This window comes from Ranitomeya imitator, chromosome 3 (assembly GCF_032444005.1).
Source record: "Ranitomeya imitator isolate aRanImi1 chromosome 3, aRanImi1.pri, whole genome shotgun sequence".
Taxonomy (NCBI): domain Eukaryota; kingdom Metazoa; phylum Chordata; class Amphibia; order Anura; family Dendrobatidae; genus Ranitomeya; species Ranitomeya imitator.
This window is the reverse complement of record NC_091284.1, coordinates 672,066,860-672,211,038: the sequence shown is the minus strand read 5'-3', so window position 1 is coordinate 672,211,038 and position 144,179 is coordinate 672,066,860. Positions and strand designations below refer to the sequence as shown.

Below are 144,179 nucleotides of genomic sequence, written 5' to 3'. Positions count from 1 at the left end.
GCGGATTACTGCAACATTTTTTCAAACTGAGTGTTTTTGGTTTTACTATTCTCTTTTGTGTCTTCAGGTTTCTTGGTGGTGTGTGAACATGATCATACAGACTTGTTCACTGTGCAAGTAGCCCATGTGTTCCTGTTTCCATAATTGTTCTCTTGTGTCTACAAGACTGGGGAGTTCCACCACTCCTCTTGGGCTATCTGCACAAAAGCTGTTCTACCCTGTATGCACACATGGATTTTTCCTCTCTGAACCCTGTTCACACAGGTTATATACAGATGATCAGGTTTTTAATACATCAGATAGGGATTGCATACATTAGTTAGGACTGCTCTGATAAGGGTATACCGTGAAGATTGGTAGAGCAGCTTAGTATACATTTTGTGCAAAAAACGTATCAACCAAATACCCTGTTTTTTACATCTTTTACTAGCACTTGCGGATTACTGCAACATTTTTTCAAACTGAGTGTTTTTGGTTTTACTATTCTCTTTTGTGTCTTCAGGTTTCTTGGTGGTGTGTGAACATGATCATACAGACTTGTTCACTGTGCAAGTAGCCCATGTGTTCCTGTTTCCATAATTGTTCTCTTGTGTCTACAAGACTGGGGAGTTCCACCACTCCTCTTGGGCTATCTGCACAAAAGCTGTTCTACCCTGTATGCACACATGGATTTTTCCTCTCTGAACCCTGTTCACACAGGTTATATACAGATGATCAGGTTTTTAATACATCAGATAGGGATTGCATACATTAGTTAGGACTGCTCTGATAAGGGTATACCGTGAAGATTGGTAGAGCAGCTTAGTATACATTTTTTGCAAAAAACGTATCAACCAAATACCCTGTTTTTTACATCTTTTACTAGCACTTGCGGATTACTGCAACATTTTTTCAAACTGAGTGTTTTTGGTTTTACTATTCTCTTTTGTGTCTTCAGATTCTCCGGTGGGCCCAGGCACTGACACATGTTGGCATACTGGCCAGCAGCTGCCTAAGTCCCTCACTGCTCTAGGGGCCCCCAGCCAGTGGCTATGGGGCCCCTGAGTCAAGGGTGCCTGCCCTGTGCCAGTGGAGCAGCAGCGGGTGACAGGAAACCATGCCTGTGGCTGCTCTCCAGGGGCTCCGGTGATACAATGACAGGAGATAATTCTCTGCACTGTATCCCTCTGCCATGAGTTCAACAGAGTTCATACTGTCACGGTACCGCTGCATGGGAAAATTCTCACGCAGCAGTGCCGTAAAGTGAGAGCATAAACTCATTGAACCCTCAGTGATAACACTGTAGGAGTCATTGTCTTCTGTCAGTGTGTCACTGGAGGCCCTGTAGAGCGGTCACATCTCCTGATGTGACAGCTCTATAGGGGAGATATTCGTGGGACACTCGTTATTAAATGGACTACATTGGACAAGGGAGTATTTGTATTGGTTTATTATTTTTTTGCAGGAGGTTGAAGGCGTCGCACAGATTGGCAGAACAATAAAGATGGCAAAACTGTGTAGTGTTTTATTTCATTAAAATACTTTATTCTGGCAGTCTTTATTTAAGCTGTGCTCTGCTTTACGGCCGCGCTCACACAGTCAGTGTGGGAAGCTGAGGGCGAGGGACGTGACACACACCGGAATGTAAGTATGTAGTGTTTTTTTTTTTTAACTTTTACAATGGTAACCAGGGTAAACATCGGGTTACTAAGCGCGGGCCTGCGCTTAGTAACTCGATGTTTACCCTGGTTACCCGGGGACTTCGGCATCGTTGGTCGCTGAAGAGCTGTCTGTGTGACAGCTCCCCAGCGACCACACAAGGACTTTCCAACGATCACGGCCAGGTTGTATCGCTGGTCGTGATCGTTGGAAAGTTGATCAGTGTGAAGGTACCTTAAGAGTTCTGGCTCCAACAGACCAGTTAGACGCTCCTAATCAACTCGTTACCTGCATTAAAGACAGCTGTCTTACATAGTCACCTTTTTAAAAGACTCCTGTCCACAGACTCAGTCAGTCAGACTCTAACCTCTACAACATGGGCAAGACCAAAGAGCTTTATAAGCTTAATCTGGTAGACTGGGACAATATCCTCAGAAATAAGAATACAGATAATAAATGGGAAATGTTTAAGAACATCCTAAATAGGCAGTGTAAGCGGTTTATACCTTGTGGGAATAAAAGGACTAGAAATAGGAAAAACCCAATGTGGCTAAACAAAGAAGTAAGACAGGCAATTAACAGTAAAAAGAAAGCATTTGCACTACTAAAGCAGGATGGCACCATTGAAGCTGTAAAAAACTATAGGGAGAAAAATACTTTATCTAAAAAACTAATTAAAGCTGCCAAAAAGGAAACAGAGAAGCACATTGCTAAGGAGAGTAAAACTAATCCCAAACTGTTCTTCAACTATATCAATAGTAAAAGAATAAAAACTGAAAATGTAGGCCCCTTAAAAAATAGTGAGGAAAGAATGGTTGTAGATGACGAGGAAAAAGCTAACATATTAAACACCTTCTTCTCCACGGTATTCACGGTGGAAAATGAAATGCTAGGTGAAATCCCAAGAAACAATGAAAACCCTATATTAAGGGTCACCAATCTAACCCAAGAAGAGGTGCGAAACCGGCTAAATAAGATTAAAATAGATAAATCTCCGGGTCCGGATGGCATACACCCACGAGTACTAAGAGAACTAAGTAATGTAATAGATAAACCATTATTTCTTATTTTTAGTGACTCTATAGCGACAGGGTCTGTTCCGCAGGACTGGCGCATAGCAAATGTGGTGCCAATATTCAAAAAGGGCTCTAAAAGTGAACCTGGAAATTATAGGCCAGTAAGTCTAACCTCTATTGTTGGTAAAATATTTGAAGGGTTTCTGAGGGATGTTATTCTGGATTATCTCAATGAGAATAACTGTTTAACTCCATATCAGCATGGGTTTATGAGAAATCGCTCCTGTCAAACCAATCTAATCAGTTTTTATGAAGAGGTAAGCTATAGGCTGGACCACGGTGAGTCATTGGACGTGGTATATCTCGATTTTTCCAAAGCGTTTGATACCGTGCCGCACAAGAGGTTGGTACACAAAATGAGAATGCTTGGTCTGGGGGAACATGTGTGTAAATGGGTTAGTAACTGGCTTAGTGATAGAAAGCAGAGGGTGGTTATAAATGGTATAGTCTCTAACTGGGTCGCTGTGACCAGTGGGGTACCGCAGGGGTCAGTATTGGGACCGGTTCTCTTCAACATATTCATTAATGATCTGGTAAAAGGTTTACACAGTAAAATATCGATATTTGCAGATGATACAAAACTATGTAAAGCAGTTAATACAAGAGAAGATAGTATTCTGCTACAGATGGATCTGGATAAGTTGGAAACTTGGGCTGAAAGGTGGCAGATGAGGTTTAACAATGATAAATGTAAGGTTATACACATGGGAAGAGGGAATCAATATCACCATTACACACTGAACGGGAAACCACTGGGTAAATCTGACAGGGAGAAGGACTTGGGGATCCTAGTTAATGATAAACTTACCTGGAGCAGCCAGTGCCAGGCAGCAGCTGCCAAGGCAAACAGGATCATGGGGTGCATTAAAAGAGGTCTGGATACACATGATGAGAGCATTATACTGCCTCTGTACAAATCCCTAGTTAGACCGCACATGGAGTACTGTGTCCAGTTTTGGGCACCGGTGCTCAGGAAGGATATAATGGAACTAGAGAGAGTACAAAGGAGGGCAACAAAATTAATAAAGGGGATGGGAGAACTACAATACCCAGATAGATTAGCGAAATTAGGATTATTTAGTCTAGAAAAAAGACGACTGAGGGGCGATCTAATAACCATGTATAAGTATATAAGGGGACAATACAAATATCTCGCTGAGGATCTGTTTATACCAAGGAAGGTGACGGGCACAAGGGGGCATTCTTTGCGTCTGGAGGAGAGAAGGTTTTTCCACCAACATAGAAGAGGATTCTTTACTGTTAGGGCAGTGAGAATCTGGAATTGCTTGCCTGAGGAGGTGGTGATGGCGAACTCAGTCGAGGGGTTCAAGAGAGGCCTGGATGTCTTCCTGGAGCAGAACAATATTGTATCATACAATTATTAGGTTCTGTAGAAGGACGTAGATCTGGGTATTTATTATGATGGAATATAGGCTGAACTGGATGGACAAATGTCTTTTTTCGGCCTTACTAACTATGTTACTATGTTACTATGATGTAAACGATAAGATCATAGACCTGCACAAAGCTGGAATGGGCTACAAAACCAGAAGTAAGACGCTGGGTGAGAAGGAGACAACTGTTGGGGCAATTGTAAGAAAATTGAAGAAATACAAAATGGCTGTCAATCGGAATGGGGCACCATGCACAATCTCACCTCGTGGGGTATCCTTGATCATGAGGAAGGTGAGAGATCAGCTTAAAATTACACGAGGGGGAACTTGTGAGGCTATGTGCACGTTGCGGATTCCATTGCGAATTTTTCCATGCGGATTCTGCAGAATTCACCACGGATTATCTGCAGATTTTATGCAGATTTTGTGCGGATTTCATCAGCGTTTTTACACCTGCAGATTCCTATTGTGGAATAGGTGTAAAATGCTATGGAATCTGCACAAAGAATTGACATGCTGCGGAAAATAAACCGCAGTGTTTCCGTGCGGAATTTTCCGCAGCATGTGCACTGCGCAACGTGTGCACATACCCTTAATGATCTCAAGGCAGCTGGGACCACAGTCACCAAGAAAACCATTTGTAACACATTACGCCGTAAGGGTATGTGCACACGTCCGGATTTTTAGCGTTTTTGTTTGCGGAATTTCGCAATAAAAACGCTATAAATCCGGTAAAAAAACGCTAACATTATGCATCCTATCTTTTAGAATGCATTCCGCATTTTATGTGCATATGTTAGCGTTTTTTTCCGCAAAAAAAACGCATTCCGCAAAAAGAACGGACATGCTCATTCTTTTTGCGGATTTTTTGCGGATTCCATATCAAAAAGGACATTCATGAAAAAAAAAAAAATCCGCAAAAAATCCGCGCAAAAAACGCGCAAATTCCGCGAGAAATCCGCGCGAAAAAAGACGCGGATTTCTGGCAGAATTCTCAGGATTTTGTCAGGAAAAAAACCTGACGTGTGCACATACCCTAAAGGTTTAAAATCCTGCAGTGCCTGCAAGGTCCCCCTGCTCAAGAAGGCACATGTGCATGCCTGTCTGAAGCTTGCCAATGAACACCTGCATGATTCTGTGAGTGATTGGGAGAAGGTGCTGTGGTCAGATGAGACAAAAATTGAGGTCTTTGGCATTAAGGCCTGCACATCAGGTTTTTGCCGTGAGGCACAATCCGGCGAATTTTCGAAAAAACGGATACATTGCAAATTGTGAAAAACTGATGCAACGGATCCGTTTTTTTGCCGGATGCGAGTATGTGGATCTGCTATTTTGGATTGGGGGGGGAGAGAAAGATTCCAGAATGGAAAATGCTTGATTTGTTTAAAAAAACAGAATCCGTCGCCGAATTCCATCATTTGAACTCACGTTTCATCCGTTTATTGCCGGATCCATCGCTGTCCGTTTTTTCGACAGACAGAAAAAACTTTCCTATGTTCGTTTTCTCCGGCCTCCAGAAAGCGAATTTTCAATGGATACGGCAAAAAACGGATGAAACGTAAGGCCATCCAGCGCTTATACAAGTCTATGAAAAAAAACTATTGCCGCATCCGTTTTTTTCAAAATTCGCCGGATTGTGCCTGATGGCAAAAAACTGATGTGTGAAAGCAGCCTTACTCAACTCGCCGTGTTTGGATGAAGAAAAATGCTGCCTATGACCTAAAGAACACCGTCCCCACTGTCAAGCATGGAGGTGGAAACATTATGTTTTGGGGGTGTTTACCTGCTAAGGGCATAGGACTACTTCACCGCATCAATTGGAGAATGAATGGATCCATGTACTATAAAATACTGAGTGACAACCTCCTTCTCTCCGCCAGGACATTAAAAATGGGTAGTGGCTGGGTCTTCCAGCAAGACAATGACCCACAACATACAGCCAAGGCAACAAAGGAGCGGCTCAAAAAGAAGCACATTGAGGTCCTAGAGTGGCCCAGCCAGTCTCCAGATCTTAATCCCATAGAAAACTTATGGAGGGAATTGAAGCTCCGAGTTGTCAAGTGACAGCCTCAAAATCTTAATGATTTAGAGATGATCTGCAAAGAGGAGTGGACCAAAATTCCTCCTGACATGTGCACAAACCTCATCATCAGCTACAAAAAGCATCTGACTGATGTGCATGCCAACAGGGTTTTTTGCCACCAAGTATTAAGTCTTGTTTTCCAGAGGGATCAAATACTTATTTCTCACTGCAAAATGCAAACAGGAAAGATAAATATCTTGGTACCGTGTTAGCCAGTAGATAGAAAAATATTTAGAACTAGATGGTGGCCCGATTCTAGCGCATCGGGTATTCTAGAATATGCATGTCCATGTAGTATATTGCACAGCCCACGTAGTATATTGCCCAGCCACGTAGTATATTGCCCAACTACATAGTATATTGCCCAGCCACGTAGTATATTGCCCAGTCACGTACTATATTGCCCAGCCACGTAGTATATTGCCCAGCCACGTAGTATATTGCCCAGCCACGTAGTATATTTCCCAGTCACGTAGTATATTGCCCAGTCACGTAGTATATTGCCCAGTCACGTAGTATATTGCCCAGTCATGTAGTATATTGAGCAGTCACATAGTATATTGCACAGCGACGTAGTGTACAGCACAGAGCCATGTAGTATACAGGGCAGACACGCAGTATACAGCCCAGTAGTATATTGGCCAGTCACGTAGTATATTGCCCAGGCACTTAGTATATTGCCCAGCCACGTAGTATATTGGCTAGTCATGTAGTATATTGCCCAGGCACTTAGTATATTGCCCAGCCACGTAGTATATTGCCCAGCCACGTAGTATACTGCCCAGCCACGTATGTAACAGGTTAAAAAAGACTTATAATAAAAAATGAACATATACTCACCATCCGAGCGCTCCTTGTAGTCCTGGCGCTTGTGTGAGGTGCACGCAGCAGCTTCCGGTCCCAGGTTTGGTATGAGCGCAGGACCTGTGATGACGTCGCGGTCACATGACCGTGACGTCATGGAAGGTCCTTCTTGCATAGCACCCTTGCCACCGGAACCTGCCGCTTGCACTGCCGAGGAGAGGACGCGACAGCGGAGGGGGACAATAACCTTTTTTTCTATTATTATTATTTGTAACATTAGATCTTTTTACTATTGAAGCTGCATACGCATCATCAATAGTACAAAGTTGGTCACACAGGGTTAATAGCTGCGTTAATGAAGTGCGTTACACCGCGGTCCATTAACACTGGCATTAACCCTGTGTGAGGGCACTGACTGCGGGGAGTAAGGACCGGCCATTTTTCCGCCGGACTGTGCCGGTCGCTGATTGGTCGTGGCTGTTTTGCCGTGACCAATCAGCGACTTGGATTTCCATGATAGACAGAGGCCGCAACCAATGAATATCTGTGACAGACAGACAGAAAGACAGACAGACAGAAGTGACCCTTAGACAATTACATAGTAGATTGAGAGATCTCAGTGGTTGATACCTTTTAATGGCTAACTGAAAAGATAGTACAAATTGCAAGCTTTCGAGACTACTCAGGTCTCTTGATCAGGCAAAGACTAAAACAAATTTTGAAGAATCACATATTTATGCACAACACAGCACAGAAAAAAAAAAGTTTTTTTTTCTGTGCATAAATATGTGATTCTTCAGAATTTCTTTTCGTCTTTGCCTGATGAAGAGACCTGTGTAGTCTCGAAAGCTTGCAATTTGTTACCATCTTTTCAGTTAGCCATTAAAAGGTATCAACCACTGAGGACTCTCAATTCTAAATATTTTGCAAAATGCAAATAAATTTATATAATTTATACAATGTGATTTTCTGGATTTTAATTTTGATATTCTATCTCTCAATGTTAAAATTAACCTACCTTTAAAATTATAGACTGTTCATGCCTTTGTCAGTGGGCAAACTTACAAAATCAGCAAGGGATCAAATGCTTCTTTCCCCCATTGTACAAAATGCAGAGAAAATACTATAAAAATGCATGAAAAAAAAGCTCAAGTAACCTACTTACCTAATTGGTGCAAAAATGCTGCAGAAAATCTGTGACATCAAAAACTCCCCAAATAATCATCATGGGAACGTCACCTAAGAGATAAATCTTTATTACTGTGGCACCTAAACATGCAGTCTACATCTACCCTATCCTGGATTGTAGGGCTACAATACCCTGGTGAAAAAGCATCACATAATATGTGCCTAAAGTTTAGTAGCCATGTAGGCATCAGAGGGCTGCCACTGACACTATAAAACATGATACTAAAAAATATATCTATTTTAAAATTAGGAAGATAGATGGATTGTGATACAGGGTGCCCATTATCTCTCCTTCCTGCGGAGTGCGCGCACCCTTTGCATAAGCTATGCTAGCACTATTATTCACAGGCTGGAGGACTTCTCACCACTCTTACCAACAAAGACCTGGGCTTAATAAGATAAATTAATAAGGGTGGTTCTGGAGCCTAGGCACATCTCTTTCCCAAAATAAGTAAAACAGACACTGACTCCTATTAAGAGGATGATCCCTGTCCTCCTCCTTTATTCCTCCAACTTATAGCAGATTACTGTAACGGGATTGTGCAGTCATCCAAACATGCACTGAAATAAAGAATGGGTGGGTGTCTTAAAAACATCTTTCCGGCTCAGGTTTAACTTTACCCCCCTCCAATGCTTGTCACTGAAAAGAGCTACTCTGTTAATCTGTTTCTAATTAAAGCCGAGGGGGAAGGAGTTTTTGTGTATATTAGCTGATGTTCCAGTCCAGTCAGGGTGATCGCTGGGAAAATGTATCTCCTATTCTTCATCTGTGGGAAAGAACAATTCAGAAATAACTGGGAGAAACACCATTTCATGAATAAAGTCATGTGTGTGTATAAAGCCATATCTATAAAGTCATTTGTGTGCGTATTGCAATCATTAAGGGGAAATCCTCTTCACAGTATTAAAAGAAAGGACAAAAGAAAATAAGCATTGTGATTACTGCAGGGAAAAAACATAATAAATGCGCCTTACAAGTCTAAAAAGAATGGCGTGTTGTAGCAGATCAAGGAAGCACATAAGCTTATAGGAAAGCTGCCCAAACCGTGTATCAGCCACTGGCTGTACGATCACAGCCATGTATGTTTGTCTTTGAAATACTGGGGCATTTCCGAAAAACACGTGCTTATAATAGCCGCCGCCGGGGACCAAGCTGTACTGTGTACTAGTAGAACAGGCGGCTTCTCCATGTCCGCTGACAGAGACTGACAACTATCTGCCTATACGCGTATGCAGGCAGAGGCTTGTCAAATGCTGCGGCGTTTCAGAGACAAACATACCTGACTGGGATACTACAGCCAGTCACTGATATATGCTGCTCATGGATTGGGCAGCATGTATCAGCTGACAGGTTACCTATAAATGAAAGATAAGGCTACTTTCACACTAGCATCATGTAACGGACGTCGCAATGCGTCGTTTTGGAGAAAAAATGCATCCTACAAAGTTGCCCGCAGGATGCGTTGTTTCTCCATAGACTTGCATTAGCGACGCATTGTGACGTATTGCCACACGTCGCATTCGTCGTGTTTTTGGCGGCCGCGACGCACAAAAAACGTTCCATATAACTTTTTTTGTGCGTCGAGTCCGCCATTTTCGACCGCGCATGCGCGGCCGAAACTCCGCCCCCTCCTCCCCGGAACTCACAATGGGCAGAGGATGCGTTGTAAAACTGCATCCGCTGCCCACGTTGTGCTAATCAATCACACTGTCCGTCGGTACGTCGGGCCGACGGTTTGCGATGGCCCGTACCGACGGACTAGTGTGAAAGTAGCCTAAGTGGTATTTACCAACATTTTGGTCCTCCACTGTTTTCATTGATTTCCTATTTTGGTGTGACCAAAGACTAACCACTGATTGGCTGCAGTGGTCACCAAGAGCAGCTGGGTATATGTGTATTTTTTTTGCTGCCAAATCTCTGACTTGATCCAAAACTGTGTCACATATATATATATATATATATATATATATATATATATATATATATATATATACAGTATATCTGAGTCATTAAATATATGTTGGGCAGAGTTGCGGTACATAAAATTCATTCATGTTTGCTTAAAGTAACAGAAAAAGTCAAAGTGTCGATACAAGGGCAAGTTAAAACTAACTTGTCAAATTGTTTATTAACATGACCTTTTATCAAGAAGTGTGGTCTTTTTCTGTGATTTCTAGCTTCTACGATGCATGTGGGCTGCCATGTAGGGTAGGTAAAATCATCCTCTTTACAGTCTAAGCCAAGTAAACACGGAAGGGACAGGTCTACGACTAGTAAAATTAAATAAATGAGCTCAACAGACATGGAGAGTGGGGAGGAGAAAGCAGGGATGTGTCTGTGTATAATTGCATGTAGGTGGATGACTTAATAAGTACCTGTAGTTTCAAGTTATTCCTCAGAATAAGCCGTCAAGTGTGTGCATGAAGTATACATAATTTCTGGCCATTATGTGACTTGCATCCTTCATATTTTTACCAATTTTTCCCTATCTTTACTTTCAGTTCCCTCTGAGCTAGTGGGTATAGACTAGATGCTATAATGTCTCCTAGACATATAGATGTGAGAGATTCCTGCGCTCAGACCCCTCTGTTCATAAGCTGCAGTACTGAGCAATGCAGATGTGAATCAAGTTCTGGAATGAAATAAAATCCTCACTGGAAAGCTGCAGCATGTTTTCTCTTAGACCTGCATTCAGTCCTCAGTTTTTCCTCGCACAAGCAGGGCCGCTATCAGGGCATTACTGCCCTAACTGGCGTATGGGGCCCGATGACCATTCCATTTTTCAAGTGTAGGATCAAAATCTGCAATATATGGGTCAGTGAAAAAACAAACAAACAAACAGCACTCAGATGCCATTTATGTGATGTCCATTTTTTTTTAAAAAAAAGAAAAAGGCTTTGGTAGCATGTAGTGATGAGCGAGTATGATCGTTACTTGGGTTTTCCGAGCATGCTCGGGTGTTCTCCGAGTATCTTGGGCGTGCTCGTAGATTATGTTTGTGTCCCCGCAGCTGCATGCTTTGCGACTGCTAGACAGCCTGAATACATATGGGGATTCCCTAACAAACAGGCTCTCCATGCATGTGCTGTGACTGTGACACATGTAGCTGTGGAGCCGCGCTCCATGTATCCGGGTTCCCTCTGCAGCTTATTCGGTAAGTGCTATAGCTTGCTGAATAAGCAGGGACCCTGAACAAATTTGCTCATCTCTAATCATAACTACAAGATTGTTCTCAGTGGGAAAAACAAAATAATAATCAGTCCATTTTTCAGAGACTGAAAAAAGATGGAGAAACATTTTTTCATTTCCCCATCAGAGAAAAACTGATGAAAATCTGACCAAACGCTAATGACACGCTGATGAAACTGCCTGTTTTTATGAGCAAGAAAAATCAATTTTCAAGTCGTCACAGATTCTCAATGGGATTTAGGTCTGTACTGTGACTGGGCAATTTACAGTACACACATGAATATGCTTTGATCTATAATAATAATAATTTTTATTTATATAGCGCCAACATATTCCGCAGCGCTTTACAAATTATAGAGGGGACTTGTACAGACAATAGACATTACAGCATAACAGAAATACAGTTCAAAACAGATACCAGGAGGAATGAGGGCCCTGCTCGCAAGCTTACAAACTATGAGGAAAAGGGGAGACACGAGAGGTGGATGGTAACAATTGCTTTAGTTATTCGGACCGGCCATAGTGTAAGGCTCGGGTGTTCATGTAAAGCTGCATGAACCAGTTAACTGCCTAAGTATGTAGCAGTACAGACACAGAGGGCTATTAACTGCATAAAGTTCTAAACCTTCGCTGGAGATATGAGGGTCAGTGGGTGCTCTCGTCCAGGCTGACCACATGGACCAGGCACGTACCGCTGAACGTCCTCTGTATTTTCCTGTGGGCAGAACACTTACTCAGACAAAGTGTGAAGGTAAAAAAGTGTGACAATACTTTATTGAACCATCAACAGACAATAACATATATTAAAGTCCCAGCAAATACATAAGATGTTGCAAACTACAGAGCCGCACCCTTGCGCTGGCTCACCGGGATTGGGTCAGCTGTGACTTTGGGGATTTCAGGGCCAACTACCCCAACCAATGGCACTCCACTTTTGGCTTGTACCCACAGAGAGGATGCAGTGGAAAGCTTAGGAAGCTTGACGTTTGGTGGATGGGCTCACATTTTTTGGCCAAATCTTGTGCTAAGCATCTCATGTGTTTTTTTCATAGATTTCACAAGCCATTATGCTATTCACATTTCATGTATCGCACATTTCCTTGCTTTAGCATGGTTGAGGGCAACCATTGATCTATTTGCTATGTAAGTCTTTTTTGGTTATGCACCAGTTCAGACTAGATTGCTGTTCAGTCAGGTTACCTATATTTACTATGTACTATTTTTTCTGACTTGAACGCCCCGCCCTTCACCATGCTGTGATTTTAATTACATCCAAACACAGATGGTTCCAACCTTCCTATAAATGCAGGCTTTACCATGTTATTAGCCAGAGGTAAGTGTTTTCACCAGGCAGTCAGGTCAGGGACCCATCCGATCTGAGATTACCTTGACGTTTGGTGGATGGGCTCACATTTTTTGGCCAAATCTTGTGCTAAGTAGAGATGAGCGATGTTCGAGTCGAACTGTTAGCCAATCTCAAATTCAAGCTGTTTTGGGTGGTGTTCGAGTCGTTCGACGAACGCGAACAATTTGCTTAAAATTCGGCTGTTCGAGTTTCTGTTCGATAACTGTTCATTCAGCAAAAGCCTCGCTTGATTTGCACATTAAAATTGTTTATCATTGTTAATAGACTGTTTCAGTGTATAATGGGCGGGGGAGAGATCTGTGCTGAAATAACGCCGATCTCCATTTTTTTTTCTTTCCCGCATTTACAGTGGGGCGGTGCAGTCTCTCAGCCTATCAGCAGTGCGCACACACACAGCAATGTGCATGTGATGCACACAAGCAAGGGCATGTGTCATTGGCTGTGTATGTCACATGTCCTTGCCCTATAAGAACCAGCCATTTGCCCCGTCGCCACCATTTCCTCACTGCTGCAGCTTAGTGTTAGACGGCACCGCTGCTGCTGTGGGCCGCTATACAGACTAATAGTGTTTTTTTGGAGCGAATTGTCAGAGAGATAGGTTTAGGCAGTCGGGACTAGTTGTAATATCAGCCCTTTTCAGGGTAGGTTACAGCAGTTCATAGCACTGATTGCCAGGCAGGTCTGTGCCAGTGCTGAGCAAGTGTTTGTCACAGCATTTGGTGTAATCTAGCTCAGCCAATCCTTTTGGGCTAGCAGCATTGTCTGATAGTCATCGGAGTAGCCCGCCTGTGAAGCTAGCTACACCGCCTGTGTATCTCAATTTTCACTGCATCTAATCCAGTTGATAGTTTAGGGCCTAGGAGCAGTATCTGCATGTCAGCAGAGTAGCCTGCCTGTGAAACTAACTACACCGCCTGTGTATCTCAATTTTCACTGCATCTAATCCAGTTAATAGTTTAGGGCTTAGGAGCAGTGTCTGCACGTCAGCAGTGCAGCCCGCCTGTGAAACAAACTATACCGCCTGTGTATCTCTATTTTCACTGCATCTAATCCAGTTGATAGTTTAGGGCCTAGGAGCAGTGTCTGCACGTCAGCAGAGTAGCCTGCCTGTGAAACAAACTATACCGCCTGTGTATCTCAATTTTCACTGCATCTAATCCAGTTGATAGTTTAGGGCCTAGGAGCAGTGTCTGCAGAGTAGCCTGCCTGTGAAATAAACTACACTGCCTGTGTATCTCAATTTTCACTGCATCTAATCCAGTTGATAGTTTAGGGCCTAGGAGCAGTGTCTGCACGTCAGCAGAGTAGCCTGCCTGTGAAACAAACTATACCGCCTGTGTATCTCAATTTTCACTGCATCTAATCCAGTTGATAGTTTAGGGCCTAAGAGCAGTGTCTGCACGTCAGCAGAGTAGCCTGCATGTGAAACAAACTATACCGCCTGTGTATCTCAATCTTCACTGCATCTAATCCAGTTGATAGTTTAGGGCCTAGGAGCAGTGTCTGCACGTCTGCAGAGTAGCCTGCCTGTGAAACAAACTACACCGCCTGTGTATCTCAATTTTTCCTTGCATCTAATGCAGTTATTAGTTTTGGGCCTAGTACCACGGTTTGGCCACTCAGTTCTGCTCGGTTTTCATCCATCGGTTGTTGTGCCAACAACTACAGATACAGAGTTGCTAATTAGTTAAGCACTAAAATGAGTGGCAAATGGCCTGCTGCTGGTGAAAAGGGGAATAGGCGTGTTGGAAAGGGAAAAAAAGGTTATGTCTGTGGGGTAGGTGGTCAAGCAACAGTAACATCTGCAGAAGAAAGACCATCTTCCAGCCAAAGTAAGATGTCTACTTCTTTTCGTGGACAATCTGATATGATCCCTTTCTTACGACCATCGCTACAAGCATCGCCAAAAATTCCAGATGAGGCACAAAAACAGCAGGTGCTTGAACGGATATCAAGTGCTCGTTCAAGTGGGCTCTCCTCCATGTCAACTTCAACATCACAACTACTCCAGTCCTCAGAGTTGTCACCCCAATCGCACTTGCTTCCTCACAGCTCCCAAGTCTCCAGCTGCCCATCTGAGCATGGGGTAACACACATGGTTGAGTCTGTAGAGCTGTTTACGCATACTATAGCCTGGGAATCAGAGGTCTGCTACAGAGCTTCTGTGAATCCAGATGAGGAAATGATCTGCACTGATGCCCAGAATCTTTGTGAGTTGGATCCAGGCCCAGATGAAGAAGGTTCTGAGCATAATGTAGACCCTCGTTCCCAAACTGTAACTCCTGTTGGTGGAGACAATGAGGAAGATGATGATGAGACTGAGATACCGGATTGGAACGAAAACTTGACTTTTCAGTCGGGGCAGGAAGAGGTTGGCTCTGAGGACGACGGGCGTAAGAACACACAGGAAGAGTTTGTAGACCCCACTTACTGTCAACCCCCAGTCCGCCAGTCCATGAAGTCAGCAGAGGAGGATGCTAGTGACAAGTCTGATGACGAGGTAATGGTAAGCTTTCCTGGACAGAGAGAGTACTGGAAGCACGTCAACAACTGCATCCTCAATCCCAACTGTGCCTCAGACCAGAAGTCGTGGTGGTTCTTCAGGTCGTACGGGCTCTAAGCCTTGCATAGCCTGGGCATTTTTTGGCATCGCAAAGCATGACCCAACTCATGTTGTCTGTAAGATTTGTCAACAAATTCTCAGTAGAGGCCAAAAAATCACTAGCTTGAGTACTTCATGCATGAACCGTCACATGGATATTAGGCATAAGTTGCAGAAGCTCACTGTGCTACAATGCGGCCTAGTGGGGCCGGGTCAACCACCGTCTGCCTCATCAAGTGCATCCACGTCCTCTTCATCCTCTGTGACTGTGGGGACAGCAGTCGCACATGGTTTTGGATGCAGACCTTCCACCTCTTTACCAGCAACAGCCAGTGTGATTCGCAGCTCGTCAGGACATTTGCACGTGGAAACACCTGCTGGTGTTGAGCGCTCTCCGACATCGACACCACATTTTGATCAAGGCAACATAACGTCTCTGCCTGCACCTTCCTCGCAGACCAACAGTTTGCTGGGGACACCCTACTCAACTCCGTCTAAGCACGGCAGCCAGCCCTCAGTCCCTCAGATGTGGACAAGTAAAAGACCATTTCCTCCTAGCCATGACAAAGCTAAGAGGTTGAATTTCTCCATCTGCAAGCTGTTGGCTACAGAAATGCTGCCTTTCCGCCTGGTGGACACAGAGGATTTTCGAGACCTTATGTCCGTCGCAGTGCCCCAGTACCAGATGCCCAGTCGCCACTACTTCTCAAAGAGAGCTGTGCCTGCGCTATACCAGCATGTCGCACACAACATCACCGCTTCCTTGAGAAACTGTGTGTGACGGTGCATTTCACCACAGACACTTGGACGAGTAGACATGGACAGGGGCATTACATGTCGGTGACTGGGCACTGGGTAACTACGGCGACATCAGGAGAAGGGGCTGCTGTCCGTGTCTTGCCGTCCCCACGAGTTGTTCGTCGATCCTCTGTATCTAGAAGTTCCTCCACTGCTTCTGCCTCCTCAACCTCCTCTCGGTCCTCCACCTGCACCCAAAGCCTGTCTGGTAATGCCACCCGCGTTGTAACTGGGCAGAAGGAATCCTGCACACCTCACTATGCTGTCACCAGGGCTCAATGGCATCAGGCAGTATTTACATTGAAATGTCTGGGAAATGTGAGTCGCACAGCTGAGGAGTTGTGGTCAGCTCTGGAGACCGAGTTCCACCAATGGTTGTCTCCACTCAACCTGCAGTCAGGGAAGGCTGTGTGCGACAATGCTGCAAACCTGGGTGCGGCCCTTCACCAGGGTAATGTCACACACGTGCCTACTATGGCTCACGTTTTGAACCTGGTTGTCCAGCAATTTTTATCCCACTATCCTGGACTAGATGGGTTTCTGCAGAGGGCACGGTCGCTGTGAGCTCACTTCTGCCATTCACATCGCGCAGCTCGACGACTTGCATCTCTACAGAAGTCATTGGGCCTGCCAGTTCACCGGCTGAAATGCGATATGCCCACACGGTGGAATTCAACTCTGCACATGTTGCAGCGACTGTGACAGCACCAACGAGCCCTGGTGCAATACATTATGACGTATAGCCTGGGCCAACGAGATCAAGAGGTGGGGCAAATCACGCTGCAGGAGTGGTCTCAGATCAGGGACCTGGGCACCCTTCTGCACAGTTTTGAAATAGCAACGAAGATGTTTAGTGCTGACGATGCCATTATCAGCATGACCATTCCAGTGATTTACATGCTGGAGCACACCTTACACAGTGTTCGGAGTCAGGTGGTGGAACAAGAGGAGGAGGAGGAGGAACAGGAGGAGTCGTATGCGGAAGGGATCATATCTCCAAGGTCAAGAAGGTTGGCAGCACCAAGGCGGCTGGCATTGGAGGCTGGGGGAGAGGGATTACCGAGGGCGCATGGTAGCAGCCAAACTGAGGAAGGTGCAGGAGGTGACGAAGAAGTGGAGGACGAACTGGCGCTGGGCATGGAAGACTCATCAGATGAGGGAGACCTTGATCAAATTTCTGTTGTGCGAGGTTGGGGGGAGAGGGCAGACGAAGGAAGCATGATTCTCACCTCGCCACCACCAAGACAACAAGGACTTGGTCCTCCTGGATGCGCAAGACACATGAGTGCCTTCTTGCTGCACTACCTGCAACATGACCCTCGGATGGTCAGAATCCGAAGTAATGCAGACTACTGGGTTGCCACACTCTTAGATCCCCGGTACAAAAGCAAATTTGGCGAAATAATTCCTGCCATAGAAAGGGATTCATGCATGCAGGAGTATCAGCAGAGACTGTTACAGAATCTAACATCTGCTTTCCCACAAAACACCAGTGGTGCACGAAGTGAATCTCTGAGTTCTAACTTGCCAACCATGGGACTATCGACTGATCACTCAAACCGTAACAGTAACATTGTATCTGGTGGTAACAGCAATTTTTTCCAATCGTTTCAAGATTTTTTTAGACCATCCTTTGCAAGGCCACAGGAGACAAGAAGTCTGACGCACAGCCAACGCCTAGAGAGGATGGTACAAGAGTATCTCCAAGTTAACATCGATGCCATGACTGTGGAACTGGACCCTTGCTCATTTTGAGCTTCCAATCTTGAAAAATGGCCTGAGCTCGCCACTCACTACTTGGAGATCTTGTCGTGCCCCGGAGCCAGCGTTCTCTCTGACGTGTGTTCATCGCTGCTGGTGGTGTGCTGACAGATAAGCGCACGCGGCTGTCCAGTGAAAATGTAGACAGACTAACGTTCATCAAGATGAACAAATCCTGGATCCACAAGGACTGTGTCATCTTGGGGAGACTAAAAGCTTGAGGATTTTTTAAAATCTCCTCACCAACTGTTTTAAAAAACTCTGGCGAAATTGATGCCACTTAAGTGTTGTCTGTGGCTGATTTTTTGGAAAAAATGGAGACTCTTTATTTAGTCCCCTTGCTGAGTTTTACATGACGTTGCCATCGTCAATTCCAGGTGGGTGGGGTCATCTGCAGAGTTGTTTATTCATCCTACGGCCTGGGATTCAGAGGTCTGCTCCAAAGCTTAAGTGTCTGCTAGTCAGCAGAGTAGCCCAGCCACCCACCGCCTGTTTACCTAAGTACTATATTTAACGGCATCTGGACCAGGAAATCCTTTTGGGCCTAGTAGCAATTTCTGCTACTCAGCAGCGTACTCCACCCATGAAGCAAGCTACACCGCCTGTTTACCTAACTACTATTTTGAAACGGCATCTAGCACAGGAAATCCTTTTGGGCCTTGTAGAATTTGGTGCTACTCAGCAGCGTACCCCACCCATGAATCAAGCTACACCGCCTGTTTACCTAAGTACTATTTTTTAACGGCATCTAGCCTGGGAAATCCTTTTGGGCCTAGTAGAATTTGGTGCAACTCAGCTGCATAACCCACCCATGAAGCAAGCTACACCGCCTGCTTACCTAAGTACTATTTTTTAACGGCATCTAGCCCAGGAAATCCTTTTGGGCCTAGTAGAATTTGGTGCAACTCAGCAGCGTACCCCACCCAAGAAGCAAGCTACACCGACTGTTTACCTAAGTACTATTTTTTAACGGCATCTGGCCCAGGAAATCCTTTTGGGCCTAGTAGCAATTTCTGCTACTCAGCAGAGTACACCATCCATGAAGCAAGCTACACCGCCTGTTTACGTAACTACTATTTTGTAACGGCATCTAGCACAGGAAATCCTTTTGGGCCTAGTAGCAATATCTGCTACTCAGCAGAGTACCCCACCCATGAAGCAAGCTACACCGCCTTCTTCCTTTCTCAATCTAACCCCTCGGCTCTGGGGTGTCCACTCTCCCTCCAGCTCTCTCCTTCTCACAGGTGGACTACCGCGTGTTTTCACACTGTGGCGAATCTTTTGGGCCCAGGCATAAGAAGTTGTCGCGGTAATGGATAATATGTGCCGCCTTACAAACGTCCATGACGACACATTCGAGGAAGCAACTAAACGCCTCAAATAGTGAGCAGGATATGGAGCACCCCATGGGCAAACAGCGATCTATGTAGTATGTGCTCCTTCACAGAAGCAGCCCAATGGGAGGACACTATTCAGAGGCACAGGTAGTAACGCCCCCTCAATGTCTGTTTTGGCCATTAGGGTGCCCCTTACCAACTTCCTGACCCGCCTGATTGCCTCGTCAAAGGAGGTACAGTACATAGTACTGTACTTGGTTCCGCGTCGATGTTGTCATTTACTGACCTGCCCCTTGGATATGACAAATGGTGGATTAGTCTGAATGTATTGGGTTCATTTTTTGGCACAACTCCCAACGGGGGTACCACTACGTCTTCTAAGGAAAGTGTTCTGAATGGACCCGCCGCCATTCTACCTAAAGATATTTCTTTTTTATTTTTTTTGTCAAGACGTCTGGGTGTTAGTAGAGTGATTTTAGATTTTTACTCCAGCCTTTCTTGATTTCAGAAGGGCAAGACATGCCTATATCTGTGTCTCCTCCTCCTTTTACTCCTCCTCCTCTTTTCTTTTCGCATGACTACAGTCATGGACAAAAATTTTGAGAATGAGACAAATATTAATTTTTCCAAAGTCTACTGCTTCATTTTTTCTAATGGCAATTTGCATATACTCCTGAATGTCAGAGTGATCAGCTTAAAGGTACCGTCACACTAAGCGACGCTGCAGCGAAACCGACAACGATGTCGATCGCTGCAGCGTCGCTGTTTGGTCGCTGGAGAGCTGTCACACAGACAGCTCTCCAGCGACCAACGATCCCGAGGTCCCCGGTAACCAGGGTAAACATCGGGTTACTAAGCGCAGGGCCGCGCTTAGTAACCCGATGTTTACCCTGGTTACCAGCGTAAACGTTAAAAAAACAAACACTACATACTTACCTTCAGCTGTCTGTCCTCCGGCGCTGTGCTTTCCTCTGCACTGTCAGCGCCGGTCAGCCGGAAAGCAGAGCGGTGACGTCACCGCTCTGCTTTCCGGCTGGCTGGCGCTGACACAGGATGCAGGAGGAGTGCAGAGAAGCACAGCGCCGGGGACAGACAGCTGAAGGTAAGTATGTAGTGTTTGTTTTTTTAACGTTTACGCTGGTAACCAGGGTAAACATCGGGTTACTAAGCGCGGCCCTGCGCTTAGTAACCCGATGTTTACCCTGGTTACCAGTGAAGACATAGCTGGATCGGTGTCACACACGCCGATCCAGCGATGTCAGCGGGAAGTCCAGCGACGAAATAAAGTTCTGGACTTTCCTCAGCGACCAACGATCTCCCAGCAGGGGCCTGATCGTTGGTCGCTGTCACACATAACGATTTCCTTAACGATATCGTTGCTACATCGCAAAAAGCAACGATACCGTTAACGATATCGTTATGTGTGACGGTACCTTAACAGCAATTACTGAACTTGCAAAGTCAATATTTGCCCAGAAAATGAACTTTAACCCCCAAAACACATTTCAACATCATTGCAGTCCTGCCTTAAAAGGAGCAGCTAACATCGTTTTAGTGATTATCCATTAACACAGGTGTGGGTGTTGATGAGGACAGGGCTGGCGATCAATCAGTCATGATTAAGTAAGAATGACATCACTGGACACTTTAAAAGGAGGCTGGTGCTTGGTATCATTGTTTCTCTTCAGTTAACCATGGTTATCTCTAAAGAAACACGTGCAGCCATCATTGCACTGCACAAAAATGGCCTAACAGGGAAGAGTATCGCAGCTACAAAGATTGCACCTCAGTCAACAATCTATCGCATCATCAAGAACTTCAAACAGAGAGCTTCCATTGTTGTCAAAATGGCTCCAGGGCGCCCAAGAAAGACCAGCAAGCGCCAGGACCGTATCTTAAAACAGTTTCAGCTGCGGGATCGGACTACCAGCAGTGCCGAGCTTGCTCAGGAATGGCAGCAGGCTGGTGTGAGTGCTTCTGCACGCGCTGTGAGGCGGAGACTCTTTGACCAAGGCCTGGTTTCAAGGAGGGCAGCAAAGAAGCCACTTCTCTCCAGAAAAAACGACAGGGACCGACTGATATTCTGCAAAAGGTACAGGGAGTGGACTGCTGAGGACTGGGGCAAAGTCATTTTCTCTGATGAATCCCCTTTTCAATTGTTTTGGACATCTGGAAAACAGCTTATTCGGAGAAGAAGAGGTGAGCGCTACCACCAGTCTTGTCTCATGCCAACTGTAAAGCATCCTGAAACCATTCATGTGTGGGGTTGCTTCTCAGCCAAGGGAATCGGCTCACTCACAGTCTTGCCTAAAAACACAGCCATGAATAAAGAATGGTACCAGAATGTCCTCCAAGAGCAACTTCTCCCAACCGTCCAAGAGCAGTTTGGCGCCCAACAATGCCTTTTCCAGCATGATGGAGCACCTTACCATAAAGCAAAGGTGATAACTAAATGGCTCATGGAACAAAACATAGAGATTTTGGGTCCATGGCCTGGAAACTCCCCAGATCTTAATCCCATTGAGAACTTGTGGTCAATCATCAAGAGATGGGTGGACAAACAAAAACCAACAAATTCTGGCAAAATGCAAGCATTGATTATGCAAGAATGGACTGCTATCAGTCAGGATTTGTTCCAGAAGTTGATTGAGAGCATGCCAGGGAGAATTGCAGAGGTCTTGAAGAAGAAGGGTCAACACTGCAAATATTGACTTGCTGCATTAACTCATTCTGTCAATATAACCTATTGGTACTCATAATATGATTGCAATTATATTTCTGTATGTGATATAAACATCAGACAAACACTAATAAAAACCAGAGGGCAGCAGATCATGTGAAAATATAATTTTGGTGTCATTCTCAAAAATTTTGGTCATGAATGTATATGTAGTTGTGACTTTTCTATGTGTTTGTTGTGTCTTCTGAGCAGTTTGTCAGCTTTTGGACACCTTTTAAGGTGTTTTCTATGTGTTTCCATGTGTTTGTATGTGTTTGTGTTTGCCTGCCATTGGTTTCAATGGTGTTCGTCGAACGTTCGACGAACAGTTCGGCGAACACCTCCCTGTTCGACGAACCGAATCGAACCCGAACATTAGGGAGGTGGCTCAACACTAGTGCTAAGCATCTCATGTGTTTTTTCATAGATTTCACAAGCCATTATGCTATTCACATTTCATGTATCGCACATTTCCTTGCTTTAGTACGGTTGAGTGCAGCCATTGATCTATTTGCTAAGCTTAGGAAGCCGACAGTTGATTGAGATATGTGGCCAGGTGATCTGATAGTCCCAACCTGGGTGCTCCAAACATCTCCATGGGCTCAGTGATGGGCAGTGAATTAAATCTGTATTCCTCTGGCTAGAGCAATGGTGCATGGCTGTTCTGTCAAGTCTCAGTGGAAACAGGCAGATCCCTCTTTTATAGTTCACAGGTCTTATTTAGGCATTTTTCCACAGGATTGGGGGAAGGTGGTAGGAACTCATCTCTCATTGTTCGAGGGTTCATAGTTTGTCTTTTAATGTTTGCAGGACAACAAGCTGCATAGACTGATACAATGGATAATCAACATATTACCAAACATTGATTGTTCAATTTGTCGCCCAAGGATAGTAGAAAAATAAACTGTTGGAGCTGATAAAATTGGGAAACAACAGCCATTCAACAAACATTAATTCAAGAGTCAATATTCAGGCTCATATGAACAATGGCTTATGTCTCTTGACCTACTAGAAAATACCTCTATGGTGAAGAGTTGACAACATCCTAAGAGACGGGGCTACACCGAGAGCTTGAACAGCCTGTGTTATTTCCATCCTATCGGACTGGATTTACATCCTATCTGCTCGGATGGGATCTGTCTGGAATAGATATATCTTGGGTGAAGATTTGGCAACATTCTTGAGGTGAACACTCATTTGGAACCTGAGCACTCGTTATTTATATTCCACTGGAGATCCGATGTGATGTACACCTGATCCTTCAACAACATCTAGAATTTGAAGTACTTGTGTTATCTATACCCTACTGGACATCCAATGTGATATACATATTATTTCCCTGATAGACAAATTTACAGTACTAGATGGACCAGTATCATTCACAGGAAGCCATTATAGGAATTCTCTATTTGGACTGATGTGGTATTTTTTAAATCAAATTATTTAACATCTTAATATGTTCTTGTAGAAAAAAATCTTTGGGTATATTCACTTAATTCCATCACATAAATATATATATATACACTCTGATTATCCCATCTTCTTTGTGATATGGGACACATCATACTGTATACGGTTATTCTCTCTTGGTACACATTTTTTTCAAAAAATATTTCACACAAGTTTTTCATACTTCATATTTCATTGTAGTATAGACACAATCGATCACTTTTTTCTCACATACTAACCGATTTAATTGGTGAAACAATATATTTCACCATTACACTTCTTGATTTGCACATGGTTTATTTTATTCTCTTCATTTATAATTTTTTTATTTTCTCTTTTATAAGTACTCATTCACGTTAACAGACAATTCACTTTCCACATATATGCATCCAAAGTTACCGTATATACTCAAGTATAAGCTGAGATTTTCAGCCCATTTTTTTAGGCTGAAAGTGTGCCTCTTGGCTTATACTCGAGTCATTGTCCCAGGGGGTTGGCGGGGAGGGGGATCTGTTATGAACTGGTGATTCAGAACCACAATGGACCTGGTGGTTAAGAGCACACAAAGTGACCTGATAGTTACTAATAACATAGGACGAGCTCTGAGACGTGGGAACTCTGCTGACCGCAATCCCTAATCCTATCACACCACACTAGAGGTAGCCGTGGAGCGCTCCTGACCAGACCTAGGCGCCTCGGGCACAGCCTGAGAAACTAGCTAGCCCTGAAGATAGAAAAATAAGCCTACCTTGCCTCAGAGAAATTCCCCAAAGGAAAAGGCAGCCCCCCACATATAATGACTGTGAGTAAAGATGAAAATACAAACACAGAGATTAAATAGATTTTAGCAAAGTGAGGCCCGACTTACTGAATAGACCGAGGATAGGAAAGATAACTTTGCGGCCAGCACAAAAACCTACTAACAACCACGCAGAGGGCGCAAAAAGACCCTCCGCACCTACTAACGGTACGGAGGTGCTCCCTCTGCGTCCCAGAGCTTCCAGCAAGCAAGACAAACCAATATAGCAAGCTGGACAGAAAAAATAGCAAACAAAAGTAACACAAGCAGAACTTAGCTTATGCAGGGCAGACAGGCCACAAGAACGATCCAGGAGAGAGCAAGACCAATACTGGAACATTGACTGGAGGCCAGGAACAAAGAACTAGGTGGAGTTAAATAGAGCAGCACCTAACGACTTAACCTCGTCACCTGAGGAAGGAAACTCAGAAGCCGCAGCCCCACTCACATCCACCAGAGGAAGCTCATGGACAGAACCAGCCGAAGTACCACTCATGACCACAGGAGGGAGCTTGACCACAGAATTCACAACAGGGATCGGCAGCTGTCAAATCATACTCACCTGCTCCCGGCGCATCTCTGCATGTCCCTGCTTCTCCGGCGCCCACAGCTCTTCCTGTGTTCAACGATCACGTGGTACCGCTCATTAAAATAATGAATATGGACGCAACTCCACTCCCATAGGCGGAGCGCATATTCATTGCTTTAATGAGCGGTACAGGTGACCGCTGAATGTAGGAACAAGCTGCCGGCGTCAGAGAGCATCGCATCGGAAAATCTGCCAGGGACGGCACCGGGAGAGTGAGTATAACGGAGGAGGTGAGTATTGAGTTATTCACCTGTTGCCGTTCCACTGCTGCGCGCCGCTGTGTCTTCCGCGTTCTCTGGCTGTGACGTTCAGGTCAGAGGGCGTGATGACGTGTTTAATGTGCGCCCTCTGCCTCAACAGTCAGAGAGCCGGAAGATGGAGCAGCGCACAGCGGTGGAACGGGGACAGGTGAATATCGCAAGTGTCGGTGTCCCCTCCTGCTCCGGACAAGAGGTGTGTCATTTATCTTTAATTGCAGCAGCAGCAGCATATGGGGCAAATGTTTCTATGGAGCATCTTATGGGGCCATAATCAACCTTTATGCAACATTATATGGGGTACATTTTCTATGGAGCATCTTATGGGGCCATAATCATCCTTTATGCAGCATTACATGGGGTACATTTTCTATGGAGCATTTTATGGGGCCGTAATCAACCTTTATGCGGCATTATATGGGGCATATTTTGTATGAAGTATCTTATGGGGCCCACCATGAACTTTATGGAGCATTATATGTTGCATATTTTGTATGGAGCATCTTATGGGGCCCATCATGAACTGTATGGAGCATTATATGGGGCTCCTGATTCAATGTGGATATTCAAAAACACTTAATCTACTGATGTCTCAATTAATTTTACTTTTATTGGTACCTATTTTTATTTTTGAAATTTACCGGTAGCTGCTGCATTTCCCACTCTAGGCTTATACTCGAGTCATTAAGTTTTCCAAGTTTTTTGTGGCAAAATTAGGGGTCTCAGCTTATACTCGGGTCCACTTATACTCGAGTATATGCGGTATATATATTTTAAAATCCATAGATGAACTAATCTAATAAAATACTAATTACTAGGATTGATAATATACTAATTGATTTATTAATTACATATAATAGCTAGTATTGATAACTAACATCAAATGATAATTAATATGGTATTTGCTAGTACTGTATATATAATGAGTTATCTTTGAGTCAAACTCGACCTACACCTTCCAAATAGATACAATGTTGTACAAACTATTCAAGTTTGTAAACTCCGTCTTTCCTATAAGGGTAAGTTCATTATGGGCGTTCTTGTTGCTTTTTATTATGCTAATTTTCAGCTGCTTTTTACAATACCAGCAAAGCCTATGAGATTTCAGAAATCTCATGCACACACATTGGTTTTTTGTTTGATCAGTATTTTGTGCTTTGTTGCGTTTTTTGGACATAGAGCATGTCACGTCTTTCAGCGTTTTTGCGGCGTTTTTTCACCCGTTGACTTGAATGGGTGTTGAAAAAAACGCAGCAAAAACGCAGGTATCATTATTTGCTGCGTTTTTGCTGCTGAAAATCCAAGGACATTATCATGGACAAAGAGAAAAAAAAAACGCACCAAATATGCAACAAAAAACCCACCAAAACCTGGTTTTTGGAGCAGCTTCTTTCCTGCCAAGATCAGGTTTTGCTGCAGAAAAAAAGCTGCAAAAACATCCTGTGTGAACTTACCCTTACTCAGCTGACAGACTACATATAGACACACCACCAGTCCTCCGTTACCAACGTGCTGGGTTGTGCACATACCTGATTTGGATCTCCCAGGATCTTCTGCGGATGGACATAGTGAGCACGTTGCACATTCACCATTGCTTAGCAGTGTTGGTGCGCTTGCCGTTCGTGGGCCGGCCGTGGACATATCCAAATATGTAGGGATGGATCCCAGCCATGCATGTGCAATTTCTAACCAGCGCGTTACTCTTCACACAGATGGTCTACAATAAATCACATACTTTGTGAATGGGCAGCTGAAGATATTTAAATGGGCCCTCCCTTCACCACAAACAAGCGACCTAACGAAGAAAGGGCGAAACGTGCGTTGGGCTGGTGGGAACACTATTTAATCTCCTTTCAAACTGATGCAAGTATTTTCATCTACCAGACACTTCAGCTGTTAAGAATGTCTTTATATAGCAGCCTTATCTTATTTAAGCCACAAAAAATTCACACTATAGACATACTTCATTGCTGCCATTATGTTATACCCAACTAAGGCTTTTATACAGCAGCCTTATCTCATTCACATGTCTATTTGTAGTCCCATTTATTCTTATAGGTATACATAGTTGCACTTGCCACTTTATAAAACTTTTCATATATACAGGTGCATCTCACAAAATTAGAATACCATCAAAAAGTTAATTTCAGTTCTTCAATACAAAAAGTGAAACTCATTATATAGAGTCATTACAAACAGTGTGATCTATTTCAAGTGTTTATTTCTGTTAATGTTGATGATTATGGCTTATAGCCAATGAAAACCCAAAAGTCATTATCTCAGTAAATTAGAATACGGTATGTTATAAGGTCAGGGTCACACTAGCGAGTTTTACGAACGTATGAGAGGCGCGAAAACTACGCATTGCACACGGACCAATGTTTCTCTGTGGGGCAGCTCCTATCTGCCGTACATTTCTTTGCCATATTTTATGGGCATAGAGAATCGCAGCATGCTGCGCTTGTCAGCGTATTGCGCCAAAAATCCGCCAATGAAAGTCAATGGGGTGAGAAAAATATGGATTACACACGGACCATGTGTGTCACTTGCGAGAAATACGGAGTGGTGTTCTATAGAAAAGCCGGCAATTCAGTGCGGTGTACAGTAAAATCACACTGACAGGTTTTATTAGAATAGATAGAATAAATGTCTACACATAGTGTAGGGGTATATATATATATATGTCAGTGAGACATATATATATATATATATACTAGCTATTGAACCCGTTCTACGCCCGGGTGGCGAGCATTTATATTGGTATACGATCTCCATCCTGTCATGTGCTGCTCCATCCTGTGCCCCCATCCTGTCATGTGCTGCTCCATCCTGCGCCCCCATCCTGTCATGTGCTGCTCCATCCTGCGTCCCCATTCTGACATGTGCTGCTCCCATCCTGCGCCCCCCATTCTGACATGTGCTGCATCCATCCTGCGCCTCCATTCTGACATGTGCTGCACCCATCCTGCGCCCCCGTTCTGTAATTTGCTGCTCCCATCCATATGCCCCATACGCTGCTCCATAAAGGTTTATGGCCCCCATAAGATTCTCCATAGTATATGCCCCGTACACTGCTCCATAAAGGTTTATGGCCCCCATAAGATGCTCCATAGTATATGCCCCCGTACACTGCTCCATAAAGGTTTATGGCCCCCATAACATGATCCATAGTATTATATGCCCCGTACACTGCTCCATAAAGGTTTATGGCCCCCATAACATTCTCCATGGTATTATATGCCCCGTTCACTGCTCCATTATGGTTGATGGCCGCATAAGATGCTCCATGGTATTATATGCCCCCGTACACTGCTCCATTATGGTTGATGGCTCCATAAGATGCTCCATGGTATTATATTCCCCCGTACACTGCTCCATTATGGTTGATGGCCCCATAAGATGCTCCATGGTATTATATGCCCCCATACACTGCTCCATTATGGTTGATGGCCCCATAAGATGCTCCATGGTATTATATGCCCCCGTACACTGCTCCATTATGGTTGATGGCCGCATAAGATGCTCCATAGTATTATATGCCCCGTACACTGCTCCATTATGGTTGATGGCCCCATAAGATGCTCCATGGTATTATATGCCCCCGTACACTGCTCCATTATGGTTGATGGCCCCATAAGATGCTCCATGGTATTATATGCCCCCGTACACTGCTCCATTATGGTTGATGGCCCCATAAGATGCTCCATGGTATTATATGCCCCGTACACTGCTCCATTATGGTTGATGGCCGCATAAGATGCTCCATGGTATTATATGCCCCTGTACACTGCTCCATTATGGTTGATGGCTCCATAAGATGCTCCATGGTATTATATGCCCCCGTACACTGCTCTATTATGGTTGATGGCCCCATAAGATGCTCCATGGTATTATATGCCCCCGTACACTGCTCCATTATAGTTGATGGCCCCATAAGATGCTCCATGGTATTATATGCCCCCGTACACTGCTCCATTATGGTTGATGGCCCCATAAGATGCTCCATGGTATTATATGCCCCCGTACACTGCTCCATTATGGTTGATGGTCCCATAAGATGCTCCATGGTATTATATGCCCCCGTATACTGCTCCATTATGGTTGATGGCCCCATAAGATGCTCCATGGTATTATATGCCCCCGTACACTGCTCCATTATGGTTGATGGCCCCATAAGATGCTCCATGGTATTATATGCCCCCGTACACTGCTCCATTATGGTTGATGGCCCCATAAGATGCTCCATGGTATTATATGCCCCCGTACACTGCTCCATTATGGTTGATGGCCCCATAAGATGCTCCATGGTATTATATGCCCCGTACACTGCTCCATTATGGTTGATGGCCCCATAAGATGCTCCATAGGATTATATGCCCCGTATGCTGCTGCGATATATATAAAAAAAATACCATACTCACCTATGGTCGCTGGGCGCCGAGTGCTGGGGGGGCCTGAGCAGGCGGGGACACCGTCGCTCTGTTGGGGTCAGGTTCCGGAGTCGCCGCTCACTCAGGCCCCCGACACTTGCTATATTCACCTGGCCCTGATCCAGCGCTGCGTCCGCTCCGTGTTCCGGCTCCTCTGGCTGTGACTGTTCAGTCAGAGGGCGGCACGCATTAAGCGCGTCATCGCGCCCTCTGAACTGTGAACGTCACAGGCAGAGGACCCGGGAGACAGAGCCGCACGTAGCGCTGGAACGGGGGACAGGTGAATATACTTACCCTCCTGGCGCGTCCCTGCCTCTCCGGTGGAGATCGCGGTGTGCGTTCAGTGTTTACGCATACCGCGATCTCCTGGGAGCGTCACTCTGTGGGGTCCAGACTGCGCCGGCGCTTGCGCAGTCTATAAAGGCTTCGGACAGAGTGACGCTCCCAGCGTTATATTATAGATGTATTTATATTTCATACAGAGCTAGATAGCAGAAAAGCAGGTAATTCAATTGGCGGCTTTTGCTATCTCCTTCCCAAACCCGACAGGATATGAGACATGGTTTACATACAGTAAACCATTACATATCCCTTATTTTTTAACATATTCCTCACTAATAATGTTCCAAGTGTCTGTGTGCAAAATTTGGGGGCTCTAGCTATTAAAATAAAGGGTTAAATCACGGAAAAAATTGACGTAATTTTACAAGCAGGAGCCTGCTAACGCAGCCGCCCCTGCCTGTAAAAACTGGGCAATGAATGGAAATCAGGGGACTTACGGTGCTGCGCCCCCTGCTGGTATAACCTCAGATGAACTCGAGCGTGAGAAAATATTCAGAAAAATTTCCACGCTTGAGTTCATCTGAGGTTTTGCCAGCAAGGGGGCGCAGCACCGCAAGTCTAGGTAGCTACGTTCCCCTGCTTTCCATTCATTCCCCAGTTTTTACAGGCAGGGGTGGCTGCATTAGCAGGCTCCTGCTTGTAAAATTATTTAACCCCTTCAGATGGATTTACAGCGTGGGACAAGACTGAACAACGGAAGGTATGGGATATTGATTTTTTATTTTAACTTTGCTTCAGGTGACAAGGGTCTTCAATTGGATTGAGAGTATAATAAAGATATTACAACACCCTATGTCTTTATTTCAATAAAATACTTTTTTCCTAATGTGTGTTTTATTAACCATTTACTACTATTGGATTAATAATGGATTGGTGTCTTATTGACACCTCTCCATTATTAACCTGGCTTAATGTCACCTTACAATAGCAAGGTGACATTAACCCTTTATTACCCCATATCCCACCGCTACACGGGAGTGGGAAGAGAGAGGATAAGTGCCAGAATAGGCGCATCTTACAGATGTGCCTTTTCTGGGGTGGCTGGGGCAGATGATTTTAGCCAGGGGGGTCCTATAACCATGGTCCCTCTCTAGGCTATTAATATCTGCCCTCAGTCACTGGCTCTCCCACTCTGGCAGAGAAAATTGCGCGGGAGCCCACACCAATTTTTTCCGTGATTTAACCCTTTATTTTAACAGCTGGAGCCCCCAAACTTTGCACACAGACACTTGGAACATTATTAGTGAAGAATATGTTAAGAAATAAGGGATATGAAATGGTTTACTGTATGTAAACCATGTCTCATATCCTGTCGGGTTTGGGAAGGAGATAGCAAAAGCCGACAATTGAATTACCGGCTTTTAAGCTATCTGGCGCTGTATTAAATATATATATATGTTTCTCACTGACATATATATATATATACTGTAAATACTGTATGTTTTCATGAATATTTGAGCCCATGGATCCATTGTATGTCCGTTTTGCAAACCGGCGAGAAAATCTCACTGTACGGATGCCATACGGATTAGATACGGAGGTTTACATGCGCAAAATACGCTGCCACACCCTGCCTACGGATCACTATTTTGGGAATATTTCTGCGTATTACGCATGTAAAATACAGACCGTATTTCCCTACGCTGAGTGTGACCCCGGCCTAACGCCAGCTTGAAAAAATGGTTTTAAAAATCCAATACTTGGTCGGGGCTCCTTTTGCATCAATTACTGCATCCATGCAGCGTGGCATGGAGGCGATCAGCCTGTGGCACCGCGGAGGTGTTATGGAAGCCCAGGTTGCTTTGATAGCAACATTCAGCTCATCTGCATTGTTGGGTCTGGTGTCTCTCATCTTCCTCTTGGCAATACCCCAAAGATTCTCTATGGGGTTAAGGTCAGGGGAGATTTCTGGCCAATCCAGCACAGTGATATACAGTGGGGCAAAAAAGTATTTAGTCAGTCAGCAATAGTGCAAGTTCCACCACTTAAAAAGATGAGAGGCGTCTGTAATTCACATCATAGGTAGACCTCAACTATGGGAGACAAACTGAGAAAAAAAATCCAGAAAATCACATTGTCTGTTTTTTTATCATTTTTTTTGCATTTTATGGTGGAAAATAAGTATTTGGTCAGAAACAAACAATCAAGATTTCTGGCTCTCACAGACCTGTAACTTCTTCTTTAAGAGTCTCCTCTTTCCTCCACTCATTACCTGTAGTAATGGCACCTGTTTAAACTTGTTATCAGTATAAAAAGACACCTGTGCACACCCTCAAACAGTCTGACTCCAAACTCCACTATGGTGAAGACCAAAGAGCTGTCAAAGGACACCAGAAACAAAATTGTAGCCCTGCTCCAGGCTGGGAAGACTGAATCTGCAATAGCCAACCAGCTTGGAGTGAAGAAATCAACAGTGGGGGCAATAATTAGAAAATGGAAGACATACAAGACCACTGATAATCTCCCTCGATCTGGGGCTCCACGCAAAATCCCACCCCGTGGGGTCAGAATGATCACAAGAACGGTGAACAAAAATCCCAGAACCACGCGGGGGGACCTAGTGAATGAACTGCAGAGAGCTGGGACCAATGTAACAAGGCCTACCATAAGTAACACACTACGCCACCATGGACTCAGATCCTGCAGTGCCAGACGTGTCCCACTGCTTAAGCCAGTACATGTCCGGGCCCGTCTGAAGTTTGCTAGAGAGCATTTGGATGATCCAGAGGAGTTTTGGGAGAATGTCCTATGGTCTGATGAAACCAAACTGGAATTGTTTGGTAGAAACACAACTTGTCGTGTTTGGAGGAAAAAGAATACTGAGTTGCATCCATCAAACACCATACCTACTGTAAAGCATGGTGGTGGAAACATCATGCTTTGGGGCTGTTTCTCTGCAAAGGGGCCAGGACGACTGATCCGGGTACATGAAAGAATGAATGGGGCCATGTATCGTGAGATTTTGAGTGCAAACCTCCTTCCATCAGCAAGGGCATTGAAGATGAAACGTGGCTGGGTCTTTCAACTTGACAATGATCCAAAGCACACCGCCAGGGCAACGAAGGAGTGGCTTCGTAAGAAGCATTTCAAGGTCCTGGAGTGGCCTAGCCAGTCTCCAGATCTCAACCCTATAGAAAACCTTTGCAGGGAGTTGAAAGTCCGTGTTGCCAAGCGAAAAGCCAAAAACATCACTGCTCTAGAGGAGATCTGCATGGAGGAATGGGCCAACATACCAACAACAGTGTGTGGCAACCTTGTGAAGACTTACAGAAAACGTTTGACCTCTGTCATTGCCAACAAAGGATATATTACAAAGTATTGAGATGAAATTTTGTTCCTGACCAAATACTTATTTTCCACCATAATATGCAAATAAAATGTTAAAAAAACAGACAATGTGATTTTCTGGATTTTTTTTTCTCAGTTTGTCTCCCATAGTTGAGGTCTACCTATGATGTAAATTGCAGACGCCTCTCATCTTTTTAAGTGGTGGAACTTGCACTATTGCTGACTGACTAAATACTTTTTTGCCCCACTGTAGTTGTTTTTAAACCAGGTATTGGTACTTATGGCAGCGTGGACAGGTGCCAAGTCCTGCTGGAGAATGGAATTTCCGTCTCCAATAAGGTTGTTGGAAGAGGGAAGCATGAAGTGCTCTAACATTTCCTGGTAGACTGCTGCTTTGACTTTGGTGTTGATAAAACACAGTGGCCCTACAGCAGCAGATGACATGGCTCCCCAAACCATCTCCGATTGTGGAATCTTCACACTAGACCTCAAGCTGCTTGGATTGTGTGCCTCTCCACTCTTCCTCCAGACTCTGGGACCCTTGATTTCCAAGGTCTAGTGTGAAGTATCCACAATCAGTGATGGTTTGGGTCTCCTGAGATCTCGTTGCCAAGATCTCAATCTGCGCATGCGCCGCCTCCAGCGGCCATTTTCCCGGAGGCCACAGCATCGAGGCAATGTGGGGCCTTCGGGCTTTCACAAAATGTCACCTGAGCCCCTACACCACTGCGCACCGCCGAACCTGCAGCACTGCGATGGGATTTCCTGGAGACCACCGCATCACAGCAATGGATGTGCGGGTGATCTGGGATTTCACAAAATGTCGCTGTATCCCCCACACAACCGAGAAGTGCCAAACATGCACACCAGTCTAGGTCATATCGCTGGACCACTAAACACCCCCTGTGACTCCGCTCCACCGATCTCCCCCGGGTAAGCTGAATTCTGGACTGTAAGACGGACCCCCATTTGATGTATTAATTTTTTTCCCCATTTTCCGTCTGAAAATTTGAGGTGCGTCTTATGGTCCAAAAAATGCAGTATATACAGTTGTCATTATGATTTAAAAAGAGAAAACACAGTAGTTTGACAATAAATGGCTTCACCCAACCATTAAAGGGAACCTGTCACCTGAATTTGGCGGGACTGGTTTTGGGTCATATGGGCGGAGTTTTTGGGTGTTTGATTCACCCTTTCCTTATCCGCTGGCTGCATGATGGCCGCAATATTGGATTGAAGTTCATTCTCTGTCCTCCGTAGTACACGCCTGCGCAAGGCAATCTTGCCTTGTGCAGGCGTGTACTACGGAGGACAGAGAATGAACTTCAATCCAATATTTCAGCCAGCATGCAGCCAGCAGGTAAGGAAAGGGTGAATCAAACACCCGAAAACTCCGCCCATATGACCCAAAACCAGTCCCGCTAAATTCAGGTGACAGGTTCCCTTTAACCAGGAGTGGTTAGAAAAGTTTTGATGTTATCATATTCTCTGAAAAAAAAAAAGGCCAAGAAAGCAAACATTCCCCCGGGGTATGTAAACTTTTGAGCACAAATGTAACTTATATAATAGGTGTAGAAATTCTGCAACATCAAAAGCTCCTCATGGGAACGTCACCTTGCAGTTGGCACAATGTAGACAAGAAGGTAATGTATTCCTTGCACTTTCCAAACCCCAAGACTGTGTGCACACGTTCCGGATTTTTCGCTATAAAAACGCAATAAAACTGCGAACAAAACGCTCACATTAAGTATCCTGTTATTATAATGCAATCCACATTTTGTATGCACATGCTGCGTTTTTTTCCTGAGCGGAAACGCATTCCAGAAAAAAACGCAGCATGTTCATTAATTTGCGGAATCACGGGGATTCCGCACACATAGGAATGCATTGATTGGCTTACTTCCCGCATGGGGCTGTGCCCACCATGCAGGAAGTAAGCGGATCATGTGCGGGTTATACCCAGGGTGGAGGAGAGGAGACTCTCCTCCAGGCCCTGGGAACCATATAATTGTTAAAAAAAAATAAAAATAAAAAAGTGATATTCTCATTTTCCAGGGGGCCCCCGCAGTCCTCCGGCCTCTCAGAGGTGCATGCCGCGCCTTCCGGGCACAGGGATGCTGTGTGCGAAGGACCTGGGATGACGTCGTGGTCATGTGACCGTGACATCATCCCAGGTCTTTCGCACACAGCATCCATGGGAACAACAGCCGCCGCGTGCACCGCTGAGATCGGGACGCCGGAGGGTGAGAATAAGAACCATTTTTTTTACATTCTATCTTTTTACTATTGATGCTGCATAGGCCGCATCAATAGTAAAAAGTTGGTCACACTTGTCAAACATTATGCTGGACAAGTGTGACCAACCTGTCAATCAGTTTTCCAAGCGATGCTACAGATCGCTTGGAAAACGCTAGCATTCTGCAAGGTAAAAACGCTTGCAAAACGCTAGTGTTTAGCGGGAATATGCATGCCAATTCTGCATGCGATATACCCGCGGCAGGAGTTGCGGAATTTCTGCGGCAATTCTGCAACGTGTGCACTTAGCCTAAAAGATCTATTGGATGTCAAAAAGAAAACCTGGGATTCATCACTTCACAGAACACATTTCCACTACAGCAGAGTCTTTGGTGGGTGGCAGCTTTATGAGACTCTGTCCGACGTTTGGTGTGCTTGGTGAGGGAAGACTTGCAGGCAGCTGTTTGGCCATGGAAACCAATGTCATGGAGCTTGGTGATGTAAGGCTTGCAGTCTTTGTGCTGATGTTACTACCAGAAGTTTGGACTCTGCAGTTATTAGTCAGCAGATCACTGATTTATCAAAACTTTTCTGCCAGTTTTCATGCCATTCTGACCCCAGCTCCGACAAAGTGGGCGCCGCTTGGGTCATGGCGACTCCGGCTTGTCAAGTTCATGACGAGCGGCAGCATGTGCTACTCCATACATCTTACTTTGGCACAAGCTGGAGTAAGGTTTGTGGTGAGGAGCACAGAGCGGCACACACCACTGATTAAGAAATGTGAGCGGGAGAAATGCAGGTCTGGATGAATCGCCCCCTTACACCCCCCCCCCCATTTACGTGCCCCCCATATTGTGGATGAGACTGATGGTGGGATATCAGGATTCCGTTTAGCTGCTATAGCGCCATCATATTCCGCAGCACTTTACACACTGTCACCTGAACGGACTAGTTTCCCCGATACAGGACCACCCTGGCATCAGAAAGCTCTCTAGCCCCCTATTCCTAGACGTCTGTAGCATCAGCGTGCACGGCGGGGCCGGAGGTTATACACCCGACTGCCGGGAGCAGTATGTCCCTGCTGCTCGCTGACGGCTGGGCACTAGCAGCGCTAATGGATGTGTGGGTGATTGCAGGCATCAGGCCGCATGTGAGGACCAGGCCGGCTGCCCACTCATTCCTGCAGCAGACTGGAGGAGAGCGCTGCTGCATCTGTTACTGTGGAAACCAGATCAAATCTCGCGAGCGCTTCCCGCACGGCTGACAGAGGAGAGGGGCAACCGTCGCGGTATTTGGGCCGGGTGCTTCCGGTTGGAGAGGACAGAAGAGTCGCTGCGGTAGGCGAGGGAGAAGGCGAAGAGGCGCAGGTAGGTGCCAGAAGTGGCGGCGGTGCAGCCATACTGCGGGTTCAGGGTCTGTGGCGGCTCTCGCGTGTTGGCAGCGCTGGATGTGTGTCGCCCACGCAAGGAGCACAAGCAGCAGCCTCCATCTTTAATGAGTACCTACCTACTGCATTCTCCCTGGCCTGCTGTGAGGAGCGAGCACCTCCATGACAGGAGTCCTTGTGTCCACATGTAAATCAGCCCTGTTACATGAGAGCAGCGGTGTCACCTGCCAGGTCCCCCCCCCCCCCCTGCGCCACGGTGTCACCTGCCAGGTCCCCCCCGTGCTGTGCTGTCACCTGCCGGGTCCCCCCCGCACCGCGGTGTCACCTGCCAGGTCCCCCCCCCCCCTGCGCCACGGTGTCACCTGCCAGGTCCCCCCCGTGCTGTGCTGTCACCTGCCAGGTCCCCCCCGTGCTGTGCTGTCACCTGCCAGGTCCCCCCCGTGCTGTGCTGCCACCTGCCGGGTCCCCCCTGCGCCACGGTGTCACCTGCCAGGTCCCCCCCGTGCTGTGCTGTCACCTGCCGGGTCCCCCCCGCACCGCGGTGTCACCTGCCAGGTCCCCCCCCCTGCGCCACGGTGTCACCTGCCAGGTCTCACCTGCCAGGTCTCTCCCCCAGTGCTGCTCTGTCACCTTCCGGGTCCCCCCCGCACAGCGGTGTCACCTGCCTGGTCCCCCCGCGCCGCAGTGTCGCCTGCCAGGTCCCCCCCCGTGCTGCGCTGTCACCTGCCAGGTCCCCTCCCTGTGCTGCGCTGTCGCTTGCCGGGTCCCCCCCCGCGCTGCGGTGTCACCTGCCGGGTCCCCCCCGTGCTGCGGCGGTGTCACCTGCCGGGTCCCCCCCGCGCTGCAGCGGTGTCACCTGCCGGGTCCCCCCCGCGCTGCGGCGGTGTCACCTGCCGGGTCCCCCCCGCGCTGCGGCGGTGTCACCTGCCGGTTCCCCCCTGTGCCACGCTGTCACCTGCCAGGTCCTCCCCCCCCGTGCTGCGCTGTCGCCTGCCGGGTCCCCCCCCCCGCGCCACAGTGTCACCTGCCGGGTCCCCCCCGCGCCCCGGTGTCACCTGCCAGGTCCCCCCCGCGCCCCAGTGTCGCCTGACGGGTCCCCCCCCCCCACTGGGCCACGGTGTCGCCTGCCGGGTCTCTCCCACAACCCCCCCATGCCACGGTGTCGCCTGAAATTTGAATTGCATTATTGTAGAAAATTGGAAAAATTTAGGAATTGGTTGGCTGTGTAAATTTAGAAACTAATCCGCAGCATTGCACGCTTGGCGGTTCCAAGCGCTGTGGATTAGACTGGGGTGGAAAGAGATGATTTGCATAGCTCCGCCTACTGCAAAGGATTCTGGGTAAACCTGCTATTCTTTGTATTATGCTGCTTGCAAGTACTTTCCGTTTCAGGAAAGCATCCACTATGTATTTCCTTTTAAGTAGAGGGCTTTTCGGTCTCTTTCGTCCCGCTACATTTAGCCCAACTTGGGTCTCTCCCTAAGGTGGCTAGCACATATGTATGGAAAAATTTAGACACTTTGCACATTAATGGCCCCAGCAGCCATGATAAGGCGACTCTCGTTGCTGGGAACCTGCCTAATGTGAACCCTCTCTTTAGGCTAAAGCCTCCGTTTATATGGGAAGGTGGGATCCTATATTTGTTATATAGGGAGATGGCTGCTCTTAGTAAGCACCTGTACACACCTGCTTACTGTTTAGGAAGTGTTGGTCAGTCTTTTGATATAGATTGTACATTTGATCACTCCTATTACTCACCTGATAAGCATGGCAGAGTGAGCTGGCTGATCAAGGACCTGGTTGAAAAAGAGCCACGTGGGCTTGTACAAAGTGATGGATATTTATTTGATTATACTTAGTTTGAACTGTTTATAGACACAAAAAATACTCACTTGATAACTCGCCTTCTGAATAGTCAGCAGTCTGCTGTCGGCCGTTGTATTTAATTTGCTAATGTTTATCCAAAATTGGCCGTTTTAGCTGATTGTTTATGTATGGTTAGGAAAAAGGGGGCCTAAAATGATGAGATTGCTAACTTTGTGATACTCGTATTTTATAAATTGAATATCCTTGGTGTTTGTACGTGAGTCAAGTGGGCGGATCTGTTCAGTGATTGACAGTCCTTCCTGTATGACTGTGCGTGCAGATATAGCTGTCAGTCACTAGTAGGACCGCCCACTGGACTTGTATACGTACAAACACCAGGGATTTCAATGAATAAAATACAAGTTATTCTGAATCTTTTTCTATGTGTCCTTCTGCTCCGCTCCTCCTTTCCCATACCGTGCTGTCCTCAGATTGGACTGCATGGGCAACGTGACAGGTTCCCTTTAAGGGCCTGTGCAAATGGTAGGAATGACAAACAGATCTTGTGAGCCTGTACATAGATGTGCGTAGGCCCTATGTTATCTGGTAAGTGGGGTGTAGTACCTCCATAATCTAGTATTCTGTAGAGTTGGCTTTAGTATGAGCACATAGAGGGCTACAGGCAATATATTAGAGGTCTGTGCCACACAGATCTGTATCATTTCTATGTGATCGTGACCTTAAGGGCTCATACTCACTTGCGTGAAATACATCTGAGTCTCGCAGGTTAACACCCGGCTCTGCCGCCGGCTGTTGGGAGCAGAGCGTGTAGCTCCATGTACTGGAGTGCCGGCGGCAGAGCCGGGTTTTAACCTGCAAGACTCAGCCGTATTTCACGCAAGTGAGTATGAGCCCTAACACCTAGACTGGAGGTGTCTGGAGACTCTATTTGTGCCTCACAAAACATGTGTGACGGTCTTGTCTGCAGCTTTCTCCACTCCATCATTTGCTGATTCCATTGTCTTACCACAGTCGTGAAAATCTCAGGAGAGCTGCACGCAGTTGTGCTAACCTCATGGAATATGGGTGCCTGCAGCCATTGTGCACAGCAGTGATCATTTTAGATTCTGTACGTTAGAAGTGGTTGATGCATCCTTGCCAAACAGGTAATCTCTGCAATTTCTGAAAGATCTAATGTCTTTGGTTGTAGCACCAGACATCTGCATCACTGTCCCCATTAGGGCTCACAATCTACATTCCCTATCAGTATGTCTTTGGAATGTGGGAGGAAACCAGAGAACCCGGAGGAAACCCATACAAACTCCTTACAGATGTTGTCCTTGGTGGGATTTGAACCCAGGACCCCAAACCTAAAAAGCAACACTGAGCCACCGTGCTGCACTGGAGAACACCTCCTTTGTGCTGCATGTGTTTTTACCTGAAATAGTTTTGTCTGATAGTAGAAAAGCATTAAAAAAATAGTGACATGTTAGAAAAATCTATAGACAATTATTTGTTCAATTCAGAGACACTTGATTTTACTGAATTATCCACTTTCGCCTAATCCTTCAAATCAACTCATTTTGGAAATCCATATGCATAATGAAAACTAAGCAAGCAAAGAACTGGAATGGTTTTATGCACCCCCTGAATATTGCAGTTTCAGAACCATTAGATGGTTGTGCACTATGAACACCACGGCCTCTTTAAGGCTACGTTCACATTAGCGTTGCGCGCCGGTGCGTCGGCGACGCAACGCGCGACGCACCAAAAACACGCGCAAAAATGCTGCGTTTTGCGACGCGTGCGTCGTTTTTTGACGAAAAAAGGACGCACGAAAAATGCAACTTGTTGCATTTTCGTGCGTCCGATGCTAGCGTCGAAAACGACGCACATGTCGAAAAACGCAAACAAAAAAACGCACGCGTCCCCGCTGCGTCGCCGCTGCGTCGCCGACGCAACAGCGACGCACATTAGCGTAACGCTAATGTGAACGTAGCCTAAAGGAAACCGGAGTCAGAAATCGCCCCTGTAATCTACCTTCTGCCTGGTATCCGCCTCCTGTAAATGCTTCCCATCTTGTCATTATTATAGCAAAGTGTCCTGGCAAGTTTGCAAAAAAAAATTTTTCCAGAGAGGCATGATATGATGATATACCAGCACTTGAAATCACATTTGTCAGTTACCTTCTCCTTGGCATTGACAGAGAAGTCAGGAATATATCCGTCAGCTTCAACCTCCCACTGCGTGCCAGAGAAGTCGCCTCATGCACATGACGTTTTGGAAAAATTGGTTGGACGTTTTGCTCTAACAAGGGGGTGATAGGAAGCCTTTCTAGGAAACTGATGCGCAGTGCAGGAGTAAATCCTGCTGACAGGTTCTCTTTAAAAGTAACTTTTATTTCATAAATCGGTCCTGCAGATAAAAATGATCAACTTTGCAATATATCTTATCAGAGATACTTGTTTATTTTTATTTATCTCCGTTTATTGATCTTTTACTCTTCAATTTATAGGTAAAATCTGCATTCAGTGAAGACACATTCACATTATTGAGGCAGAAGATGAGTTGATGCTTATAAAATTCTATGTAAAGGTAGGAGCTAGAGCGAAAGACATTCTACTGAAAGCTCCATGGAACATTGAGCACCAACTGTCATTCTCCTCCCATATACAGTTGTGCTCAAAAGTTTACATTCCCAACAGAATTTTTGCTTTCTTGGCCTTTTCTTCAGAGAATATGAATGATAACACCAAAACTTTTTTTCTCCACTCATGGTTAGTGTTTGGGTGAAGTATCTTATTGTCAAACTACTGTGTTTTCTCTTTTTAAATCATAATGACAACCCAAAACATCCAAATCACCCTGATCAAAAGTTCACATACCCTGGTGATTTTGGCCTGATAATGTGCACAGAAGTTGACACAAATGGGTTTGAATGGCTACAGGTAACATCCTCACCTGTAACCTGTTTGCTTGTAATCAGTGTGGGTGCATAAAAGCTGAGTGAGTTTCTGGGATCCAGACAGACTCTTGCATCTTTCATCCAGCCACGGATGTTTCTGAATTGTGAGTCATGGGGAAAGCAAAAGAATTGTCAACGGATCTACGGGAACAGGTTAATGAGCTGTATAAAACATGAAAGTGATACAAAAAGATATCCAAGGAATTGATAATGCCAGTCAGCAGCGTTCAAACTGTGATTAACAAATGGAAAATCAGGGGCTCTGTAAAAACAAAACCACTGTCAGGTAGACCAACAAAAAATGTCGTCCACAACTGCCAGGAAAATTGTTTGGGATGCAAAGAAAAACCCACAAATGACATCAGCTGAAATACAGGACTCTCTGAAAAGTAGCGGTGTGGCTGTTTCAAGATGCACAATAAGGAGGCACTTGAAAAAAAATGGGCTGTATGGTCGAGTCGCCAGAAGAAAGCCATCACTGTGCAAATGGCACAAAGTATCTCGCCTACAATACGCAAAACAGCACAGAGATGAGCGTCAAAACTTCTGGAACAAGGTAATTTGGAGGGATGAGACCAAAATTAAACTTTTTGTTCACAACCATAAATTACATTTGGAGAGAGGTCAACAAGGCTCGGGCAGCACGGTGACTCAGTGGTTAGCATTGCAGCCTTGCAGCGCTAGAGTCCTGGGTTTAAGTTCCACCAAGGACCATATCTGCAAGGAGTTTGTATTTTGGCCTCGTGTTTGCATGGGTTTCCTCCAGGTTCTTCGGTTTAGTCCCACATTCCAAAGACATACTGATAGGGAATTTATATTGTGAGTTGTATCGGGGACAAAGATGATATGTGCAAAACTGTAAAGAGCTGCAGAATGTTAGTGCTATTTAAAAATAAAGATTAATATTTATAATGAAAGGAACACCATTCCTACTGTAAAGCACGGTGGTGGATCGCTGATGTTTTGGGGATGTGTGAGCTACAAAGACACAGGAAACTTAGTCAAAGTTGAAGGAAAGATGAATGCAGCACGTTATCAGAAAATACTGGAGACAAATTTGCACTCATCAGCCCGGAAGCTGCACATGGGACTTACTTGGACGTTGCAACATGACAACGATCCAAAACACCAGGCCAAGTCGACCTGCCATTGGCTACAGCAGAAAAAAGTGAAGGTTCTGGAGTGGCCATCTCAGTCTCCTGACCTCAATATCATTGAGCCACTCTGGGGAAATCTCAAGCACGCAGTTCATGCTAGACAACCCAGGAACTGGAGGCTTTTTGCCAAGAAGAGTGGGCAGCTTTGCCATCTGAGAAAATTAAAGAACCGCATTCACAACTACCACAAATGACTTCAAGCTGTCATTGATGTTAGAGGGGGCAATACACGGTATTAAGAAATGGGGTATGAAAACTTCTGATCAGGGTCATTTGGATGTTTTGGGTTGTCATTATGATGTGATAAGAGAAAACACAGTAGTTTGACAATAAATGGCTTCACCCAGCCACTAACCATGAGTGGAGAGAGATGTTTGGTGTTATCATTCATATTCTCTGAAACAAGGCCAAGAAAGCAAAGATTCTGCCGGGGTATGTAAACATTTGAGCACAACTGTATAGTTTGCCCTACAAAAGGAGCCATTGTCATTATGCTACAGTAGAGACTGCTGCTTCCCTCATAAGTAGACAGAAAGTTCTTTATTGCCTGCCTCACAATCTACTATATAATTGTCTAAGGGTCACTTCCGTCTGTCTGTCTTTCTTTCTTTCTTTCTGTCTGTCCTTCTGTCTGTCACAGATATTCATTGGTCGCGGCCTCTGTCATGGAAATCCAAGTCGCTGATTGGTCACGGCAAAACGCCCACGACCATTGCCACGACCAATCAGCGACGGGCACAGTCCGGAGGAAAAATGGCCGCTTCTTCCTCCCCGCAGTCAGTGCCCGCTCCATACTCCCCTCCAGTCAGCCCTCACACAGGGTTAATGCCAGCGTTACCGGAGTGCGGTGTAACACACTCCATTAACACAGCTATTAACCCTGTGTGACCAACTTTTTAGTATTGATGCTGTGTATGCAGCATAAATAGTAAAAAGATCTAATGTTACAAATAATAATAATAAAAAAAAGCTTATTCTGACCCTCCGACGTGCGCCCTCTCCTCGGCAGTGCAAGTGGCAGATTCCGGTGGCAAGGATGCTATGCGAGAAGGACCTTCCATGATGTCACGGTCATACGACCGCGATGTTATCACAGGTCCTGCGCTCATATCAACCCTGGGATCGGAAGCTGCCGCGTGCACCGCACACAAGCGCCAGGACTACAATGGGCCCTCGGAACGTGAGTATATGTTTATTTTTTATTTTAAGTCTTTTTTTAACCTGTTACATACGTGGCTGGGCAATATACTACGTGGCTGGGCAATATACTACGTGGCTGGGCAATATACTACGTGGGCTGTGCAATATACTACGTGGGCTGTGCAATATACTACGTGGTTGGGCAATATACTACATCACTGGGCAATATACTACGTGGGCTGTACAATATACTACGTGGGCTGTGCAATATACTACGTGGGCTGTGCAATATACTACGTGGTTGGGCAATATACTACGTCACTGGGCAATATACTACGTGGGCTGTGCAATATACTACGTGGTTGGGCAATATACTACGTCACTGGGCAATATACTACGTGGGCTGTGCAATATACTACGTGGGCTGTGCAATATACTACGTGACTGGGCAATATACTACGTGACTGGGCAATATACTACGTGACTGGGCAATATACTACGTGGGCTGTGCAATATACTACGTGACTGGGCTATATACTACGTCGCTGGGCAATATACTACGTGACTGGGCAATATACTACGTGGCTGGGCAATATACTACGTGGCTGGGCAATATACTACGTGACTGGGCAATATACTACGTGGCTGGGCAATATACAGGTTCTCAAAAAATTAGCATATAGTGTTAAATTTCATTATTTACCATAATGTAATGATTACAATTAAACTTTCATATATTATAGATTCATTATCCACCAACTGAAATTTGTCAGGTCTTTTATTGTTTTAATACTGATGATTTTGGCATACAACTCCTGATAACCCAAAAAACCTGTCTCAATAAATTAGCATATTTCACCCATCCAATCAAATAAAAGTGTTTTTTAATAACAAACAAAAAAACCATCAAATAATAATGTTCAGTTATGCACTCAATACTTGGTCGGGAATCCTTTGGCAGTAATGACTGCTTCAATGCGGCGTGGCATGGAGGCAATCAGCCTGTGACACTGCTGAGATGTTATGGAGGCCCAGGATGCTTCAATAGCGGCCTTAAGCTCATCCAGAGTGTTGGGTCTTGCGTCTCTCAACTTTCTCTTCACAATATCCCACAGATTCTCTATGGGGTTCAGGTCAGGAGAGTTGGCAGGCCAATTGAGCACAGTAATACCATGGTCAGTAAACCATTTACCAGTGGTTTTGGCACTGTGAGCAGGTGCCAGGTCGTGCTGAAAAATGAAATCTTCATCTCCATAAAGCATTTCAGCCGATGGAAGCATGAAGTGCTCCAAAATCTCCTGATAGCTAGCTGCATTGACCCTGCCCTTGATGAAACACAGTGGACCAACACCAGCAGCTGACATGGCACCCCACACCATCACTGACTGTGGGTACTTGACACTGGACTTCAGGCATTTTGGCATTTCCTTCTCCCCAGTCTTCCTCCAGACTCTGGCACCTTGATTTCCGAATGACATGCAAAATTTGCTTTCATCAGAAAAAAGTACTTGGGACCACTTAGCAACAGTCCAGTGCTGCTTCTCTGTAGCCCAGGTCAGGCGCCTCTGCTGCTGTTAATGGTTCAAAAGTGGTTTTACCTGGGGAATGCGGCACCTGTAGCCCATTTCCTGCACACGCCTGTGCACGGTGGCTCTGGATGTTTCCACACCAGACTCAGTCCACTGCTTCCTCAGGTTCCCCAAGGTCTGGAATCGGTCCTTCTCCACAATCTTCCTCAGGGTCCGGTCTCCTCTTCTCGTTGTACAGTGTTTTCTGCCACATTGTTTCCTTCCAACAGACTTACCATTGAGGTGCCTTGATACAGCACTCTGGGAACAGCCTATTTGTTGAGAAATTTCTTTCTGGGTCTTACCCTCTTGCTTGAGGGTGTCAATGATGGCCTTCTTGACATCTGTCAGGTCGCTAGTCTTAAGGCCCCTTCACATTTAGCGACGCTACAGCGATACCGACAACGATCCGAATCGCTGCAGCGTCGCTCTTTGGTCGCTGGAGAGCTGTCACACAGACCGCTCTCCAGTGACCAACGATGCCGGTAACCAGGGTAAACATCGGGTAACTAAGCGCAGGGCCGCGCTTAGTAACCCGATGTTTACCCTGGTTACCATGCTAAAAGTAAAAAAAAAAAAACAGTACATACTTACCTACCGCTGTCTGTCCTCCAGCGCTGCGCTCTGCTTCTCTGCTCTCCTCCTGTACTGTCTGGGAGCCGGAAAGCAGAGCGGTGACGTCACCGCTCTGCTTTCCGGCTCACAGCCAGTACAGGAGGAGTGCAGAGCGCAGCGCTGGAGGACAGACAGCGGTAGGTAAGTATGTACTGTTTGTTTTTTTTTTTACTTTTAGCATGGTAACCAGGGTAAACATCGGGTTACTAAGCGCGGCCCTGCGCTTAGTTACCCGATGTTTACCCTGGTTACCAGTGAAGACATCGCTGGATCGGTGTCACACACGCCGATCCAGCGATGTCTCCAGGGAGTCCAGCGACGAAATAAAGTTCTGGACTTTATTCAGCGACCAACGATCTCCCAGCAGGGGCCTGATCGTTGGTCGCTGTCACACATAACGATTTCATTAACGATATCGTTGCTACGTCACAAATAGCAACGATATCGTTAACAATATCGTTATGTGTGAAGGTACCTTTACCCATGATGGGGGTTTTGAGTAATGAACCAGGCAGGGAGTTTATAAAAGCCTCAGGTATCTTTTGCATGTGTTTAGAGTTAATTAGTTGATTCAGAAGATTAGGGTAATAGGTCGTTTAGAGAACCTTTTCTTGATATGCTAATTTATTGAGACAGGTTTTTTGGGTTATCAGGAGTTGTATGCCAAAATCATCAGTATTAACACAATAAAAGACCTGACAAATTTCAGTTGGTGGATAATGAATCTATAATATATGAAAGTTTAATTGTAATCATTACATTATGGTAAATAACGAAATTTAACACTATATGCTAATTTTTTGAGAAGGACCTGTACTACGTGGACATGCATATTCTAGAATACCCGATGCGTTAGAATCGGGCCACCATCTAGTGACAGAATAAAGCCTGCTCTTAGTATTCGCATGACAAAATTACACGTTTCCAGGAAGAAAAGATTGAGACTTGAAGGAAGTTGTCTGAATAAACAGACATACAACTCTCCTTGTATTCATTATTATAACAAAGCGAGTCGCTATTAGTCATGTTCTTTAGAACCTTGCTCTTTGGTTTATTACAGCATTTTTGGAATCTAAATGAGGTGCTAATGCTTTATTCAGATCCTAGCTATATACTACCTAAAATCATTTAGAGAGGTTGACCGTATAATCCCCAGTGATCATGTTGTCTGAGCCTTCGTCAGAGCTATTCGTCAATAACCTCACCCTGTGTATGCCTCTGACGTATGTCACTGTGGGGATATTCAGGGGCTTCTGTTGCCCGTAGGGTCCTATTATTAAATGGAGCATATGCCACATAATGTATCTCATCTTTCCGTGACCCTTTGTAGTAAAGTTGTCTCCCACACTATTCTAATACTGATATTGAATCAACATATACCCACTGCGATGCTTGAGTACAAGGCTAGGTTCAGATGAGCGTATGAAAAAATTGTCTGCTTTTCATCCAGAAAACTCAGATAATTTTCATTCATGTGTCTTATTTTATTCCCTTGTGGTAATCAGATTTGTACCTCATGTTAATATCTACATGATCCTAATTTCCTAGGTTAAACATGTGATGAAGCACCTATGTCTTGTTTTTCTGCATCCATTGACTTGAATGATCCAGTCTTTTCTGATCTGCAGAAGAGAATAATGCATGCTGTGATTGATTGGGGGAAAATAAAACCTGTCATCTGTGCCGCTCTATCGAGTTATTTGTGCTGCCGAATGCTACTAAAAAAGGACACCTCTGTACTTACACGTGTGTAAACGAGACCCAGCAATGTTTTGATGGTATAGAAAGAATAAACTTGCCAATATGACCTGGTTAAAAAGTCTACTAGGGGCACTAGGGTGGATTAAAAAAAAAAATGGCCATGTCTAAAGAGTATGGGCATGGTGACAATGTAGTCTGGTGTCACCTGGACAATGGGCATCCTTTAGCTGTGATAAGACACCGTAGATCCTGCTGAGAATCGTACGTCGTAGCAGATCGTTTAGAACTTTCTTTCATCGCTGGATCTCCCGCTGTCATCGCTAGATCGGTGTGTGTGACACCGATCTAGCGATCTAGCGATGCGATCCAGCGATGCGTTCGCTTGTAACCAGGGTAAACATCGGGTAACTAAGCGCAGGACCGCGCTTAGTTACCCGATGTTTACCCTGGTTACAAGCGTTAAACTAAAAAAAAACAAACAGCACATACTTACATTCTGGTGTCCGTCAGGTCCCTTGCCGTCTGCTTCCAGCACTGTGACTGCCGGCCGTAAAGTGAAAGCAGAGCACAGCGGCTGTGCTTTCACTTTCACTTTACGGCAGGCAGTCACAGTGCGGGAAGCAGAGACTGCAAGGGACGTGACGGACACCAGAATGTAAGTATGTGCTGTTTGTTTTTTTTTTAGTTTTACACTTGTAACCAGGGTAAACATCGGGTAACTAAGCGCGGTCCTGCGCTTAGTTACCCGATGTTTACCCTGGTTACCCAGGGACCTCGGCATCGTTGGTCGCTGGAGAGCTGTCTGTGTGACAGCTCCCCAGCGACCACACTACGATTTACCTACGATCACGGCTAGGTCATATCGCTGGTCGTGATCGTAGGTAAATCGTATAGTGTGACGGTACCCTAAAAGGAGGTTTTCACCAGTTGGAGACCATCAATACTATTCTTTTATAATTGGCTTTTGTTTTCTTGACAGCACATTTTTTTTATTGTAGTATAATAAATATCTGGATTTATACTATTACACAGTCATCACATATATGTAAGAATGGTTCCTCCACCTGTACCTGAGCAGTCCAGGCATGAAGGAAACTGGCGCCACTGGTGGAGCAGGTAGCAATATAACATAATGGAAGGGACAGGTGTGAAGGGAAAGCTGCGCTCCTGGCTGGAAGGTGTGGATGCCATGTAAGAAGTCCACAGCACTCGAGTAGACCAAACAGTTAAGAGTAGTACTGTTTGAGCAAATGAGTGTTTTCTATGAAGAAAAGCTATGCATTTTCCTTTATCTACTTTCTGTATCAGTTCCTTTGGTTGTTCCAGATCTCTCACAAGCCTTTCATTGTTTACTTCCAGCGCTGATAACTGTGTTGCTACTGTTAGGAGCCATGCAGCTGTGTCTATCCTATGACTGTGACTTCATGTACAAGGCCGAAAAAGGGCTCTTGTTGGAGAGCATGGGGCTGTACCTCCATATTCCCCTGATTTCATGTCTTAACTATAAAAAAAATATTATTTTTCAAAGACCGTCTCTTTGACATCAGATTAATATTTATTTTTGTGTGAGGATGAAGGGCACGTATGAATGCCCCTTCCTCGTCCCCCTCTCATAGATGGCTATTTTTAGCAATTCTACGTAATTCTGCCAGATGCAGGTAGCATTTATAACCCCACGTAGGACATTGTTAAATGAATCGAGCTTTTGGAAATAATACTTTCTCTCCATCCAGGCCTATAAATAATTCACTACCTGCCTGGATCACTGGATCAGGGCACAATTCACACCATCTGTGCCACATCTTGAGATGCATAATTTAGATCCCAACCTGGATATACATTTAACAGCTTTTCACAAAAAGTAGAAAATCAAGGCGTTTAGCAGCAGAATATCACACAAGATGAGTAAATAATTTTACCAGTACGTACATACGGTATGTACATATTTAGCCTTCATATCCCTTTTGAATGGTCATTAAAACTGGATTCCAGTTGTGTTGTGCATAATTTAGACTCTAAAATGTGGCCATAATAACCTGGCCTTGTGCTTCATTCAAACATCAGTGATTTCTCTTACCCCATGACGGCACTAACGAGAGAGAGGGATCCGCCCTCAGGGACAGGAAACCCACAGGTTAAAAAGGCGGGACCTCTCCTCCACCTCAGTTCGGTTTCCTGTCCCCGACGGGGATCCCACAACTCACCATCCAGGAGTCCAGGGACCATCAGGCCGAGTTCAGGCAGCGGGGGGCCCTGCCACGGTCTCAGGTGGATTCCTCCCTGAGGGCGCGATCCGGGGTCGGCGGGCCTCGTAGATGCGCGCAGAGGGGAGGCAGTGAAGAGGATGCCGAGAAAGCCTGCCTCTTCCTTTTCAAAGGGATGATCGGCGATAGGTAGCGGCGGCTACCTGGAGGTTTTCTCCACCGATCCATAAAGCACACAGGAGGTGGTGACGCCGGTCACCGACAGGAGAACGCTGGGAGCAGCGGCGGCTGCGGAAGCTCCGTCCCTCCTGTGAGCCGGCAAACAGTGAGCGCGCGCGGGGAGTTCGGCGACTTACTGCGCAAGCGTGGGGGTCACTTCCGGGACGGCGCAGGGCACCTCTGGGTAAACCGGAAGTTGCCTGGCGCCGCTCCATTAGTATATATCCAGAAGGAAAGGGGTATACCGCTGCTCAGAGATTACCACCATGAGTGGAATAGAGCAGTCGGTGGAAGAAATTTCACAGGCCCCTGTGACAAAGAACCCGAAGGAGCGCCATTCCTCAAGAAAACCCACGCAGCGCAGCAGCTCAGGATCCCAGCGTAGCAGAGGCTCTGGTGGATCCAGGAGGGAGACGGTGGTTCAAGTGGAGGAGGCATCCTCAAAGCCACAGCCGGTATCTTCCTCACATTAGGAGGGTAAGTGACCTCCGTGAAAGTGTAAATTCTAATAGGGGTTTATTGTTTCCTAGGGAAAGAAATGCCAGGGGAAAAGTAAACATAGAGTATGCCCGCTTTGTTCAGCAGATTTGCCGGATTCATGGGTTAAAAAACTCTGTGCGCCATGTATTAAGAACACCATTGATGAGGAGACGCCAAGTTTCACATCTGAATTAAAAGATTTAATTAAAACCCAAGTAGCAGACGCATTAAAAAACGTAAAAAAACGTAAAAGAAAACATAAAGAAAAATCTCCAGATTACAGCTCCAGCGAGGGAGATAGTACGAGTGGGGATTCTGATAGCTCTACAGCTTCATCATCCTCCTCCGCATCTTCAGAAAGCGGTCGCAACTGTTTCCCAATAGATGAAACGGATGCGTTGGTGAAAATGGTTAGGGCGACAATGGGTCTGGCAGACACTCGTTCCAAAAAATCTGTACAAGATCTTATGTTTAGTGGCCTGGAACAAAAGAAGTACAGAGTGTTCCCATTAAATGAAAAAATTCAAGCCCTTATAAAAAAGGAGTGGAAAAGACCAGACAAAAAAGTACTGTTAACACCCAAAAGGAAATACCCATTTGATGACCCAGCCTGCGCCTCATGGGGAAAAGCGCCAAAATTAGACGTCGCCATCGCGAAAGCCTCTAAAAAGTTCGCTCTGCCTTTTGAAGATATGGGGACCCTCAAGGATCCTATGGATAAAAAGGCCGATGTCTTCCTAAAAGGGTCCTGGGAGGCCGCCAGCGGGGGGCTAAAACCCGGTATAGCTGCTACGTGTACAGCTAGAGCACTAATGGTCTGGCTGGATCATTTAGAGACTCAATTAAAAAATAAAACCCCGAGAGAGTCTATACTAGACTCCGTGTCAGCGATGAGAGGGGCCGCTGCATATTTAGCAGATGCCTCAATAGACTCAGTTAGACTGACGGCAAGATCGGCTTCCTTCTCAAATGCGGCTAGGAGAGCATTATGGCTAAAGTGCTGGCCGGGGGACCTGCAAACTAAAGCTAAGTTGTGTTCCATTCCGTGTGAAGGTGAATATTTGTTCGGTCCCACCCTAGACGATGTCCTCGAAAAAGCGGTTGATAAAAAGAAAGCCTTTCCGGGATTCCTAAATCAATCTTATAGGCGGCCCTTTCGAGGAAGGAGGTTCACACAAAGACGCCCCCCAAAAAATCAAAAGGAGGGGTGGGAAGACAGAAAATTCAAAAGAGGAGGTTTCATGTTCAACAAGCCGGATAATAAAAAACAGCCACAATGAGGGTGTGCCCCAGGTAGGAGGGAGACTGACCCACTTTCTTCCAACCTGGGAAAAAATTTCTGGAAGTGCCTGGACTCTAAACATCATAAAGACGGGCCTAAAACTAAGCTTTCACACAATGCCACACAATCAGTTTGTGGTCACACCACGAAGAAAGTCAGAGATCGAGCAGCTAAGCATCCAGAGAGAAGTTCTCACTCTTCTGGAGAAGAAAGTCTTACAGGAAGTTCCACAACAGGAAGAGACGAGGGGGTTTTATTCTCCGCTCTTTCTTCGAACAAAACCGGACGGAACTTTCAGAGTAATTATAAATTTGAAACAACTAAACAGATACCTGGTAATAGAAAAATTCAAAATGGAGACAATAAAATCATGTGTCAGATCCCTTATCCCGTCTTGTTTCATGACTGTTATAGACTTAAAGGACGCATACTATCATGTGCCAATCCATCCGGATTTCCGGAAATATCTCAGGGTTGCAGTAATGATACAAGGGGAACTGAAACATTACCAATACAAGGCTCTTCCGTTTGGTCTAGCCATTGCCCCGAGAGTATTCACAAAATTAATGGCGGAAGTAATGGCCCATATAAGGGAACAAAACATATTGATTGTGCCTTATCTGGACGACCTCCTAGTGATGGGCAGTTCCTCTCTACATTGCAGCCAGCAACTAAACAGAGTGATGGTAGCCCTATCGAATCTAGGATGGTTTCTGAACCTGGAAAAATCCAGGCTTATCCCATCTCAAGTACAGTTGTACTTGGGGATATTAATAGACTCAACAAAGCAAGAGTGTCGTCTGCCAGAAGAAAAAGTATCCAACATGATACATCTAGTGAATCAGTTGAGTATCTCTCCTCTGATCTCTCTAAGGAGAGCCATGTCCATACTGGGATCAATGACATCCTGTATCCCAGCGGTACAGTGGGCTCAGAGCCACTCGAGAGATCTCCAGTGGGAAATACTAGAGGCGGTATCCCACGCAGGAGGAAATTTAGAAAAGCAATTAAAAATATCCTCTCGGACAAAAACTTCCTTAGCTTGGTGGACAGACCCGTCCAATCTCAGGAGGGGGGTTCCATGGGTATGGCCGGTCTCGATAATCCTGACCACAGACGCAAGCCCTTGGGGGTGGGGGGCCCACCTAAACAGGCAAATTGCCCAAGGTCCTTGGTCAGTAGAAGAAAAAGACCTTACTTCAAACATGAAGGAGCTTTTAGCAGTTCAGTACGCCATCAATCATTTTTTAACTTCCCTCCGTTCCCACCACGTGAGACTACTGACGGACAACAGGGTGGTAGTAGCATATTTAAACCATCAGGGAGGGACGAGGTCTCAATCCCTAATGAAAGTGACAAATTTCATCATGTCACAAGCAGAAGCCAACTTGTCCTCCCTGACAGCCCTTCACATAAAAGGGTCAGAAAATCAAACTGCAGATTTTCTAAGCAGAACCCAATTAAAACAGGGGGAATGGGAGTTAAATACAAGTATATTCAAACGCATAGTGGATCTTTGGGGGGTCCCGGATATAGATCTATTTGCAAACAATCAAAATCGGAAAACGGAGGCCTTCTGCTCGATAGATCCTCGGGGGAGTCCAGTGGCCATAGACGCGTTGTTAATTCCATGGAAATTCCATCTAGCTTATGTGTTTCCTCCGATAGCTCTAATTCCCTTAGTCTTGAAGAAAATCAGGGAAGACAGAGCCAAAGTGATACTGATAGCTCCGTTCTGGCCGAAAAGAGTATGGTTCCCATGGCTACGCCTAATGTCCATAGCGGATCCATGGGTACTCCCAGATATCCCAGACCTTCTGCATCAAGGGCCAGTGAATCACCCTCAAATAAAAAGTTTGCACATGACGGCCTGGCTTTTGAAAGGGAACTGTTAACAAAAAGGGGGTTTTCTTCAAATTTAATTTCTACCCTGCTGGCCAGTAGAAAACCTATAACTACCAGAGCCTACGGCAAAGTCTGGAAAAAGTTCCTCTCCACGTCAGGAGTTATCCTATCAAATCAGATGCCAATTCAGGAAATCTTAGAATTTCTTCAAAAAGGTTTAGAGAAAGGCCTAGCAACAAATACTCTGAAGGTTCAGATTGCAGCATTGGGTGCCCTTTACAACCAGGATTTGGCGGGGAATCACTGGGTAAAAAGATTTGTTAGAGCATCTACTAGGTCCAGACCAGTTATACATCTCACCGCTCCTCCCTGGGACCTGAACTTAGTCCTTTCAGCACTAACTAAAGCGCCGTTCGAACCTTTATCTCAGGCTTCACTAAAAATAATATCTTGGAAAACCTGTTTATTGGTGGCCCTAACCTCAGCTCGCAGGATTAGTGATCTGCAGGCCTTATCAGCCTACCCACCTCTAACACAAATATTAGATGACAGAGTAATCCTCAAAACTGACCCTTCTTACCTTCCCAAAGTGGCATCAAAATTCCACAGATCTCAAGAGATAGCGTTACCATCTTTTTGCCCCAATCCAAAAAACAAAAAAGAGGAGGCTCTACACACTCTAGATGTAAAGAGATGTCTAACACACTATCTATCAGCCACAAGGGAGTATAGAAAAGGGAGGGCTCTGTTTGTCTGCTTTCAGGGACCAAATAAGGGTCACAAGGCATCGAAAGCCACGTTGGCGAGGTGGGTAAGAGATGCCATCAAGATGTCATATACCTCTTCCGGAGAACAAGCTCCGGACACAATTAAGGCCCATTCAACCAGGTCGGTGGCAACCTCTTGGGCTGAACGTGGTGGAGCATCAATAGATCAAATATGTAGAGCAGCCACTTGGTCTTCCCCCTCTACATTCTTCAAGCACTATCAGCTTAATCTATCTTCTCCCTCAGACTTAACTTTTGGTAGGAGAGTTCTTGAGGCAGTAGTCCCACCCTAAAATTTTCATTCTTTGAAATTCTCTCGTTAGTGCCGTCATGGGGTAAGAGAATATCGTAGTTACTTACCGATAACGGTATTTCTCTGAACCCATGACGGCACCTGTATATTCCCTCCCTTCACGTATGGGTGTCCACACTACTTATAAATTAAGTCACGAGGTGTGCATAAAAAAAAAAAAAAAAAAAAGTGTATATATATATATATATATATATATAGAGGAGCTTATATAAGTTATACAGTTATATTTTGTTGTGTAAAAATAACCAATTAAGTTACAGCAGAAATTCCCTGCAAGGCTCTGTAAACCAACTGAGGTGGAGGAGAGGTCCCGCCTTTTTAACCTGTGGGTTTCCTGTCCCTGAGGGCGGATCCCTCTCTCTCGTTAGTGCCGTCATGGGTTCAGAGAAATACCGTTATCGGTAAGTAACTACGATATTTCCTCGTACGCCAAAAAAAACTGAGTTTCATCTGTGATTAAGGCTACTTTCACACTAGCATCGTACTCGGCCCGTCGCAGTGCGTCGGGCTGACGTACCGACGCTAGCAGAGGCAGCGGATGCATTTTTTCCAGCGCATCCGCTGCCCCATTGTGAGGTGAGGGGGGGGGCGGAGTTCCGGCCGCGCATGCGCGGTCGGAAATGGCAGACCGTCGGCAGCAAAAAACGTTACATGTAATGTTTTTTGCAGCCAACGGTCCGCCACAACACGGCGCAACCATCGCACGACGGTTGCGACGTGTGGCAAAGCGTCGCAATGCGACGCTAATGCAAGTCAATGGAGAAAAAACGCATCCTGCATGCACTCTTGCAGGATGCATTTTTTTCTACAAAACGACGCATAGCGACGTGCAGTGCACAACGCTAGTGTGAAAGTAGCCTAATTTCTTACATGAAAGAAGAAAATGCAAACCTTCTACTAATCATGGCAATGTTAAAAATAAAAAAACAAAAAACGAAAAAGGACAGCACATGAACGATAGTGTTTGTGAACAACCCCCCATAGACCACAAGAGGTATGTGTTCCAACCATGGCGAGAAGAATGTGCATGAAAACCAGGGTCACTTCCGTCTTTGTCTGTCCTTCTGTCTGTCTTTCTGTCACGGATATTCATTGGTCACGGCCTCTGTCTGTCATGGAAATCCAAGTCGCTGATTGGTCGCGGCAAAACAGCCACGACCAATCAGCGACGGGCACAGTCCGGAAGAAAATGGCCGCTCCTTACTCCCCGCGGTCAGTGCCCGGCGCCCGCATACTCCCCTCCAGTCACCACTCACACAGGGTTAATGCCAGCGGTAACGGACCGCGTTATGCCGCGGGTACCGCACTCCGTAACCGCTGCTATTAACCCCGTGTGTCCCCAACTTTTTACTATTGATGCTGCCTATGCGGCATCAATAGTAAAAAAATGTAATGTTAAAAATAATAAAGAAACAAAAAACCTGCTATTCTCACCCTCCGTAGTCCGCCGAGCCGCACGCGCCTGCCGCGTTATATACTCACCCCCTGGGATCCAGTGAAGCTCCGGCGATACGCGCGCGGCTACCGCCATCTTCCTTTCCCGGCGATGCATTGCGAAATTACCCAGAAGACTTAGCGGTCTCGCGCCAGCATCTGGTGCTGAAGCCGCGATTCATTTCTTCCCTGCAGCAGCGTTTGCTGCAGAGAAGATATGAATAAGTGTGTTTAAAATAAAGATCTATCTTCCCAAGCCCTCCCACCCCCTGTGCGCCCCCCCCCACCCCCCGCAAGCTCCCTCGTTGGCTGTCACTTCTTCCTGTTCTGGCCGCAGCTTCTCCTGTATGCGGTCACGTGGGGCCGCCGATTACAGTCATGAATATGCGGCTCCACCCCTATGGGAGGTGGAGCCGCATATTCATTACTGTAAATGAGCGGCCCCACGTGACCGCATACAGGAGAAGATGCGGCCAGGAGAGGAAGCAGCGAGGGAGCAAGCCGGGTGAGTATTTTCAGAACAGTGGGGGGGGGGGGGCGCACAGGGGGTGGGAGGGCGGGGGTCACTTAGATCTTTATTTTAAACACACTTATTCATATCTTCTCTGCAGCAAACGCTGCTGCAGGGAAGATATGAATCGCGGCTTCAGCACCAGTGGGGGGGACAGCGCTTAATGTAGTGCTGTCTCCTGCACGGCACACGGACTGCACACGGACAACGTCCGTGTTTTACACGGACCCATTGACTTTAATGGGTCCGTGTAATACGTGCGCTCCCACGAACACTGACATGTCTCCGTGTTTGGCACACGGAGACACGGTCCGCAAAAAATCAATGACATCTGAACAGATGCATTGATTTTTATGTGTCTACGTGTGTCAGTGTCTCCCGTACGTGAGGAAACTGTCACCTCACGTACCGGAGACACTGACGTGTGAAACAGGCCTAAGCCGTCTATATGGGCATGTAGGACATAGGAAGTTTACTTAATTGATGCCTTGACATCGATCTGATGTCGGATTCCAGAGAAATCTAAGGTATTTTTTTAAATATGCAAATGAGCTATGGGCTGGACACAGAGTCCCCCTGAGAATCTGTCTTCAGAACTTATTTTACACTATATGGTGGCCCGATTCTAACGCATCGGGTATTCTAGAATATGCATGTATGTAGGTCGCGACTAGCACAGCCACGTAGTATGTAGCACAGCCACGTAGTATGTAGCACAGCCACGTAGTATGTAGCGCAGCCACGTAGTATGTAGCGCAGCCACGTAGTATGTAGCGCAGCCACGTAGTATGTAGCGCAGCCACGTAGTATGTAGCGCAGCCACGTATTCTATAGCGCAGCCACGTATTCTATAGCGCAGCCACATATTCTATAGCGCAGCCACGTATTCTATAGCGCAGCCACGTATTCTATAGCGCAGCCACGTATTCTATAGCGCAGCCACGTATTCTATAGCGCAGCCACGTAGTATATAGCAGCCTCATAGTATAGAGCACAGCCCACGTAATATATAGCACAGCCCACGCAGTATATAACACTGCCCACGTAGTATATAGCAGCCAGGCAGTATATAACACAGCCCACGTAATATATAGCACAGCCCACGTAGTATATAGCAGTGTGGGCACCATATCCCTGTTAAAAAAACAAAAAAACAAAAACTTAAAATGAAAAATAGTTATATGCTCACCCTCCGGCGTTCCACCGAAGCTGTCCCAATGCGCGAGATGCTGCCGCCAGCTTTCGTTCCCAGTGATGCATTGCGAAATTACCCAGAGACCAGCTACGTCATCTGGGTAATTTTGGAATGCATCACTGGGAACGGAAGCTGGCGGCAGCATCGCGCGCATCGGTGGACAATGGAATGTGTCTCCTGTACGTGCGGTGACCATTTTCACACGTATCGGAGACACGCACGTGAATGGGTCTGTGCACATATGTGTTTTCTCACGGACCGTGTGTCCATGTGCCTCACACGTCGACATGTCCGTTTTTGTGCAGCTGCACGGATCACACGGACCCATACAAGTCAATGGGTCCTTGAAAACACATACTGCATACGGATGCCGTCCAAGTGCTGTCCGTGTGCTTTTTTAAAGTTATAGGGTTAACATTGAAACAAATTGTTTCTTTACAAGCCAGGTGTCTAGACCTTGACATATTTGTTACGCCAAAGGACTACTAAGGCTATGTTCACACCTAGAAAGAGGGCTGCAGGTTCTCCCGCAGGTTTTCCCGCCGCGGATTTGATAAATCTGCAGGGCAAACCCGCTGCGGTTATCCCTACAGATTTATCACGGTTTGGCTGCCGTCACACTATCAGTATTTGGTCAGTATTTTACATCAGTATTTGTAAGCCAAAACCAGGAGTGGAACAAATAGAGGAAAAGTATAATAGAAACATATGCACCATTTCTGGATTTATCACCCACTCCTGGTTTTGGCTTACAAATACTGATGTAAAATACTGACCAAATACTGATAGTGTGACGGCAGCCTTTGTGTTGCGGGTTCCGCTGCGGGATTTACTCCTACTATTGATGCCGCATATGCAGCAATATGCAGCATCAATAGTAATGTTAAAAATAAAAAAAAAAAGGTTATACTCACCCACTGACGTCCCGATCTCCTCGGCGCTGCAGGCGGCGGTCCGGTTCCAAAGATGCTGTGCGAGAAGGACCTTCGTGACGTCACGGTCATGTGACCACGACGTCACCGCAGGTCCTGGTCGCATAGCAAACCTGAGAACGGACGGCCGCGTGCAGCGCTGAGGAGATCGGGATGTCAGAGGGTGAGTATATCATGATTTTTTATTTTAATTCTTTTTTTTTTTATTTTTACACAAATATGGTTCCCGGGGCCTGGAGGAGAGTCTCCTCTCCTCCACCCCGGGTACCACCCGCACATTATCCGTAAGCGGATCAATGCATTCCTATGGGTGCAGAATCGCTGCGATTCTGCACAAAGAAGTGACATGCTGCGGGTTGTAAACCGCTGCGTTCCCACGCGGTTTTTCCCGCAGCATGTGCACAGCGGTTTGCGGTTTCCATAGGGTTTACATGTTACTGTAAACACAATGGAAACTGCACCGGACCCGCAGCGGCAAAATCGCCGTGGTAAAAACCACACAAGCCAAAGCTGAGATGTCATTGAGACAAATGTTTTTGACACACTTTAAATACATAATCACTAATGGATCACACCTTTTGACATCTCTAACCATTTAATTACCACATTAACCCTTCATTTTCAGATGCTAATCTTTGGCTCTGGTACGTATCCAGACAGACAGCACACGGATCACACACAGATCGGACACACGGATAGCACACGGATGTGACACACGGACACCGTTTTTTCCGTGTGAAACCGGCCTTAGGCCAGTCTCACACGTCCAGATAATTCCGGTACCGGAAAAATCGGTACCGGAATTATCCGTGTGCTCACGTGGCACATCAGTGTGGCACACATGCGGCATCCGTGTGCCGACTGGGTACCACACGCACCGTGCAGGAGACAGCGCTACAGTTAAGCGCTGTCCCCTGCATCTGGTGCTGAAGCCCCATTCATTTCTTCCCTCCAGCAGCGTTCGCTGGAAAGAAGGAATGAATAATTTTTTTTTTTTTTTTATTTATTTTTGTTTTTAAAATAAAGTTGCCGGTAATCTGCCCCCTCCCACCCCCTGTGCGCCCGCCCGCTGGCATTAAAATACTTACCCAGCTCCCTCGGCGCTTGCATCCTTTCAGGGTCGCAGCTCTTCCTGTATGAGCGGTCACGTGGTGCCGCTTATTACAGTAATGAATATGCAGCTCCACCCCTATGGGAGGTGGAGCCGCATATTCATCACTGTAATGTGCGGCACCACGTGACCGCTCATACAGGACAAGCAGCGATGCTGAGAGGATGCAAGCGCAGAGGGAGCTGGGTAAGTATTTTAATGCCATCGGGCGGGCGCACAGGGGGTGGGAGGGGGCAGATTACCGGCAGCTTTATTTTAAAAACAAAAATAAATAAAAAAAAAGATTATTCATTCCTTCTTTCCAGTGAACGCTGCTGGAGAGAAGAACCTCCCTCTCCAACATCACTGAAGGAGAGCTTAATCGCCTCTTCTCCAAATCGCACCTCACCACCTATGCGCTTGACTCCATCCCCTCCCACCTGCTCCCCAACGTCACTAACATGCTCATTCCAGCCCTAACCCATCTCTTCAATCTATCGCTCTCTTCTGGTACCTTCCCCTCGGCCTTCAAACATGCCACCATCACACCCATCCTTAAAAAAACTAACCTTGACCCAACTGCTATGCCCAGCTACCGCCCCATATCACTGCTCCCGTTTGCTTCAAAACTCCTTGAGCAGCATGTCTATGCTCAAATTTCCTCCCACCTCTCATCTAACTCTCTTCTTGACAACCTCCAATCTGGCTTCCGCCCCCACCACTCCACCGAAACTGCTCTGACCAAAATTACGAATGACTTAAGGTACCGTCACACTAGACGATATCGCTAGCGATCCGTGACGTTGCAGCGTCCTCGCTAGCGATATCATCCAGTGTGACAGGCAGCAGCGATCAGGCCCCTGCTGTGCTGTCGCTGGTCGGGGAAGAAAGTCCAGAACTTTATTTGGTTGCTGGACTCCCCGCAGACATCGCTGAATCGGCGTGTGTGACACCGATTCAGCGATGTCTTCACTGGTAACCAGGGTAAACATCGGGTAACTAAGCGCAGGGCCGCGCTTAGTAACCCGATGTTTACCCTGGTTACCATCCTAAAAGTAAAAAAAAAACAAACACTACATACTTACCTACAGCCGTCTGTCCTCCAGCGCTGTGCTCTACTCTCCTCCTGTACTGGCTGTGAGCGTCGGTCAGCCGGAAAGCAGAGCGGTGACGTCACCGCTCTGCTTTCCGGCCGCTGTGCTCACACAGACAGTACAGGAGGAGTGCAGAGCACAGCGCTGGAGGACAGACGGCTGTAGGTAAGTATGTAGTGTTTGTTTTTTTTTTTACTTTTAGGATGGTAACCAGGGTAAACATCGGGTTACTAAGCGCGGCCCTGCGCTTAGTTACCCGATGTTTACCCTGGTTACCGGCATTGTTGGTCGCTGGAGAGCGGTCTGTGTGACAGCTCTCCAGCGACCAAACAGCGACGCTGCAGCGATCCGGATCGTTGTCGGTATCGCTGCAGCGTCGCTAAGTGTGACGGTACCTTTACTCACAGCCAAAGCTAACAGACAGTTCTCTATCCTCCTCCTTCTTGACCTGTCCTCTGCTTTCGACACAGTCGATCACTGCCTACTGCTACAGATTCTTTCTTCCGTTGGCATCAAAGACCTTTCCCTGTCCTGGATTGCTTCATACCTTTCCGACCGCACATTTAGCGTTTCCCACTCTCACACCACCTCCTCATCCCGTCCTCTCTGTTGGAGTCCCTCAAGGCTCTGTCCTAGGGCCCCTACTTTTTTCCATCTATACTCTTGGCCTAGGACAACTCCTAAAGTCCCATGGCTTCCAGTACCACCTGTATGCAGATGACACTCAGATCTACCTCTCTGGCCCAGATTTCACCTCTCTGCTGTCCAGAATCCTGATGTGTCTGTCAGCCATATCCTCCTTCTTCACCTCTCGCTTCCTAAAACTCAATGTAGACAAAACCGAACTCATCATCTTTCCCCCATCTCACGTATCCCCCCCTACCTGACCTATCTATTACGGTAAACGGCATCACGCTCTCTCCCGCACCTGAAATCCGCTGCCTCGGGGTAACTCTCGACTCTGCCCTGTCCTTCAAACCGCACGTCCAAACTCTTGCCACCTCCTGTCGCCTCCAACTCAAAAATATTGCCAGAATCCGTTCCTTCCTCAGCCCACAATCTACCAAAACTCTTGTGCATGCCCTCATCATCTCCCCCTCGACTACTGCAACACCCTCCTCTGTGGCCTCCCCGCTAACTCTCTTGCACCACTCCAGTCTGTCCTCAACTCTGCTGCCTGGCTAATCCACCTCTCTCCTCGCTACTCCCCTGCTTCACCCCTCTGCAAATCCCTCCACTGGCTCCCCATTCCCCAACGAATCCAGTTCAAACTACTAACACTGATCTACAAAGCCATCCACAACCTGTCCCCTCCCTATATCTCTGAACTAATCTCCCAATATCTTCCCTCACGTAATCTCCGATCCTCCCAAGACCTCCTACTCTCCTCCACACTTATTCGTTCCTCACACAACCGCCTCCAAGATTTCTCCAGAATATCCCCCATCCTCTGGAATTCCATGTCTCAACAAGTCCGACTATCCACCACCCTCGGCTCCTTCAGACGGAACCTGAAAACCCATCTCTTCAAGAAAGCCTACAGCCTGCAATAACCATTCTGCCGCCTCACCATCGCCAGAGCCACCGCCTCGCCATTGCCAGAGCTGCCGCCTCACCACCACCAGAACTGCCGCACCCCTGACCTTCTGTCTCTTCCCCACTATCCCATAGAATGTAAGTCCGCAAGGACAGGGTCCTCTCCCCTCTGTACCAGTCTGTCAATGTAAACCTGCTTACTGTAATCAATATCTATAACCCTGTATGTAACTCCTTTCTCATGTACAGCACCATGGAATTAATGGTGCTATATAAAGAAATAATAATAATGGGGCTCCAGCACCACACGCGAGGGGGACAGCGCTTACAGTAGCGCCGTCTCCTGCACGGCACATGGACAACATCCGTGTGCGGTACGTGTTTTACACGGACCCATTGACTTTAATGGGTCCGTGTGATCCGTGCGCTCCCACGAACACTGACATGTCTCCGTGTTTTCCAAACGGACACACGGTCCGTGAAAACACGCTTACATGTGCAGAGACACATTGGTTTTAATGTGTCTACGTGAGTCAGTGTCTCCGGTACGTGAGGAAACTGTCACCTCACGTAACGGAGCCACTGACGTGTGAAACCGGCCTTAGTGTGTGAGGCTGCCGTCACACTAGCAGTATTTGGTCAGTATTTTACATCAGTGTTTGTAAGCCAAAACCAGGAGTGGGTGATAAATGCAGAAGTGGTGTATATGTTTCTATTATACTTTTCCTCTAATTGTTCCACTCCTGGTTTTGGCTTACAAATACTGATGTAAAATACTGACCAAATACTGCTAGTGTGACGGCAGCCTGACAGAAGCCAAACAGAAAAACCCAATATACGGTAAATCTGGTATTGGGCAGCATGGTGGCGCAGTGGTTAGCACTTCAGCCTTGCAGCACTGGGGTCCTGGGTTCTAATCCCACCCAGGACAACATCTGCAAAGAGTTTGTATGTTCTCTCCGTGTTTGCGTGGGTTTCCTCCGGGTACTCCGGTTTCCTCCCACATTCCAAAGACATACTGATAGGGATTCTAGATTGTGAGCCCCATTGAGGACAGTGATGATAATGTCTGCAAAAACTGTAAAGCGCTGCGGAATATGTTAGCGCTATATAAAAATAAAGATTATTATTATTTATTGCTGTAATTGCACTAAGTCGCCTAATCACTTAGGCCGGTTTCACACGTCCTGATATTTCCGGTACCTAAGATACCCGTGTCCATTTGTCACATCCGTGTGCTGTCTGTGTATTGAAACAATTTGTTTCAATTTTAACCTTATGACTTTAAAAACCCACACGGACGGCCCTGTGCAGTACGTGTTTAAACGGACCCATTGACTTGTATGGGTCCATGTGATCCGTGCTGTCGCTCAAAAACGGACATGTCAGCGTGTTTTACACACGGTCCGTGAAAACACGCTGACATATGCATAGCCCCCTTCATTTGAACGTGTGTCAGTGTCTCCGGTACGTGAGAAAACTGTCACCACACTTACCGGAGACACGTATGTGTGAAACCGGCCATATACCACACGAGGAACTGTATAAAAAATAAATAAAACCAATTCTTCACGTGCTGTTCATTTTTTTTCATTCTGCCTCCCAAAGATCACAGTAAGGCTCGGCGGTCGGCGCACATTTATTTTGCGCTCTGAGCTGAGCGCTAACACCGGGGTTTCTGTGTAAATCTCTGAAATACATGATTCAGACAGAACCCCAGGTGGAAAATTCCCTATAATGAGGCAGATGAGGGCACAGTGGGCGCCATAGGACCTGTGATCCGGCTGTGTCCGTCTTTTTAAGATTGCATAAGCCTATGTGCCCACATTGCGGGTTCATGTGCGGATTTTTCCGCACTGTTTTTGAAAAATCCGCAGGTAAAACGCACTGCGATTTACCGTGTATTTACCGCATTTTTTTTTGTGTGCGGATTTCATCTGCGGTTTTACACCTGCGAATTCCTATTGAGGAGCAGGTGTAAAACGTTGCGGAATCCGCAGAAAGAATTGACATGCTGCGGAAAATACACCGCAGTGTTTCCGCGCTGTATTTTCCGTAGCATGTGCACTGCGGATTTGGTTTTCCATGGGTTTACATGGTACTGTAAGCTGCATGGAAAACTGCTGCGAATCCGCAGTGTCAAATCCGCTGTGGATGCGCAACGTGTGCACAGACCCTAAAAGTGTCATTGGCCACAGCTTTGTGCACTTCTGAAAAGGACACCGCTGAACGGAGGCAAGACGGAGTCCAGAGTAACTCTGCTGCCTCATTATAGTGAATGGATCCATCGCGGGTTTCATCTGTCATGTCACTCAGAGATTTAGATGGAAGCCACAAAGTGCTCAGCGTAGAGCGCCGGATAAATGCTGTCCCAAACATTCTGTAAAATGTTCGCAATAAAAGCTTCAACTCAATTCTCAAAAAAAGCAAGTCCCCACTCAGGTCTGTCATCTGTTAACAGAAATATAGGGGCTTCCACAATACTGGTAGCACAAATATCAGAAAAGCCGGTAATTCAATTGCCGGCTTTTGCTAAATCACTACCGAACCCAACAGGATATGAGATATGGTTTACATACAGTAAACCATTTCATATCCGTTAGATTTTTGATTTTTTACATATCCCTCACCAATAATGTTAGAAGTGTTTGTGTGTAAAAATGTGGGAGCTGTAGGTGTTAAATTAAAGGGTTAATTCACAGAAAAAACTGGCGTGGGCTCCCGCGCAATTTTCTCCGCCAGAGAGGGAAAGCCAGTGACTGAGGGCAGATATTAATAGCCTAGAGAGGGACCATGGTTATTGCCCCCCCTTCCCCTGGCTAAAAACATCTGCCCCCAGCCACCCCAGAAAAGGCACATCTGTAAGATGCGCCTATTCTAGCACTTGGCTTCTCTCTTCCCACTGCCCTGTGGCATTGGCATATGGGGTAATAAGGGGTTAATGTCACCTTGCTATTGTTAGGTGACATTAAGCCTGGTTAATAATGGAGAGGTGTCAACAAGACACCTATCCATTATTAATCCAACAGTAGGAAAGGGTTAAAAATACACACATTAAGAATAAAGTCTTTTATTGAAAGAAAGAAACACAGGTTTTTAATATCTTTGTTGTATGCTCAATCCAAACCGAAGCCCTTGTTCTTCTGTAAAAAATAAGCAAAAAAAGACAATATCCCATACCTGTCCGCAGTACAGTCAAGTCCCACCCTGCAAATCCATCTCAAGGGGGTTAAATACTTTACAATCGGGAGCGCTGCTAATGAAGAATGGTGAAGAATCAACAAGTGGAACACAATTGTGAAGTTGAACGAAATTTATTGGTTACCGTATATACTCGAGTATAAGCCAAAATTTTGAGCCCATTTTTTGGGGGCTGAAAGTCCCCCTCTCGGCTTCTACTCGAGTCATACCCGGGGGTCGGCAGGTGAGGGGGGGTGGGGGGGGGTTGTGTAATTATACTTACCTACACCCGGCGCGGTCCCTGCAGTCCCTGCTTCTTCCAGCGCTGCAGCTTCTTCCTGTACTGAGCGGTCACATGGTACCGCTCATTACAGAAATGAATATGCGGCTCCACCTCCCATAGAGGTGGCCGCTCAATACAGGAAGAAGATGCAGCGGTGGAAGAAGCAGGGACCGCGCCAGGAGCAGGTAAGTATACGGGGAGGGGGAGCGGAGCGCTGCACGATATTTACTGCTCCTCGTTCTGGTGCGGCTCCGTCTTCAGCGTCCTCTGGCAGTGTCACTCAGGTCAGAGGGCGTGGTGTTGTAGTCAGTGCGCGCCCTCTGCTGAGCGTCAGTGCTGGAGACGGAGCCGCACGAAGAGCAGGTAAAAGTGCCGGGGTCCTGAGCGACGGAGAGGTGTGTATGTGATTTTTTTTTTTTTTTTTTTTTTTTAAAGGCAGCAAAAGCAAATGGGGCAAGTGGCTGTGCGGAGCATCTGTATGGGGTCATAACACTTGTGCATCACTATAAGGGGCAAGTGGCTGTGCGGAGCATCTGTATGGGGCCATAACACTTGTGCAGCACTATATGGGGCAAGTGGCTGTGCGGAGCATCTTATGGGGCCATAACGCTTGTGCAGCACTATATAGGCCAAATATCTCTATGGAGCATCTTATGGGGCCCTTATTACTCTTTATGCAGGATTATATGGGGCATATTTTAATATGGAGCATCTAATGGGGCCCATCAAACTTTATGGAGCATTATATGAGGCTCCTGATTCAATATGGATATTCAAAAACACTTAACCTACCGATGTCTCAATTAATTTTACTTTTGTTGGTATCTATTTTTATTTTTGACAGTTACCGGTAGCTGCTGCATTTTCCACCCTAGGCTTATACTTGAGTCAGTAAGTTTTTCCAGTTTTTTGTGGCAAAATTAGGGGGGGTCGGCTTATACTCGGGTCAGCTTATACTCGAGTATATACGGTATTTTAAATTTTTGTGGAAATTCAAAAACTGAAAAGTGGGGCGTGCAATATTATTCGGCCCCTTTACTTTCAGTGCAGCAAACTCACTCCAGAAGTTCATTGTGGATCTCTGAATGATCCAATGTTGTCCTAAATGCCTAATGATTATAAATATAATCCACCTGTGTGTAATCAAGTCTCTGTATAAATGCACCTGCTCTGTGATAGTCTCAGGGTTCTGTTTGAAGCACAGATAGCACCATGAAGACCAAGGAACACAACAGGCAGGTCCGTGATACTGTTGTGGAGAAGTTTAAAGCAGATTTGGATGCAAAATGATTTCCAAAACTTTAAACATCTCAAGGAGCACTGTGCAAGGGATCATATTGAAATGGAAGGAGTATCATACCACTGCAAATCTACCAAGACCCAGCCGTCCCTCTAAACTTTCATCTCAAACAAGGAGAAGACTGATCAGAGATGTAGCCAAGAGGCCCATGATCACTCTGGATGAACTGCAGAGATCTACAGCTGAGGTGGGACAGTGTGTCCATAGGACAACACAGTCTCACACTGCACAAATCTGGCCTTTATGGAAGAGTGGCAAGAAGAAAGCCATTTCTCAAAGATATCCATAAAAAAGGTTGTTTAAAGTTTGCAACAAGCCATCTGGGAGACGCACTAAACATGAGGAAGAAGGTGCTCTGGTCAGATGAAACCAAAATCAAACTCTTTGGCAACAATGCCAAACGATATGTTTGGCGTAAAGGCTACACAGCTCATCACCCTGAGCACACCATCCCCACTGTCAAACATGGTGGCAGCATCATGGTTTGGGCCTGCTTTTCTTCAGCAGGGACAGGGAAGATGGTTAAAATTGATGGGAAGATCGATGGAGCCATATACAGGACCATTCTTGAAGAAACCCTATTGGGAGTCTGCAAAGGACCTGACACTGGGACGGAGATTTGTCTTCCAACAAGACAATGATCCCAAACATAAAGCAAAATCTACAATGGAATGCTTCACAAATAAACGTATCCAGGTGTTAGAATGGCCAAGTCAAAGTTCAGACCTCAATCCAATCGAAAATCTGTGGAAAGAGCTGAAAGCTGCTGTTCACAAACGATCTCCATCAAACCTCACTGAGCTCGAGATGTTTGCCAAGGAAGAATGGGCAAGAATTTCAGTCTCTCGATGTACAAAACTGATAGGCTGCCGTCACACTAGCAGTATTTGGTCAGTATTTTACATCAGTATTTATAAGCCAAAACCAGGAGTGGAACAAATAGAGGAAAAGTTGTAGATTGTGAGCCTTCGTGGGCAGGGTCCTCTCTCCTCCTGTACCAGTTATGACTTGTATTGTTTAAGATTATTGTACTTGTTTTTATTATGTATACCCCTCCTCACATGTAAAGCGCCGTGGAATAAATGGCGGTATAACAATAAATAATATTATTATTATTAATAGAAACATATGCACCACTTCTGCATTTACCACCCACTCCTGGTTTTGGCTTACAAATACTGATGTAAAATACTGACCAAATACTGCTAGTGTGATGGCAGCCGTAGAGACGTACCCCAAGCAACTTGCAGCTGTAATCGCAGCAAAAGGTGGCGCAACAAAGTATTAAGGGGCCGAATAATATTGCACGCCCCACTTTTCAGTTTTTGAATTTCCACAAAAATTTAAAATAACCAATAAATTTCGGTCACCTTCACAGTTGTGTTCCACTTGTTGTTGATTCTTCACCAAAAATTTACATTTGGTATCTTGGTTTGAAGCATGATATGTGGGAAAAGGTTGAAAAGTTCCAGGGAGCCGAATACAGTTGGACACCTTTTCATTTAAAGATTTTTCTGTATTTTCATGACTATGAAAATTGTACATTCACACTGAAGGCATCAAAACTATGAATTAACACATGTGGAATTATATACTTAACAAAAAAGTGTGAAACAACTGAAAATATGTTTTATATTCTAGGTTCTTCAAAGTAGCCACCTTTTGCTTTGATGACTGCTTTGCACACTCTTGGCATTCTCTTGAATGAGCTTCAAGAGGTAATCACCGGGAATGTTCTTCCAACAATCTTGAAGGAGTTCCCAGAGATGCTTAGCACTTGTTAGCCCGTTTGCCTTCACTCTGCGGTCCAGCGCACCCCAAGCCATCTCTATTGGGTTCAGGTCTGGTGACTGTGGAGACCAGGTCATCTGGCATAGCACCCCATCACTCTCCTTCTTGGTCAAATAGCCCTTACACAGCCTGAAGGTGTGTTTGGGGTCATTGTCCTGTTGAAAAATAAATGATGGTCCAACTAAACGCAAACCGGATGGAATAGCATGCCACTGCAAGATGGTGTGGTAGCCATGTTGGTTCAGTATGCCTTCAATCTACTATATAATGGTCTAAGGGTCACTTCCGTCTGTCCTTCTGTCTATCACGGATATTCATTGGTCGCGGCCACTGTCTGTCATGGAAATCCAAGTCGCTGATTGGTCGTGGCAAAACACCCACGACCATTGCCACGACCAATCAGCGACGGGCACAGTCGGGCGGCAAAATGGCCGCTCCTTCCTCCCCGCAGCCAGCCCTCACACAGGGTTAATGGCAGCGTTAATGGACCGGACCGCGTTATGCCGCGGTGTAAAGCACTCCATTAGCGCAGCTATTAACCCTGTGTGATCAACTTTTTACTATTGATGCTGTGTATGCAGCATCAATAGTAAAAAGATCTGTTACAAATAATGATAGTAAAAAAAAAAAAAAAAGGTTATTCTCACCCTCCGACGTGCGCGCTGTCATCGGCAGTGCAAGCGGCAAGTTCCGGTGCCAAGGATGCTATGCGAGAAGGACCTGCCATGACGTCATGGTCATGTGACCGCGACGTCATCACAGGTCCTGCGCTCATACCAACCCTGGGACCGGAAGCTGCCGCGTGCACTGCACACAGGCGACAGGACTACAAGGGGCCTACGGAAGGTGAGTATATGTTTTAAGTCTTTTTTAACCACACATATAGTGCCCACATTGCTAAATACTACGCAGGCTGTGTTACATACTGCGTGGGCTGCGTTATATACTACATGGCTGCTATGTATTACGTGGGCAGTGTTATATACTATGTGGGCAATGTTATATACTGCGTGGGCTGTGTTATATACTGTTTGGGCTGTATTATATACTGCGTGGCCACTGTTATATGCTGTGTGGCCTGTATTAACGTATCGGGTATTCAAGAATATCTCGTGGCATGTGCTATATACTATGTAGCTGCTGTATACATACATATTCTAGAATACCCGATGCATTAGAATTGGGCCACCATCTAGTTTTGAATAAATCCCCAACAGTGTCACCAGCAAAGCACCCCCACACCATCACACCTCCTTCTCCATGCTTCACGGTAGGAACCAGGCATGTAGAATCCATCCAAATTTGGACTCATCAGACCAAAGCACAGATTTCCACTGGTCTAATGTCCATTCCTTGTGTTCTTTAGCCCAAACAAGTCTCTTATGCTTGTTGCCTGTCCTTAGCAGTGGTTTCCTAGCAGCTATTTTACCATGAAGGCCTGCTGCACAAAGTCTCCTCTTAACAGTTGTTGTAGAGATGTGTCTTCTGCTAGAACTCTGTGTGGCATTGACCTGGTCTCTAATCTGAGCTGCTGTTCACCTGCGATTTCTGAGACTGGTGACTTGGATAAACTTCTCCTCAGAAGCAGAGGTGACTCTTGGTCTTCCTTTCCTGGGCCGGTTTTTGCAACTGCACTTGGGGACACTTTCAAAGTTTTCCTAATTTTTCAGACTGACTGACCTTCATTTGTTAAAGTAGTGATGGCCACTCGTTTTTCTTTACTTAGAATTTGTATTATGGCAAGAAAAAAGCAGCTAACAGTCTATTCAGTAGGACAATCAGCTGTGTATCCACCAGACTTCTGCACAACACAACTGATGGTCCCCAACCCCATTTATAAGGCAAGAAATCCCACATATTAAACCTCACAGGGCACACCTATGAAGTCAAAACCGTTCCCGGTGGCTACCTCTTGAAGCTTATCGAGAGAATGCCAAGAGTGTACAAAGCAGTCTGTTGTGAATTCTGTGGCAGAGCTCCCTCCTGTGGTCACAAGTGGTACTTCGGCTGATTCTCTCTGGGAGCTTCCGTTTGTGGAGGAAACTGGTACTGCTGCTTCTGAGTTTCCTCCCTCAGGTGATCTGGTGAGGTCGTTAGGTGCTTCTCTACTTAACCCCACCTAATGCTTTGATTCATGCTTCCTGTCAATGTTCCAGTGTTGGACTTCTGTTTCTCTGGATCATTCCTGTGGCCTGCTGCTCTGCATAGCTAAGTGCTTCTTTGCTATTTGTTGCTATTTTTTCTGTCCAGCTTGTCTATTTGTTTTGCTGGAAGCTCTGGGACGCAAAGGGTGTACCTCCGTGCCGTTAGTTCAGTACGGAGGGTCTTTTTGCCCCTTTGCGTGGTTTTCTTTAGGATTTTGTGTAGACCGCAAAGTTATCTTTCCTATCCTCGTTCTGTCTAGAATATCGGGCCTCACTTTGCTGAATCTATTTCATCCCTACGTTTGTCTTTTCATCTTACTCAGTCATTATATGTGGGGGGCTGCCTTTTCCTTTGGGGTATTTCTCTGAGGCAAGGTAGGCTTATTTTCTATCTTCAGGCTAGTTAGTTTCTCAGGCTGTGCCGAGTTGCATAGGTAGCGTTAGGCGCAATCCACGGCTGCCTCTAGTTGTGTTTGGAGAGGATCAGGGATTGTGGTCTGCAGAGTTCCCACGTCTCAGAGCTCGTTCTATTATTTTGGGTTATTGTCAGATCACTATATGTGCTCTGACCTCTATGTCCATAGTGATACTGAATTAATTATCATAATAGTACAGGAAGCCAAAAGTACTAATGATTCTCAATAGAGGGAAAAAAGAAGTTCTGAGACCATTTTTTTTTCTTGGCATTGTGTTTTGTCTTTTTTTTCCCCTAGACATTTGGGTGGTTCAGTACACAGGTGTAGCGATGGACATTAGAAGTCTGTCTTCATTTGTGGATCAGCTCTCGACAAGAGTACAAAAGATTCAAGACACTATTGATCAGAAATCTATGTTAGAACCAAGAATTCCTATTCCTGATTTGTTTTTTGGAGATAGAACTAAGTTTCTGAGTTTCAAAAATAATTGTAAGTTATTTCTGGCCTTGAAACCTCGTTCCTCTGGTGATCCAGTTCAACAGGTTTTGATTATTATTTCTTTTTTGCGCGGCGACCCTCAGGACTGGGCATTTTCCCTTGCGCCAGGAGATCCTGCATTAAGTAATATCAATGCGTTTTTCCTGGCGCTCGGATTGCTGTACGATGAGCCTAATTCAGTGGATCAGGCAGAAAAGAATTTGCTGGCTCTTTGTCAGGGTCAGGATGAGATAGAGGTATATTGCCAGAAATTTAGAAAGTGGTCAGTGCTCACTCAATGGAATGAATCTGCGCTGGCAGCTATGTTCAGAAAGGGTCTCTCTGAAGCCCTTAAGGATGTCATGGTGGGATTTCCTATGCCTGCTGGTTTGAATGAGTCTATGTCTTTGGCTATTCAGATCGGTCGACGCTTGCGTGAGCGTAAATCTGTGCACCATTTGGCGGTATTACCTGAGCTTAAACCTGAGCCTATGCAGTGCGATAGGACTTTGACCAGAGTTGAACGGCAAGAACACAGACGTCTGAATGGGCTGTGTTTCTACTGTGGTGATTCCACTCATGCTATCTCTGATTGTCCTAAGCGCACTAAGCGGTTCGCTAGGTCTGCCACCGTTGGTACGGTACAGTCAAAATTTCTTCTGTCCGTTACCTTGATCTGCTCTTTGTCATCATATTCTGTCATGGCGTTTGTGGATTCAGGCGCTGCTCTGAATTTGATGGACTTGGAATATGCTAAGCGTTGTGGGTTTTTCTTGGAGCCCTTGTAGTGTCCTATTCCATTGAGAGGAATTGATGCTACGCCTTTGGCCAAGAATAAACCTCAATACTGGACCCAGCTGACCATGTGCATGGCTCCTGCACATCAGGAGGATATTCGCTTTCTGGTGTTGCATAATCTGCATGATGTGGTCGTGTTGGGGTTGCCATGGCTACAAGCCCATAATCCAGTATTGGATTGGAAATCCATGTCGGTGTCCAGCTGGGGTTGTCAGGGGGTACATGGTGATGTTCCATTTTTGTCAATTTCGTCATCCACCCCTTCTGAGGTTCCAGAGTTCTTGTCTGATTACCGGGATGTATTTGATGAGCCCAAGTCCGATGCCCTACCTCCGCATAGGGATTGTGATTGTGCTATCAATTTGATTCCTGGTGGTAAATTCCCAAAAGGTCGACTGTTTAATTTATCCGTGCCTGAGCACACCGCTATGCGCAGTTATGTGAAGGAATCCCTGGAGAAGGGGCATATTCGCCCGTCATCGTCGCTATTAGGAGCAGGGTTCTTTTTTGTAGCCAAAAAGGATGGTTCGCTGAGACCTTGTATAGATTATCGCCTTCTTAATAAGATCACTGTTAAATTTCAGTACCCCTTGCCTTTGTTATCTGATTTGTTTGCTCGGATTAAGGGGGCTAGTTGGTTCACCAAGATTGATCTTCGTGGTGCGTATAATCTGGTGAGAATCAGGCGAGGCGATGAATGGAAAACTGCATTTAATACGCCCGAGGGTCATTTTGAGTATCTAGTGATGCCATTCGGACTTGCCAATGCTCCATCAGTGTTTCAGTCCTTTATGCATGACATCTTCCGAGAGTACCTGGATAAATTCCTGATTGTGTACTTGGATGACATTTTGATCTTCTCGGATGATTGGGAGTCTCATGTGAAACAGGTCAGAACGGTTTTTCAGGTCCTGCGTGCTAATTCTTTGTTTGTGAAGGGATCAAAGTGTCTCTTTGGTGTGCAGAAGGTTTCATTTTTGGGATTCATCTTTTCCCCTTCTACTATCGAGATGGATCCTGTTAAGGTCCAAGCCATCCATGATTGGACTCAGCCGACATCTCTGAAAAGTCTGCAAAAGTTCCTGGGCTTTGCTAATTTTTATCGTCGCTTCATCTGCAATTTTTCTAGTATTGCCAAACCATTGACCGATTTGACCAAGAAGGGTGCTGATTTGGTCAATTGGTCTTCTGCTGCTGTGGAAGCTTTTCAAGAGTTGAAGCGTCGTTTTTCTTCTGCCCCTGTGTTGTGTCAACCTGATGTTTCTCTTCGTTCCAGGTCGAGGTTGATGCTTCTGAGATTGGAGTAGGGGCTGTTTTGTCGCAGAGAGGTTCTGATTGTTCAGTGATGAAACCATGCGCTTTTTTTTCCAGGAAGTTTTCGCCTGCTGAGCGGAATTATGATGTGGGCAACCGAGAGTTGCTGGCCATGAAGTGGGCATTCGAGGAGTGGCGTAATTGGCTTGAAGGAGCTAAGCATCGCGTGGTGGTATTGACTGATCATAAGAACCTGACTTATCTCGAGTCTGCTAAGCGTTTGAATTCTAGACAGGCTCGTTGGTCGCTGTTTTTCGCCCATTTTGACTTTGTGATTTCGTACCTTCCGGGCTCTAAAAATGTGAAGGCGGATGCTCTGTCTAGGAGTTTTGTGCCCGACTCTCCGGGTTTATCTGAGCCGGCGGGTATCGTCAAGGAAGGAGTAATTGTGTCTGCCATCTCCCCTGATTTGCGGCGGGTGCTGCAAAAATTTCAGGCTAATAAACCTGATCGTTGTCCAGCGGAGAAACTGTTTGTCCCGGATAGGTGGACAAATAAAGTGATCTCTGAGGTTCATTGTTCGGTGTTGGCTGGTCATCCTGGAATCTTTGGTACCAGAGAGTTAGTGGCTAGATCCTTTTGGTGGCCATCTCTGTCGCGGGATGTGCGTTCTTTTGTGCAGTCCTGTGGGATTTGTGCTCGGGCTAAGCCCTGCTGTTCTCGTGCCAGTGGGTTGCTTTTGCCCTTGCCGGTCCCGAAGAGACCTTGGACACATATCTCTATGGATTTTATTTCAGATCTTCCCGTCTCTCAAAAGATGTCAGTCATTTGGGTGGTCTGTGATCGCTTTTCTAAGATGGTCCATCTGGTACCCTTGTCCAAGTTGCCTTCCTCCTCTGATTTGGTGCCATTGTTCTTCCAGCATGTGGTTCGTTTGCATGGCATTCCAGAGAATATCGTTTCTGACAGAGGTTCCCAGTTTGTTTCGAGGTTTTGGCGAGCCTTTTGTGGTAGGATGGGCATTGACTTGTCTTTTTCCTCGGCTTTTCATCCTCAGACTAATGGCCAGACCGAACGAACCAATCAGACCTTGGAAACCTATCTGAGATGCTTTGTTTCTGCCGATCAGGATGACTGGGTGTCCTTTTTGCCTTTTGGCTGAGTTCGCCCTTAATAATCGGGCCAGCTCGGCTACCTTGGTTTCGCCATTTTTCTGCAATTCTGGGTTCCATCCTCGTTTCTCTTCAGGACAGGTTGAGTCTTCGGACTGTCCTGGTGTGGATACTGTGGTGGACAAGTTGCAGCAGAATTGGACTCATGTAGTGGAAAATTTGACCTTGTCCCAGGAGAAGGCTCAACGTTTCGCTAATCGCAGATGCCGTGTGGGTCCCCGACTTCGTGTTGGGGATCTGGTTTGGTTATCTTCTCGTCATATTCCTATGAAGGTTTCCTCTCCGAAGTTTAAACCTCGTTTCATTGGTCCTTATAGGATTTCTGAGGTTATTAATCCTGTGTCTTTTCGTCTGACCCTCCCAGATTCTTTTTTCATACATAACGTCTTCCATAGGTCATTGTTGCGGAGATACGTGGCACCTATGGTTCCATCTGTTGACCCTCATGCCCCGGTTTTGGTGGAGGGGGAATTGGAGTATATTGTGGAGAAGATTTTGGATTCTCGTGTTTCAAGACGGAAACTCCAGTTTCTGGTTAAATGGAAGGGTTATGCTCAGGAGGATAATTCCTGGGTTTTTGCCTCTGATGTCCATGCTCCCGATCTTGTTCGTGCCTTTCATGTGGCTCATCCTGGTCGGCCTGGGGGCTCTGGTGAGGGTTCGGTGACCCCTCCTCAAGGGGGGGGTACTGTTGTGAATTCTGTGGCAGAGCTCCCTCTTGTGGTCACAAGTGGTACTTCGGCTGATTTCTCTCTGGGAGCTTCCGTTTGTGGAGGAAACTGGTACTGCTGCTTCTGAGTTTCCTCCCTCAGGTGATCTGGTGAGGTCGTTAGGTGCTTCTCTACTTAACCCCACCTAATGCTTTGATTCATGCTTCCTGTCAATGTTCCAGTGTTGGACTTGTGTTTCTCTGGATCATTCCTGTGGCCTGCTGCTCTGCATAGCTAAGTGCTTCTTTGCTATTTGTTGCTATTTTTTCTGTCCAGCTTGTCTATTTGTTTTGCTGGAAGCTCTGGGACGCAAAGGGTGTACCTCCGTGTCGTTAGTTCAGTACGGAGGGTCTTTTTGCCCCTTTGCGTAGTTTTCTTTAGGGTTTTGTGTAGACCGCAAAGTTATCTTTCCTATCCTCGTTCTGTCTAGAATATCGGGCCTCACTTTGCTGAATCTATTTCATCCCTACGTTTGTCTTTTCATCTTACTCACAGTCATTATATGTGGGGGGCTGCCTTTTCCTTTGGGGTATTTCTCTGAGGCAAGGTAGGCTTATTTTTTCTATCTTCAGGCTAGTTAGTTTCTCAGGCTGTGCCGAGTTGCATAGGTAGCGTTAGGCGCAATCCACGGCTGCCTCTAGTTGTGTTTGGAGAGGATCAGGGATTGCGGTCTGCAGAGTTCCCACGTCTCAGAGCTCGTTCTATTATTTTGGGTTATTGTCAGATCACTATATGTGCTCTGACCTCTATGTCCATAGTGATACTGAATTAATTATCATAACAGCAGTCATCAAATCAAAAGGTGGCTACTTTGAAGAACCTAGAGTATAAGATATAATTTCAGTTGTTTCACACTTTTTTGTTAAGTATATAATTCCACATGTGTTAATTCATAAATTTGATGCCTTCAGTGTGAATGTACAATTTTCATAGTCATGAAAATACAGAAAAATCTTTAAATGAGAAGGTGTGTCTCCAAACTTCTGGTCTGTACTGTGTGTGTGTGTGTGTGTGTGTGTGTGTGTGTGTGTGTGTGTGTGTGTATATATATATATATATATATATATATATATATATATATATATATATATATATACATACACTAGCTGAAGAGCCCGGTGTTGCCTGGGCATAGTAAATATCTGTGGTTATAGCACCTCACTTCTCTTATTTTCCCATCACACCTCTCATTTTCCCAATCACATCTTTCATTTTCCCCCTCACATCTCTCATTTTCTCCCTCACACCTCTCATTTTCTCCCTCACTCCTCTCATTCCCCCCTAACACTTGTCATTTCAACCTCACATCTGTCATTTTCTGATCACTCCACTATTTTTCCTCACACCTCTCATTTTCACCTCATCACCTCAGTATATACATGTTTGTCATCTCCCTTATATATAGTATACATCTGTATGTCATCTCCTGTCTATAGTATATACCTGTATGTCATCTCCCCTGTATATAGTATATACCTGCTGTGTGTCATCTCCCCTATATATAGTATATACCTGAATGTCATCTCCTTCTATATATAGTATATACCTGTATGTCATCTCCTCCTGTATATAGTATATACCTGTGTGTCCTCTCCTCCTGCATATAGTATATACCTGCATGTCATCTTCTATATATAGCATATACCTGTATGTCATCTCCTCCTGTATATAGTATATACCTGTATGTCATCTCCTCCTCTATATAGTATATACCTGTGTGTCATCTCCCCTGTATATAATATACTAGATTGTGGCCCGATTCTAACGCATCGGGTATTCTAGAATATGCATGTCCCCGTAGTATATGGACAATGATGATTCCAGAATTCACGGCACACTGTGCCCATCGCTGATTGGTCGAGGCAACCTTTATGACATCATCGTCGCCATGGCAACCATTATGACATCTACGTCGATACTGTGCCCGTCGCTGAATCAGAAACGTGAGATGTCTACGTCCTTTATGACATCATCATCGCTGTGCCCGTTGCTGATTGGTCGAGGCCTGGCGGCCTCGACCAATCAGACGCTGGATTTCTACGTCCTTTATGACATCATCGTCGCTGTGCCCGTTGCTGATTGGTCGAGGCCTGGCGGCCTCGACCAATCAGAGACGCGGGATTTCTACGTCGATGCTGTGCCAGTCTCTGATTGGTCGAGGCCTGGTGGCCTCGACCAATCAGAGAGCCGGGATTTCCAGGACAGACAGACAGACAGACAGACAGACGGAAAAACCCTTAGACAATTATATATATAGATACCTGTGTGTCATCTCCTCCTGTATTAGACCTCGTTCACACGTTATTTGCTCAGTATTTTTACCTCAGTATTTGTAGGCTAAATTGGCAGCCTGATAAATCCCCAGCCAACAGGAAGCCCTCCCCCTGGCAGTATATATTAGCTCACACATACACATAATAGACAGGTCATGTGACTGACAGCTGCCGTATTTCCTTTATGGTACATTTGTTGTAGTTTGTCTGCTTATTAATCAGATTTTTATTTTTGAAGGATAATACCAGACTTGTGTGTGTTTTAGGGCGAGTTTCGTTTGTCAAGTTGTGTGTGTTGAGTTGCGTGTGGCGACATGCATGTAGCGACTTTTGTGAGATGAGTTTTGTGTGGCAACATGCGTGTAGCAAGTTTTTGTGTGTCGAGTTGCATGTGACAGGTTAGTGTAGCAAGTTGTGTGCAGCAAGTTTTGCGCATGGCGAGTTTTGAGCGTTGCGAGTATTATGTGTGGTGCCTTTTGAGTATGTGCAAGTTTTGTGTGAGGCAACTTTTGCATGTGTTGCAACTTTTGTGCATGTGGCAATTTTTCCGCGTGTGCAAGTTTTGCGTGTGGCGAGTTTTTCATGAGGAGAATTTTGCACTTGTGGCGAGTTTTGCAAGAGCCTAGTTTTTGCATGTGGCGAGTTCTGCGCGTGGCGAGTTTTGAGTGGCGACTTTTGTGTTTTGACTTTTATGTGGCGAGGTTGGTGTATTTGTGGTGAAATGTGTGCTGAGGGTAATATGTGTTCAAGCACGTGGTAGTGTGTGGCGCATTTTGTGTGTGTTCATATCCCCGTGTGTGGTGAGTATCCCATGTCGAGGCCCCACCTTAGCAACTGTACGGTATATACTCTTTGGCGCCATCGCTCTCACTCTTTACGTCCCCCTTGTTCACATCTGGCAGCTGTCAATTTGCCTCCTACACTTTTCCTTTCATTTTTTCCCATTATGTAGATAGGGGCAAAATTGTTTGGTGAATTGGAAAGCGCGGGGTTAAAATTTCACCTCACAACATAGCCTATGACGCTCTCGGGGTCCAGACGTGTGACTGTGCCAAATTTTGTGGCTGTAGCTGCGACGGTGCAGATGCCAATCCCGGACATACACACACACATACACACACACACACACATTCAGCTTTATATAGTAGATATATATATATATATATATATATATATATATATATATATATATATATATATGTATATATATAATTATTTTTATGGGTTTGGTCACCTGATTTTGCAGAAGAACAAATGCTTTACCTTCAATATCACAAGGCAAATACGTGTTTTGGTGATATAAATGACACAGCTGTCCTGCTAAATCTAGTGCTGATCTGAGCCGGCAACATAGCACGCACTGTCATTCTACACATCGCACAGGGACTAGCCCAGACCCTGAAACGAGTGTAACTGAAGAAACTTTCAGGGAGGAGTTTGCGGCAGTGACTGCAGCCTCTGCACCCCGGTTGATGATGCTTCATCTGAGTATCCCAGCATGCACTGGGATTCTCAAAGCATTATCAAAAAGGAAGTGTGTGTGGGGGGGATAGCCGTTATTGTAGTTAGGGAAGGACATGGAATTCAAGTATATCAGAATATGGTTTACTCTGGCACTAAATAGATGGTGATTTAGGAGAAATTACTTTGAACTTCAGACCACTCCTTTTTTAAAGGGAATCTGTCAGCAGGTTTTTGCTATGTAAACGGAGGACAGCATGAGATAGGGGTTAAAACACAGATGTGCAGCTGGGTGATGTGTATTTAACCTGAAGCTTTGCTCACCTTGTGATAATATTGCTATGACTAGCTGGCTGCCTGCTTGCAAATCCAACTCCTCCCCCTTCTGCAATCAGCAGTTTACTGTCTATATAGAGCCTGATGGGGGTGGGGCAGCTTTCTCAGATCGGCTGCTTTACTAAATCTAATATCTCTGTGAGAACGGCTGCACCCATTTAACTCAGTGATACATCGTTGGATTGGATTAAGCTTCTCCAAGCTGCTGTCAGATGAGGTAGCAAAAGCCTGCTGACAGATTCCCTTTAAGGCCACAGTGCACATTAGACTAATGTTGTCAGAACCCGCCATTATCAACTGGTTAGATTGACCGTCCAATATGTATAGAGGTACCAAATGCCTGATGGTCCAGAGAGATTGCGTAAGTATCACCTGCAGCCAGAGGCATCACTAGGAAAAGCAAAGTTTTAAAGAGATTCTGTCATCCCCCCTCCCCCCCCTCCCCCCCCCCCCCCCCACACACACCCTCCCCGGAACGTATATGACCTATCAATATGGGCATACAGGTGATAGAAATATAACACTAATCCTACCTGTATGCCTCATATTCTCATATTAGTGGTCTTGTTGCTGAGAAATCTTCTATTCTTTCTTTATGTTAATGATTCCTTCCAGTATCCGGGGCGTGCTGTGCATGGAGGAAATCCCTGCCTCCTGTCTTCATTGTAGTGTTACCCCCACCCAAACCCCCCCCCACCCATGCACGTCAGTTGTGGAGCTGGAATCCCGCACCTGCACCCTGCACTTCTTCAAAAATCCATACCTTTTCCTCCCTTCTATGGACACTGCATTCAGGGTTTTTTGTAGCATTTTTTAATGTATAGAAAGCCTTATGTAAGTGCAAAAACGCATGCATCAGGTTTTGGTGCAAAGACCTTAAGGAAGTTTCAGGGGAACTAAACTTTTATCAACATGCAACAGACAACAAATATGCAGCAGAACCTGCTTTTTGTAAGCAGCTTCTTTACTGCATTTTAGAGGATTACTTTTATTATTGATCAACAACTATGTTCTCAATCAACCCAAAAGACTCAGAGGTGTATTGGCACCGGATTGTGCCTGATGGCCAGACATTTCATTCATTTTTTTTCCCGGATCCGTCCAAATAGTCGTTTCCGGCGGACGGAGAAAATGTCCCTCTACCTCTCCCTCGTCCTCTCTCTCGTCGGAATGGAGCTCTCTGCCCTTTACTGATCCAGCCTCTGGCCCATCCATCTGGCCCATCAAGAGTCACTCTCATTTCATCAGTCCATAAAACCTTTGAGAAGTCAGTCTTAAGATATTTCTTGGCCCAGTCTTGACGTTTTATCTTATGTTTCTTGTTCACAGGTGGTCGTTTTTCAGCCTTCCTTACCTGGGCCATGTCCCTGAGTATCGCACACCTTGTGCTTTTTGTTACTCCAGTAACGTTGCAGCTCTGAAATATGGCAAAACTGGTGGCAAATGGCATCTTGGCAGCTTCACGCTTGATTTTCCTCAATTCATGGGCAGTTATTTTGCGCCTTTTTTGCCCAACACGCTTCTTGCAACCTTGTTGGCTATTTGCCATGAAATGATTGATTGTTCGGTGATCACGCTTCAAAAGTTTGGCAATTTCAAGACTGCTGCATCCCTCTGCAAGACATCTTACAATTTTGGACTTTTCAGAGCCCGTCAAATTTCTCTTCTGACCCGTTTTGCCAAAGGAAGGGAAGTTGCCTAATAATTAAGCACACCTTATATAGGGGATTGATGTCATTAGACAACACCGCTCCTCATTACAGAGAGGCACATCACCTGGTTTACTTAACCCCTTTACCCCCAAGGGTGGTTTGCACGTTAATGACCGGGCCAATTTTTACAATTCTGACCACTGTCCCTTTATGAGGTTATAACTCTGGAACGCTTCAACGGATCCCAGTGAATCTGACATTGTTTTCTCGTGACATATTGTACTTCATGACAATGGTAAAAATTCTTTGATAGTACCTGCGTTTATTTGTGAAAAAAACGGAAATTTGGCGAAAATTATGAAAATTTCGCAATTTTCCAACTTTGAATTTTTATGCAATTAAATCACAGATATATGTCACACAAAATACTTAATAAGTAACATTTCCCACATGTCTACTTTACATCAGCACAATTTTGGAACCAAAATTTTTTTTTGTTAGGGAGTTATAAGGGTGAAAATTTGACCAGCAATTTCTCATTTCTACAACACCATTTTTTTTTAGGGACCACATCTCATTTGAAGTCATTTTGAGGGGTCTATATGATAGAAAATACCCAAGTGTGACACCATTCTAAAAACTACACCCCTCAAGGTGCTTAAAACCACATTCAAGAAGTTTATTAACCCTTCTGGTGCTTCACAAGAATTTTTTGAATGTTTAAATAAAAATGAACATTTAACTTTTTTTCACAAAAAATTTAATTCAGCTCCAATTTGTTTTATTTTACCAAGGGTAACAGGAGAAAATGGACCGCAATCATTGTTGTACAATTTGTCCTGAGTACGCCAATACCCCACATGTGGGGGTAAACCACTGTTTGGGCGCATGGCACAGCTCGGAAGCGAAGGAGCGCCATTTGACTTTTCAATGCAAAATTGACAGGAATTGAGATGGGACACCATGTTTCGTTTGGAGAGCCCCTGATGTGCCTAAACATTGAAACCCCCCACAAGTGACACCATTTTGGAAAGTAGACCCCCTAAGGAACTTATATAGAGGTGTGGTGAGCTCTTTCACCCACCAAGTGCTTCACAGAAGTTTATAATGTAGAACCGTAAAAATAAAAAATCATATTTTTTCACACAAATTATCTTTTCGCCCCCAATTTTTTATTTTTCCAAGGGTAAGAGAAGAAATTGGACCCCAATAGTTGTTGTACAATTTGTCCTGAGTAAGCTGATATCCCATATGTGGGGGTAAACCACTGTTTGGGCGGATGGGAGAGCTCGGAAGGGAAGGAGCGCCGTTTGACTTTTCAATGCAAAATTGACAGGAATTGAGATGGGATGCCATGTTGCGTTTGGAAAGCCACTGATGTGCCTAAACATTGAAACCCCCCACAAGTGACACCATTTTGGAAAGTAGACCCCCTAAGGAACTTATCTAGAGGTGTGGTGAGCACTTTGACCCACCCAGTGCTTCACAGAAGTTTATAATGCAGAACCGTAAAAATAAAAAAATCATATTTTTTCACAAAAATTATCTTTTCGCCCCCAATTTTTTATTTTTCCAAGGGTAAGAGAAGAAATTGGACCCCAATAGTTGTTGTACAATTTGTCCTGAGTGCGCTGATACCCCATATGTGGGGGTAAACCACTGTTTGGGCGGATGGGAGAGCTCGGAAAGGAAGGAGCGCCGTTTGACTTTTCAATGCAAAATTGACAGGAATTGAGATGAGACGCCATGTTGCGTTTGCAGAGCCCCTAATGTACCTAAATAGTAGAAACCACTCACAAGTGACACCATTTTGGAAAGTAGACCCCCTAAGGAACTTATCTAGATGTGTGGTGAGCGCTTTGACCCACCAAGGGCTTCACAGAGGTTTATAATGGAGAGCCGTAAAAATAAAACAAAAATTTTTTCCCACAAAAATTATTTTTTAGCCCCCAGTTTTGTATTTTCCCGAGGGTAACAGGAGAAATTGGACCCAAAAATGTGTTGTCCAATTTGTCCTGAGTGCGCTGATACCCCATATGTGGGGGGAAACCACTGTTTGGGCGCATGGGAGGGCTCGGAAGGGAAGGAGTGCCATTTGAATGCAGACTTAGATGGAATGGTCTGCAGGCGTCACATTGCGTTTGCAGAGCCCCTAATGTACCTAAACAGTAGAAACCCCCCACAAGTGACACCATTTTGGAAAGTAGACCCCCTAAGGAACTTATCTAGATGTGTGGTGAGCGCTTTGACCCACCAAGGGCTTCACAGAGGTTTATAATGGAGAGCCGTAAAAATAAAACAAAATTTTTTTCCCACAAAAATTATTTTTTAGCCCCCAGTTTTGTATTTTCCCGAGGGTAACAGGAGAAATTGGACCCAAAAATGTGTTGTCCAATTTGTCCTGAGTGCGCTGATACCCCATATGTGGGGGGAAACCACTGTTTGGGCGCATGGGAGGGCTCGGAAGGGAAGGAGTGCCATTTGAATGCAGACTTAGATGGAATGGTCTGCAGGCGTCACATTGCGTTTGCAGAGCCCCTAATGTACCTAAACAGTAGAAACCCCCCACAAGTGACCCCATATTGGAAACTAGACCCCCCCGGGAACTTATCTAGATGTGTTGTGAGAACTTTGAACCCCAAGTGTTTCACTACAGTTTATAACGCAGAGCCGTAAAAATAAAAAATCTTTTTTTTCCCACAAAAATTATTTTTTAGCCCCCAGTTTTGTATTTTCCCAAGGGTAACAGGAGAAATTGGACCCCAACAGTTGTTGTCCTATTTGTCCTGAGTACGCTGATACCCCATATGTTGGGGTAAACCCCTGTTTGGGCACACGGGTGAGCTCGGAAGGAAAGAAGCACTGTTTTACTTTTTCAACGCAGAATTGGCTGGAATTGAGATCGGACGCCATGTCGCTTTTGGAGAGCCCCTGATGTGCCTAAACAGTGGAAACCCCCCAATTATAACTGAAACCCTAATCCAAACACTCCCCTAACCCTAATTCCAACGGTAACCCTAACCACACCTCTAACCCTGACACACCCTTAACCCTAATCCCAACCCTATTCCCAACTGTAAATGTAATCTAAACCCTAACTGTAACTTTAGCCCCAACCCTAACTGTAGCCCTAACCCTAGCCCTAACCCTAGCCCTAACCCTAGCCCCAACCCTAACCCTAGCCCTAGCCCTAACCCTAGCCCTAACCCTAGCCCTAACCCTAGCCCTAACCCTAACCCTAGCCCTAACCCTAGCCCTAACCCTAACCCTAGCCCTAACCCTAACCCTAGCCCTAACCCTAGCCCTAACCCTAACACTAGCCCTAACCCTAGCCCTAACCCTAGCCCTAACCCTAGCCCTAATGGGAAAATGGAAATAAATACATTTTTTTATTTTTCCCTAACTAAGGGGGTGATGAAGGGGGGTTTGATTTACTTTTATAGCGGGTTTTTTAGCGGATTTTTATGATTGGCAGCCGTCACACACTGAAAGACGCTTTTTATTGCAAAAAATATTTTTTGCGTTACCACATTTTGAGAGCTATAATTTTTCCATATTTTGGTCCACACAGTCATGTGAGGTCTTGTTTTTTACGCGACGAGTTGACGTTTTTATTGGTAACATTTTCGGGCACGTGACATTTTTTGATCGCTTTTTATTCCGATTTTTGTGAGACAGAATGACCAAAAACCAGCTATTCATGAATTTCTTTTGGGGGAGGCGTTTATACCGTTCCGCGTTTGGTAAAATTGATAAAGCAGTTTTATTCTTCGGGTCAGTACGATTACAGCGACATCTCATTTATATCATTTTTTTATGTTTTGGCGCTTTTATACGATAAAAACTATTTTATAGAAAAAATAATTATTTTGGCATCGCTTTATTCTCAGGACTATAACTTTTTCATTTTTTTGCTGATGATGCTGTATGGTGGCTCGTTTTTTGCGGGACAAGATGACGCTTTCAGCGGTACCATGGTTGTTTATATCTGTCTTTTTGATCACGTGTTATTCCACTTTTTGTTCGGCGGTATGATAATAAAGCGTCGTTTTTTGCCTCGTTTTTTTTTTTTTTTTCTTACGGTGTTTACTGAAGGGGTTGACTAGTGTGCCAGTTTTATAGGGCGAGTCGATACGGACGCGGCGATACTAAATATGTGTACTTTTATTGTTTTTTTTTTTTTTTATTTAGATGAAGAAATGTATTTATGGGAATATTTTTTTTTTTTTTTCATTATTTAGGAATATTTTTTTTTTATTTTTTTTACACATTTGGAAAATTTTTTTTTTACTTTTTTACTTTGTCCCAGGGGGGGACATCACAGATCAGTGATCTGACAGTTTGCACAGCACTCTGTCAGATCACTGATCTGACATGCAGCAGTGCAGGCTTCACAGTGCCTGCTCTGAGCAGGCTCTGTGAAGCCACCTCCCTCCCTGCAGGACCCGGATCCGCGGCCATCTTGGATCCGGGACCTGGAGCAGGGAGGGAGGGCGGCAAGACCCTCGCAGCAACGCGATTACATCGCGTTGCTGCGGGGGTCTCAGGGAAGCCCGCAGGGAGCCCCCCTCCCTGCGCGGTGCTTCCCTGCACCGCCGGCACATCGCGATCATCTTTGATCGCGGTGTGCCGAGGGTTAATGTGCCGGGGGCGGTCCGTGACCGCTCCTGGCACATAGTGCCGGATGTCAGCTGCGATAGGCAGCTGACACCCGGCCGCGATCGGCGCCGCTCCCCCTGTGAGCGCTGCCGATCGCATATGACGTACTATTGCGTCCTTGGGAAGTAGGGCCCACCCCCCATGGACGCAATAGTACGTCTGATGGCAGAAAGGGGTTAATTGGTAGTTGGCTCTCAAGCCTGAACAGCTTGGAGTAGGACAACATGTATAAAAAGTATCATGTGATCAATATACAACTTGCCTAATAATTCTGCACACAGTGTACAATTACCAAAGCAGTGTATCTGGATCCGTACCTGTTTTATTTATATTATTTATATTTATATTTTTTTTGTCTCAGCAAGCATAAATTTGTACAGAAAGTTGTAATGGCAAAATCCCTTTTAAAGGGAATCCTTTATCATGGTTTCCCTACGTAATCCAAGAGCAACATTTTGTAGGGGTGAAGACATTGATTCCAGTAATGTCAATTTTTAGGCTGTATACCTCCTTGTTTTATATAAAATCAAGGTTTTATCGGCAGGAGGTTATCTAGGTGTCTCATTACACCTAGTTTATTGCTCTACATACCCCTGTCCCCACCATTGACTAGCAGCTTACTGCCTATGCACAGAGTAATTAGAAAGCTGCCAATCACAGGTGTGGGCGACGATATGCAAAGCAGAGAAGACAGTGATTGTATCAACATGACAGCAAGGAGACCAGTAAGTGATACATTGCTGGAATCACGGTCTCTGCATCTACGTTGTGCTGCTCTCAATTCACATAGCTAAAATCTGGGGACAGATTGCCTTTAATATTTGTGGATGCCAATAATGTTGACCACAACGGTTTGTGTCAAGGAGACCATGTTTAAAATATTTTTTAACCTCTTCGTGCCATGTAATTTAAAAAGTTTTTTGTTTTGCTGTGTGCCCCAAAAAGTGATATGTATCAAAGCTGGGAAGGCTGGTGCAAGAACCGTCCTCTTTCCTCCACGCTATTGCATCAGAACCAGAGAGGATTTCATGATGTAGCGCTGGGTAGACTTTTTCATTTTATGCAGCAGCCATGTAGAGCATCTGATAAGCCGAATCTGATCTTATTGTTTCAGATTTATATTTTGCTTCATGTGTTGTCATTTCAGGAAAGAGCACAAGCCACCTACAGTCTTTACCTGTTCAGATCTGTGATCCTGAGAGAAGAGCCATGGGAAACATTTTTGGAAATCTGCTCAAAAGTCTTATTGGGAAGAAGGAAATGCGAATACTTATGGTGGGACTTGATGCCGCTGGGAAGACCACCATATTATACAAGCTGAAACTTGGAGAGATCGTCACCACAATCCCAACTATAGGTAAAGTCACATGTAACGCTTTTGTGTGCTAATAACAGGTGCACATCACCTAAGCACAATCTTATAATATAATGTCCCAAGTCTCTAAATCACATTTAGGATGAATAGAAGCTTTAGGCCAAATCTGAGAAACTGATTGCAATTCGTTGTAATTTCTATGTGCACGCAATGTCTGAAAAAGTGGCACAAAAAATGGACATAATGCTCCTGAAGCGACTTTGAGATAAAAAAAAGAAAACCTCGACTATAAAAACGTTGTGTGCACATAGCCAATGAATGGAATACTGCAGTGATAAAGTGCGAGGCAGAGTTTATGGTGTTGTATTGTTAGGCTGGGTTCACACTGCGTTAGTGTGACCCGTTTAACGGACTACGTTACACCGCTGCATAACGCTGTGTAAGGTAGTTCGTTAACGCCGCCATTACTTTCAATGGCGGACGCATCACTAGCGCACGCCCACAATGGGCGTGCGCTACTGATGTGCCGTCATTGAGTGACGGACCAGAGACACAAGCTGCAGCGTTTCCAGGTCCGTCACTGCTAGCGCAGATGGAGCTAGCAGATGCTCCATCTGCGCTAGCGCTGTGCAAACGTCGGCACTTGCGTTAGTGCAGTCCGTTTAACGGATGTGTTGAACGGACTGCACTAACGCAGTGTGAACTTAGCCTTAGAGAACCTTTCACTATTTTTTTTCATGTTGAACTGGACACACAATGCAAGTGTTATTTATTTTTATTCAAATAAATAAGGCAGCACACTGCAGCGCTAAAACATGCAAACATGAAACACGAAAATTGAACTGCATTACTGAACTAGAAATATGAAAAATGAGAGCGTTTAGCGCATAAAAATGGCCAATTTTATGTGTACCTGGTAGCCACTTTACGGCATCGCTCTTATACCAGGTCCTAAACTTGCCTTTCCTCGCTGAGAATAAACGTCTCCATCTGAATGGGTACCTGTGAAACCTCTTCTTAGACTTAAATTCTCTCTCTATCTATGGAGGGGTAATGGACCTGCTGTAATTAAAACACCTGTGACTAGGAGGAGGAGTGCTCAGTCAAAAGGCTAAAGAATACATTTCAAAAGACTGACCGTCACATCCAAACATAGACCCCAAAAGTTGTTGTCCAATTTGTCCTGTTACCCTTGGGAAAATACAAAACTGGGGGCTAAAAAATAATTTTGTGGAAAAAAAAATAATTTTTATTTTCACGGCTCTGCGTTATAAACTGTAGTGAAACACTTGGGGGTTCAAAGCTCTCACAACACATCTAGATACGTTCCTTAGGGGGTCTACTTTCCAAAATGGTGTCACTTGTGGGGGGTTTCAACGTTTAGTTTAGGCACATCAGTGGCTCTCTAAACACAACATGGCGTCCCATCTCAATTCCAGTAAATTTTGCATTGAAAAGTCAAATGGCGCTCCTTCCCTTCCAAGCTCTGCCATGCGCCCAAACAGTGGTTTACCCCCACATATTAGGTATCAGCGTACTCAGGACAAATTGTACAACAACTTTTGGGGTCCAATTTCTTCTCTTACCCTTGAGAAAATAAAAAATTGGGGGCGAAAAGATCATTTTTGTGAAAAAATATGATTTTTTATTTTTACGGCTCTGCATTATAAACTTCTGTGAAGCACTTGGTGGGTTAAAGTGCTCACCACACATCTAGATAAGTTCCTTAGGGGGTCTAATTTGCAAAATGGTGTCACTTGTGGGGGTTTCAATGTTTAGGCACATCAGTAGCTCTCCAAACGCAACATGGCGTCCCATCTCGATTCCAGTCAATTTTGCATTGAAAAGTCAAATGGCGCTCCTTCCCTTCCGAGCTCTTGGTAAAATAAAACAAACTGGAGCTGAATTTTTTGTGAAAAAAAGTTCAATGTTAATTTTTATTTAAACATTCAAAAAATTCCTGTGAAACACACCTGAAGGGTTAATAAACTTCTTGAATGTGGTTTTGAGCACCTTGAGGGGTGCAGTTTTTAGAATGGTGTCACACTTGGGTATTTTCTATCATATACACCCCTCAAAATTACTTCAAATGAGATGTGGTCCCTTAAAAAAAAAAAAAAAAAAATATTGTAAAAATGAGAAATTGCTAGTCAACTTTTAACCCTTACAACTCCATAACAAAAAAAAAAATGTTGGTTCCAAAATTGTGCTGATGTAAAGTAGACATGTGGGAAATGTTACTTATTAATTATTTTACATGGAATATCTCTGTGATTTAATTGCATAAAAATTCAAAGTTGGAAAATTGCGAAAATTGCGAAATTTTCAAACTTTTCGCCAAATTTCAATTTTTGCACAAATAAATGCAGGTAATGTCAAAGAAATTTTACCACTATCATGAAGTACAATATGTCACGAGAAAACAATGTTAGAATCACTGGGATCCGTTGAAGCGTTCCAGAGTTATAACCTCATAAAGGGACAGTGGTCAGAATTGTAAAAAATGGCCCGGTCATTAACCACCCTTGGGGGTAAAGGGGTTAAACATAAAAAGGTTATGATGCCGTTTTCACTGGGAATGTGTGCTTCTGTTTCCTGTATGACTCTGACCAATCTTAAGCCTAGAGAAGATTTCTCAGGGTGTGACTTATGATACAGCCCTGATCTCCTGCTCTTAACCTTCTGCTTTAGGCCGGTTTCACACGTCAGTGGCTCCGGTACGTGAGGTGACAGTTTCCTCACGTACCGGAGACACTGACTCACGTAGACACATTGAAATCAATGTGTCTCTGCACATGTCAGCATGTTTTCACGGACCGCGTGTCCGTGTGCAAAACACGGAGACATGTCACTGTTCGTGGGAGCGCACGGATTACACGGACCCATTATAGTCAATGGGTCCGTGTAAAACATGTACCGTGCACGGACACTGTCCGTGTGCAGTCCGTGTGCCATGCAGGAGACAGCGCTACAGTAAGCGCTGTCCCCCCAGCGTGGTGCTGAAGCCGCCATTCATATCTTCTTTCCAGCAGCGTTCGCTGGAGAGAAGATATGAAAAATCTTTATTTTAAACACGAAAAAAAAAAAAAAAAGGATTTTTCATTTCGTGTTTAAAATAAAGATCCCTATGGGAGGTGGAGCCGCATATTCATGACTGTAATCGGCGGCACCACGTGACCGCTCATACAGGAGAAGCTGGCGCGGAGAGGACGCTGCGAGGGAGCTGAGTATTTTATTAACAGCGGGTGGGCGCACAGGGGGTGGGAGGGGACAGGGATCTTTATTTTAAACACGAAAAAAAAAAAAAAGATCCCTGTCCCCTCCCACCCCCTGTGCGCCCACCCGCTGTTAATAAAATACTCAGCTCCCTCGCAGCGTCCTCTCCGCGCCAGCTTCTCCTGTATGAGCGGTCACGTGGTGCCGCCGATTACAGTCATGAATATGCGGCTCCACCTCCCATAGGGATCTTTATTTTAAACACGAAATGAAAAATCCTTTTTTTTTTTTTTATCTTCTCTCTAGCGAACGCTGCTGGAGAGAAGATATGAATGGCGGCTTCAGCACCAGATGCAGGGGACAGCGCTTACTTGTAGCGCTGTCTCCTGCACAATCCGTGTGGTACCCAGTTGGCACATGGGCGGCACACGGCTGCCGCACGTGTGCCACACTGATGTTCACGGTAAGCACACGGACATGGATAATTCCGGTACCGATTTTTCCGGTACCGGAATTATCTGGACGTGTGAGACTGGCCTTAGTCAGTGTAGGGTGAGGCGAAGTGCAGCTGAGTTTAGCTGTGTCACATTGCACTGCTCCATCGACAAAAAATAAAAACATTAAGGGTCTCAGAAAATTATTGTTATTATATAGCACCATTGATTACACGGTGCTGTACATGAGGAGGGGTTACATACAAATTACAGATATCACTTAGTCGACAAACTAACAATTTCAGACTGATCCAGAGGGGCGAGGACCCTGCCCTTGTGGGCTTACATTCTACAGGATGGTGGGGAAGGAGACAATACTAGCATAATAAACGGGACAAGATTGGTATCCCGATAATAAAACTGTTCAACTCGTCGTACAAAAAAACAAGCCCTATAACATCTATGTAGATGCAAATTGAAAAAGTTATGGCTTTTGGAAAAAGCACGGATTAAATTAAAATGCAAAAAACTAAATTTTTCCTATAAAGCAAGCTCAAAGGGTAGCCTTTCCCATACCCAGCAGATAATGGGTGTGTCACAGCCAGGATCTGCTTTTTACAGCTGCTGGTGGTGCAGAGCCTGTGACTGTTAACCTGTTAAATGCCACTGTCAATCTGACAGTGTCATATACATCGCGCTGGTATGGGGGCGCATCATTTTATGCGCCGCTCTGTGCCTGTGGGTTGCTATGGCAACACAAAGCTCCATTGAAGCACAGTTGGTGGTGGGCCTCAAAGGTGTATTATTAATAATAATAATTGCCAAAATTTTTTTAACTAAATGCTGCAGAGCCTGGCAATGCTGAGTATAGTTCAAGCCTTCAGACGATCGCAGGTTCTAGTCCCCTGAGGAGACTTAACAAACGCGGGGGAAAAAAAAAAAGCTTGAGCTAGACTAAAAGTTCAAACACACACCCCTTCTATTTCCCCGTTAAAAAAAAAAATAATTTTTTTTTTACACATACCGTATTTTTTTGGATTATAAGACGCTCAGAATTATAAGACGCATCCCAAATTTTTTAAATAAAATAGTGGTGCTTCTTATAATCCATGCGTCTTATTGCTTACCTGGGGTGGTGGCTGCGGTGAAGCGAGGTCCCAGGGTCGCTGCTGCAGGAGGCAGGATTGGGGTGATGCCGCAGGCTGGGATGAGGGGGTGTTCCGATGTGCGGCGTGCTGCTGCGTGGGTGTCCTGTCCTGCTATAGCAGTCTCCGGTGTTGCGGGGGCTCTGCCGACATTTTTTTTAAGGGGATATCCTGGTGAAGTTTAAAAAAAAAAAAAAAAAGAATCTGTCACCTCATTTTGCAGCTCTAAACTGCGGCCACCGCTATTAGGGGCTTATCTACAGCATTCTGTAATGTCACCTGAAAGATAAGAAAAACAAGTTAGATTATACTCACCCGGGGGCGGTCCCGGTTCAGGTCCGAAGGGCATCGCAGGCCCGGGTCCAGGGCCTCCCATCTTCATGCACTGACGTTCTTTTCCTTGCTTCTATTGTGGCTCCGGCACAGGGGTAATTCTCTGCCCTGTTGAGGGCAGATCAAAGTACTGCAGCGCAGGCGCAGGGCCTCTCTGACCTTTCCTGGTGCCTGCGCACTGCAGTACTGTGCTCTGCCCTCAACAGGGCAGAGAATTGCGCAGGAGCCGCGACAGAAGCAAGGAAGAGCACGTCATCGCATAAAGATGGGAGTCGCCAGACCCGGATTTACGGCGCCCATCGGACCCGGACCGCCCCTGGGTGAGTATAATCTAACGCCTTTTTCTTACCTTTCAGGTTACATCGGGGGCTTAGCTACAGCATTACAGAATGCTGTAGATAAGCCCCTCATGGCAGTGGCCGAAGATTATAGCGGCAAAATGAGGTGACAGATTCCCTTTAAATAAAAAAAAAAGTAAAATAAAAAAACTATGTAGTTGCTTAATAGAGGCATCTACCTGTCTGTTGTACCTGGCACCGGGCATTGACCACTCCTGCCAGAGATTCAGCTGCTCCCTGTCAACAGAGCAGCAGTTTCTCTTCTTGTTAACAATGTGGGACTGCTGGTGTCATGCCGGCTGTCAATCAGCATGACACAAGTAGTCCCGTACTGTCAACAAAAAGAGAAACTGCCGCTCTGTAGACTTGACGTCAGCAGAATTCTGTAACCGCTATTTGCTGCCAGAGAATGGCACCAGGCACAACAAGTAGGTAGGTAACAACTACCTGCCTGCTTACTGCTTAGTCACTTTTTTTTTTTTTTAAATGTCTCGGATATCCCCTTTAAAGGGAATCTGTCAGTAGAATCAACCCTCCTAAGCCGTCTATGTGGACATGTAGGTCATAGGAAGCTGAATACAATGGTTTATATATGCGATCCGATGTCTTATTCCAGAGAAATTTATGTTTCTCTTACTATGTGTAAATGAACTGTTCATGAATATGGGTCGGTCACAGGTCTGTATGAGAATCTGCCTCATGAACTCTCTTTTTAATTAAAGGGGGTATTAGCAGTGTGAGACATGTACACTGAACTTTGTCTCCTTCCAAGCACATTTGCTGCAGCTCTAACAGCTCTGCTGTATTACAACGCTGGCTGCCTCTGAGATGGTTAAGGTGTGACCGTTCTAATCACACCCAGCTCTGCAGTGAAACCACACCTTATCAAATAATCCTTTTAGGCAGAATCTCATGCAGATCTGTGTCTGTGGCCTGGAACAGCTCATTTACATGTAAGAAAAATATGATTTTCTCTCAGATCTCAAAGTATTTATTCAGCTTACTATGACCTGCATGCACATATAATGTAGATAAGCCTAATGACAGATGCTCTTCAACTTTTTTTTTTTTGTTTGTTTTAAACTGTTTTTTTTTTCATTGATTAATTTTAAGGTCTGAGACAGTGACTATATGTCAAGGAAAAATAAGCGGAGCTGTCAAAAGGGAAAAGAGAGGATGTGATGAGGGAGGATGCCCAACGGGGAGTAAAGTTCTATTTGTTACATGAAATTTATTGAGAACTTGAGAAAAATTGGGGTTAGTAGAAGCCTGTAGGTGCAGTGGTCGTGTGGCGGAGGGAGTATGGCTGCTGTAGTCTTCTCAGGGTGACTGAATTTATGCACCTTATCCGTTAATAAAGCCGATTAGTTTCTCCTTGATCATATAACCAAAAATTTGCCTTTTAACTTCTGAGAAGTCTAGTCTCGTTTTTTTTGCAAGCTGATGCAATAGTTTATATTTCTAGCGGTTAAAAAAATAAATAAAGTAGATAAGGGTTTGGGATGTTGTGGAAGCTTTTATTTAGTAAAGCCTCCCAGACCTTTTTCTTTAGGTTGTGTACTGATCTGTGACTGAAAGAATGAAGAAATATAGCTTAATCCAGACCTACATGATTTGGGGTAGAGCCACCATATATTATGGTACGTTTTGCCTGTGGATTGGCAGCCTCTTAAGCATCGGGATGATTTGTTAGAAACAGCCGAAGCAACTCTGGCTGTGGTTGCTATAGCTTTATCATTTATTTCTATCATCAAAGTGTTGAGTAAACTACTTGTGATGGGCGACCAGACTTACCGTAAGTCTGAATCCGATAACGTAGCACTATTATTTGATTCCCAGCGGGTGGTGTAGGTGAGATTACATCTGTGCTTGGCATGGTTTAAATGAAAATGGAGGATTGAGATGGTTCCTGGGGCATGATGGGTTTTGGTGACATCTCTGTTCAAATGGGGGTAAAGGTGGGATTGTATTCCTTAATAGCAAAGTAATAAAGTGTTTGAGCTATAGGTAACAAAACGCCTAAAAACTTTTTTAGAGGGAAGATTACATTTTTCTTGGATAGCCGGAAATAGGATGATGCCATCTTCATTAAATAGGTGGTGAAATCTGGCAATCCATGCACGGAAAGCTAGGATGGACTTCGTACCTGAAGTAAATTGAATGTTACCCCACAAGGGTGCTTAAGGTAAAACTGAATCATTAAGGGCAAAGGAGTATTTTAATGACTTCAAGATTTTGAGTGAGTGGAACGTTAGTGTTTGAAACGCGTTTTTGGGTTTGGGGAGCCATAGATAGTGTCAAGGATCAGTGGATGGCACGGTGGGGCCACCAGGGAAAGCCAAAAAGGTGGTTCAAAGGATGCATGATATGTTTATTGAGCCTGTTAGGCTGCTTGATAATATTTTGCCATATTAGGTTCCCCTAGGCCACCTTTTAGGCACTGGCTGTACTCCCTGTACTCAAGGGAGGCCATCTCTCCAAACAAAAGATTTACCGTAATCAATTGTTAGGTTGTTTTAAGGTATTGACATGGAATGGTAGCCGTGAGAACTCAGAATAGGTAAAGTAATATGCGAAGCAATGTCAGTTTGAGGGTGTGTGCGGACTATCCAGGAAAGCTGACATTTGCCCCACTTTTGAAGTAGCAAAGAAATGTACACAGCATTTAAGGGTAGTTTGTTGCCAGTGGGGATTCAAGGTTAGTGGCCAATTTCACGCCAAGGTGATTGAGTTGACTGGTGTGGTCCACTGGAATGTCTAGTTTTAATTGCATTATAGCAGTGGGAAGCGAGAAGTTCAGGGCTTAAGGTTATGATTGACCTCTAGACCGCACATTAGTTCAGTATTAGAAATTATCCATAAAGCAAGGAAGTTAGAGCAAAATGTCCTCTGTGAACAGAAGGCGTTTATGGGAGACTGACTCTATTTCTATGTGTTGGAGTTTTAATTAAGACAACTATTTCTAGTCAAGGGTTCAATAGTAAAAAGAATAGAAGGGAATGGGGCAGCCTTAGCGCATGCCTCTCTTGATGGAACAGGAATCTGAGGAAAAGCCTCTATATCATACTTGAGCAGTAGGGTGGCTTTATAAGGCTTTGAGTTTTTACTCCTCTGGTTATAGGTATATTGACCAATTCACTACTGTATAGCTTGTATGCTAATGACTACAGTATACTTGTGCAACTTGGGCAAAGATAATGGGCTTTTTTTTATATATAAATGTTTCCTTTTTTTTAATTTATTGAAATCCGTATACAATGACAAATAGTGAATTGCACTTTCTACTCTTTCTGCTTCTGTATAATCCAGAAGACCCACCCGTGTATATTGTATGTCTCCAAAACAAAATGTAAAACTGATGCGATCTGATCTATGATGAGGCTATATTCTGTATCTGTTATACGGGGCTTCAGGTTTGCTTTGCTGAAACTGGACTAAAAAAAAAAAATAATTTAAAAAAATTACCATAATGAAGCAAGGGATAAAGTTCTTTTTTTTTTTTTTTGGGGGGGGGGGGGGGACCTAAAATGTTTGTAAGCAGCAGCCCCTTAACTTGTTACTTCTATAGTGAAAGTGTTGCCCACTTTATTTTACTGAATGTGTTGGCGATGTGATATTGTGACGTTTTGTGGATGGGAGAACTGTCTGTGGTGAAGACGGCACTAACAAGGAGAACCTGTAATACTTGCTTACTACATTTTGTGGCGCTTACTAATAAATATTACAGGTTCACCTTGTTCTCCAGCATGTAGATTCACGTGTGGCCTACAAAACTCCTCCAGTTTTGATTAACTGCCAAAATTATATATAAGAAAGGTATAATATAAACCTATATATTCCCTATCTACATAATGTTTTAACACCTGCACTTACTCCAAAGATGGGCAAATACTCAACAAAACCATTGCGCTGAGCAACCCCAAGGACTGCTCATGTGGATGCTATATTAACAAGCAACCAATATTTTAACTACAGGGAAAACTGCGGTAGTGTTAATCAGTTGCGGACGTTCATTCAGTTAACCACCGCTAGCAGCTTACCTTAAATAACGTGTACAGCCCAAATGAAAGAAACCACTCTGTGCAAGGACTGCCACAAATATCGACAACTAAACCAAGCAGTTTATAAAAAAATTAATAATAAGGTATATAATTATTATATAGTGATAATGCATTAGAAAAACTTAACCTGTTTTGGTATGTATGAAAGCAATATCACGAGTGTGTGCTGATGCACTGGTCACATTGACTGCGCACATTAAACAAAACTGTTCATTTATCCATCAACATGATGGTAAGCAAATGGCAACATTTCAGGCACAAGAGCAATGAAAAATGTCTGTTATGTAACTCCCTGCCTTGGTGTACAGTCCAGAATCAGCTGTGTTGGGAGCATTGGTCACAGACGTGCGGTGAAGTATTGAGGGAGTCCTGTGCATGCACTGCCAAGACGCACCCCAATTGTCCCCCCAAATTTGGGGGAAAAAGTGTGACTTATGATTTGAAAAAAAAAAACAAAAAAAACAATAGATCTATATAAAATATATATGTATACTACGTGGCTGGGCAATATACTACATGACTGGGCAATATACTACGCGGGCTGTGCAACATACTACGTGGACATGCATATTCTAGAATACCCGATGCATTAGAATCGGGCCACCATCTAGTGTGTGTATGTATGTATGTATAATAAATATATATATCTCTATCTATCTATCTCAGTTATCAAAACTGGAGTCTTGTATACCAAGCTTGAATTTACACGCTTAACTAATATGCACCAAATTTATTAAAGGCTACATGCCTCTTTATAAATCTTTAGCTGCCCCTGTGCCAGAAAATGGAATCTAAAGAATCTGAGTGTAGTGTAGTTTTCAGCTACAATAAATGCCAGTATTCTGGCATATAATATTATTATTATGCCATTTATTCCATAGCGCTCTACATGTGAGGAGGGGTATACATAATAAAAGAACAAGTACAGTAATCTTACACAATACAAGTCACGACTGGTACATGAGGAGCGAGGACCCTGCCCGCGAGGGCTCACAATCTATATTGCTGTAATACTTTTGTGCAATGGTAATCTTCACCCACTTTTACACTGATCCATTCATTTTTTGACACCATGTTTTTTTAGTGAATAGGTGAGAAGTCCTACAACCATCCAACCCCATAACATCATAGTGGCCAACCCCAATAGCTTCACTAGTCCTGGTAGTCATATTCTCAAATGGAGAGTACAGAAGGAGATGAATGTTTTTCGTTGTTTATCTACTTCTTCCACTTTCCCATACCTCAACATTCTCAAATACTTGTACTGCTTTCTCCCCCTCAGGCTTCAATGTAGAAACAGTAGAATACAAGAACATCAGCTTCACAGTTTGGGACGTTGGTGGCCAAGACAAGATCCGACCACTGTGGAGACATTACTTCCAGAATACTCAGGGTGAGACGTTATATATTTTTTTTATATGTGTTATGTGACACACGCTGCTACTGAGCACAGCGCGGGAGCGCCGCTCTTAATGCGGATATTACAGGTCCACAATATCCGAAGGGAGCCTCATTTAGAGTACTGAGTGCAGTATCCAAGCTCACCACTGGGATTCTCCTAATTTCCCCCATCTGTACACTATCTTGTGCCTGAAATAAGCGAATACGTGACAAAGGCTCTGGTGGAGCCGAAACGTTGTTAATCGCATATACTGCAATATTCTGTTACGCTCCCATTATACTTTAATAAATTGGCACAACCTTTTTCATCATTATCCTAAGAGAGTGCGGTGAATCTAAATTTCATTATTTGTTGAACTGGACAAGATGACAACGATGATGATTATCCTTGGGTTTTCGACCAAACTACCGTATATACTAGAGTATAAGACCCGAGTATAAGCCGAGACCCCTAATTTTGCCACAAAAAACTGGGAAAACTTAATGACTCGAGTAAAAGCCTAGGGTGGAAAATGCAGCAGCTACTGGTAAATTTCAAAAATAAAAATAGATACCAATAAAAGTAAAATTGAGACATCAGTAGGTTAAGTGTTTTTGAATATCCATATTAAATCAGGAGCCCCATATAATGCTCCATACAGTTCATGATGGGCCCCATAAGATGCTCCATACAAAATACGCCCCATACATTGCTGCACAAATGTACAAACAAATGCACATACATTGCTGCACAAAAGCCCCATAAGATGCTCCATAGACACATTTGCCCCATATAATGCTCCACAAATGCTGATTATGGCCCCATAAGATGCTCCATAGAGATATTTGTCCCATATAATGCTGCACATGGCCCCATAAAATGCTCCATAGAGATATTTGCCCCAAATAATGCTGCACATGGCCCCATAAAATGCTCCATAGAGATATTTGCCCCATATAATGCTGCTCATGGCCCCATACAGATATTTGCCCCATATAATGCTGCACATGGCCCCATAAGATGCTCCATATAGACATTTGCCCCATATGCTGTTGCTGCGATTAAAAAAAAAAAAAAAAAAATCACATACTCACCTCTCAGGCCCCCGGAACTTGCTATATTCACCTACTCCCCATTCCACCGATGGGCGCCGCTGCTTCTTCCGCGTCCTCTGCACTGACTGTTCAGGCATAGGGCGGCGCGCACTAATCACGTCATTGCACCCTCTGACCTGAGCGTCACTGCAGAGGACGTGGAAGACACTACGGCGGCCGACGGTGGAACGGGGAACAGGTGAATATCGCGTACTGCGTTATACTCACCTGCTCCTGGCGCAGACCCTGCACGTCTGTTCCCCGGCGCCGGCAGCTTCTTCTTGTAGTGAGCGGTCACATGGTACCGCTCATTACAGTAATGAATATGCGGCTCCACCCATGGGAGTGGAGTCGGGTCCATATTCATTACTGTAATGAGCGGTACCATGTGACCACTCACTACAGGAAGAAGCTGCCGGCGCCAGGGACGCGCAGGGACCGTGCCAGGAGCAGGTGAGTATTATTAGACAGCTAGTAGAGAAAAGGTATGCAAAAAAATGGGATCACCAACACAATAAGATACCTGTGACCATAGGGATACATTATGCCCAGCACACTAGAGATCTAGCAGGTTATTTTTTTTCGAGTGAGATATTCTGTGTTGTCTACAGCCAGAGCTTGCTTTGTAAGGTGGAGACAGGCTGAGGTATACGGCTTGAGATTGCTACAGAAACACTCTGCATATACTATTACTGGTTTTCATTTGACTATAGGTGATGAGATTAAATTGGTACAGCGGATAGTGGATAGCTAAAAATCTTTTGGCTCACCATTGATATATTTTCCAGCACCTCCTTCAGACAAGTTTTGTGTGCTGTAACCTATGAGGCTTATGGGGCTGTTTAACTAGATCTCTTACTACTCTTTGTGTGCTTGTATTTTTCTTGGCATTTACTATATGTGTATCCACCTGTATTACCATGTGCGGTTATTCTGACCTAACAAGAGTGTCAATTGTGGTCATGCACTATTGTTAGTATATATGGCCCATCAGTGTATTTTCTGTGCAATATATTGTTTATGCTAAATTGTAGAGTGGACCCGCCACCTCTGCTCATGTGGTGGAGGCCTTGTAAATGTTTTTAATGTGCTTTGTGTGTTTTCAATAAATAAATTGTTACTTGGTATCTTATTGTGTTGGTGATCCCATTTTTTTGCATACCTTTTCTCTACTTGCTGTATCTTATGTGAGTATGCAATAGGTGATCCCATATCCTTATATTGGATGGTGCCCGCTCTAACGTAATTCTTTTATTATTAGACAGCTGCCGCTCCCCCTCCCCTACCGACCCCTGGGAATGACTCGAGTATAAGCCGAGAGGGGCAATTTCAGCCTAAATAAATGGGCTGAAATTCTCAGCTTATACTCTAGTATATACGGTATGCTGTGTTCGAGACCCTTCCTTCCCCTTATATGTCACTATTTTAATATACAGATCGTGAACACAAAATTGATTAAATTTAATCATAAAATTACTGATGGGATTACATTTTTTATATATATATCTATACATGGGCTAATTATATTTTGTAAGCAATCTGTGCAAAGGGATCTCCAAAAAAATGTCAGGATAGCTGATATAGAAAAAAAGGTATATTCAGCTCACCCTTTAGATGAATTTCCTTATGAGACCAGGAAATCTTGAGCACGGATTCGCGTCTCTGCCAGACACCTAGAGATGCACATGTGGAAAAAAGGGAATCCAGCTCCAAGAGAGGATAGCTGATATGCATGTCAGTAAGGCTGGTTTCAGACTTGCGTACGGGAGAGATGCGGATGGCAGAGTATTTCCTCACTTCTTCCTCCCTGAAATGCCGCCTATGCTCTGTCGACTTCTCCTCGCGTCCTATGGTGCCCCGCGTACCTATCTTTATCATTGGGTACGCAGGAACGTACGCTGTTTGCGGATGCTTCCGCATGCGCCATTTGGACGCTGCGCTGACCGCAAGAAAATGCAACATGTTGCGTTCAGCGCAGCGGCCTAACGGCGCATGCAGAGGCACCCGCAAACAGCGTACGTTCCTGCGTACCCAATGATAAAGATGGGTACGCAGGGCACCGCAGGACTCAAGAATTAGGCGGGGTTTCAGGGAGGAAGAAGTGAGGAAGTACTCTGCCATCCGCAGCCCTGCCGAATAACTTTTTATGTTTTTTTGTTTTTTTGTTTTGTTTTTTTTTTATTTAAATTTTAGCTGACTTCAGTTAAATCTGCTCATGTTCTGGCTCCTCTGCTGTAAATGTGTAAATTGAGTGTGGTTTAGTATCTTTTGGTTGTAATGGAAATCCTCTCTCTGCTCTTACTTCCTGGTGAGCTTAGGCTTATACTTATAGTCTGAGCAGAGTTACAATGTTAACCCCTTCATGACATCAGCCATACATGTATTAAGCAGCGAGCCCACCCAATACCCGGCTTCAAAGGAGATTGTGATTTCTGCTATATGCAGCAGCAGCGATCAGACGATCGCAGCTTCAAGTCCTCTATGGAGGCTAACAAAAATAGTGAAGTTCAAAAAAATAAAAATGATTAACTTCAAATCACTTCCCCTTTCCGCCATCGAAAATAAAGATTAAAAAAAAAACACATGGTATCACTGCATTGAGGAAAGTCGGATCTATTAAAATATAAAAACAATTAACTCAATTGGTAAACACCGTAAATGAAGGAAAAATTAAAGAATGCCAAAATTACTTTCACAATTCTACAAAAAATGTCGTACCAAGCAATCAAAAAGTCACATCTATCCCACAGTGCTACTACTACTAATAGCTTTTAAACTATATCCTGAGAACTGAAACCATCACAGGTATGTAATCAGGAGGGGGGAGACCAAATTGCATAGTAGGCCAGCATTAATTAATTAGCTAGACAATCCAAAACGTAGGATATAATACAGAGAACAAGGAGTCAAAATAGTCTATTAGGCTATGTGCACACGTTGCGTATTTTGATGTGAATCCGCAGCGTTTTTTGACGCGAAGAATTGCATCAAATCTGCAGTGTAGTGCACAACCAATGTTAATGGGAAATCTAGAATTAGTGTGCAAATGCTGTGGAAAAATCTGCGCCGAATTGCAGCGTTTAATTTTCCGCAGCATGTCAATTCTTTTTGCGGATCTGCAGCGTTTCTGCACCCGTTGACTTCCATTGATTCAGTCAAACCCGCAGCAAAACTGCAGGTGTAAAAAGATTTGCAATTTTGCTGCGGAGTAGCATGCAAAAAACGCTGCAGATGGGGAAGAGGAAGAGTGTGTAGGCGGAGACTGTGTGTTGAGAAGATGTGCGTGTCTGTCTGTCTGTGTGTATCTGCGGGGCTGTGTGTTTGTGTGTGTAGGCAGGCATCGTCCAATGGGACTACTAGTCCCATCCGGCTATGTCTGCTGTCACATAGAACAGTGACAGCATTATCCGATAATGGGATACTAGTCCCAACATCCGGCTACTGTGTTAAATAGTAAAAAAAAAAAAAAAAAATACACATGCACATACAGTACATACTCAGCAAACAGCTAATCCCAGACGCCCTCGATCGCCGGCAAAAAAATTTAAATAATAAACCAACAGTTTACTCCCTGTTCCGATGTAATCCATTTAATAACAAGTGTCCCACGACGATCTCTTGTGTAGAGCGGTCACATCAGGAGATGTGACCGCTTTTCTCTGCTCCGGTGATACAATGACAGGAGGTCATTGTATTAGGAGGAAAATTCTCACACAGCTGTAGTGCCGTAAAGTGAGAGCATGAACTCCGATGAACTACACTGCAGGAGTATTATCTCCACTTTAATCAAATTATAATCTAGTGCCAGGGAAAAATCATCAAAATATGTATCATGTAATCCCTTTAAAAAATATCTTAATTGAAAAAAGTGTTAAAAATACCCTCCCAGTGCAAAACAACACAACACGATAAAGGTCAAATCCCTAATCTTGCCTGCTGTCCCTTCCTATCAGCGGGGATTGGCACCCTATTAGATACGTTTTTTTGGCACCCCCAGTCCACGACAGCTGTCCCAAAATATAGCCCTGATAGTTCCCTAATATGCTATAGGTGGGAAAACAGCAAACAAATAAAAAGAGATGAAGGGATAGTGCTTATTGATTAAAGAGCAGTAGGTTATTGTACAAATTGGCACCCTCATATACCAATGACGTATACTAGTATACAAAAAAATCCAATATAACTCTTGTGGGATCTATATACAATAGATATACATCATGGACCCTTTACAACTAGTTGAGACCTTTACTCAAAACCAAGGGGCCATAAGACTAGCTTTTCAGCATGGTTTAAACACAAACAATTCACCACATTGAGTGCAAAGAAATACACATAAATATACAATTCGTGGCTATTAAGAGAAAATGATGAAAAGATAAACAGAGTTGGGATTTAACCCAAACTTAGCTTCCAGCCCTCGACGCGTTTGCCCGTCCATACGGTTCATCAGGAGGCACACAATGCAGAGCCAGCTAATCAGTAGATATGAGGTGTCATGACTGGGAAACGTGTCGATTGACACCATTTTGGAAAGTAGACCCCCTAAGGAACTTATCTAGATGTGTGGTGAGCACTTTGAACCCCCAAGTGTTTCACTACAGTTTATAACGCAGAGCCGTGAAAATAAAAATTATTTTTGTTTTTCCACAAAAATTCGCGTTTATACCGTTCCACGTTTGATAAAGCGGTTTTATTCTTCGGGTCAGTACTATTACAGCGATACCTCATTTATATCTTTTATGTTTTGGCGCTTTTATACTATAAAAACTTTTATATTATTATTATTTATTTATATAGCACCATTGATTCCATGGTGCTGTACATGAGAAGGGGTTACATACAAGTTACAGATATCACATACAGTAAACAAACTAACAATGACAGACTGATACAGAGGGGCGAGGACCCTGCTCTTGCGGGCTTACATTCTACAGGATTATGGGGAAGGAGACAGTAGGTTGAGGGTTGCAGGAGCTCCGGTGTTGGTGAGGCGGTAGCTTCGATAATGATGAGGCGGCAGTGGTGTCAGTGCAGGCTGTAGGCTTTCCTGAAGAGGTGGGTTTTCAGGTTCCGTCTGAAGGATCCGACTGTGGTTGATAGTCGGATGTGTTGGGGCAGAGAGTTCCAGAGAATGGGGGATATTCGGGAGAAGTCTTGGAGGCGATTGGATGAGGTGCGAATAAGTGTGGAGGAGAGAAGGTCTTGGGAGGACCGGAGAATGCGTGAGGGAAGATATCGGGAGATTAGTTCAGAGATATATGGAGGAGACAGGTTATGGATGGCTTTGTATGTCAGTATTAGTAATTTGAATTGGATATGCTGAGGGAATGGGAGCCATTGAAGAGATTTTCAGAGGGGGGAAGCGGAGGAGTAGCGAGGAGAGAGATGGATTAGTCGGGTAGCAGAGTTAAGGATGGACTGGAGAGGTGCAAGGGTGTTAGCAGGGAGGCCACAGAAAAGGATGTTGCAGTAGTCAAGGCGGGAGATGATGAGGGCGTGCACAAGCATTTTAGTTGATTGGGGGTTGAGGAAGGGACGGATCCTGGAGATATTTTTGAGCTGGAGGCGACAGGAGATGGAAAAAGCTTGGATGTGTGGTTTGAAGGACAGGGCAGAGTCGAAAGTTACTCCGAGGCAGCGGACTTCAGGTACGGGGAAAGCATGATGTCATTGACTGCGATAGATAGGTCAGGTAAGGAAGATTTGTGGGATGGAGGAAAGATGATGAGTTCAGATTTGTCCACATTGAGTTTGAGGAAGCGAGAGGAGAAGGAGGATATGGCTGATAGGCACTCTGGGATTCTGGACAGCAGAGCGGTGACGTCTGAGCCAGAGAGGTAGATCTGAGTGTCATCAGCATAGAGGTGGTACTGGAATCCATGGGACTTTGAGTTGTCCCAAGCCAAGTGTATAGATTGAGAAGAGTAGGGGTCCTAGAACAGAGCCTTGGGGGACTATAAAAAATAATAATTTTTGCATTGCTTTATTCTGAGGACTATAACTTTTTTATTTTTTTGCTGATGCTGTATGGCAGGTCGCTCAGTTTTGCGGGACAAGATGGCGTTTTCAGTGGTACCATGTTTATTTATATCCGTCTTTTTTGATCACGTGTTATTCGACTTTTTGTTCGGCGGTATGATAATAAAACGTTGTTTTTTGCCTTGTGTGTTTTTTTTTTTTTTTACGATGTTCACTGAAGGGGTAACTAGTGGGACAGTTTTATAGGTCGAGTCGTTACTGACGCGGCAATACTAAATATGTTTACTTATTGTTTTTGTTTTTTTTAATTTAGACAAAGAAATGTATTTATTGGAAATATATATATATATATATATACACACACACATGCTATTGAACCCGTTCTACGCCCGGGTGGCGAGCATTTATATTGGTATATGGTCTCCATCCTGTCATGTGCTGCACCCATCCTGCGCCCCCATCCTGTCATGTGCTGCACCCATCCTGCGCCTCCATTCTGTCATGTGCTGCTCCCATCTTGCACCCCCGTTCTGTCATGTGTTGCTCCCATCCTGCGCCCCCGTTCGGTCATGTGCTGCTCCCATCCTGCGCCCCCGTTCTGTCATGTGCTGCTCCCATCCTGCACCACCGTTCTTTAATTTGCTGCTCCCATCCATATGCCCCATACGCTGCTCCATAAGATGCTCCATAATATATGCCCCGTATCAGGGGGCGTAAGTAACAAACAGCTGTGGCATGAAGTGCCACAGCCTCATGCCACAGCAATTTGTTACTTGCGCCACCTGATTCCTTTCCGCTGCCATGTTCTTGGTCCTCCTGCTGGCGGAATCGTCGCCTGCGCAGTCCGCGCTTTCCGGCGCCATTTTCTTGAAGACACACTGCAGTGTGTCTTCAAGAAAATGGCGCCGGAAAGCGCGGACTGCGCAGGCGCCGATTCCGGCAGCAGGACCAAGAAAATGGCGGCGGAAAGGAATCAGGTGGCGTAAATAACAAATTGCTGTGGCATGAAGTGCTGCTGCCGGAATCGGCGCCTGCCGTTCCACGTTTGATAAAGCAGTTTTATTCTTCGGGTCAGTACGATTACAGCGATACCTCATTTATATCTTTTTTTATGTGTTGGCGCTTTTATACTATAAAAACTATTTTATATAAAAAAAATAATTATTTTTGTATTGCTTTATTCTGAGGACTTTAACTTTTTTATTTTTTTGCTGATGCTGTATGGCAGGTCGCTCAGTTTTGTGGGACAAGATGGCGTTTTCAGTGGTACTATGTTTATTTATATCCGTCTTTTTTGATCACATGTTACTTCACTTTTTGTTCGGCGGTATAATAAAACGTTGTTTTTTGCCTTGTGTGTTTTTTTTGTTTGTTTTTTTTTACGATGTTTACTGAAGGGGTAACTAGTGGGACAGTTTTATAGGTCGGGTCGTTACTGACGCGGCAATACTAAATATGTGCACTTATATTGTTTTTTTTTTAAATTTAGATAAAGAAATGTATTTATTGGAACAATATATATATATATATATATATATACTAGCTATTGAACCCGTTCTACGCCCGGGTGGCGAGCATTTATATTGGTATATGGTCTCCATTCTGTCATTTGCTGCTCCCATCCTGCGCCCCCGTTCTGTCATGTTCTGCCTTATTCTCTCATGTGCTGCTCCCATCCTGCGCCCCCGTTCTGTCATGTGCTGCTCCCATCCTGCACCACCGTTCTTTAATTTGCTGCTCCCATCCATATGCCCCATACGCTGCTCCATAATATATGCCCCGTATCAGGGGGCGTAAGTAACAAATAGCTGTGGCATGAAGTGCCACAGCCTCATGCCACAGCAATTTGTTACTTACGCTATTCCTTTCCGCCCATTTTCTTCGTCCTCCTGCTGCCGGAATCGGCGCCTGCGCACTGCAGTGTGTCTTCAAGAAAATGGCGCCGGAAAGCGCGGACAGCGCAGGCGCCGATCTCGGCAGCAGGAGGACGAACAAAATGTGCGGAAAGGAATGGCGTAAGTAACAAATTGCTGTGGCATGAAGTGCAAATATGTGCACGGTGTCCCCCTGCACCCGACCCCTGCTCCCGGCAGTCCGCGCCCTCCGGCGCCATTTTTTTTTTCTGACGCTCTATAATGTAACACTAGGAGCGTCGCGCCTGCGCAGTCTATAAAGGCTTCGGACAGAGTGACGCTCCCAGCGTTATATTATAGATTTTTTTCTTTATTTAGAAATTATTTTTTTTACACATGTAAATATATATATATATATATATATTATTTTTTTTTTTTTTTACTTTGTCCCAGGGTGGGCCATCATGCTATAGTGTCACATTGCTGATCTGACACATTGCAAAGCACTGTGTCAGATCAGCGATCTGACAGGCAGTGCTCCAGGCTTGCCGACGCCAGCTCTGAGCAGGCGCTTGCAAGCTACCTCCCTGCAGGACACGGAAGTAGCCCCGCGGCCATTTTGGATTTGGGGCCTGCAGGGAGGCAGTCGTAGGAGACCCTCTGAACAAGGCGATCACATCGCGTTGTTCCGAGTGTCTCAGGGAAGCACGCAGGGAGCCCCCTCCCTGCGCGAGGCTTCCCTATGCCGCTGGAATGCTGCGATTATGTTTGATCGCAGTATTCCGGGGTTAATGTGCCGGGAGCGGTTCGTTACCACTGCTGGCACATAGTTCCGGATGTCAGCTGTAATAATCAGCTGACACCCGGCGGCGATCGGCTGCGCTCCCCCCGTGAGCGCGGCTGATTGCCTATGATGTACTATTCCGTCCGTGGGAAGTAGGGCCCAGGTCACATGGACGGAATAGTACGTCTAATGGCAGAAATAGATTAATAAATGTTGTCTTACCCTGCAAAAATAAGCCATCATACAGCTCTATCAGCCGAAAAATGAATATATATACACTCCCTAAATGAAAGCTTATAACCGGATGTTAAATTCATCCATTGGTTGTATAAATTATTCTTTTGAAAGCTGAAACCCTCTAAAATGTGGTTTAGGTTAAGAAAATAAATTGGCATCAATGCAGAAATATTGATCGGTTAATGGACACAGAATGGTCAGATTTTGGCAAGACAAAAGTTTTGTCATCCACAGAAAGTAATGTGATATTCAAACAATTAACTTAAAATACAAATATATGTTGCATAACATTGGTGAATGAATTTGTGGTGCTATTAGTCATATTTAATATTTTGTGTGACTTCCATGAGCTTGAAGGACTGTATCCATGCAGTTCAACAATGATTCATACAATTTATTAATGAAGTCATCAGGAATAGCAAAGAATGCAGTCTTACATGCCTCCCAGAGTTCATCTAGATTCTTTGGTTTTGTCTTCCAAGCTTCCTCTTTCATCCTACCCCAAACATGCTCAATGATGTTCATGTCTGGTTACTGGGTTGGCAAGTCCTTGAGCACCTTGATCTTTTTTGCCTTGAGGAACTTTGTTGTAGAGATGGATGTATGAGATGGAGCACCATCCTGCTGCAGAATTTGACCCCTTTTATGATTTGGAATATAAGAGGTAGCTAATACTTCTTGATATTTTAGGCTATTGATATTGCCTTCCACCTTGCAAATGTTTCGCACACCCCCATACAGAATGTAACACCAGACCATGATCTTTCCACCATCAAATTTAACTGTTTTCTGGGTGTATTTTGGATCCATACGGGCTCCAGTAGGTCTCCTGCAGCATTTGCGGCGGCTGTTGTGTAATTCTACTGAAGATTCATCAGAGAAATCCACCTTCTGCCACTTTTCCAGCATCCATCTGTTTAGCAGGCTGTGGGACTTTGCAAATGCCACACATTTTTTTTATTTGCCTTTTGTTTAGTCCTGGCTTCTGATTCGACCATGGAGGCCATTTCGAGACAGAATCCTGAAACTGTTCTAGTTGACGCAGGGACTTGAGGTGACCAGTAGTGATGAGCGAATATACTCATTGCTCGGGTTTTCCTGAGCACGCTCGGGTGACCTCCGAGTATTTGTTAGTGTTCGGAGATTTAGTTTTCATCGCGGCAGCTGAATGATTTTACAGCTATTAGCCAGGCTGAGTACATGTGGGGGCTGTCTCAAATGACCACACCCCTTAAGTCTGACCTGAATTAGAGCAATTTATTTATCTGTTTACCATCCTTTTTTTTTTTTCAGGGTTAATATTTGTGGTTGACAGTAATGACAGAGAACGAGTTAATGAGGCACGTGAAGAGTTAATGAGGATGCTAGCAGAAGATGAGCTTCGGGATGCTGTACTGCTTGTTTTTGCAAATAAACAGGTTTGTTTCATGTGTGGTAATTGTCTGAGACATAATTTATTATTATTATTTATTATTATAGCGCCATTTATTCCAAGACGCTTTACATGTGAGGAGGGGTATACATATTAAAAAACAATTGAAAAGAAAGGAAAACAAACAGCCATAAAGTCCCATAAAAAGTAGATTTTTATTAAATATCATTAAAACCACCAGACAGGATACAGAAATACAGCACAAGGGAATAGACATGCGTTCCAAGCGGCCATAAATAACGGGCCAGGACACCAACCCACAATCTGACTAGATGCAATGATAGGATGTATTATAACAAGTACCCATAAATACTGAAAAGGATATAATGGACCAGTGCCACCGTATGGGAAACATTAGATATCATATCAGCATAGTTTACATACCCAGCATATACCAGATAGACAGGATGAAGGAGCAGCCCGCTCCGAAACGCGTGTCAGGGTCGGGTCCGGTCGCCCATCCATCCTGTCTATCCTGTATATGCTGGGTATGTAAACTATGCTGATATGATATCTAATGTTTCCCATACGGTGGCACTGGTCCATTATATCCTTTTCAGTAGTTATGGGTACTTGTTATAATACATCCTATCATTGCATCTAGTCAGATTGTGGGTTGGTGTCCTGGCCCGTTATTTATGGCCGCTTGGAACGCATGTTTATTCCCCTGTGCTGTATTTCTGTATCCTGTCTGGTGGTTTTAATGATATTTAATAAAAATCTACTTTTTATGGGACTTTATGGCTGTTTGTTTTTCTTCTCAATTTATGTTTGGCAGCTGGTCCCTATATGTCCTTGATGCATATTTGTTATTTTTGAGCCCTGGTATGATATACTGCTAATTTATACATATCTATTTAATATGCTTGCTTCAATACTATTTTGCTATATTAAAAAAACAAGTACAATAATCTTAATCAATACAAGTCACGACTGGTACAGAAGGAGAGAGGACCCTGCCCGCGAGGGCTCACAATCTACAAGTTTATGTCCATTTCATTCCGTTATATGTTGCTTATCAAAATCCCTTCCTAATAATCTCATTACAGGACCTCCCGAATGCCATGAATGCTGCAGAAATCACAGACAAACTGGGCCTTCATTCTCTTCGTCATCGCAACTGGTACATCCAGTCCACCTGTGCCACCAGTGGAGATGGTCTCTACGAGGGCCTGGACTGGCTAGCCAACCAACTAAAGAACAAGAAGTAATGATTCGTGGCCCTACCTCTGCCTCCCCAGCGTGCGCCTGACTTTTCTTCCCCCATTCCCCTCCATCCAAAATTCCCTCTTGTGCCAGGGCAGGTTGGGGTTGGCTTCCGACACAGACCACCCTATCCCACCTGCTTCTTCTGGTTCCACACTAGCTTACTTTGCTGTTTTGGTTTGGGGTGTTTTTATCGGGTGCCGTGTTTCTTCTGACTCATCCAGCTGCTGTTACTCTCTTTATTTGTCCTTTTGGAGATTTGGGTGGGGGAGGACTTGGGAGATTTGGCAGCCTCTGCCATAGCAATGTACCCCCTGTAGACAGGGTTGGTAAGGAACGGATTTGGGAGCTGTGATGTTTTTGTGTCTGTATGTTCTGTAGAAGCTCCCTGTGCTGAAGATGGAGAGATGTATTTGGCTTACTGTGATTGTTTTTAAGGCAGGTTGTCTTCAGTGCTTCATACAAGAAAAATTAGTACACCGAACAAGTGAACTTTTACAGATTTTTTTTTTTTTTACTCAAAGGGGTCCTATAAATGACGGACTTGTTTTACTCTACAGTAATTTATTAACTTTGCATATATTCCAAGGCCATATATTGTTCTCGGTACGTATCTCATTGCTACGGTATACTGTGGTCTAGATCTGCATAGATCTTCAGGGTGGTGCTGAAATCGGACTCCGCTGCTCGTGTGCTTCATTTTATATGGGATACACACAAGAGCTGGATTCTTTACTGTGTTTGACGTGTAGTGCAATAAAGCAAAATGAATCCCATGTACTCGGGTGGTAAAAAGTGACCGCAAAAGCCATAGTATTATTTCCTTTGCAACTGTATTGAGCCAGTGGGAAAGTTTACTCTATATGAACTGTGCAGTGCATGTAGGTCGTGCGTGTTAAGACACCTGCTATAGTGAAATAAGAGGTTATTTGAGCACATTGTGCTCTCGTCTCACCACCCTTATTTCTAATGACTGGAGCAGCTCCCAATGAGGTCATTGTGGCAATCTCCACTCCTCCTGTCAGTTACATCACTGGGAGCCCATCCAGCTGATGACATTCCAATAGCATCGTATTTGCATTAAAACTTTTCAATAAAATGAAGAGTTTTGTATAATCTGTGCTGACGCTTCTCCTCGAACTTAGTTGCGGCTAAATTGATTAAAAAACATAATTTTTTAAATATTTTGTCATAATTCTGCGAGATGAAAAAAAACGGCGTGCACTCATGGTTTGTGCGACTCGTAACTCTCTGTGAAGCAAACAACGTGATGGGGATTTAGTGTTAAGGTGATTCATCTTTACATCATAGATTTAAAACAGATTTTTCCAAGTGACCTTTTTCTGTCTGCAAAATGTTTTCAGATGGAATAATAGGGATTATTGTAATGACAGGAGTGTCAGATACCAAAATCGCCCCTCGTATCTTTATATTTTTTTCCTTAAAGCAGAGAGATTTTGTTTCTGTGGACCCAGGATGGGAAACTTTTGGCCCCTGGCAGTTAGCACAGCATCATGGGAGATGTAATTCAGAAATGGTTGGCACGCCAAGAATTCTTTTTCCTCTATGCTATTTTCTTTTTCTAGAGAACAACCTGCCCTGTGTTCCATCTCTGGTCTTCTCAGAGGACTTCTGCTATTGGGGGAAATAGCCTCATGTTGGATGTTCTATCACATTGTGGTAAATCTTGATAAATTTGGCATTTCTGCTATTGTTATTAATTAATTGTACCATTGCTATTACACACGCATTATGGGACTTTTAAATATTTCTCAGCCATTTCCCATTATTTCCCTGTCCTGACCTCACTGTTGGGACTTACTCAACCACTAAATCGAGCACCTAAAAACCCAACATTGCAGTGAGGAGTTTGCGTGGGTCAAAGGTAGCGCATGCGTACAGCTGTTACATTCATTGTAGCTGCTGGAAACAACCAAACACGGTATACTCGGCGGGCTCCTTCAGGCCTACAGACGTTGAATGGAGAAGCATCGCGCATGGTCACCCGCCGCTCTTAATTCCTCACCACTCCTATTCCAATGATTTATATCTTTACTGAGGTTGGCACACTGATCAGCTGACCAATCTGTTTTCTTCACACAGGCCTGTCAACTTTTACAGTCAATTGCTCATAAAAACTTCAGTTTTCACAGCTCCAGAAAATCTGGTATTCACTGTAAGGTATGGCACTAACTGGCTGCTCTGGGCATTTTTAAAGGAGGATCACGGCAGCACCATTCTTTAGTATTCAGGATTAGGAAGACAAATGCCCAAGGAACAATTCCACAAGAAAATCAGAGACCTCAGCATGCAATATGCAGTCATGCCCGAAAGTGTTGGCATCCTTGAAATTATTCCTGAAAATGATGTATTTCTCTCAGAAAATTATTGCAATTACTTGTGTTGTTATACACCTGTTTATTTCATTTGTGTATTTGAACAGCACAAAAAAGAGAGATAAAAGGTGAATTAGGCATAATTTCACACAAAACACCAAAAATGGACAGTACAAAATTGTTGGCACCTCTCCAAAATTGGGTGTGAGCAACTTTGGCTACTCTCCCACATCCATCGGTACGGGGCTGTCGCAAACAGTCGGCCCGACGGACATTGTGCTAAATTTAGCACTACGTGGGCAGCGGATGCAGTTTTACAACGCATCTGCTGTCCATTGTGATGAGCGGGGGAGAAGGGGGCGGAGTTACGGCCGCGCATGCGCGGTCGGAAATGGCGGATCCGATGGACAAAAAACCGTGACATTGAACGTTTTTTGTCACGACGGACCGCTAAAACACGACGCATCCGTCGCACGACGGATGCGACGTGTGGCTATCTGTCGCAATCCGTCATCCATTAAAGTGTATGGCAAAAAAACAGATCCTGCGGGCACATTTGCAATCCGTTTTTTTTTTTGCCATAACGACGGATTGTGACGGAGGCAAAAAGACGGAAGTGTGAAAGTAGCCTTCCTTTCTAGCATGCATTGCTCTTTCAAATTCACCTGTGGCTAGTAACAGGTGTGGGCAATCTGAAAATCACACCTGAATCCGGATAAAAAGAGAAGTTGACCCAATCTTTCCACTGTTTGTCTGTGTGTGCCACACTAAACATGGAGAACAGATAGAGGAGAAGAAAACTGTCTGAGGACTTAAGACAACCCATTGAACTGTAGCTAAACTCCCTGGATGTGGATGGCAGAGAAAAATTGATGAAAGATTGCAACAAAGAATAATAATTAAGTTCCAAACAAATTCAAGCTGTCCTTTAGGCTCAACTTGCATCTGTGTTAGCACAAACTATCTGTCAATATTTGAATGAAATGGAGCAATAGGAGACCCTGGATGACCCAGTTTTCCAGAATGTATGTGAATAAGCCATAATCCTTCTGTGAAATCATCTTACGGACCGATGAGACCAAGATAGAGCTTTTTGGTAATGCACATCATTCTATTGTTTACCCAAAACGGAGAGCACACAGTACCTACAGTCAAATATGATTGAGATTCAAAGCACTGGGTGCCTTGATTGTGTAAAAAATAGCAAAAAAGGCAGAGATGCTTACCTGCCTAGGCCTCTGAACAAATGCATTATCAGGATGCAGTGGACCCAATGGTTAAGATGGCGGTTACACAGGTGCAGAAATACCAATAAGGCAGCCACTCACAACCTACCAAATTAATGGAGGGGGTGGCTGCTTGGCATATGACTGCACATTAGAGACTTGTATGTGGCGCTGTTCACACAATGGGAATGCACAGCATCCAGGTTAACAGCCTATTAGTGACGCCCTTCTATTAGTTCAGGCGGGCTGCCCAGCGCTATTAAGATGCATCCCATGTGAACAGACACCACAGTTTACAACACAGAGTGGGCCCACCTGCACCCCCGAAAAAATGCAAAAAACATATAAAAAAATATGTGAGGTATTAGTTTATATTCAGGCCAAAATATGTAAGCTCATAACCCAATGTGCATTTTTTGCTATTTTTTGGAATTTTTGAAGGATCTTTGAATCCTTTCTTTGTGCTAACATTGGTTAGAGTAGGACTCGTAAGCGTGGGGACCCTTGACGTTGGGTTACGAGCTTACATATTTTGGCCAGAATATAAACTAATACCTCATATTTTTTATATGTGTTTTTTTGCATTTTTTCGGTGTAACTGCCATCTTAACCACTGGGTCCACTGCATCCTTTTTTGCTATTTTTGGAGGATCTTTGAATTCTTTCTTTGTGCTAGCATTGGTGCCTTGATTGTGTGCAAGACATCATGAAATTTGAAGATTACCAAAGGATTTTGGGTTGCATTGTAGTGCCTAGGTCAGGGGTGTCAAACTGCATTCCTCGAGGGCCGCAAACCATGCGGGTTTTCAAGATTTCCTTAGCTTTGCACAAGGTGCTGCAATCATTATGTGTGTAGGTGATTAAATTATCACCTGTGCAGTACAAGGAAATCCTGAAAACATGACCTGTTTGCAGCCCTTGAGGAATGCAGTTTGACACCCCTGGCCTAGGTCATTGGTCTTCCAGCAGGACAATACCCCAAACATACTTCAAGTAGCATCCAGAAATGGATGGAAACAAAGCGCTGGAAAGTTCTGGAGTGGCCAGCAATGAGTCCTGATCTAAATCCTATTTGAACACCTGTGGAGAAATCTTAAAATTGCCGTTGGGAGAAGGGAGCCTTCAAATACAAGAGACCTGGAGCAGTTTGCAAAAGAAGAGCTGTCCAAAATTCCAGTGGAGAGGTGTAAGAAGCTTGTTGGTGGTTATAGGAAACGAGTGATTTTTGTTCTAATACACACACAAGGAATAAACGTGTTATTGCAATAATTTTCTGTGAGAAATACTTAAGTTTCTGGAACAATTTCAAGGTGCCAAAACTTTCACCCTTAACTGTAAATTAATATATTTTTTTTAATTGTGAAATTAATAAACAGAATAAAAAAAACTGCGAGCCCACACATGTCATGTGCGTGACTAATATAAAGAAGTACCCTGTTCTGCAGTCCTTTTTGCTTTTCATGGGGTGTTTTTTTGAGCCGTAAAATATTTTCTATGCTTTAAGGGTCTTCAGTTAGAAAAAAGCTGAATTTTAGGCTTTTTTTGTCAATTATAATGATGCCAAATACTGCGGAAATATTATTGTTAAACATTTTACATATACATCAGTAAAGGGCTCCTCCTATTGCTGGGCTTATTTAAAAGGGGTTGACGACTACTGGATAAATCCCGCGTAATCATGTTGGTGCCCGATATAAATGGAAAACAACCAATATTCCAATCCCGCAGTGGTGCTATTCCTGTGATGTTGAGGTTGATCTCATACGGCTCACATGACCCTTGCAGCCAATTCACTGATCGTCTGCATCCCTTCAGTATTCTGTCAAAACAAATGTCCGCTCTCATGGAATAAAAGCGGTCACATGACGCAACAATGTTTTGTGATTTTCTAGAAAAAGCAGTGCCGCTATCAGGGGATGCGGGAAGGGAGTATCGATTTAGTGTTAGTTTGTATCAGGCACTCAAACGATTATGCAGGGGTTGTCCGAAGTGGAGAATCCCTTTTTTGTGATGTAATTGTTAAAGGGAAATGACTGCTACCCTCAAGGTTTGTCTGATAACAGACCGAAGATACAGAGAAGAAAGCGAAACCATTATCTATGAGGACCAGCTTCCGGTATTCTGCTAAATATACAATATATACAATGTAGGTTTTTCTCTATTGTACAAGTGCTATTTACTTTAACCCTGAAGTGCTACAATAAAAGGGAAAATCCAGATGAAATTAGAAAGAACCATCTGTGACAGTATCTGAAGATGAATCTGTTTCCCAGAGTTGCTGCTGGTACTTAACACTCTTGGGTGCTTTTGACTACATCCCTGTGTTGGGAAGAAGTGGTATTAATAAACCTGAGCTGCCGTTGTCCTCTTTCATACCATGTAGTGCACTTTTTCCATAAGGGACCATATTGTTTTCTCCAGTGATGGTTGATTTGCTATTTATTGATATTGTTTGGTTGTAATCAGGTTACTTTTCCTGGTGTTTCTTTTCTCCTTCTCATAACTTAGTTGAAGTTGTTGCCTCAGTAGACTTTTTCAACTGTACTCTATCTCTACTGTTTTACCTCTGGTCTGTGTGGTGTATAGTGGAACGTATGGTTTCCGCCGGATATTCTCTTTTTGTTTGTATATTTTGGAATGTAAGCTGTATGTGTTCAAAAAGAAAAGAATTAAACCACTGGAAGCAAGACACCGTGTTGTTTCTGTTCTTTTGTCCAGGTTTATTGGTGACCTTTTTTTTAAACAATGTGTAATCATTTTGCATACAGCTAATTTTTAAGGGTGTGTTTTTTTTAATTTGTTTATTTTTTTTTATTAATTATTTTGGTGATTTTATTTTTTCCATGGCGTTATCTTTATCAAAATAATTCTGAAATCTTGAAGCATTTACTCTGGACTAGTGATGAGCAAGTATAGTCGTTACTCGAGTTTCTCCAAGCATGCTCGGGTGGTCTCTGAGTATTTCTGCGTGCTCGGAGATTTAGTTTGTCGACGCAGCTGCATGATTTGTGGCTGCTAGACAGCCTGAATATGTGTGGGGATTGCCCACAGGCAATCCCCACATGTATTCAAGCTGTCTAGCAGCCGCAAAGTAACTGAGATTTCTCAAATATGATTCACACTGGGATTTTTCTCTCCTTAGGTTTTTTTTTACGTGTTTTTTTTAAATTTTTTTTAAAGCTCAGCATTTCAATTCTTTAGCTTTTTTTTTGCTGTATTTTTGACTATTCAACTGAATGTATGTAAAAAAACATTCGTAATATGCGCAGTGTTTTTCTTGTCAACACACTGCAAAAAACATTGTGAACATGTCCCCACAATTAGCATTGATAAATATATCCTTGATTTCTAGACCAAGTTCCTATGGTAGATTTGGCTGCTGTAAAGCATTATTTTATATGCTGTTAAAGGGGCTGAGCACGTCCAGCTATAATCTCCGAATTGCTGTAAATATACATTATATATAAACTGTAAGGACATTAAAAAAAGCCTAATCCCGCTGTTTTCCTGCACAAACACCCCAGTGAAGGTTCCTAGTTCCCCATTAATTCAGCATGTAGACATTGGTGTCAACTGGCACATGGGCAACTGGGGTGAGTGCTGCGGTAACAAAAGTTTGGGAACGTTTCTAAGCCTGTAAATGCCAGTTCATTGAAAGATTTTTGTCGAATCTCTACAATGAAAAAATAAAGAATGCAACAAAATAGTGTCAGAATATGGTTAATTCTTACTAACCTATATATGATTCATTCCCTTCTGAAATGTAAGTATGTGACTGTAGTTTGCTACTGTAGCCCACATCCATTCTCCATCTACTCAACTTTTTTTATTAATGTGGGCAAAAACTACTTCAGTTGCTTAAATTCCCAGTTCCATCCAAGGCTCACTACTACTGCTAAAAAAAAACAACTCCCGGTTGTGGCACCTGCCTGCATTTCTGCACTACTGTTTTCATGGGAGTAGTCTGAAGAATTGCAATATTATCACTTTGAACTGTGCGCTGTCAGACCTTGAATGTGAAGCTCCAAGGAAAGGAAGAGGGGGGAAAAGAAGAGATGGATGTAAAAACAATGGTTTTATAATTAATTTACAATGTAGAGAGAAATGTGTTTTTGTCATTAACTCTTTTTCTCTTGATGCTTGCTAGATAATTAATTTGAGTTTACACCAAGTAGATAGACTTTCCGCTGTTTGTTACCACATATTGCAGTGCATAGTTCAACACACAGACTTAAAGATGATTTCCATGACTTTAAAGGGGTTGCTCAAGTAAATAGGAGATAAACTTGAAGCACGCTGCAGTAAACAATGTATCGAGCTGTTGGGTTCCATGTGCATTACTTACATTTGACTGCTGCCAGAGCAGATACTGACTGATCGTTGGCATGCCAAACATCAAACGCCCACCAGTCCTCATATTAATGACCTATCCTATAGATAAGTCATCTATATGTAAATCCGGGACAACTCCTTTAGTAACTCCATCTGCCCTATGTTTAGCAGAAAATTTATTTCCAAGACTCATTGCTCCTCACACTTCCCTATATCTTACCCCATAGTTTAAACAGGCTGAATGCACCTGGAAAAAAACTTCTTGCACATATCCTAAAGGTGTTTTTGCAAAGCCCACAGGACCACAATCAGTATGTAGTTCTCTTAGTTTTTTTACCTTATAAAGTGCCTAAATTGTTTTATAATTGTTTAATAGTAAAATTGTATTATATAAAGTAAGAGTAGAAGCCAGTCAGATAATTGTAAGAAGAGTTTTATCACTGGGCAGATATCTAAAAGGACAGAGGTGGAACAGGACTGCCCCCGGGACATTCACATGAGTAACCATATGTGCAAGACATGACTTAAGATGTACTTTGTTAACTAAATGTGAGTGGTTGGTTCGTATCAAACAGGATATGAGCGTTTCTATTTTCATGTCTTTAACCCAACTCAGAGACTGACAAATTGATATTTTTAGCCTTTCCACATGACCGGTATGAATAATGTTGCTAAAACTATACCACAAAAGTAGAAATCAAAGTTTATATAGCTTTCAGGCTTGTGTTAAAGTGAAAAAGGTTGGATCATTTGGTGGATCGAGTTCTGTAAGATTTGAACTTCTCGTCACCTCTTTACAAAAGGCTTCCAACTTAGGCCAGATGATATATTTTGTCCGATCCACGGGCCCCATTTATCAGACATTGACTGCATGATTTCGGCCAAGCTATGTTTGACTACAAAACACCTGGTGTTTGAGGAAAAAAAACATATGTAAAAAGATGCCGGGACCAAGCCATGGGGGAGACTAGTCAGACATGCAGGTTCTGGTGACTGCCCTTGAGTGACATATCTCCCTATACATGCATGCAGGGAGAGACTTGTCACTCCAGGGAAGTGGGTGGAGAGACGCTGTCGGGGACCCGCCATCTAGTCTGTGTGGCTTGATTTCCTGTGACTTTTTCACCAGGTTTTTCTAGTTTCAGAGTTACGCATATATCACTGAAATCATGCAGCCAATGTACGATATATGCTGCCCGTGGATCGGGTAGAGTGTATTAACTGTCAGGTTCACTTTTAAAAAGGTTTTCTCTGCATCTAATATTGATGACTAAACTTTCTCCAGAGGATAGGTCATCAATATTGGATTGGTGGAGATCCGGCAACCTCACCACTCATCTGTTATTAGCGCCGCCGGGGGCCAGATGTAAATATGCAACGTTACAAATTATTAAACTCCAAGATAAAAACAAAATGAGTAAATGTAAATAGCATAAGGTACGTAGTTGACAATGGTTTGATCAAAAAAGCATAAATGTCATCCCACTGGAGCAAGGAACAGTCCTATCTTTAATAAACCTCATCCTGTGTCAGCAGACCTTAGTGTAGACGGGGGAAGTCCGTACCTGCGCTGCTCATGACTATTGGGGTCAGCTGCTGCAGTAGCAGAGACTGCCCTGGAGTGTACCTGGCGGCTACCTGCAGGTCAACCTTAACCTCACCTTCAGAGGCTCTAGTAATCACCAGGTAGCTACTTAGTTATGCCCCTCAAGGATAGGCCTGGCCCATGGAGTCCACACCCACTAGAGTGACAATGATCAAATTCACTGCAGTAAGTAAATATATAAATTAATAGCAAATGTAAATAAATTAGGGTACTTAGTTGACACTGGTTTGATCAAAAAAGTGTAAAAGCCATCCCACTGCGACATAGTGTAACCAATCAGGATGGTCCTAGCTCTGATATTAAACTTCACCCTGTGTCAGCCGACCTCAATGTAAATGGGGCAGAGCAGAACGCAGGCTCGAATGTTCAGACACCTGCCCGTGGAAAGCTATATAGTCTTGCTATGAGTATAGGATTGTCTGTTAGGTGGCCATAGTGTGAACGTGTACCTACATGTTGCATTTATACAAACACATGTTCATGCTCACTTCTTTGGTTTTGTTTTGTTTCAAATTATTATGCAAACTGAATTTAAACATCATAAAGATGTAATTTTTGTTTTTCAAATATATGGTACTCATGGATGGCATTGTGTCTCCAGGTTCTTTAGATCACTGAAATCAATCTTAAACACCTGTGATAATTACACTGCTCAAAAAAATAAAGGGAACACTAAAATACCACATCCTAGATATCTCTGAATGAAATATTCAAGTTCCAAATTTTTATTCATTGCATAGCGGAATGTGTTCAGAACAATAAAACATAGCAATTATCAATGTAAATCAAAATGAATATCCCATGGAGGTCTGGATTTGGAATGATACTCAAAATCAAAGTGGAAAATCAAATTACAGGCTGATCCAACTTCAGTGGAAATGCCTCATGACAAGGAAAAGAGGCTCAGTATTGTGTGTGGCCTCCACGTGCCTGTATGACCTCCCTACTGTAGAATGTCTGGGCATGTTCCTGATGAGGCGACGGATGGTCTCCTGAGGGATCTCCTCCCAGACCTGGACTAAAGTATCCGCTAACTCCTGGACAGTCTGTGGTGCAACGGGGCGTTGGTGGATGGAGTGAGACATGTCCCAGATGTGCTCAATCGGATTCTGGTCTGGGGAACAGGCGGGCCAGTCCATAGCTTCAATGCCTTCATTTTGCAGGAACTGCTGACACACTCCAGCCACATGAGGTCTGGCATTGTCCGGCATTAGGACGAACCCAGGGCTAATTGCACCAGCATATGGTCTCACAAGGGGTCTGAGGATCTCATCTCGGTACCTAATGACAGTCAGGCTACCTCTGGCGAGCACATGGAGGGATGTGCGGCCCTCCAAAGAAATGCCACCCCACACCATTACTGACCCACTGCCCGACCGGTCATGCTGAAGGATGTTGCAGGCAGCAGATCGCTCTCCGCGGCATCTCCAGACTCTCACGTCTGTCACATGTGCTCAATGTGAGCCTGCTTTCATCTGTGAAGAGCACAGGCCGCCAGTGGCGAATTTGCCAATCCTGGTGTTCTGTGGCAAATGCCAAGCGTCCTGCATGGTGTTGGGCTGTGAGCACAACCCTCATCTGCGGACATCAGGTACTCAGACCATCCTCATAGAGTCGGTTTCTAACTGCAGACACATGCACATTTGGCCTGCTGGAGGTCACTTTGCAGGGCTCTGGCAGTGCCCCTCCTGTTCCTCCTTGCACAAAGGCTGAGGTAGCGGTCCTGCTGCTGGGATGTTTCCCTAATATAGCCCCCTTCACGTCTCCTGGTGTACTGGCCTGTCTCCTGGTAGCGCCTCCAGCATCTGGACACTACGCTCACAGACACAGCAAACCTTGCCACAGCTCACATTGATGTGCCATCCTGGATGAGCTACACTACCTGAGCCACTTGTGTGGGTTGTAGAGTCCGTCTCATGCTACCACGAGTGTGACAGCACAACCAACATTCAAAAGTGACCAAAACATCAGCCAGAAAGCATTGGTACTGAGATGTGGTCTTTGGTCCCCACCTGCAGAACCACTCCTTTACTGAAGGCGTCTTGATAATTGCCAATAATTTCCATCTGTTGTCTATTCCATTTGCACAACAGCATGTAAAATTGATTGTCAATCAGTGTTGCTTCCTAAGTGGACAGTTTGATTTAACAGAAGATTGATTTACTTGGAGTTATATTCTGTTGTTTAAGTGTTCCCTTTATTTTTTTGAGCAGTGTAGTTTGCCAGGTGAGCCCAATGAAGGGAAAACTACTTGAGACGGATGTTCCTCATTATTAAGCAGGTTTCAAGCAATATGGAAGAGCAAAAGGATCTCGCTGCTTCCGAAAAGTGTCAATGCGTTTAATGCCTTAGACAAAGTACAAAAACATTAGATGTTTCACAGACACTTAAAGGGAACCTGTCAACAGGTTTTTCACATGGTGTGTGTCATGATCCCAATGGCAGGGGATCACAAAAGGACAAGCACAAAAAACAAAACAAGCTCTAGGGTGATGGAAACTGAGCTGACCGCGATCCTGAACCTAACACACAACTAGCTGTAGCCGGGAACGTGCCTACGATGATTCCTAGACGTCTCGCGCCAGCCGAAGGACTGACTTCCCCTATTAGAAGAAACACAGACCTCTCTTGCCTCCAGAGAAACACCCCACAGAAATAGCAGCCCCCCACATGTAATGACGGTGAAATGAGAGGAAAGCACATACGTAGTTATGAAAACAGATTCAGCAAAATGAGGCCCGCTAAAGCTAGATAGCAGAGGATACAAAAGTGAACTGCGCGGTCAGCGAAAAACCCTACAAAAAACCATCCTGAAATTACTTGAACTCGTGCCAACTCATGGAACATGAGGAGTAATATCAGCCCACTAGAGCAACCAGCAAAAAGGAATCACATATCTGCAAGCTGGACTAAGACAAAAATTAAGCAAAACGTGGAACAGGAAAATCAAAAACTTAGCTTGTCCTGAAGATTACAGAAGCGGGAAGCAGAGGTAACAAGACACACTGATTACATTGATAGCCGGCGAGGAAATTACAAGAAAGCCAGGTTAAATAGGAAACTCCCATATCCTGATAGAACAGGTGGACACCAGAGACCGCAGAAAACACAAGTCACCCAGTACCATCCGTAACCACCAGAGGGAGCCCAAAAACAGAATCCACAACAGGTGTGTACAGGTGATGCCCCTCCTTTTACATGGGACAGCTTTCTAGAATTGCTGGCTATATTTTCAGAATGTGCCCTCAATAAAAAGTATTGTAGTGCGCATGTGTGGGGAAAGGCCAAAGAGCGCTAACACATGCACACTGCAAAACCTTGCTGTGTCCTCGGCAGGGCACTGAAGTATGCCTGGGTAGGAGCGCAATACCGAGGACACTGGATGACGTACAGCGCGTCTTCTACATGGAGCAAGAAGAGAAGAGCTGCCAGATCAAGACCAGCGACGCCCAGCGGAACAGACCGCCTTGTAGCTGAATATAATAAAAGTTATTTTTTGTATTATGGAAAGCACATTGGGGACATAATAGACTGCATTCTAGAATGCTGTACTTGGGGGCAGACATGTGCTGTCCCTACTTCATAAGTGAAAAACCTAGTGACTAGTTACCTTTAAGCATAATTATTCTCTGAAGAGCTTTAGAGATTTGTGACTGATAAAGAATACAGATGGATTCATGCAAATAAAGGCATAATGAGGAAGGTTTCTGCATGACAAATTCATTGGATCAAGAGAGCAGTTGTTAAAACACCATTACAAAGCAGCAAAAAGATGCAGGCTCCTCCAGAGGCTTGCATTTGTGCATAAACCGACTATTTGGCCACCCTTAAACAGTGCTCACAAGCAGAAATTATTACAGTGGGCACAGACCTACATGAAGACTAATTTTAAAACCAGTTTTTACTGAGGAGTTCTGTGCAACCCTGGATGGACCAGATGGATGATTGGTGGATAACCACCATGTCCTAACAAGGTTGCAACGTCAAGGAGGAGGCAGTCATATGGTGGACTAGAATCATGGGGAGAAAGCTGATAGGTGTAAAAATAACCCGCAAAGTATTGTTTCTGAGTGACCACCTTCTTCCATGGTACAATAAGAACCGTGCCATCCTTGGCAAAATCATCTTCACACATAACCATGCCCCATTTCATGCTGCAAAGAATACCTCCGAGTCATTGGCAGCTATGGGCAGAAAATTAATGCAAGAATTGTGAAGATTATATCAATGAAGGGGTCCTATGTCAGCATGTAACTTGGCCTGTTAAAGGGAACCTGTCACCTGAATTTGGCGGGACCGGTTTTGGGTAATATGGGCAGAGTTTTCAGGTGTTTGATTCACCCTTTCCTTACCCGCTGGCTGCATGCTGGCCGCAATATTGGATTGAAGTTCATGCTCTGTGCTCCGTAGTACACGCCTGCGCAAGGCAATCTTCCCTTTAAGATGTTTTTGAAAACTTTTGATTTTAGTAAATGCAACCTCTTAATGCTGCACAGTCAATAAATGACAATTTCCAGTTCTTTACAAACTATAAAATGTTTGGAAACTCTGTTGTGCATAACCATTTGGAATAGTGCATTTTAAGTTTTTATTGAAGAAACCTCACAATGATAAAAAAAATTTGATATATGTTCAAACGGTTGATGATTTGAACACTATACTAACTTATTTGTATCTACCATTTAAGAAAATCAGAGAAAATTAGCGTTTGCATAATAATTTGGGATGTGATGCCGTTGTACACCTCAGCTTGGTTGAATTTGCCAGTGCAAATTAGCTTCTATTCCTTTGAATAGGAGCTGTTCTGCCGCACCCGCTAAGCATTAAACGGAACTGTGCTGTTCAATGTCCTTCCACCAACCGCTGATCCGTGCAATGTCAGGAACTAGTGCATGATTTGATTTTATCCACATTGGGGGAAAAAACATGAAGAATAATGTTGGTTTCAGTGGTGGCCCTTGGCTGTCCATTTTTTCACAGCACACAGACTGAGAATACAGTTTTATGAACTTGACCTTAAATGTAAATTGTTCCACCACTGTGGCCACAACAGAGCTTGAAAACATTGTGAAGACTTGACTGCTTGAAGCCTGGTTTACTAATGTCAGATAAAAATCCTGGTGTGATGTTAGAATCCTGAGGTCCTAAAGGCTAAAAGGCCCAGTGCAGTGACCATAACACACCTTTGTGTACTATCTATGAAGACAAAGCAGGAAGGAAGTGTGTGCTTCCAATATAGCTGCACCCAAAAAGTTTTTAGAAACAATCAGCTACAACATTTAGAAAAAGTATAACAGATATAGGGCGTGATTCATCATTTGCGGGTTTTTCCTTAACTTTTTTTTGTCGTCTTCGTACTTGTTGATTTTTTTTCCCCACTGAATTCTTAATGTAAGTGGTTCAGAAATTTTTCACAAATTGAAAAATGTTCTTCATTTTTGTTTTTTTTTTTTAACATTTTTTTGGCCTTTTTATAGCACAAAGTCCCATGTATTCAATAATTTTTGCATAAATTGTACAAAAAGTTCAAGAAAATATAGATGCTCCTAGGGAAGACTAGAATACATTTGTGCAATTTTTTTTTTAACTTTCTAAAAAGTTGTAATTGATGAATCGATTGTAAATGTCTGGGAACCAAAACCCTACCCACAGCGGTGAACACAAAAGACCCAAATAAACAAGTGAACACATAATTTACACCTTTCTTGAAGTCAATTTTAAAATTCAAATTTGACGCAAGTCAAAAACAAGCTAAAACACAAAAATGGACAAAAAACAGGTGCAAATGCAATAATGATCTGGGCCCACTGTATTTCACTTCTGCAGGCTACAAATTGACCTGGAGCACTATCGTCGGTGAACCTGTTAAGGTACTGTCACACTAGACGATATCGCTAGCGATCCGTGACGTTGCAGCGTCCTCGCTAGCGATATCGTCCAGTGTGACAGGCAGCAGCGATCAGGCCCCTGCTGGGAGATCGCTGGTCGGGGAAGAAAGTCCAGAACTTTATTTCGTCGCTGGACTCCCCGTAGACATCGCTGAATCGGCGTGTGTGACACCGATTCAGCGATGTCTTCACTGGTAACCAGGGTAAACATCGGGTAACTAAGCGCAGGGCCGCGCTTAGTAACCCGATGTTTACCCTGGTTACCAGCGTAAAAAAACAAACAGTACATACTTACATTCAGCTGTCTGTCCCTTGCCGTCTGGTTCCTGCACTGACTGCTGGCCGTAAAGTGAAAGCAGAGCACAGCCACAGCGGTGAGTCACCGCTGTGTGATTCACCGCTGTGCTGTGCTTTCACTTTCACTTTACGGCCAGCAGTCAGTGCAGGAACCAGACGGCAAGGGACAGACAGCTGAATGTAAGTATGTACTGTTTGTTTTTTTACGCTGGTAACCAGGGTAAACATCGGGTTACTAAGCGCGGCCCTGCGCTTAGTTACCCGATGTTTACCCTGGTTACCGGGGACCTCGGGATCGTTGGTCGCTGGAGAGCTGTCTGTGTGACAGCTCTCCAGCGACCAAACAGCGACGCTGCAGCGATCCGGATCGTTGTCGGTATCGCTGCAGCGTCGCTAAGTGTGACGGTACCTTTAGCATGATCAAACTATTCTAATCTTATTGAACACTAGGGGGAAAAGGTACACCAGAAGACCAGGAAGAAATACTTCTGAGAAGATCGATACCAACCAATGGATTCCAAATGTTTCCCTAAATGTATTCATACCTTCATTGCTTGACATGAAAATATCTGCAAAGTGGTAATAGCAAGTGAAAAGAAGTTTGTTCATAAAAAAGTTGCCCACCCTCTAAATCCAGACCTAGCATGAATTACTTCACTGTGGCCACTGATTAGCTGCACTGGTCCAGGCCAGGAGAAGAAGCAAGGAGACTGACGTTGGACTTTGTCAGTGGATCAGTATATGCATGTGTATATACACTATACAGGTGCTTCTCATAAACTTAGGCTGGGTTCACATTGCGTTAACAGCAGCCCGTTCAACACATACGTTAACATGCTGCTGTTAATGCAAGTGCTGGTTTTGCAGCGCGCTAGCGCAGATAGAGCATCTGCTAGCTCTATCTGCGCTAGCGGTGACTGACCTGGAAACGCTGCAGCCCGTGTCTCAGGGTCCGTCACTCAATGACGGCACATGGCTAGCGCAAGCCCATTGTGAGCGTGCGCTAGCAATGCGTCCGACATTGCTTTCAATGGCGGCGTTAACAGACTACGTTATGCCGCGGGGTAACGTCCGTTTAACGGAGGCGCAGAACGCAATGTGAACCCAGCCTTAGAATATCATTAAAAAGTTAATTTCAGTTCTTCAATACAAAAAGTGAAACTCATATTTTATATAAAGTCATTACAAACAGTGATCTATTTCACGTGTTAATTTCTGTTTATGTTGATGATTATGGCTTGCAGCCAATGAAACCCCAAAAGTCAATATCTCAGTAAATTTGAATAATTAGCAAAAAAACACCTGCAAAGGCTTCCTAAAGGTTTAAAAAGGTCTCTTAGGCCGGTTTCACACGTCAGTGTCTCCAGTACGTGAGGTGACAGTTTCCTCACGTATCGGAGACACTGACGCACGTAGACACATAAAAATCACTGCATCTGTTCAGATGTCAGTGATTTTTTGCGGACCGTGTCTCCGTGTGCCAAACACGGAGACATGTCAGTGTTCGTGGGAGCGCACGTATTACACGGACCTATTAAAGTCAATGGGTCCGTGTAAAACACGTACCGCACACGGACGTTGTCCGTGTGCAGTCCGTGTGCCGTGCAGGGGACAGCGCTACATTAAGCGCTGTCCCCCCCACTGGTGCTGAAGCCCCATTCATATCTTCCCTGCAGCAGCGTTTGCTGCAGAGAAAATATGAATAATAGTGTTTAAAATAAAGATCTGTGTCCCCCGCCCTCCCACCCCCTGTGCGCCCCCGCTGTTCTGAAAATACTCACCCGCCTCCCTCGTTGGCTGCCGCTGCTTCCTCTTCTGGCCGCATCTTCTCCTGCATGCGGTCACGTGGGGCCGCTCATTTACAGTAATGAATATGCGGCTGCACCTCCCATAGGGGTGGAGCCGCATATTCATTACTGTAATCGGCGGCCCCACGTGACCGCATACAGAAGAAGATGCGGCCAGAACAGGAAGCAGCGACAGCCAACGAGGGAGGTGGGTGAGTATTTTCAGGGGGTGGGGGGGAGGGGCGCACAGGGGGGGGGGAGGGCGGGGAACACATAGATCTTTATTTTAAACACTATTCATATTTTCTCTGCTGCAGGGAAGATATGAATCGCGGATTCAGCACGATGCATTGGACAGCGCAAAACTTTAGCGCTGTCTCCTGCACGGTGCGTGTGGTACCCAGTGGGCACACGTGTGCCACACTGATGTGCCATGTGAGCACACGGACATGGATAACTCCAGTACCGATTTTATACGGTACTGGAATTATCTGGACGTGTGAAACCGGCCTTAATCTGTTTCAGTAGGCTCCACAATCATGAAGAAGACTGCTGAATTGACAGTCGTCCAGAAGGCAGTCATTGACACTCCACAAGGTGGGTAAGCCACAAAAGGTCATTGCTACAGAAGCTGGCTGTTCACAGAGTGCTGTATCCAAGCATATTAATGGAAAGTTGAATGGAAGGAAAAAATGTACAAGAAGGTGCACAAGCAACCGAGATAACCGCAGCCTTGAAAGGATTTTTAAGAAAATGCTATTCAAAAACTTGGGAGAGATTCACAAGGAGATTCACAAGGAGAAGACTGCTGCTAGAGTCATTGTTTTAAGGGCCACCACACACAGAAGTATCCAGGACATGGGCTACAAGTGTCGCATTCTTTGTGTCAAGCCAGTCATGACCAATAAACAACACCAGAAGCATCTTACCTGGACCAAGCAGAAAAAGAACCGGACTGTTGCTCAGTGGTCCAATGTGTTGTTTTCAGATGAAAGTAAATTTTGCATTTCATTTGGAAATCAAGGTCCCAGAGTTTGGAGGAAGAGTGGAGAGGCACACAATCCAAGCTGCTTGAGGTCTTTTGTGAAGTTTCCACAATCAGTGATGGTTTGGGGAGCCATGTCATCTTCTGGTGTAGGTCCACTGTGTTTTATCAAGACTAATGTCAGCGCAGCGTCTACCAGGAAATTTTAGAGCACTTCATGCTTCCCTCTGCTGACAAGCTTTTTGAAGATGGAAATTTCATTGTCCGGCAGGACATGGCACCTGTCCACACTGCCAAATGTACCAATACCTGGTTTACAAACAACAGTATCGCAGAGCTTGATTGGCCAGAAAACTCGCCTGACCTTAACCCCTTAGCGAATCTATGGGGTATTGTCAAGAAGAAGATGAGCGACACCAGACCCAACAATGCACACGAGCTGAGGGCTGCTATCAAAGCAACCTGGGCTTCCATAACACCTTAGCAGTGCCACAGGTTGATCACCTCCATGCCACACTGCATTGATATAGTAATTGATGCAAAAGGAGCCCCGGCCAAGTATTGAGTGCATTTACTGAATTTACATTTTAGTAGGCCAACATTTCGGATTTTAAAATCATTTTTCAAACTGGTATTATAAAGTATTGTAATTTAGTGAAATAATGACTTTAGGGTTTTCATTGGCTGTAAGCCATAACCATCAACATTAACAGAAATAAACACTTGAAACAGATCACTTGGTTTGTAATGACTATATAATATGAGTTTCACTTTTTGTATTGAAGAACATAAATAAATTAACTTTTTGATTATCTAATTTTGTGAGAAGCACGTGTGTGTATGTATATGTATATATACACACAACTCAAAGAAATAAAGGGAACACTTAAGCAACAGAATATAACACCAAATAAATCGAACTTGTGTGAAATCAAACTTTCCACTTAGGAAGCAACACTGATTGACAATCAATTTCACATGCTGTTGTGCAAATGGAATACATAACAGATGGAAATTATTGGCAATTATCAAGACGCCCTCAGTAAAGGAGTGGTTCTGCAGGTGGGGACCAAAGACCACATCTCAGTACCAATGCTTTCTGGCTGATGTTTTGGTCACTTTTGAATGTTGGTTGTGCTTTCACACTCGTGGTAGCATGAGACGGACTCTACAACCCACACAAGTGGCTCATGTACTGCAGCTCATCCATTACACCAGGATTGCCACAGAACACCAGGATTGCCAAATTTGCCACTGGCGCCCTGTGCTCTTCACAGATGAAAGCAGGTTCACACTGAGCACATGTGACAGATGTGACAGAGTCTGGAGATGCTGTCGAGAGTGATCTGCTGCCTGAAACATCCTTCAGCATGACCGGTTTGGCAGTGGGTCAGTAATGGTGTGGGGTAGCATTTCTTTGGAGGGCCGCACAGCTCTCCATGTGCTCGCCAGAGGTAGCCTGACTGCCATTAGGTACCGAGATGAGATCCTCAGTTCCCTTTTGAGACCGTATGCTGGTGCTATTGGCCCTGGGTTCCTCCTAATGCAGGACAATGCCAGACCTCATGTGGCTGGAGTGTGTCAGCAGTTCCTGCAAGATGAAGGCATTAAAGCTATGGACTGGCCCGCCCATTCCCCAGACCTGAATCCTATTGAGCACATCTGGGACATCATGTCTCGCTCCATCCACCAACGTCCCGTTGCACCACAGACTGTCTAGGAGTTGGCGGATAATTTAGTCCGGGTCTGGGAGGAGATCCCTCAGGAGACCATCTGCCACCTAATCAGGAGCATGCCCAGGCGCTGTACAGTAGGGAGGTCATACAGGCACGTGGAGGCCACACACAATACTGAGCATCTTTTCCTTGTCATGAGGCATTTCCACTGAAGTTGGATCAGCCTGTAATTTGATTTTCCACTTTGATTTTGAGTATCATTCCAAATCCAGACCTCCATGGGATATTCATTTTGATTTACATTGATAATTGTTTTATTGTTCTGAACACATTCCACTATGCAATGAATAAAAATTTGCAACTGGAATATTTCATTCAGAGATACAGTATCTAGGATGTGGTATTTTAGTGTTCCCTTTTTTTGAACAGTTTGTGTGTGTGTGTGTGTGTGTGTATATATATATATATATATATATATATATATATTGTAGCATGGCTAAAGGCTGTGTAGTCGATGGGAGGTATGTGCCGCATAAGTGCCTTGTTGCTGTAATGTAGCCCGGAATATTGCGTTGTTTTATATAACCATATGTTTGTGTTTCAGGACCTGTGGTGATGTCAGACCACATGGCTAATCATGTGATAGATTACTGGGTGTGGTTAGTCCTATATAAGACTGGCTAATCCTTTACACAGGAGATGTGTGGAGGTGAAACCCTCCTGAGTGTGTTCGGCTTCAGGACTGAGCCGGATGAACTGGACACTTGTTTTCCTTTGCCTGAACCAAAGGCTATTTTGCCTTCTGTTGTTTTGCCACATGGTTTATGAAGCAATAAACCCAGTGAACTTTAAAGGAACACGTCTCCTGAGTGTCAGCCGTCGCAGCTGAGTGAGTGAAATCGCTACAATTGGTGGAGACCTGCGAGCAGCGTTCCCAGCGGAGACGAGACGTGAGTTTATTTTTGATTGTCCTGGGTCAAGGCTGTTGCAAGCCAGCAAGCATTGCCGGAGAAAATGGAGGACCTGCTGAAACACTTGGTCCAGCAGGAGCAAAGGCAGCAAGAGACCAACAGGCTGTTGATGCAGCAGATACAACAGAGCCAGCAGCAGATACAACAGAGCCAGCAGGAGCAACGGCAGCAGATGCAGCTTCTGGCAACCGCCATCCAGGGCAAGGCGAGCGCCCCAACCCCAGGTTTGGCTGATGACACCCACGTCCGGAAGACGGTAAGACGTGCATTGCAGAAAATGACTCCCGGGGATGATGTTGAGGCCTTCCTGACGGTGTTTGAGAGGGTCGCTGAGAGGGAAAAACTTCCGCCAGAGCAGTGGGCAGAGGTACTTGCGCCATACCTGACGGGAGAACCCCAGAAGGCGTACTATGATTTGACCTTGCAGGATGCCAAAGAGTATCACAAATTGAAAGCCGAGATTCTCGCACGTCTGGGGGTGACACTGACTGTCAGGGCACAGCGAGTTCACTCCTGGGGCTATCACCGGGACAAACCACCTCGTTCCCAAATGTTTGATCTGTTGCACCTGGTCCAGAAATGGCTGCAGCCAGAGACCTCTGCGCCTGCACAGATGGTAGAACGGGTGATGATGGATCGGTTTGTCCATTCCCTCCCGAGGCCTATACAGTCTTGGGTTGCCCAGGGTGATCCCCAGGATGCCGACGAGCTGATCGGACTGGTTGAGAGATACCAAGGGTTGGAAGGCTCCTTCGGGAGGCAGCCCATGCCGTACTGGGGGTCCCAGAGGGCAGCTGAGTCCCAAAAAGGGGTGGTGCGTCCAAGGTCACAAAGGGCGGGGGAGGTGGTGCCCAAGGTCCCCACGGGTGATGTTATTTGTTGGAGGTGCCACAAGCCAGGACATATAGCTGCCCGTTGTTCCCAAGCCACTGAGCAGATGGACTGCAGCATGGGACGCCGTTGTTCATACTATGCGTATCCAGTCTGTAGTGTGAACTCTCCATCCAACGAGGGACCTCAAGCGTGTCCCGTAAAGGTGAACGGTCGAGCAGTAATGGCACTGTTAGACTCGGGGAGCCTAGTGACCCTGGTGAGGGCCACTTTTCCTCTTCATCTGCTCCCAGGAAAGAAGGTCGGAGTGCGGTGCATACATGGTGATGCAAAGGACTACCCTATGGCCAGGGTGGACATTGAAACGGCATGTGGCACTGAATCCCACATAGTCGGCGTAGTTCAGGACTTGTTGCACCCTATAATTATTGGCCGGGATTTCTGTTTGTTTTGGGATTTGTGGAGAAAGGGTTCTGAGCTCCTTGGCAGGGAACCAGTGAACCCTGGAACGGTATCGCCACACCCAGAGGCAGACAGCTTTCCTTTTTGTGTTCTGATTGGGGATGAGGAGGAAGTATCCCCTACATCTGACATTCTGGAGTTAGAGGTTACCGGTGAAAATTTTGGGACTGCCCAACATAGGGACCCCACTCTGAGGGAAGCCTTTAATAATGTCACAGTTATTGACGGGGTGGTACAGGAGCCGGGGGCAGACAAAAGATTTCCCCATTTTCTGTTGAGGGGGGGAATTGTTGTACCGGGTCACGAAAATAAGGGAGGAGTTGGTAGAGCAGTTGATAGTGCCGGGTCCGTATAGACGGAAAGTGTTGGACATGGCCCATTCACACATCTTGGGTGGACACCTAGGGGTGGAAAAAACGCAGGAACGGGTTGTGCAGAGGTTCTATTGGCCTGGGTGTCACCGGGAAATAGTGAACTATTGCAGGTCCTGCCCTACATGTCAGCTAACTGCTCCTACTCCTCATTTCCGGAACCCCCTTGTGCCACTGCCCATTATTGAGGTACCGTTCGAGAGAATTGCCATGGACTTGGTCGGTCCCTTAGTTAAATCAGCTCGGGGCCATCAGTATATATTAGTCATCCTGGACTATGCCACACGCTATCCTGAGGCAATTCCCTTGAGGAATTCTTCCTCAAAGAGCATAGCCCGCGAGTTGGTCCATGTCTTTTCCCGGACAGGTCTGCCAAAGGAGATCCTGACTGACCAGGGTACACCTTTCATGAGCAAGATGATGAGGGAGTTATGCAAAGCCCTGAAGATCTCCCAGTTGAGGACCTCGGTGTACCATCCCCAGTCAGATGGTCTTGTTGAGAGGTTTAACAAGACTCTAAAGAGCATGCTGAGGAAAGCTATAGAGAAAGACGGTAGAGACTGGGATTGTCTCTTACCCTATCTGATGTTTTCCATTCGTGAAGTTCCACAGGCCTCCACAGGGTTCTCACCGTTTGAGCTTCTATATGGCCGACATCCACGAGGACTCCTGGATATAGCCAAGGAAACCTGGGAAGCCGAAGTCACGCCCCACAGAAGCGTCATTGAGCATGTGGCCCTGATGCAGCAGAGGATTGCAAAGGTGATGCCTATCGTGAAAGAACACCTTCTCCAAGCACAAGAAGCTCAAGCCAGGGTCTACAACCGGTCTGCAAGAGTGAGGCAGTTCAATTCGGGAGACCGAGTTCTGGTGTTAGTTCCAACGGTGGAAAGCAAGTTCTTGGCCAAATGGCAAGGGCCATATGAGGTTGTCGAGAAACTTGGTGAGGTAAATTATAAAATTCACCAACCAGGAAGACGGAAACCATTCCAAGTTTACCATGTCAACCTCATCAAGCCATGGCAAGATAGAGAGCCGACAGTTACTCCGTCCTTGTTAAGCAACCCAGAAGGTGAGGTTGGAGCGGTTACTATAGCAGAGACGCTATCGAAAACCCAGAAACAGCAGTGCCGGGAGTTACTCCAGAAAAACAGGGACCTGTTTTCAGAATTGCCAGGATACACGAAGGTCATAGAGCACGAGGTCCTAACAGAGCCCCATGTGCGGGTGAATGTGAAACCTTATCGTATTCCTGAGGCTCGTCGAGAAGTTATCTCCAAGGAAGTGGAGCGTATGTTGAGGCTTGGAGTCATTGAGGAATCCAAGAGCGGTTGGTCAAGCCCAATTGTCCTGGTCCCAAAACCTGATGGAGAGTGGAGGTTTTGCAACGACTATCGGAAGTTGAATGAGGTCTCCAAGTTCGACGCTTATCCCATGCCCCGTATTGATGAGCTCATCGAAAGGCTTGGGCACGCCAGATATATATCCACCTTGGATCTGACAAAGGGGTATTGGCAGATCCCCATGGCGCAGGAAGCCAAGGAGAAGACAGCCTTTTCGACACCTGATGGATGCTTCCAGTATGCCCGGATGCCGTTTGGCCTACAGGGAGCTCCGGCGACCTTCCAGAGGGCTATGGATAGAGTTCTTGCACCCCATAAGGCCTACGCTGCTGCGTACCTAGATGATATCGTCATCTTTAGCCCGGACTGGGAGAGTCATCTGGAGAAAGTCCAAGCGGTGTTGGATGCTATAAGAGAGGCCGGATTTACTATAAACCCAAAGAAGTGTGCCTTGGGTAAAGAAGAAGCTAAGTACCTTGGATACATAGTGGGTCACGGAGAAATAAAACCCCAAATCAGTAAAGTGGAGGCAATTCAAACGTGGCCAAAACCAGTTTCCAAGAAGCAAGTTAAAGCCTTCCTGGGAATCGTGGGATATTACAGGAGGTTCATCCCAAACTTCGCCACGATGGCTGCGCCTCTGACTGACCTGCTAAAAGGGACAAAACCAGTAATGGTTAAGTGGTCCGAAGAAACAGAGTCAGCCTTCCAAGAAATGAAAAACGCTTTGTGTAAGCAACCCGTTCTGATGGCCCCAAACTTCAAGAAAGAGTTTATTCTTCAGACAGATGCCTCAGATGTTGGGGTGGGAGCAGTCCTTTCCCAAGAACTACATGGGGAGGAGCATCCTGTTCTCTATCTGAGTAGGAAGCTGTCCTCATCTGAAAAGAACTACTCAGTCGTTGAGAAGGAGTGCTTGGCCATAAAATGGGCAGTGGACACATTACGGTACTATCTGCTGGGACGCAAATTTAGACTGATATCCGACCATGCCCCACTTAGGTGGATGAGGGAAACGAAGGGTAGAAATGCTAGGGTCACCCGTTGGTTCTTATCCCTGCAGGACTTCAGTTTCCATGTGGAACATCGGGCCGGAAAGCTGCACGGTAATGCGGATGCCCTATCAAGAATCCCTTGTTTAGTGGGAGAAAGTGCCAAGCCCCACGGCTTTAGGCAGAGGGGGGAGGTATGTAGCATGGCTAAAGGGTGTGTAGTCGATGGGAGGTATGTGCCGCATAAGTGCCTTGTTGCTGTAATGTAGCCCGGAATATTGCGTTGTTTTATATAACCATATGTTTGTGTTTCAGGACCTGTGGTGATGTCAGACCACATGGCTAATCATGTGATAGATTACTGGGTGTGGTTAGTCCTATATAAGACTGGCTAATCCTTTACACAGGAGATGTGTGGAGGTGAAACCCTCCTGAGTGTGTTCGACTTCAGGACTGAGCCGGATGAACTGGACACTTGTTTTCCTTTGCCTGAACCAAAGGCTATTTTGCTTTCTGTTGTTTTGCCACATGGTTTATGAAGCAATAAACCCAGTGAACTTTAAAGGAACACGTCTCCTGAGTGTCAGCCGTCGCAGCTGAGTGAGTGAAATCGCTACAATATATATATATATATATATATATATATATATATATATTTATATATATATATATATTTTAGAATATGCCAGACCGAGATTTAGAGAAAAGTGTGGACAAGCCCTTTGAATTAAAGTTTTTTGTGCCAACATAGCCAGCTAGATGGGGATGCTTAGCTTAGGGATAACTTTTAGTTTTTTTTTAAAGGGTTGCTGGGCACCTAAATATATTTTTTAACTATCTACCTTCATACCCTAACCACTTTTGGGGACAGCGATCGCAGCAGAGTAGTGAGTGATACCAGCACCATCTCACAGCTTCTAGCACCTGGGGGTGCCAGATGGGAGCATCACATGACAGGATGGGGGCACAGGATGGGAGCATATGACAGGATGAGGACACAGGAAGAGAGTAGCACATGACGAGATGGAGGCGCTCAAAACAGGATGAGGGCGCATTATGGGGGCTACATGTGACAGGAATGGGGCACAGGATGGGAGCAGCATATGACAGGATGGGGGCGCAATATGGTAGCAGCACATGACAAGATTAGGGCGCAGGATGGAAGCACCACATACCAGGATGGAGACTACCAATACAAATGCTCACCACCCGGCGTAGAACGGGTTCAATAGCTAATATATATATATATGTGTGTGTGTGTGTGTGTATATAATATTTTAAATATGCTAGACCGAGATTTAGAGAAAGGTGAGAACAAGCCCTTTGAATTAAAATTTTCTGTGCCAACATAGCCAGCTAGATGGGAGATGCTGAGCTTAGGGATAACTTTTAGTTTTGTTTTAAAGGGTTGGCTGGGCACCTAATTTTATTTTTTAACTATCTACCTTTACACCCTAATCACTTTTGGGGACAGCGATCGCAGCAGAGCAGTAAGTGATACCAGCACCATCTCACAGCTTCTAGCACCACCTTCAAATGAGTTGTCATCAGGAAGCAGTGAGAGACCCCAGCACCTCCCCCTGATGATGACTCATTTGCGGGCAGTGCTAGAAGCTGTGGGATGTCATTGGTGTCACTAGTTTTATCTCAGCTCCGTGCCGACATCTTTCACAGACACTATGGCGGCAGCAGAGAAAGAAGCAGAGTGCCGGCGCTGCACTCACATCTAGAGGATTTATCATCCAGAAGGTCTTCAAAGGAGAAAGCGATGCAAGAAACTATTGAGTAACTGCAGCACTGCCCCCTGTGATGTCCTGTCCCAGGTGGAGTGATCGACGTTGCAGGGAGTGAGTGCAGCTCCAGCCTCCTGTGACGTCACGTTTGAGACTCCTCAAATGAAACATCACAGGAAGTACAGTAAAAAACACATTTAGGGTATGTGCACACGTATTCTTGGCCACTGCGGATTTTTCCGCAGCAGATTTGATAAGTCTGCAGGGCAAAAACGTGTTTTTGCTGCAGATTTATCACGGATTTTCTGCGTTTTTACAACTGCGGTTTTCCATAGGGGCAGCTGTGAAACCGCTGCAGAATCCGCAGAAAGAAGTGACATGCTGCGGAATGTAAACCGCTGCGTTTCCGCGCGTTTTTTTTTCCCGCAGCATGTGCACAGCGTTTTTGGTTTCCCATAGGTTTACATTGAACTGTAAACTCCTGGGAAACTGCTGCGGAAACGCTGCGGATCCGCAGCAAAGTCCGCATCGTGTGCACATACCCTCCGAGATTAGGTAGATAGGGAGAAGTGTAGGGTGTTGTGCAATGAAGCTCATTACAAAACTGGTTAGGTTGTAAAGTTAGGACATACGTTTGAGATGCTGGACCAACCCTTTAAGGACAGCTGTCAAAGCTATATTTTCTGACCTCACATAAACTGTTTTGCTAAGGCAAATAACTTACATTTTCTATTTGTTCTTGTATGCCACTTGGGTGGAGATGAGGAATGAGTTGTCATCAGTTCAAATGTAGCTCTTCAGGGTGTAGGAGTCCCTGAGGTGCTGTATTTTCATGTTGTGACCTGCGTGACGTATTATTAAAGGGGGAAACTACTGAACTTTTTATTTTTCTCGTAGCTAATGTTTTTAGTCAAGGTTCTCATCTCCAGATGTCTGGGTCCATAATCTTCATGGCAGATGTGTTCTGAGTTTAGTGACCAGACTATTTTGGGTAACTGCAGACTGTGGTTTAGCTGCAGGGAGGAGTATTATAATAAAGCAGATTAGACGGGGCAGACAAGTCCTATAATTTTATAATTTGGGGATATAAACTAACCATATACATTTGATTGCATGAACTCATAAAATATAGTAATGCTTCCTCTTGACGATAAACAAGGAGTTTCAAAATCATTTCAGAAAAATATATAAATAAAATGTGCATAATAGCTGTCTAGATCAAATGGTATTCCCATTTCATACATTTATGGCATATCGACAGGATCCCACCAACGGCACCTGAACCTATCTCGAGAACGGAGCCCTGATACGCACCACTGTAGGAATTCCTACTCATTTGTATGGAAATTCTACTCATTACTGAAAGTAGAGTGCGTCAGAGCCCCATTGTCGAGATAGATGCAGGTCCCAATGGTAGAAACTGCATCTACTATACATTTATGGCATACCCTGTGGGTATGACTTAAATATACGAGATGTAAATACCGTACTCCTTTAAAGTAAGATGTCTTGGGATTTGCCATTAACATCAGATCAGCACCTGATGTGATCAGCTGCTTGCAGTGACCTCCGAGGCCAGACGGCGCCCACGCACACTGCGCCACCAGACTGTTTAGTGGCTGCTGCCAGGTACTGCAGGTATTTAACTAATTTCTAATTCCACCATTTTTTTCACATCCCTGGAAGCCTTTATAGGTCTAGTAGTACATCCACAGCATACACTGTATGTTCATCTACAGCTCACCTTTGTCAGGCAGGTGTCTATGCAGCCATGTTGCATGTTGTACGCCTGCTGGCAAGATCTTGTCATGACGGTAGCATGACAATCAATGTGAATTAGCAGCAATGGGAAAAAAATATCTCCTGCTCTTGGGAATAAAGATATATGAGCAGGCTCGGACTGGCCCACAGGGTAACAGTGGAATCCCCTGGAGGGCCCCCATCCCCACTGTATGGGCAGTACTTGGCATAATTTACTTGATTCATTCTGTACAGAAAAAAGCAGCATCTCATCATTCATTTACCAAACTACACACTTTATTATTATATAGAGATATAGGTAAATTTGTGAATGAAGGTAGTATAATATTTGCATGCAGGTGAAAAATGGGTCCCCCAAAGTCAATGTTATTGGCGGACCCTTGTCACCCCAGTCTGACACTGTATATGAGTATTTTGAAATTGTGTACTTACATATAGTAGACAAAATAGGCATGGTCTATGGTGAATGAAAAGTAGATTAATTTATAGTTTAGAGTCATAATACAAATCAAAAAAAGATTTTATATAGAATGTCTAGATAAAAAAGGAAAAAATGTTAAGGGAAAAAATTTAAAAAAAAAAAAAAAATTCAAAATCCCTTCCCCTTCCCTTTACAGCAATCACATAACTCCTATTATTATAGGCATGTTCTCGTAACTATTTAATTTAACCTCTCATGGTACAAAGTGCCTAGCATGAAAATGTAAAAGGATTCTCGATTAACGAACCTAATAAAATTACATAAATGAGATTTAGTCCATTATTTTCAGTCTTAAGGAAGCTGGATCTTTGTGTGCAAAACAAAAATATTTAAACAAACTGATTTAAAATACTATTATCTATATTTTGTGTCTGTATTTATTCATCCTAAGTTCTGAATAGTTCTTCTGATGTACTGTAAATTACAACATTGCAACAAATACGGTAACAAAAGAACTACTGAAGTTTCAAAATTGACTCATATAAAAAATCTCGCCTGTCGGTAGAGAATAAAAGCTATTGTTATGCATTAACATAACGCAACACAAACACTTCAAACTGCCAGGTTTTAAATTACCTTTTAAATCAGGAAACATAGAACAATTATTTGAAGAAAACATTAGACTGCATTTATCCTTAGTAGGGTTGAGCGAAACGGATCGTTCATTTTCAAAAGTCGCCGACTTTTGGCAAAGTCGGGTTTCATGAAACCCGACCCGATCCCTGTGTGGGGTCGGCCATGCGGTACGCGACTTTCGCGCCAAAGTCGCGTTTCGTATGACGCGCTTGGCGCCATTTTTTTCAGCCAATGAAGGGGCGTGGGCAGAGTGATGACATAGGCGTCCACGCCCCTAAGACCTATCGCCATGTTGTCGCTTGTGCGCTGTAGCGATTTGCACTGTTTCGCGAAACCCGGCTCGACCCTAAAAAAGTCAAGGTCGCTCAACCCTAATCCTTAGTATTCAGCTTTGATTCAATTTGTCCTGGTATTTGATAATTTTTTAATATTTTATTTCTCCTAAATATTATATTTGGTTTCTTGGGAATTCAATTATTTAATATCAGATCATCACAGACAATGGATCAATGCTTGCAAAATATTTTTCTAATTGAAGCATGGCATTCAATTAAATAATTGAATTTGGCCAAAACAAAAGCTGCTGGATGTGATATGATGTTCAATGGAAACTGTTAATATCTGAGGACTAGTGATGAGCGAATATACTCGTTACTCGAGATTTCCCGAGCATGCTCGGGGGTCCTCCGAGTATTTTTTAGTGCTCGGAGATTTAGGTTTTCTTGCCACAGCTGAATGATTTACATCTGTTACCCAGCATAAGTACATGTGGGGATTCCCTAGCGGAGGCGAAGCTGGGGTGGAGTCTCAAGGCGGCTCAAAAATATTTCCAGTATGGGGCCATGAAACACCTGGTGGCAGCCCTTGGCGTCTGTTACGCAGCCAATGAGCCTGTGAGTCACTGTAATGCAGTAGCCATCTTGGTTGTGGAATTACTGTGACTGGGTGACCGTGTGAGGTGATCAGAGGTTATAAAAGGACAGGCGCCACCCAGATCAGCAAACTGATGCCATTGCACAGCTTTGGGACACTGTATTGGAGGGAGAGAGTTCTGGTCAAGGCCTGTGCAGAGAATAATGAATCAGATACCTGTAGTGTTACGGCTAGGTTCACATTGCGTTAACAGCAGCCTGTTGAACACATGCGTTAACGGGCTGCTGTTAACGCAAGTGCCGATATGTTGAATTGCTAGCACAGATAGAGCTAGCAGATGCTCTATCTGCGCTAGCAGTGACGGACCCGGAAACGCTGCAGCCCGCGTCCCAGGGTCCGTCACTCAATGACGGCACATGTTATGATCAGGCAATTCAGTACCACAATGGACATAGAAGTCAGAGCACATACAGTGACCTGACAATAACCCAAAAATATAGAACGAGCTCTGAGACGTGGGAACTCTGCTGACCGCAATCCCTAATCCTCTCCAACCACACTAGAGGCAGCCGTGGATTGCGTCTAACGCTCCCTATGCAACTCGGCACAGCCTGAGAAACTAGCTAACCTGAAGATAGAAAATAAGCCTACCTTGCCTCAGAGAAATACCCCAAAGGAAAAGGCAGCCCCCCACATATAATGACTGTGAGTTAAGATGAAAAGACAAACTTAGAGATGAAATAGATTTAGCAAAGTGAGGCCCGACTTTCTGAACAGAGCGAGGATAGGAAAGGTGACTTTGCGGTCAACACAAAACCCTACAAACAACCACGCAAAGGGGGCAAAAAGACCCTCCGTACCGACTAACGGCACGGAGGTACACCCTCTGCGTCCCAGAGCTTCCAGCAAGCAAGAAAAACCAAATAAACAAGCTGGACAGAAAAAACAGCAAACAAAAATAACACAAGAGCAACTTAGCTATGCAGAGCAGCAGGCCACAGGAACGATCAAGGAGGAAGCAAGTTCAATACTAGAACATTGACTGGAGGCCAGGATCAAAGCACTAGGTGGAGTTAAATAGAGCAGCACCTAACGACTTCACCACATCACCTGAGGAAGGAAACTCAGAAGCCGCAGTACCACTTTCCTCCACCAACGGAAGCTCATAGAGAGAATCAGCCGAAGTACCACTTGTGACCACAGGAGGGAGCTCTGCCATAGAATTCACAACAGTACCCCCCCTTGAGGAGGGGTCACTGAACCCTCACCAGAGCCCCCAGTACGACCAGGATGAGCCACATGAAAGGCACGAACAAGATCGGGAGCATGGACATCAGAGGCAAAGACCCAGGAATTATCTTCCTGAGCATAACCCTTCCACTTAACCAGATACTGGAGTTTCCGTCTTGAAACACGAGAATCCAAAATCTTCTCCACAATATACTCCAACTCCCCCTCCACCAAAACCGGGGCAGGAGGATCAACAGATGGAACCATGGGTGCCACGTATCTCCGCAACAATGACCTATGGAATACGTTATGGATGGAAAAAGAATCTGGAAGGGTCAAACGAAAAGACACAGGATTAAGAACCTCAGAAATCCTATACGGACCAATGAAACGAGGTTTAAACTTAAGAGAGGAAACCTTCATAGGAATATGACGAGAAGACAACCAAACCAAATCCCCAACACGAAGTCGGGGACCCACACAGCGTCTGCAATTAGCAAAACGTTGAGCCTTCTCCTGGGACAAGGTCAAATTGTCCACTACATGAGTCCAAATCTGCTGCAACCTGTCCACCACAGTATCCACACCAGGACAGTCCGAAGACTCAACCTGCCCTGAAGAGAAACGAGGATGGAACCCAGAGTTGCAGAAAAACGGCGAAACTAAGGTAGCCGAGCTGGCCCGATTATTAAGGGCGAACTCAGCCAAAGGCAAAAAGGACACCCAGTCATCCTGATCAGCAGAAACAAAGCATCTCAGATATGTTTCCAAGGTCTGATTGGTTCGTTCGGTCTGGCCATTAGTCTGAGGATGGAAAGCCGAGGAAAAAGACAAGTCAATGCCCATCCTTGCACAAAAGGCTCGCCAAAACCTCGAAACAAACTGGGAACCTCTGTCAGAAACGATATTCTCTGGAATGCCATGTAAACGAACCACATGCTGGAAGAACAATGGCACCAAATCAGAGGAGGAAGGTAATTTAGACAAGGGTACCAAATGGACCATCTTAGAAAAGCGATCACAAACTACCCAAATGTATGACATTTTTTGAGAGGCAGGAAGATCTGAAATAAAATCCATAGAGATATGTGTCCAAGGCCTCTTTGGGACCGGCAAGGGCAA

General features: G+C 44.7%; 1 protein-coding gene across 1 annotated transcript; it reads left to right on the top strand.

Moving 5' to 3' along the window:
- Window positions 1-36,598: 36,598 nt before the first annotated feature.
- Window positions 36,599-117,551, top strand: ARF3 (ARF GTPase 3). The gene is made up of 5 exons (XM_069758346.1): window positions 36,599-36,712; window positions 87,640-87,849; window positions 98,617-98,727; window positions 109,956-110,080; window positions 111,144-117,551. Exons 2-5 carry the CDS (start codon window positions 87,702-87,704, stop codon window positions 111,303-111,305), a joined length of 546 nt encoding a protein of 181 aa, XP_069614447.1. The 5' UTR covers window positions 36,599-36,712; window positions 87,640-87,701; the 3' UTR covers window positions 111,306-117,551.
- Window positions 117,552-144,179: the final 26,628 nt, after the last annotated feature.

What these genes read in the sequence shown, in the direction of transcription:
- ARF3 (XM_069758346.1), top strand. Translation starts at nt 87,702, where the DNA reads ATGGGAAACATTTTTGGAAATCTGCTCAAAAGTCTTATTGGGAAGAAG. An exon ending in CACCACAATCCCAACTATAG is followed by an intron (nt 87,850 to 98,616) that starts GTAAAGTCACAT and finishes TCTCCCCCTCAG; the next exon opens with GCTTCAATGTAGAAACAGTA. An exon ending in TTACTTCCAGAATACTCAGG is followed by an intron (nt 98,728 to 109,955) that starts GTGAGACGTTAT and finishes TTTTTTTTTCAG; the next exon opens with GGTTAATATTTGTGGTTGAC.